Genomic DNA, 140,000 nt, shown 5'->3' with positions numbered 1-140,000 from the left:
TGCGCCGCCAATCCCTTTTCCTCTGTGAGAACGATGATATTAAAGCAATCTCAGCAATTTGCCGTGCCCATAACTCACTGTCGCTGGTGGGCACGAGCGCCGTCATTACCTCAGCTCTCCTCCAAGGCGCTGCGTGTCCTCACCTTATTTCTGCCGCTAATGAGGCAGATTACATGGGGAAACATGCCCCCCCCCCCCCCCCCCAAATATGATCAATCTATCGCAGCCCTCGCTTTCCAGGAGGACCCCAAACACACAATACAGACGCTAACACCTCAGAATTGGGAATGAAGTGTGGAGAGAGGCAAGGATGGATGGAGGGAGGAAGAGAGAGAGAGAAAGAGAAAGATGTAGGTGAAGGGAGAGGGAAAGAGAGAGAGAGAGGGAGGGAGAGAGAGAAATGGGTTCTCCAGGCGTACGGCATGTCCCAGTAAATGAATTGAGATATGAGGGAGATGAATTGATGGGAGGGGGTTTGGTGTCAGTGAGGTGGGGTGAATGCAAAAGGAAGGAGGGTGAGTGGCTGGGTAGGTCTATGAGCATGAGCCATGAGAGCGTGCTAAAGAGCTGGTAGTCAAGGGGAGGTTTAAGAAAACAGCTATGCCGGAGGCTAGGCTAGGCCTAGCTATCAGTGAACCGAAACCCATTAAGCCAGATGTCCCCTGAACATTACAATACAGTACATTACATCACAATTGGCTGGCACTTTTTAACCAAAGCAAACACTTACAAGCGACTTTTTAAAACAATTCTCCCAACAATTCTGTAAAAGGTAGAGTATGATAAGAACATGAAGTGAGTGCATCAGTGAGTGCTGTTTTCATACAGTCAAGTGTCAGTTCTAGTCAGGTGATAAGTGCTAGAATTAGCAAGGCTACTGTAGTTGTAAGTAGTGCTACAAGAGGAGATAAGAGCTGGGTCTTCAGAAGTTGTGGCCTTACAGTTGGGGATTCAAACCCCATTCATTTTTGCAAAATATAGAAATTGTTTGTCATGGTCCTCTAGCTTTTGCTGTAAATAGAAATCCAGTGTTTTCACACAGTTCTGATTCTGTAAACGGGAGACAAGCATGGTGGCTTGACCAAGCCATAACCATGCGGTGGCATCTGTTAAATACCAGTCTACTTTAACATTGGTTGGCCAGTTAGTGCTTACTGTGGCTGTACAACCCAATCTTGTATGGAATCAATTTTGTGTCAAAAAAATTAAAGAATACTTATAAAATAGCAAACAAAAAAATACAAATCAAAATACCAAATAGAAAAAATCAAACAAAAAAATTAAATTCAATTAAAAAATACAAGATTGCAATGAAATCATTTGGGTAACCGTGTAAAATATTTGTCTTTGCCTCTTTCTCAGTTTTGTTTGATGTTGTTTTCTTTGATTACGATTCCAGCTTTCTCGTTTGCGCTCCCTGACTTTTTGATTGCGGTTTTGACACAAACGTGTCTGGGGGTTGGGATTTCCTTGGGTGCATTCCCATTGGCTTATTTATGTTTGACGGACAGCTAAGCAAGTTTACGATTCAGTTTATTATTAACAATTGTAACTATTACTGATTGTACATTGTTGTTTACAGGAGCAAGTACGAACTGAGTTCTTACAAAGAATACAACAAAGATTCCTCTTAATGTTGAGAAATGAAGCACTAGACCTCGGCTATCTATTGACCGAAATATCATACCGGTAAAACATCTGTAGGTAGCGAAGTTGAAAAAGCTGGTGGGCAGATTGGCCTACACACTTCTGCCATCTAGTTTCCACTGGATCTTTTGATTGTCGGTGCCGTTTAAGTGGTATACTATAGACCAGCGGTTCCCAAACTTTTCCTCCCGCGTACCACTGCCTACATTCCGACTCGGCTCGCGTACCCCCACCATCCGACACATAAACACATAAAAACGTAACACATTCTATAACCCCCCCCCCCCCCACGTTAACAATATTTGTCCGTTTCCCGGTTTTAGGTGCGTGCATTTGGTCAGTTACAAAGTTATGAAAACTAGCCTGCATAGTAGCCTAACTACATCCACAGACAATATCTTATAATAGGCCTACAACAACGCCTGACAAGGATGTATTCGTTTGGACAACATTAGGCTATACAGCCTAGAAAGGCTTAGGCTACCTTTAGTTTGTTAAATGTAAAGCCTAGCTTAATGTTACCTTGTTCTTGCCCATCTGAAATAACTCCTAACTTTGCTGCTTTCCTCCTTTCGGTTTTTGTTGTTTTCAAAAACCTGTTATATCCGCGAAACTTTCCCCCCACGGACCACGGACAATCCGACGCATTCAAAAGTAACGTATTCTATTAGCCAGGGCCGGAGTGGGGCCACTTTTCAGCCCGGGAGTTTCAGGCCCAAGACCGGCCCATTTTTTCCATAGTGGTGGAAATTGGATAAATGAAGCAACATTTCAGCTCTTACTATCCTGTAGTTTTTATTAGTACCATGGTTCAACAAATGTGTAAAGGTTATAATTCACTTCAACTGAGAAGTTAACGAAAAATATTACACTATTCCACAAGTTAACAAAAACAGAAAGAAAGAAAAAAAGAAAGAAAGAAAGCCTTTGAAATGTAGCCTATCCCACGCTTCCACAAAGAGGCATATTGAACTAATGTTTAGGCTATGTTTTTGCATGGGTAGGCTATGTTGTTTGGTGATTTAGCCTACTCCTTTACTACACCCTCTTCTGAGCAAACAAGGCATGTTTATCATGTAGCATAATTGCTTTTTCTTACATTAAATAACTATAAATTATCCTCTCTACTTGTCCCTGTAGTCATGGCCTCCTCATCACTAATTTCGGGCTCATCATTTTCAGTGTTCGACTGGTTGATCTGCTGCTCGAGGCTACAATTTTTATTGCATAGGCCTACACAGATCATGCTTCAGTTTTGTTATCAATATTTGCATACTGCAAAGTCTATGAATCGGATACAAAATGCTATTTTATACAAAAGTCATTTAATATGTTGCTTGCGAATAGCTTGAAACGCTACAAACTTACAATATTAGCCCAATAATTACATTGTCAATAGGCTAATCATTGCCTATAGGCTATCTCTCTTTACCAGTTGCCACTTTTGTCTGTAATCTGGAAGCTTGGCACATTTAGCAACATTCTACCTGGCCGTTTAATCCCTACTGGCCTCTTTCTACATCCATCCTTCCTGACGCTTATAGCTACTGTAGGGCCGGCCCGGCTATCTGAGAAAACTTTTTGGAAAAGACGGGCGATATGGACCCAACCAACTCTTCTTGCGAGGGGAGAACTCCCTCACATGGTAGGCTACAACACATACAGAGGCAACGGTGTCATGCACAGAATGCGGAACGTGTATTCATGGGTTTCATCAGGTCCCTTTCCACAGGTGTATTAATCAAGCACCATGCAGCCTGCATTCATAATCTAGGTGCTTGATTTTATACACCGGTGGAAAGGGACCTGATGAAACCCATGAATAGCCTACTTTAAGAGAAGATAGACTAACGTGACAAATGTCAATATTTTTTTTCGTCGACCGGCCCAAAAGTGAAGCGGCCCACCGGGAATTCTCCCGATTCTCCCGATTACCCACCCCGGGCCTGCTATTAGCTATTCCACGCGTCATGTTTAATAAGCTGCCCTTTTTTTTATGAACACATACAGAGTTTATAAATGATATCCTTTAATTTCATGTTTCCATATCATTATGACCTGATTCGAAATTATGTATTTATTCATGAATTAATTACAAAAGATTTAAAATTTTCATTTTAACAACTGTCCGCCATAGCCCTTTTCATCTCGCGTACCCCCTAGAAGCAGCTCGCGTACCACCGGGGGTACGCGTACCACAGTTTGGGAATCCCTGCTATAGACTATACTACTTAAACGGCACCGAAAATCAAAAAATCCAGTGAAAACTAGATGGCAGAAGTGTGTAGGCCAATCTGCCCAGCAGCTTTTTCTACTTTGTCACCTACAGAGTTTCACAGGTACGATCTTTCGAAACGCCATGTTATTTCCCATAGACAATCCACGCCCGGAAGTTGGATGGATACGGAAGTTAGGAGGCGGGACTTATTCTGGAGAGGTCTATTAGATGTTGCCAAGCAGGAATGGAATGTTAGCTACTAGCTAGCCTACCGAGCGGGGCTCAAGGCGAGGCGGTGTGTCTTGACGTGAGCTAGCCGGTTACCGAGCGGGGCTCAAGGCAAGGCTGTTGTGATTGTGCTTGACTGGGACTAGCGGTTACCGAGCTGGGCTCAAGGTAAACCGCTCCGTGTTTGTGTTTGACAGAGGCTAACTGAGCTGGGCTCCAGGCGAGGCTACCGTGCTTGTGGACAGTAACGTTAGCCAGTCACCGAGCATGGCTCAAGATTCCTCTTAACGGGCTGTTCAGACTACACTCTCGGATAAGTTGGATTGTACTGACGACCTACGTGTTATTTACCCTGGAGCTTGTTGTAGGCTATTCTTTGTAAGAACTCAGTTTGTACTTGCTCCTGTAAACAACAATGTACAATCAGTAATAGTTACAATTGTTAATAATAAACTGAATCGTAAACTTGCCTATGTCCTGCCTTACCTCGGATTGCATTCTGCCATCAAGGTGTATTTTTGTTCAAAACTGTGACGCACCGGTGATGACGTTGTTACAACCAATCAGAAGCAGAGTACGGCATTCGCAATACGCTTGCTTAGCTGTCCGTCAAACATAAATAAGCCAATGGGAATGCACCCAAGGAAATCCCAACCCCCAGACACGTTTGTGTCAAAACCGCAATCAAAAAGTCAGGGAGCGCAAACGAGAAAGCTGGAATCGTAATCAAAGAAAACAGCATCAAACAAAACTGAGAAAGAGGCAAAGACAAATATGTTACATGGTTACCCAAATGATTTCATTGCAATCTTGTATTTTTTAATTGAGTTTAATTTTTTTGTTTGATTTTTTCTATTTGGTATTTTAATTTGTATTTTTTTGCTTGCTATTTTATAAGTATTCTTTACTTTTTTTGACACAAAATTGATTCCATAATCTTAGAGTGTTAGATGCTATTGCAGTCCATGCAAGTGAATGCTGCATCATGTAGTCTATGTTGAATTCATCTTTTCTGCCCATTGTCTTGTGCTTTTTACCTCTTCTGTCTTTGCTGCCTGTGTCCAGCCGCTGCGGTCAGATGCTGATGTCCCCCAGACTGCTGGGTTGATGTTGCAAGACTTCATGTCTCGCTTGTAGCCATCAAAATGGGTAAACATAGTGGCCGGGACTGAGCCAGATAAACAATTCAAGCCAATCAGCACAGTGCATCAGGAGCATGGATTTTGGGGGTGTAATTTGATTGGCTGAGCTGAAGTATCAACAATCTTAAAACAGCATCTTACCTGACATGCACACATACGTTATCTCAGAGATATCTCTTTCTCTCTCTCTCTCTCTCTCTCTCTCTCTCTCTCTCTCTCTCTCTGTCTGTGTGTGTGTTTGAATGTGAAATCATTCCCAGTGATGTTAATATCAAAACATTTACATTCATGATTAAATGTTTACTGTGGATATAGCTGAGTGCGTATAACACTCAGCAATTTCTTGTTTGTGTACTATACTGTATGAGTGTGTGATCAAACAGAGATAGAGAACGAGAGAGAGAGAGAGAGAGAAAGAGAGAAGTGAGCAAAGAAACAGAGAGAGAGAGAGCGAGCAAGAGAGAGAGGAGAGACTGAGAGAGGCTAGGAGACAAAGACAGAGACAGACAGTGAGAGCTAATCTCTCTTGCGCACCAAAGAGCCCGTGGTATTTCGGCCCACACCATTTAATTACCTTTGTCTGGCCGCCGGTAGCTGTGACAGGCTGCATTTCGGCGGCCGGCAAAAACAGATTACCGGACCAGTGGCTGAGCCTGCCTCTCCAGGCCGCCTATTTATCAGTCGGTACCGTCTTGGGTTGAAGCTCCAGATTAGCCCTCTGAGATAAAAGCGGAGATGTTTTCTTCTCCATTCAGGGAGATGAAATGTCATGACTCCCTTTTGTATTGACTCAGACAATAAGGGTGTTTATAAGGGTGCGTAGATGAATATGCCAGGAATGTCCAGTGTAGGAATGAGTCTGCTAACGTAAATTGAGGTATTGTTCTCTCTCCCACTGCAGTATTGTTTTGTGGACAAGGCCAAAGACAAAGAATAAAAAAATAATTTATTCTGATGAGAGCATCTCCTCTATTTATGGTGCAGACCGCAAAGCAGTCGCCTGTCAGCACTTTTTGGGGAGCAGGAAATGATGTCGGTGTACGACTGCTCCAGGCACTGATTAGAAGACCTGTCATAGAGCATTCCATTAAATCAAAAAGGCACAGGTCGGTCTGGGGGGAAATGCATAAGTGATCCATTATTACTCTAAATGGAGCCGGCATCAGCACCTCGGAACATTCTGGAGACCTTAGACCTCATTGCGGCGGGCCAATCACAAACCTCGCCTGTCCCGTCCAATCCGGAGATCTGAGACTAATTGAAGGCAGCCTCCCCAAGGGGTCCATTGGAGGCTTATAGAGGGATAGATAGACACTTTATTTTTCCCCATGGCGTTCAATCACATGGGGCTGTGAATGGGCCATCTCCCAACCTGAATTTTCCATGCTCACGTTGCCCCCAGGTAGCACTTGGTGGGTTGCGGCCCAGGTGTGGCCCTGGTCTGGCGCAATTCACGCCCGTCCGTGGAGTTTGATCATGTTTAATGTCTGGCCTCTCCGTCTTCTCTCTCCTTCTCAGAGGCGGCTGAATAGCTGCTGCGGCTTCTCCTGCTGCTGTTACCGTCTCGCACTCCTGAGCAAATTAATGCCTGCTCATGGGACGGAGCGAGGGAGGAAAGGGAGAGAGAGAGAGAGAGAGAGAGAGAGAGAGAGAGCGTCAGTGAGGCGCGAAGGGACCTGCCGGGGCTGACGGCTCCTAATTTGTTTCCCCATCACAGCGACGGCCTAACAGGGTGTAAAAGCTGCTCCTCCATTAACCCTGGCAGGGTCACTTCACATGGCAGATGGTGGCAGCCATGGTAATGCCTCTCTTAGAGGAGAGAGAGAGCTGCATGTTGTGTGTGTGTGTGCGCGTGTGTGTGTGTGCATATGCGTGTGTGTGTGTATGTGTGTGTGTGTGTGTGTGTGTGTGTGTGTGGCCTGTGTACTGCATGTACACGGCATAAAAAATGCCATAAACTTTTCATATACGGTATATATAGCATCTCAAGATTGAATGTTGTTAGCGGTTTCAAGTTGCAAAGTTGCGCTCCTTCAGTTGCTTTCTTAGGAAAGCAAGAGAGGGAAACAATCTTTCTACATGTAGATGCCGGGCGTGTGCACTGCAAGAGCATGGCGGATGTGATTGCAAAGTTGTGGTTTCAAAAGTGGCTGACTAATGCATGTAAGACATCTTCTTTTACTGTACTGTTAGAAACCGCATGGGACCGGTCGCTATTGCAAAAACCCCTACAAACAACTTCCTTCGGGCTTGCTTCTAGTGCTACTCTTGTATTAAAATGGAAAATGGACCCTTCAGAGCGAGTCTATTTTTCGAAACTGTGAAGAGAGCTGTTCAGAAGGCTCCACAAGAGCACTTTGACTAGTTGGAAATCTGCTCTGAGCAATGGTTTGAGTCTGGGCACCTAATCTCCCTAACAGACAAACACTTGTTTTGCCTGAAGAGGCTGTGGAGGGTTGAAACCAGATCTGGTGCTGTGCATTGTGGAATTAACCTCACAATATGCGAAGCATGTCAAATTTGTAGACATATTTTACACTCACGCACACACATTCACACACACACACACACACACACACACACATACACACACACACTCTCTATCTCTCCCTCTCTCTCACACACACTCACACAATCAAACACACACACACACACACTCACAATCAAATACACACACACACGCACACACACACACACAATCAAATACACACACACGCACACACACACACACACACACACACACACACACACAATCAAATACACACACACACACACACACACACACACACACACACACACACACACACACACAATCAAATACACACACACACACACACAATCAAATACACACACACACACACACACACACAGCGTATTTGAAGTTTCTCGAGATTAAAAGAAAAGTTCTTATTTGAAGAACACTGAATGATGTTAGCCAAAGGCTTTTTTTAGGGGGTGGAGTTGGTGGGGTGGTTGGGATACGAGACAAAGGCAGGCAAAGAGAGAGAGAGAGAGAGATATATGTGTGTGGTTTACAAACCAGTGAGCTAAGAGAGCAAAGCCGTGGCAAACAAGAAACGAGGTCAGTGTGTCATAGTGGTGGTTAGTCGAGACACAGTGTTGTCCACTGCACAGAGCTGGGCACAGAACCAAAAGGAGAGATTTCAAAGATTTTACATCGATGCATCACTGTCGAGGACATCTCTGTGAAAGTCGCATTCTTCTGTTCTTCGATGGCATCTAAAATGCTTTGGTTATTTGGAATAGGACTGAAATATGTAATCTACCCAAGATCTACACTGTACTTAGCGAATCATGCAAACATGACAGTTCAACAATGACAGTACCTACTAATGAGTATGTATGAAGCTGTAGCATGTTCCACAATAATGTATAACTCCTCTAGGTTTTACTGCATATTTTATGTAAAGACGATGTATGCAGAATTGTCCACATTAACATGAGACAGCGATACACACATACAGCTGAAAGGGAGAGACCTAATGAAAAGTTACCCCCATGCTTTTACTGGATCACCTTGTAACGTGTGGCTACAGGAATCGAGTTGGCAGTCATAAATTTCACACTAACACATGCTCGTGCATATTTCATCCCAGCTAAAGCACAAATCTCTTTCTTTCCCCCTCCTCTATGGTGCATGAGTTTGCACAGTGTCCTTCATCACATTGCAGTGGAACATCAACACCAAAAACAAACAAAACCAAAACGAACAACACCAAAACGAACAACACCAAAACGAACAACACCAAAGTAGCAAACTTTCAAACTCTGTTGGCCAGGCCACCCTTCTTTTGAAAGCTAATGGGCAAGTTCAGTTTGCCCAGTGAGTGCTAAATGGCAGTGAGTAAGAGTGTAAGCGTGAAGCGCTCATTATGGGGACAAGCGGTGCAGATTGGACGCTAATAGGGATGGAAAAGAGGGGCGACTGAGAAGCCTGCCGGGAGTGGAGTGTGAAATCTGGGCTATGAATTCTTTATGACAGGAGGTTCAATAAAGAGTTGCGAGGTTTCGCGAGTGTTGTGAGCAATGTTGTCCCAGCATGCCGGTGGAGGTGGTGCTCCTCTGGGGACTCTCACATACACCATACACACACACACACACACACACACACACTCGCTCTCTCTCTCTCTCTCTCTCTCACTCACACACACACACACACACATACCACACACACATACACAAACACTCTCTCTCTCTCTCTCTCTCTCACACACACACACACACAAACACACACACACACATTTTCCCTAGCAATGCGGCAAGCTGCAGTGTCTCATTGTCATTGTTTTACCATCTTTTGGCTGCACGATCCCTGTAAGCATGTTCCCCTCACTCTGCCTGAGGTCTGACAAACTGACGCACCCCGGCAGCCTGCCCCCCCCCCCCACCAACAATTGCTGTTATTAGCCCTCTCACCAGCTGAGCCACCCCCCACGTGTGCAGAGAGACAGCCCTAGTTACAGGGACCCACGTTCCTAAAGCTCCGAATTTGAATTTGCAAAATAGCTGAACTAACAATGAGTAATGCCCGCCCTTTAAACATTACACCACGCTAATAATGGGCTTTAATTAAAATCTTTTGTTTCGCTTTTTTTGGAAAGGAAAGTTCTGCTCCATGTAAGTAATTTTATATGGGGCAGCACCACTGGGCCACAGTGGATAAGGAGACTAGAGCCCCAAGGTGCCAATTAAGTTAATAATTAATCAGGTGAAAAAAGTGATATTGAGGAATCTACACCCAGATGATGATCAGACGGTGGAGTCGGTCGTGATTACTCAGAATCTAGAGTAAGAGGGATTTAAATAAAAAAATACAATGCCAGTTATTTAAGCCCTTGTTCAAGTATCCCACAAACCAGACAGCAGAAAATAATAAGCTGTTCTGAGGAAGTGGGAATGAAACTGAGGGAGGCAGAGATGGTGGATCTCGGCGCTGGACATCGCTGGACGCTGTTCAGAAAAAGCAGGGCAGCGGGCACTCTAAAGGGCAGCAACAGCAGGCAGGCAGGCACTGAAGTGCCCCTCGAGGGTTACCGCTGGTCCAGTGGCGTGGGTCAAAGAAGAGTCGGGCAGTGGGGAGGAGTCTGCATCTGGGTTGAGGCCACTGGCGAACATGATGACCTCTCTATGCCCGTGACATGGTGTGCACTGGGATGGGGGTTTACGTCCACTTGGCCTGTTTTGGCCCTGCGTGCGAGTCTATGTTTTCCATGATGTGCACTGAGGAATTAGGCCTGTATGGACATGCTCACATCTCCCATGATTTTTTTCACCATGTGCCATGTAGAAAAAAAATCATGCCATTTTAATGCGCTTGTTTTGTTTAATATAGTGATATTTTGTTTTCCATTAATGAAGCATACCAACCTTATCTCTGCTTCGGAAGATTGTTGGGGAGACTATTGTGGCTGAGAGAGAGAATACAGTAGCTTGCTTATTCATAGTTAGATATACTATACTATAGGTACGGCTCTTCACTTATATATTGAGTATATATTGAGTCATGCAACCAACATTTGTCCTTGGCTTGTCTACTGTATCTACTAATCATCCAGATTTGCAGCCCCATACCTTGGATTTCTTCCAAAGTATGATTGAACATTCTGGACTTATTGTCCACCCACTGTCACAATGGAGCCTCTCTCTCTCTCTCTTTCTCTCTCTCTCTCTCTCTTTCTCTGTCTCTCCCCCTCATTGTGCAGTCGTTCCATAGTCAACTCACATAGCCGCAGTGAATATTCTCCGTCCATTACCTGCAGTCTCTCCATTTCTTCTAAGAATCCCCTGCTTGCGTCGTGTTTACTCAGAAATGCCCCAGCCAAATGCATAGGGAAGATTCACCTCTCTGACCTGCCTCAGCATGGGTCTTCAGTGTAGGTGTGAGAGAGAAAGAGATGCTGCTAGAGGCTGTGCATAGTCTTTTTTTTCTCCTCAGCATGCTTTTATTTGTTTTTGTGTTTTCTGGAGATGTGCGCTTGATGCTCTGGTCGAGTTTCTGCCTTCACCGTTGGGGTTCCGACAGTGGAAGTTGATGTGCCGATGCCTCATACAGCTCTCAAAAACTCTCAGACATTTCTTTCACTGGATCCTCATCAATGGAAATGTTTTACTTTGTCTTCCATCTGCTTCAGACACGATACCACAGTGCAACCAAGCAGGCCATCGCTGAAATATCAGCATTAACACAGCAATCACATTCCTCTATTCATTGTATGGGGAACATGTCATCATGTTACATTTATACATTATACTAACATCAACTTTAAGACATTTGACACCATGTAATGAACATATAGCTTAAAAGCATGATAATTAAAGTCACATTGCTCATTTGAAAGATCTGCAATACTTTGTCAATAAATCCTACATTGTGCCTGTACACACACACACACACACACACACACACACACACACACACACACAAAGCATTTATAAAATATATTGGAGTGAAACTTTCATAAAGCCCTACGTGTGATGTGAGTCTTTTCAAAAAATAGACACACGCATGTCGGTAATAACTCAAGGAATCTAGCAGACCCTTTAAATCTGCAAGATAAAAAGCGAAGAATCCCCCAAATATGTATGCCAGGGATTCTCTCTGAGTGCTGTTAATTATGCGAGTCCAGTGGAATTATTCATGCCCAGGGAGCTGACGTGTTGTGACATGTAGGGCTGCCTGCGATGCTATCCATTGCAGGCTCCCATGACAGTTTAAGTGGCTGATGCCTCTGCCAAGGACTATATAGAGGCAAGGCAAGGGCAAACAGCTGAGAGATAGAGAACTGTAAATCTGTGGGCGCCACGTGTAATTTAAGTGCTTGATCACTAACTCTATTTCATACTGACACAAGCAAAGACAAGCACTCTGGCAAGGGCTGCACGTGTTTGCACTTGTTATGACTTGACTTCATAAAAAGCGGTTAAGAAGAGTATGAACCGGGGGAGCTTTGGCGCAGGCGGCAGCATCCATACCATATTCGGTCTAAGTGCCAACACAGGGATCCCATCTCTCTCCCGCTCATTTCCTGTCCTTACCGTTCTTTTGCAGTGAAAGGCAAAATGCACACATATCCTTTCCAAAAAGAACATCAATCATGGGATTTATGTGTCTATTGTTGCAAAAATCCTGTATAATACTATTTCTGGGCATGTGTGTTGTTGTAACAGATTGTCAGTGAATGTAAATTTCTGTTTCTCTTGCCATAGGTAAGCCAACAATGGTTGATGTTGACATATATGTGAACAGTATAGGACCAGTTTCATCAATTGATATGGTGAGTATCTCTCTCTCTCTCTAACAGACAGACACAAAGACACACTGATGTGAACATAAACATGTCTTTCTGCACAGCGATCTCTTTTCATTTAACCCTGTCAGATTTGATGCACCATACTGAGCGAGTCTGCACTCCTGACCATCCGAGTTCACCAAAAGGTCACACAGGGTCAGGAGAGCAGGGACATCATGCAGAGGCGTAAGCCACAATCAAACAAACCCACGCGCACACACACACACACACACACACACTGAGAGCACTGCATGGATGTGTGCTGCTCTGAGGAAGTGCAGCAGGCTCGGTTGGTTAATGAGGATGACTGTGTGTGGGCGTCTGGGCAGTTAACCAGTGGCTGTGTCTCAGACCACCACCAAATTACATCTCCAGGCGTACATTAACAACTCCATAAATGCCTGTCAATATAATATAGGAGAGTCCCTAAATCCCCTCACTCATACATATTGCAACTGGAAATATTGCATTTGGGGTAACATATTAAGACCATATCAGTAACAGTGTAAAATAGTCAGGATTACAATTATTTAGTTAAGTGCAGTACATTTTCAGTCAATATGTTACAATCTTATTTCAGCAAATACTTACCGGTAATAGTCTTAACAAATATTAATTATTTTTTGTGAAGCTAAGAAGCTACAGTAGGGTGAATACCAAAGTTTACCAAAGATTGCCAAAATCTGAGTTCTTCTTATTTCTGAGTAATTCAAACATTTGTGGTCTTGTTATGGTAACTAAATGGAGACAGGGGATGGAAAAAAATATCATCCCTTACATAGACTTACATAGAAAATGCTGGAAAGGTGATGTCATTTCATCACTGGGCTGGCATAACTGCGAGGCCTCCTCTCTAACTCACATGGATCTTCGCACAGCGTTCCATCCTCTGAGCGATGAAGTCACAGCACCTTTCCGGTTCATGCATGTCCATTTTTGTTCCAATTCTGGAAGAACGAGCAAGCAAAAGCAGGCTGCCTGCCTGCTTCCAAATGACGGAGGCTAGAAGTGCACATCAATTATGTACAGGGACCTTGTTTGTATCGCAGGCCTTGTGTTTAGCTTTTTGTTCCGTTCTGAAAGCTCATGTACCAAAGTGATTCAGATCTACCCAGCAACCTGTGGCCTGAGCTGTTGCCTAAACTAGTTGAATGAAAGGAGTTCTTTGAGTTTCCATGGTTATGTAATATGGCACCCATTCTCCATGCAAATATTCATTCTTTTGTAGTTGTTGTTGCTGCTGCTGCTATAGCAGCAGCAGTGTTTACATTTTCAGTGGGCTAATCTCGCTGAACAGTTTGTCACTTTTTTGTGTGGATGACTGATGGTTTTAATCAGCTTGCTGAGGACTTTGAGTTCCACAGCACAGAGACAGTAGCATTTTTCTTCATTGCTGTGAAGTGTCTCATAATCTCTCTCATTCCCTGGCTTCACACTCCCAGTAGAACCTGCTTGGGACCCATTATGTGTGCTGTGTTCTCACCAGTAGTGGTTCTGGCTTATATGATGCCCCATCCAGCGCCTGCACAAAACAGAGAGGGATCCCACACCACCCCACACGGTGACATGATATATCATTGATGTGAGGTGCAAATGGACAATAAATATGCGCAAATCAAGGTAGCAAATGAAGAGTTTGGTTCCAAAAAGCTATATCCTCCATTTTAATGCATTTTCATAAATCATGTTTCAATCAAAACAACACAATTGCAATTTTATTGATATTACCTGAAATACACAATTAAATTACATGACTTTTTAATGTTTTTAAAAATGGAGATATAGCGTTTTGGAACCAAACTCATTTGGAACAAATATTCCGATGTTATTTATGTTATTTATTTTTTTGCAAACACTTGTGCTGCCCCTCACAAGATACTGCCCTGAGAAACTGTTCATGTCACCAGGCATCCAAAACCACACATGATCCTTACTGCATAAGTTTCTAGAGAACTCTAATATGTATGTTGTTTCCTTGCTGCATAATGCAGGTAGTATAAGGCATGAGATGTTTTTTCCCCTCCATTTGAAAGAAAAGGGATTTTTGAATGAAGTACCAACCAGCACAGTTAGTACACTGGATGCCATGGTTAGAACACTATAGCACTCAACATTTCAATAATTCACAGTGACCCTCTAAAAGCTTCTGCAAATAGGGGCATGATACAGAGTTGGGTTTAGGCAAGGGAAAATTGCAAAATGGCCTCATGATTTAATAAATCATGAAGTGGAACTTTGTTATAGATTTATAACAAAACATGTTGAGTTTGACTGCTTGTTTTTTTTATTTTTGATTTTGGAAAGCTACAATTTAGTAGCCAGTCTGATTTTCCTAAACAACCTTGGGTGTGTTTTTGTCAGTGTGGATGAACTGTGGAGCCTGACAGAGATACCATATAACCAAAGGGAATGTGTGAACTTCAGACAAACGACGCACACACATGCACACACACATGCACACACACACACACACACACACACACACAAATAAGCACACACACACACACACACACACACACACACAAACACACACATATATATTTAAACATACAACCATTCACTGTCTCTTTGGGAAATCTCTCAATGTTTCCCTATAATAAATACCACTTGCAGCTTTTTGCTGCCGGAAAAACACATTCAATGTAATACCCCATAAATGGTAGTCTTGGCTGTTTCTTGTAGAGGTAGTGCATCTCATTTCATTTCTCTCTCTCTCTCTCTCTCTCTGTCTCTGTCTCTCTCTGATGCATCACTGTGTGTTTTTTAATCATGAGCAAATGTATATAGGCTCTGGAGTCCCTGTGATAAGCTATATAGCATTGCTTTGAATTAATGAATTATTCAACAGATTGTGCAGCGTCAGACACTCTGAAAAGAGTTTCTGCGGTGGCCCGAGGCATCAGATGTGTAGATGGCAACATCTGTGTGTCACGCCATTGACACCCTCACCAGGAAGTTCGGTTGGAGAGTGCCTCAAACAATCACTTTAATGAGACGGAATGCACTTACAAAGGGTAGACAACAGCACACGTTAGTGGGGAGCATTATAGCCTTTATACTATTTATTTGATGGTTGCATTTATCCAAGGAAGACAAGTATTGTGTTCTTCTTCAGTTGACGAGTGTTTATGTTTGCGAAATGAAGTAAATCTCAAAATGTGTTTATGTTGAAATATGTCACCCGCGTAAGTGCTTCAGGTCTTTGCAACATTGTTTTAGCTGTTAGGATCCCTACACTGAAGATCAACAGAGGGACACCAGGCAGTACACCCTAGCTGCACTCCTTGCAAACACTTCTGGTTTTTGAGTTCACAAGTTCATGTTCCAAATTTGTGACACAAGGAGCAGGCATAAGGCATGTTTGCAGAGGTCTCTAGCCAGGTCAATGAAGTGCTTCAAAGGGGTCATGCAGGAGTCTACAGCGCAGGCAAGCAGGGTCCATTCGTACACCCCTATGCTAATGAAGCAATATGGAAGTGTGAGAGGAGGTGATGGGTGGAAAGCAAGTGTTCAAGTGAAATTCTGCAGCTTGAACAGGTAGGCTGGGAATGAAAGACCTGTCAGAGTCTGACATTTGTCAGACATTTCAGAATGTCTGAAAACAACACCAGCAGAATATGTGCCTTCAGTGTTTTATCTGCCATTATAAACATTCAGAACTGAGGCACTAATCTTCGAAAGTCATGTATTTGGTAATAGATAAAATATCCTTAGAATGGGTGGTCTGACAAGACCAACCCACACAAGTAACACTTTCAGTAGATGAGCTTTGAAAACGTTTTATTTTTTTTAGCTACTAATGGATCGCCTTTGAAAGGGATTGTATTCATAGCAGATTGTATCCTGCTTCAGACTGCATGGTAAGGTGTTTTGAATGCACTCATGAGTCACAGAAGTGGTGTTCACTATTAGCACAATGCTATCGGTTTTTCGTCCCACGCTCAGATCAGATCTTTGTTCTGAAATCAATCCCTCCTGCACACCACGTCCAGTGTGGTGGCATGTTACACAAAAAAAACTGGCAAAATTCAGTTGGTCACCCATCTGCATATTTGCACTCTGTCACAAACAGTTTGGTCCAGGCACCAAAGCTGGTAGTGATTTGGTGGCATGGCAAGCTGACTAATGCAATTTCTGGTTTCTTGGCACCCCGAACTGTTCGCTCACCCTTGGCTTGACATTATGTGCCATTTCAAATAGTCATAATTCAAAGATGGAGTTTCAATCTCCCCAAAAATACTGGTGTCTGTGAGTTTGATTGAGGTTGAACATTGTTTTTTTAAAGACAATAAGTAAAGGATGTCAATGCAGATGATTTAAGCAGAGACATCTCACCCATATGTTTCTTTCGATTGTAATGTGTTCAATTAACATTCCATAGTGCTCCTATGTTGTATTCTTATCAGAGTGCCCCGTGTAAACACAATAAATTGAATGTGACACTAGTGTTTCTTTTCGCCTCATTTTTGGCATCTTCTCTCACTGAAGTGTCGGGTCTCATTGAAAGAAAGGTAGGAGACATCAAAGCAATAAAGAGACCATCTAAGTGTCTCGAACCCATCAAGACAGCTTCATATAACCCTGATTTTTTTGTCTCCCAGAGACACCTTTAATGGTTCATAATTCAAATGGCTTTTATGTCTGGCCATTTTTCACAATCTCTGTCGTCTCGCTCGCCCTGCTCAAGTCAGGAACAATTAATTTGTGCCGTTGTGTGGAGGTCTCAAGCTAAAGTTGGAGTTGGTTTGCACACACACATACACACACACACCCACACACCCACACCCTCACACACTCTCTCTCTCTCTCACACACACACACACACACTTGGTTAACCTCCAGCACTGCCCATGCTCCTTTTCAAATGTTAAACTGTGGAGGAGAAACAACTAAGAAAAGACAGCGAGAAAGAAGGCATAGAGAGTTTATTTCCTACCAGAGCCTTAAATGACCTTAATCATGCAGTGGAACACACCCATACCTAACTACCAATCATTATCATTATCACTCAGCAGCTTAGAAATTGGCACCTAGACAATGTCCAGATAATAGTGTTTAATCAGGTTTCTCATTATTACAGTTAGCACGTCCAATGCAAAATGCATTAGGGCTTTATTCCCTAAAGCCCATGCTAACTCTTACCATACTACATGCAGAGTTGGTCTGTTAGATAGCTGTGGATAAGCTCTCTCCACTGTGGATGAAGCTTTGTGACTCAGACAGCTTTCTTTTGTGTCTGTTGGTTACCGTAGAGCTGATCTGTAATTGAATGTAGTTTCCGGTATGTGGGTCAACTCCATCCCTAAGTGCCATTGCTACTGGATGACCCCAGATTACAGTAAAAAAGTCTTTAGCACCTGACTACGATGACATGCCCTATATTTATTCAGGAGTAGGAGCTTTTCTAAATAAAATGTAAACGTTGGATATTCATAACTTAAAGTATAGTAAAGGCTTTAATTGTATACAATACATAGAATAATATTTAATCATTTATTTTATGGCTATACCCTTTGAGTATTCCCTGTGCTTTTTCCGGCCAAAGGGGAAAATGTTGGAGCATTTGTCCCAAACATTTGACCTTTTAATCAACACATTTACGAGAGCCCTGTCCTCCTTGATTGCGGTTAGACTGGCAGTGCAATAATGCACTCTGCCGCTCCGTGATTCACCCTCGTGTCTACAGCTAAAGGTCAGGGCTACTAAGTGAGCGCTCTTGTGGACATCTGGTCTCTAATTGGACCTGTATGATGCACTTCTCTGTCACATGCTAGCCAAGAGAGTTAGGAAAAGGTCAGGCTGCAGTCAGGCCCGGTGACAGAAGAGCTGAATGTCTTTTTATTCAGTCTGAAATGTTGTGTGGACACTTTATCTAACTATTGTGTACATGTTCTAGAGGCACTTTGCACCTGAGAAAAGGTTTGTTATAGATTTAAAGGTTCAGTCGAGAATGTTTTGAAACTTCTAAACAAGGTAATACCGGGAGGTTATGCCATAGTTGAATGTTCATCCCTATGGGAACATGGTGCACAAAACTTTTTTGAGAGAAAATGTGTAGAGGATAACAGCTAAAGGGGTCATTTGGGATGCTTTAAGCAATTAGCTATTAATAGCAATACACTTGTTTTTTTGTGTTGTTATTTATTTATTTTTAAAATGAGCATACGTGGTTCAACCCTAGGAGGTCCCTGCAGATGAAATAATGATGTGTGCAGTAACTGCAGGGTGCAGTACATCAAAAGGCCAACTGTTGTAAATGTTAAATCAATTCTTGTAATTACTAAATTCTAATGATATTAATCTTTCCGTGTACTGTATGTCTCCTGATCATTTTGTTCTTGTTGTATTCTAGCCTAAAAGATGTGTAACCCCATTAAATATATTTGACTTTGGGTTACAGGAGTACCAAATTGACATCATATTCGCCCAGGCGTGGACAGACACGCGTTTGAGGTACAACAGCACCATGAAACTACTGACCCTCACCAGCAACATGGTCGGACTTATATGGATACCGGACACCATCTTCCGCAACTCCAAACGCGCTGAAGCTCACTGGATCACCACTCCCAATCAACTCTTAAGGATATCAAACGATGGTCGGATACTGTACACACTGAGGTAAATAAACACAACTGGTTCTCCTCTGCTCAGCAAGATGCCTGACCACAGCTCTTGACCATATGTAGTTTTGAGTTTTGGTCGGTTTGGAGAGCTTTCATAAAAGAGTTTCTTTTGAAAGGGTTTCTTTGCTGTATCTGTGCTGCCAGTAGCTACTGCAAGCAATAGCTTGTGTCTCTACTGATTATGAAATGTGTCACTCCCTAATGTGTGTACCTGTCCTGCGATATACAGTATGTCATAAAAATAGAGGACATCATAGAGTAGCCATGGTGATATGGGTCTTTTGGCCCCCTGGACAGTAAGTAGCAGGAGTCAGCTCAGGCCACTTCTCCACTCTGTTAAAGGGGTGTCTGTACTCTGTGCTTGGTTCCCGGTACGAGACGGAACAGCCTAATTTGTTATGAACGCAAGCAGGCAAATCCTAGTGACCGGGTGGGCCAAAGCCAGCGCCCATTTCTGAGGCGGGCTTGGGCACGTGAACGCGGATTGACAACGAGCGAGGAGGGGGGGGGGGGGGGTTGAGGGCATGCAGACGTGTCAGCTTCAATCTCCATTCATCCCCCCGTAACCGCACAGAGCCACCGCAAACACCACTGACTCTGAACACTGATTCTCTCAGGACTGAGGGAGGAGATGATGGAGCGAAGTGGAGGAAGAGGAGGAGGAGGAGGAGGAGGAAGGGGAGGAGGAGCTGGTGGTGAAGTGGAACTGGGGCAAATTTGTGACTGATTCTGGGACATAGGGAGCGCAGGCTGACCTATATACTTTTAGGGACTGAGAGAGCCAGTCCCCAAGCCGCTCCCAGTAGCTGAGGGGTTTTAGTCAATTTGCAGGACACTCTCTGACATGGAACTGACTGACCTGAGCTGCTGTAGCTGGCCAGCTCCATTTGACCACTCAGAGTCCTTTTTATAGTACTCAGTACTGAGTCCATTTACATTGTGGCAAAGTGATTTCACAAACTAAATCTCAAGTTAGAGTGTAATTTGGCTCTTGTATTTACCTTATTCCGTGCACAAACTGAGGAGGAAGGGGGGGGGGGGGTCCGCCATCTTTGTCCACTTTGTGTTTGAACTTCCCGTTGAGCAGTATCCATTGCGATACATTGAGATAGCAGAGTTCTATCGGGATGACTGGCATCATATGTATGGGTCATCCTAAAGTTAGGAATGTTTATTTTTGGTGACTAAAGACATTTCTGTAATACACCTGAAGTTAGGATAAGAACACTGACTTTTTTCCTTAAATCAGAGCCTAAACATAGTTACCAAACAGATAAGATAGGATTTGCTAATCAGGAAGTTTCTGTAATAGCCAGCGGCTCCGCATTAAGTGTTTTGGTTTTTAGCATTTTAGACAGTACATAATGCATTGGGTTTTGGGTAAAAAGAAAGAAAGCACTTTACAAGAATATAAGAATTATGACAATTATGTATTGACATACTGTGCTGAGAATGGCCAGTCCTTCTCTAAAATATAGCTCCATACGATACGGGAGGCTACTGCTGCATATCATCTACTCACTCCATAGAGGTGAATAGCCTTGTGTGGCGAAGTACAATTTTGCCATCGGACCTCCTGATGCCATTTTTTATTTCCTCTCAAGTTAGACTCTCCATCTTCTACTGCCGTGTTATCCAATGAAGCTTAGCCATAACCGACCGGAAGTTTGCACACAAAGAGAATGAAAAAAAAGTTATAAAATGGGCGTGGCAGAATAAGGTGAATACCCAGAACATAAATAGATTATTTAACCTGGTTACTCCTAAAGTGAAAATAAACTCATTTATGTGGTCACTGTAAGCAAAACGGACTTTAAACATGAAGACAACTCTGGCTACATCACAGCAGTGCTGCTAGAATAGACTCACCTGTCGTGCTTGCAACAAAAAAGATACGCTCTGTTGCTAGGGATTAGCAACCGTCGCTATGCTGGTCAACAGCACCCCTCCTGTTCGACGTGGATGTATTTTTGGCTGATGCACTTCGCTTTGCTGCTAATTAGCTGCGTTGAGGCGAGGCAAGGCCCCTTGAGCCAGGGGGGTTTAATCTGGATATACCCCAGGCCCGAGGCAGAGCTCACAGCAGCACAGCGCAGCACGGTGCTGCGCCTCGCCAACTCTAACTCCCGACTCTTTGACTCTCGCTGTTCTGCAGGATGACCATCAATGCGGAATGCCAGCTGCAGCTGCACAACTTCCCCATGGACGAGCACTCCTGCCCCCTCAGCTTCTCCAGCTGTGAGTAGCCAAGTGAAACAGATCCAAGAGCAGTGGTCTTTTTTTCCCCTAACAGTGGGGTCTTAATGTGGGGGATTGCAGGTGGTGAACCTGAAAGTGTATCAGTGTGCTTGCCTGGAATGCACTTTTGGCTTTCACTTTTCAGTATAGCAACAGCAACAAAATAAATATATTATATTCTGCTTTATGTTTAAAGATGTGGGTCTGTGATAGTCTTCCACATGTCTGATTTGGTTTCAAATCTGTCTCAGTCATGCTATTTGTCATGGCTATTGGCTATATTTGACACAATAGATCAGGCATTAACCAGTATTACCATACCAGTGGTGTAGTTTTGGACAGTTATGAAACTACTAATACCCCCATCACTAAAGACAACCAGGAATCATTATTTTAGATGGGTTTAAAGCTGCAGTTGGCTGACAGATTGAGGGGACTTGAATGTTTACTTACAACTCTCATGCCCCTCCCCCACTACCACCGAGCACCCTCTCATCGAATTTGTGCTTGTCAGAGCGCACCAGGCTGCACCAGACTGTGATTGACAGTCAGATCTCACACAGCCCTGCTCTGATTGGACCAGAAGAACCGGGAGCTGTGGATTTTTGCAAAACAAATAACAGGCTCTAGGTGGAGGTAGAAGTGTGGTTTTTTTTCTAAAACCGGCTGATTTATGTTGTTCTGTCGGAGCGTAGTGTCGGTTTCAGTGAATATGATCAAAATCATTTGTCAACTGCAGCTTTAAATGATAATATGTTCTCAAAACAGTGTAATTTATTTATTGTGATGATAATAATTGCTTAGGATACAGTTATGTTTGAACTAAAACTGCTAACATTCTGTCTGACTGCTGTTACGGTATCACCATGAGAACCGTAATGTGTTTCATTGCCTGCATTCCAAAGCACTTAACCTTCTTCGGTTTGGCTCAACTGCATAGCCGTCCGTCCTGCCCATGCTATGCCCATGCTATGCCCACTGTACCAGTGCCAGCAGTCACTGTTTCCTTTTAAAGACTCATTCTGTAAACTAGGATTGTGGGTGGTATACCTGATATCAAAGCAGTAAGGCTGACTGGTTTTGTAGCCTCCAAGGCTGTTCTGGGACCAGCCGTTTCTGTTGCTCTTGAAAGACTTGAAAGACAGCTTAAGGTTACAGCTGGTGTAGAGGACCCCAAGTGAATATGTTTGGCTGATTTCCACCTTGTGTTGTTTCTCTGATTTTCCCCCCTGATGTAACAAAGTATCATTTTGACTGAGTACTCTTTTCTCTTTCTTTTAAGGAGTTGTAAGCCTGCTTGCGGGTAGGTGGGTGGCTAAAGTGGAATCGTGTTTGAATGGTTCTAATTTTTACTCTGCTATTTTTCACTAATATTACAATTGTGGAGCACAGCAGATATGCAACTTTCACACGTCTCGGCTCTGTCTAATTTAAGGTTGTGGGTGTTGATGTTCCCATCAGACACGGGTGGTTTGCACTTGGTCTGTTTTCTGTTCGTCTGTTTTCTCAGCTCCAATGTCTCTCTAAAGGTTATTCCCTGAAAGTAGAGACCAGTGTTTTCAACAACAGCTTACTTCCCCTCACCTTTGGCCTGCTTTGAAATGTAGGTGGCTATACAGACAAGACTGCCAAAACGCAACTCTAAATTGCTACCTTTTCTCATAGTTGCAGGGTGTCTTTACCTGTTGCAATGAAAAGGAAAACCTTTGAGCCATACAGTATGTCACGGGTATGTGTATGTGTGTGTCTATGCCAGGGGATCACTCACCAGCCATCACACAGACATTTTACTAATGCATTGTTAATCAGCAGCCTGAGAGGGCTGCAGTGAGGGGGAAAACGAGTGGTTTTCTTTGCTTTTTTGGCTCTGGTCTTGAAATGCTAATCATAATCTCAAGTGCATTTTCAAATAAGCAGCCTTCCAAATAATCTGCATACTCAGTGCTGATATGCACTAATGCACCCCTTCCAAAAAACGAGGTCTCCTCATTAATAAAATCCAGCAAAGCTCTGCGGCTTCAGCCATACGCCGAGCCAGTCCAGGTGAGAGAAAAGGAATGTATTTATTCAACTGTCTGATATCCAAATGTTGAAGGTGAAATAAGCTTGATTCAGCTCTTCCCCTTTTGATATGGAAAGGAGAAATGATGATGTGAACTCGTAAATAGTAAACTCTCCTTCTGGTGCTGACCAAACTTTTAATCAATTTATGGCACAGAGTCTCTGCTTTTTAGAAAAGAGGTCGCTCTGACCTCTTATCAAGAAAAGTGATGACGCCTGCAACATACAACCCTAACATGGAATGTTAAATGCCTCTGAGTCTGGTGGAAGGACACAGAGAGAAATATTGAACATATAGAAATATGTGGCACTTACTTAGTGTGGTTTTCTGCCTCTGTATTTTTCTGCATCTTTCTATGCTTTTGTGCTTATATATCACTAAACTAATTACTTAGTTTTTTTTCCAAATTAAAGGATTAATTCGCTCAGTTATAGTTCCAGGCTTGCAGTAAGACTGTGTATCTGTCAAAAGATGACTGATTCACGCTGTGATGTAGCATTGGACCACTCCTGCGTTCCCATGGAGATAGATGTTTACTTATTTATTTATTTACCCCCTGTCATTGAATAAATGAAATTCTCCTCTCTTTGTTCATGGGATAAAATCTATGAAATTTGATTATGGCTGACAATGAGCAGCATGCCAGAATCCTTCAAATGTTCTGTACAGTAGTGATTTAACTCATTTATGGAGTGGGTGAGATGCAATGTCCGTCAACAAAAGAAGATTGAGAAAATAATAAAATAGAGAGAGAAAACAGACACAGAATATCAAAACAACATGCTTCAGAACTGGACTCCAGAAATAGCTGTACCAGGTTTCATCCCTGTCTGCAACCTTTCTGAGCATATATTTAATTCATTTTCACTAAATGCCAACATTTACCGAACGTGTATGCCTTCTCCAGAGGTACTGTTGACAAATGTGCACACATTTGTTTGTGTTTTGCTAAATTAAGTGAATAAGTTAAAATCCTTTGCCTCAGAATTATGTCCATTGGTAAGAGTATTGACATATGCACAAATTCCCTAATTAGATATTTCATTATTTATCTTAATAACAGATGGCCATGCATCAGCTCAACGGGGACTGTTTAGCAAAGCTAAGTAGATGCAATCTGTTAGAGAAAGGCCATAAAACAATACAAGATTTTATAATTAATCAAGTCTGATTTAAAACGCATAATGTAGGACACACTGTAATGTAAATATGGAATTATTATTAAGTAATACAACAGAACAATGACAAGTCTGATTCCTTTTTCATGAATAATTTAATAAAATAATAATGACCTTTGTCTTCCAACAGCATATGGCATATTATGTGCAGTCTGCTGACAACAGTTTGGCTTCTGCCCACACTTGACATAAACTATTTATAATGTTAGATAATTAATCTTCTCATGACAGAGCAGAACAAGAAGCATAGGTCAAAGCCCTGTAGAGTTTTGAATTAAAATGAACTCCGAGCCATACTGTGATACTGGATAATAGATACTCTGTTAGTATTTTATGCATCAAAAACTCAAACCTCACTCAGAAACCTTACTTTCCAGGGTTAATACCATAATAGTGACAGGTAAACATGTAACAAAACATATGTATTGGCATTAGTACCTGCTCATAACTGTTTCATGAGTGCATTGAGAATTAGCGTTCAGCTGTTTAACAGATAGGGTGTGAAGTCCAGAGCTAGTGGTGAGAACACAAACAAAACCACCCACACATAAGCTGTATGCACAGTGGTTCTCTCTCTCTCTCTCTCTCTCTCTCTACATGTCCTTGCTTGCTCTGTCTCTCCCTCACACGCGCACACACACCTACACGTATGCAGAGAACGAGGAGCTCTCCTATGGATGGATGCACACACACACACACACACACACACACACATACACACACACGCACACACACACACACACACACACACACACACACACACACACACACACAGGAAACCAGTGGTCACCCATGGAGTACAATGCAATGTCAGTTACTGTACTGTATGTGGTGTCTTTCTCTCTCCTCTCTCTCTCTCTCTCTCTGTGTGTGTGTGTGTGTGTGTGTGTGTGTGTGTGTGTGTGTGTGTGTGTGTGCTGTGAGTCAGCATAGAAAACATGGCACATAGTTAATCAGAAATGCACAACACACATTTAGTACCTAATGAGCCTCAGTGCCACAGCAGAATGAAAATCAACTCCGTCCACTATATAGTGCAGTGACAGGAGGAATGGAGGGAGGAGCAGGAGGGAGGGAGGAAGAGAGAACAGGGAGAGAGCATAACAGACATCGGAGCCAGAGGAGAGAGAAAAAAAAAACAGACAGACAGGTAGAAAAGGAGAGTGGAGGAGTGGAAGATAGAGGAGTAGTAGGTGCACAGAAACAGATAGATAGTAGAGGAAAGAGAGAGAGAAAGTTGTTCATTAGTTTGAGACATGCAGGCAGAGGGGAGGCTGTGTTGAAGGTGATGGAGGTTGCCAGTGTGTTATAGAGAAATCCCAGCTCAGCGTGGCTCCAGCATCAGTGCAGAGAAATGGGGGCTAAAGGTGCATAATTACTGTAAGGCGAAGCCCTGGGCTATCCCCAGCCTCAGCCAGACCGCACCAGGGAAGCCAGAGCTGCTGTGATGGAGTACAGACATCTGTATCTGCACACTCCAGAATGGAGTCAATATACTGTACAAGCTACCTGAACAACAAACAAGCAACTTAATAAATCAATCCAGTCCACTACAGAAATTGTGGTCAATAATGGTGAGGGTATTTTTTTTTAAATCTTTTTATTGTGATCGATCAAAGCAGCATGTTTTAGATGAATTCTCTCAGAGGAAGAGGCCAAAAAGTACAAACAAAAACATGAATTGTGTACTTTCTTCATCCTTTACTGTCCGAGCGTGCAGTAAAGAATAGCAGAACGACCTCCAATGCCTCATATACAGTAATGTATGTAACGTAAGGAGATGAAATAGCCCTATACAGGACACAGAACACTTCAAGGTGAGGATAACATCTAACCCATTAGTAAAAACCTCAGAGAGAGCGAGCGAAAGAGAGAGAGAGACGCAAGTCTTTATATGTGGATATAATGGCAAGTGTGTGGGAGGTTAGAGAGATGTAATTGCCCGGTGCTGTGTCTACAGTATCAAAGATATGCCATGTGTCTGTCGGGCTCAAACACTAAACTGGAACCACCGCACACAGTGCAACCTAAATCACCAGTCGTGACAGCCGGTGGATATAAAACTATTAGTAAATTCAAATGACGATTGCATAACTGTGTTTAAAACCAAACTGGAGGCAGACTTGAAGCTTTGCATCACAGTCCAGTATGACTCTGAGTTCTGAAGAGAAAATGTTAGCATTTTGTAGTACAGTTATCAAGAGATTCTGTATGTGTCTGTCTTTACTGTGGCAATGTGTGAGGAGAAAAAAGCCCTCTGCTTAGTTTGTTCTCACAGAGAGTGATGAACTGAGTGACTCCCATGTAAGCCGGTGTGAAGACATAGCCTAAGCATTTGTTCTTTAGGGTTGTTATCTCAGCCTGCTCTGTCAAAGTGATTTGCCAAATCATCAGCTGTGTGTGTGTTGGGGAGGGGTGTGTATGCCTACGAATGTGGTTGAATGAGTGTGCTGTCCTTTATTTTATTTTTTTTGGCTGTGCGTTGCTAACAACATAGTACAGTGTGAGCACCGCAGGCTAATTTGTCACACTTCACTTGAGCCTATTAGCAGTAATAGCCCAAGAGATAAGTTTGACTGAGTAATGAACCTCTCAACATGACATGTCAGGCCATTCCACTCCCACATTAAACATTACACATAACAGTGCAGCGTTTTTTACTATGAAGAAGTCAACAGCATGCTAGTTAGCCACATAGCTAACAGTTAGCATTTTGCTCTGCCCTGCCCTATTGCATTGCTGATTCTGATTTAGATGTTGACGTATTAGATTATACCATTTCAACATGTTAGGCCCTTAGGGCCAGTTTCATCAGAGATTATTTAAGATGACAATTACAAAACATCTGTGTAAGTGCTTGTCATTTTTTCAATCATTATTTATTAATTTTCCCCATGTGTTTCTAATATTTTCTCATCATTATTATAATTAAACCCTCAATATTTTCCTTGGCCCCCTTTATTAATATCCCTGCAGCACATGATAAATGGTGCTCTCTTTAAACTCATGAACATCAGAGGCTGGGTCATATTTCATTAGTTGGGTGCTAGCGGGGGTTACTGGCTCACCCGTCTCTGTAATTACAGACGGTTACCCTCGAGAGGAGGTGATTTACAAATGGAAGAGGAACTCAATTGAGCTCTCTGACCAGAAGTCCTGGCGCCTCTACCAGTTTGATTTCACAGGCCTCAGGAACACATCAGACATCATGACAACAACAGCAGGTAGGCCTACTTCTGTTGAATGTTTGTTTATGTGAATCTCCTCCTTTAGAATTATCAGTGTACTGTAATGTAAGTTGAAAGTAGTTTGCAGTCAATATAAAAATGGCATGAATGTCACAATTTATTATTTTATTGCATTGATTTATTTACACTTCATCATACACAAAATCATACAATGTAGTTTGCCTGACTTGTTAAAAGATGTGCTCTCATGATTTCCGGTTAGTAACTGCAATGAATGAATCTTCTGCGTTATTTGCATTTTCCAAAAAGTGCCTTACAATTACAGGTAAAAGCAAATTCTTACCATGTCTTAAATTAGCATTTATGATTATTTTGTCTATTACCTTACATCTCTCTATCTCAGTCAGAACCTCTTTGGTCTGAAAGACAGTTTGCTAAATTTGATGCAGTGACCAAAAACAAAATGATTGGACACAACTGTGAGAATGATAACAACTGCCAGAGGCACTCTGAATCTAGAGAAAGCCACTTTTCTCAGTTTGATGTGAATGAATCGCCTCGTGACAGGCTCCTCACCACTGTAGCCAAGCGACAGCAGGTTGTACATCTGCTGTCTGGACAGGAAGTCGAGCCTCTACCAAGCTAATTGCTAAGCGAATCAGCTGTGGCCAACCACAGGCAAAAGGAATCCACTTCTCAAAGTTGGTCATGTCCACTTCACTCCAGTGGATGAAATTTGAATAATTGCACCAGCCGAGCATACAAACTGATCTGGATTCAGTTTGAAATGCCAATGATGTCGTTTAAGAATGGCCTACATACAACCCCACATCAGAAAAAGTTGAGATATATTTTCATTTTCATTTTGATGCCAGAAACATGTTTCAAAACAGTTGGGAGAGGGAATATTTACCACTGTGCTGCTTCACCTCATTTAACTAATTAGTTAATTTAACTAATGCACCTCCACACCGTCACAGATGTTGGGTTTCGAACTGAGCACTACTGTCAAAAAAGTTGGATAGGTTGGATACTTGGATGGGCCCTCTCCTCTCCTTTTCTTTACAGAAAGAGGTCTGGTTTTGATGCAGTGCCACCTGAGGTCCAAAAGACCACAGCCATCTAATATTGTTTTTCAGCTCTATCCCTTGTTTGCAAAGATTTATCTGGATTCTCTGAATGTTTTCATTATATTATGTCCTGTAGATGATGGACTCCCCAAATACTTCACAATTTCATGTTAAGAAGCATTCAAATTACATTTGTGCACAGGTTTACACAGAGTGATGAATACCCCTACATCTTTACTTCTAAGAGACCCTGCCTCTCTGGAATGCTCATTTTCATATCCAATCGTGTTGCCAGTTGCCCTCATTAGTTGTGAAACATTCCTCCTTTTTTTACTTTATCATAACTTTTTCCAGCATTTTGTTACCCCGTCCCAACGTTTTTTGATACATGTTGCTGGTATCAAATTCAAAATTAACATTATTTTACATGAAATAGTCAAATTTGCCATTTTCAACATCTGATATGTTGTCTGTGTCCTTTTTGCAACTAAATATGAGTTTTGCAATAAGAGATTTGCAGATTATTACATTCTGTTTTTATTCGCATTTTACACAACGTCCCAACTTTTTCTGATTTGGGGTTGTACACCGCTGTTTGCTGCAGCGTAAAGTGTGATACTTTGGCATGTTTCAGCTTTAGTCATAGCTTATGTATATTCATGTCAGTGTCAATGAAGGTCATTTCAGAGCAATTTGCTTAATAATGTGCAGTGACTGCATTTGGGGGGGGGGGGGGGGGGATCTGACAAGAGATTAATGTATGATAAATTACATATTCAATTTCTCTGGATCCCAACTACCCATTTGTGCATATGCAAATAGAAAATAGAAAAATAAACTGAGATTAATGCATGGACATTATCGTCTAAAATTGGTCACGGTTGTACACCAATGTAAGAAATCACATGGTTATTTGTCTCTTGACAAATCTTTCTATTGCTCCTCCAGTAACTAGTCTTCAAATTACTTCTATAATACATTTTAATGTGTTTGCCACCACCTTTCAAAATTAATGAAGTTTTGAAAAGTGCTCACGATTGCATTATGTATTAATCTACCTAGAGGTGTAATTAGCCTCAGTTAACCTTATTTTCAAGAAGCATACTCTATGTGACATTGACAGAGCTTTGTTAGGGTTCACTTTTTGAACTCTCATGCTCACTCGCTCTCTTCTACCCAGTCCAGATCTAAACCTTGAAGTTCAAAAGCAGCAATTGACTGTATTGTTAATGTTGAGTGCACGTTGAAGAGCTAGACCCAGATTTGTGTGCAAGGCAAACTGTTTGGGAGGGAGGAGAGAGGGGAGAGAGAGGAAAGGAGGGAGGGATGGAGGGGGGGGGTGGAAGGGAAGGAGAGTTTCAGCAAGCTCTTCTGCATGATGATTATGTCTTGATCTAAAAATATCTGTAATTAATTTGCATTTCTTTGACTTCTGACGAGACAGATTCTGTAGATTTGCATTGTTTCATCTAGTTTCTGCGCATACTAGTATACAGTAATCATGACAGTTTTGTGTGCTAAGTGAATCTCTTTGTACAGTATGCACAATTTGTTGCAATGGATTGCTCTCTCACTTCCCTTTCAAGTTGCTTGCTTCATGTTAGGCCATCCTACCCAGTTTTATACATGCATAGAATTAAGCAGTGTGTGACAGCACTGTGGAAGTGGAAGAGGAATCACACTCTATCAACATTGGTGATATAAAGTATGGGGATTATTATTTAGAATGGTCTAGTTGATGCTCTAGTTTCAATGTTGTAGCTCTAGTTTAGTGTTTATAACCATTTAAAAACATCCTCGTGTGCCTTGGTACTGCACACTAGTGGGGGAAAATGACATTTGGTTTCCAAGGAAAGTAGAACACTGAGGACATGGATCTAGACCACTGGTCACCCATGTAGACAAGCCTTCATCTGTCAGTTGACATGCCTGAGATGACTTTTTTATGTAAACATGAAGTTCCTGCAAATTCTACTGTGCACTTCTTTTCATTTTAATATTACTATGATTTCAGGTGCACACTAAAAGATCTTTAATGTATCATTTTTTTTATATTTACAGCGATACGATAGTTGGTTCAATAAAGGACATATTAATTATTTATCATCTATTATTAATGGCATGCTTTTTGGTGGAGTTACTTATCATTCATCTTGGGAAAATATGTACACAATGCTAGTACCAACAGTGAAATATAAACCAGTGTCCTTCAAGGAAATATAGGATTACATTAGGTAGCCTTATTTTGTAATTCCACCAGCTGGCATGTCAAAACCACATAACATATTGCCTTTAAAAATACCTTAAAATATCCCAAGTGTGTTGTCTTAATAAATCAGGCCTTGTGCCTGTTTTTGAGTCATTTAAGGATTCAGCGTTCCCCATTTCTGTCTCTGCACTGTGTCCAGGCGATTATGTGGTGATGACAGTCTACTTTGAGCTGAGTCGACGCATGGGCTACTTTACCATCCAGACCTACATTCCCTGCATCCTAACGGTTGTCCTCTCCTGGGTGTCCTTCTGGATCAATAAGGACGCCGCTCCCGCAAGAACAGCCCTGGGTAAGGAACAGCTAATTTTACCATCTCCTCCCGAGTCTGACGAGGAATTAAAAAAAATAACGATGCACGCATTGCATGTTCAAAGGCTGTTTTCTCCAGTGTTCAATTAGGTGGGCTTGCAGCAGGAGTGGGATTTAGTTAAACTCATTATGACAGTTGAAAATATCAAAGATATCAGTTTGAGAAAATGGATTAAGGCGATCTTCTATTATGACTGTTCCACGGGTTTTAAAAGCAGAACAACTGCTGTCCTTGATTTGTTCCATGTTAGAGTATTAATGATGATTTCACCAAGATAGGATGGAAGTGGTTTGGGGTCTGTTTATTGAGGACTCCAACACTCACACTCATAATTGTCTTGTTTATGCTCAAGGCATTATGATTTGATGTCATGATGTATGTGTGCATTTATTCAATTATTTTAAGAATGCCAGAAATGTTCATTCAATTATTCTTTTTTTGTATTATTTATTTCCATGCTACTTTCTCCACTACATTGCATGCAAATTCATTTTTGTCCATGTAAACCAGCACAATCATCGACAGCAGGGGTAAGTAAATGTCAAATCTCTGCATACACAATTCATCCAATTGTCTTTTCCCTTAACAGGAGTGGCATTGACTTGAAATAAATGCTAATAAATAAATACAGAATTTGAGCAAGTGTAACACTGCTCTACAGCAAAGTGCCACATCAATGAAGATGTGTCATACCAAGGTGCTACTCGACACCAACAACACATACACCCCCCCCCCCCCCACACCCCTCCTCTGTCATATTTATATAGTTATACATTTTAAGGAGTGTGGGTCTATTTTTCTATTTTGTTTTTATTATTATTATTTTAGAGAGATGTATTTAACGGTATTTATGTATGCAAATAGAGCTTGCCTTTAACACACTTGACACCTTTGAAAACAGTCAACAAACTCCCGCTGTCTGAAGTGGGGGGTGGGGGGGGGCAAAGATAAACCATTATTCTCTGAGAAAAGTGTTATGGTCTCAAATAAAGAGCTTTGCTGTGCAGACCTCTGTGGTCACCAAACGAGTGCAAACCTCGAGATAAGAGGCATTTTAGATAGTGAAGGAAATTACAGTGCTCTGTTTTTCACAGGAAAACGTCTTGGTGCTCTTTCTATCAAATGATATCACAGAATTTGTTTAAGATGAGAGCCATTTTGCTATTTTGCTCAAGTTTAGCCTGCAAATAATGGACTAAAAGGGAAAGGTCATAAACTGGTCCATTTTGCTGACTGAGTTAAAAGACACTTTTGTGAAAACTGACCAAAACTCTGTATAAACACACCTGTACCACCTACACCTGAAATACCTCAGGAGACAACTGTGTGTGTGTGTGTGTGTGTGGGGGGGGTTACCCAGATGGTCTCCTGTGCAATGTCATGGTGTTTGACATTACTGTCCATCAATTACTGTCCATCTTTCATTTCCCATAGAAGTCACTGGACGTTATGTTCAGCTCGTGCTGTGCAGGCTAGCCGACGTGTCCGCTTTGGCCTTGCCGTCCAGAGTTTACTGTTTACGTCAGAAACTCCGTCTGAGTGAGTCCTGTCAAAAGTATCAGACCAAAGCAGGCAAACAGGTGAGAGTAATGACTTCGGTCCAGCAGTCTGAGGGGAAAAAAGAGAGAGAGAGAGGGAGAGAGGGATAGAGAGAGGGGGGGATTGAGTGTGAAACGCCCTGGCTCGAAATAGACTTGTCCCGCTAGTCTCCATGGCAACCCACTGGAAAACATCTTCTCGTTTCGACCGTCTCCTGAGAGGCATCTATGAGATGTTCAATAAATTGTGCTCATGTGGGCGGACGTCAGGATTTGCACATTTCTCTATTCACAAGCAGCCCCCCCCCCATCCTACCCCATCCTACCCCACCCCTAAATCATGTGTAGGGGTTTGGGGGCTGCTGTTCAGCGAGAGTTAAGAAATGTCGCAGGGCCGGCCCACCTCCGCCTCACCCGTACTGACACCCCGTTGATCACTGACCGGCTATATCTGCTGCCCTGGCAACTTTTGTTTAATAATCGTTCATCCAAGCCCTCCTTCCTGCCACCAGTAGTCTTGTTCTCCCTTCCTCTTCATTCCACAAAATTATGTATCTTTGTGACAGAAACCACTGTCAGAGGTTGAGGGGAAAAAAGAAAGCAGCAGGGGATTTGAGAAAAATATTCACATAGCTACTAGTAGATTTCAAGGCCCACTAGTTACTTACCAGGAGCTGTGATGTAAGTTATTACTTTATTTTTCACATTGACACTATTGACCACATAACTTATGTGTTGTCATAATTGCAGTGCACCTATTTTAGGCAAAACTGTGAGTTTGTGACTACATAGTTTAAACTTCAGCTATACAGCAATGATACAAGAGAACATTTAAGGACATTCATGTATGTACTAGTGTATGTTGTTCAGCTATTGAGATATAAAGAGAAAGTTAAAATCAGCCTTGGAGAAATAAACACAAGTGAGAGAGGAAGGAAAGGGGGATGAAGGAAGGAAGGAAGGAAGGAAGAGATCAGGGAAGATCAGTTAAGCCAAATCAGTCTTTTGTTTTGAGACCTAGGAAGTGACCAATGGTGAAGAATAACTGTGAGTTTATACTTGGCACACCCTGACCTAGTAGCAGTATATGATTATGAGTCAAAGTGGGTCACTCAATATCCAACTATAGTGCACAGGATGAGATCAAAGTGTTTCCCTGCATCTAGCATATCTTAGTGAGGTATACCGAGGCATCAAAAAACTCACTTCTAAGTGCACAAATCTCATTTTCTTAAATGGTTGGGCAATTGGAGCAAAAAGTTACAATTAATCTATTTTGGAAGGAATAGATCAATACAGTAAACAAACATGAGAAGGGTTCACAGAACACAACTCTTTGATGAGAAATCTTCAAAGAGCCAAACAGCTTACATGAGATTTGTCACAATACAGAGCTCTGGAATAATGACTAATGTTATTACCTCCCTAGATATGTTTCGACTTCTACTACATGGTTAGTGATCTGTAAACTGAATCTCAAGACTTTTTTGAAAGCTTTTGGAGCCTCAAATTGTTTCCAAGTGTGTGTGCTGTCGCATATTTCATGATTGACAAAAATTGCTGTAAGATGGGACTGTGGTGATGGGTAGACTTGTTTAAATCATAGCCTTCCAGTCACCCAGTAGGAAGCCATGAAGGAAAAAAATCAGAGAAAGACGTTTCAAGTAAACTACATTGTCAATCAAAACCGGATCTTGTTGTAAACAGGCAATCTGATAGTGACATAACCCCACCGATTGAATGTGTGGGGTTTGCTAAGAGAGTGTTTGAGAGAGTCTAAGACATCCCAAAAAGCCATGCCGATTAAATGTTCTTCAGCAGCATCTGCATAATAACACACTTGTAACATTCACAGTTAGATCCCAGTGTTTGCTTTCAAACCCTTACCCAGTGTGTGTGTGTGTGTGTGTGTGTGTGTGTGTGTGTGTGTGTGTGTGTGTGTGTGTGTGTTCTACAAATCATCAGGTTGCAACTCAGACAACAGCATATTATGAGAAGATGTCTGTGTGATGCATTGGGAAGGGTCATGACAATAATTTCTGCAAAGGAATACCATAACTGTTACACCCCCATTTCCATAAAAGTTGGGATGTTGTGTAAAATGTAAATAAAAACAGAATGTGTCTGATATATGATATCTGTCTGACACATATACCCATATGTTGAAACTGACAAACAGTACAATCACCAATATAATGACATCTGGGTTAACACGAACACGTTATCCATTAATACATAACTAAGATGTGCATGCATGTATTAGTGCTCAATAAGGTCTGTATTAAGCATTGGTAGCCTACACATTTATTAGGTGCTTAATACAGACCTTATTGGGCAATAATACATACACATATTAGTTATGTATTAATGGCTAACATGTGTTCGCTAACATAAAGTGTTACCGAAATCTGCGGTAGCGCTAACATTTTTTCCATTACATTTTGACAGGAATCACTACTGTACTGACCATGACGACATTGAGCACAGTGGCGAGGACGTCCCTTCCCCGTGTCTCCTACGTCACGGCCATGGACCTCTTTGTGACCGTCTGCTTCCTGTTCGTGTTCGCCTCGCTGATGGAGTACGCCTTCCTCAACTACTACTGCTACCGCGCCCAGAAGCCAAAGTTAGGAACCAAGTCTGAGAGGCCGGTGAGCGAGGAAGCACTGAGCTCCAAAAGAAGCCTAGATGTTAGTCTTCACACATGCAGTCATCACACACACTGAGTCTGAAATCTTCAAGGATGCATTCATTTAAAAAAAGGATATGCTAAATATTTTAATGTTCATTTCCCCTCCACATACTGTACACACACACACACACATGCATGTACACTCTCTTTTTTTCACTCTGGCACTCTCGAGAGAAGAACACCAGATAGTAGGAGATGTTTAGCTCATCTCAGATTAGCCTCATCGTAAATTTGGGGACATGTGACACCACCAGGGTTTTTTTTCGGGGCATGCGTGGAAAGATACATCGGGGTAAGCTGGCTGGGTGGCTCACTTGGTTTGGAAGAGTGATGGCTCTAACGGCAAAAAGGAACCCTCCTCACTTTACTCAACTGTAGAAAAGCAGAAAGTGAAATTTTATACACCCCCCCCCCCCCCCCCCCAGACACACACACACACACACACACACACACACACATTCATGCACACATTTCTTCTCGGATCACTTTGAGTGGATGAGAGAACACATGGCAGATGGTATCGTTCGCGGGATGTGTGGTAGACAGCTCCCCGCTGGGCTACGGATGGGATTTTGCATGCCGCAAAGATTTAATGCATGACAGCGTTCCTCGCCTCCCGTCTCGGCGCTTGATCTCGCCCGCTCGCACCTTGCACTCACTGATGGACCCGCAAGGGGGAACATCCAGGAGGCTCCTGGTGTTGAAAGGGTTCAGAGGTCACAGGTGTAATCCCCAGAGGCTGCAGTCATAGAAAGAACGTTTTCACTGTAAAGGTTCAATCCATATAGGATCCTTCTTCGCAAATGAGAAGCAACTCTGACCAGCATTATACATATTTATAGAGAGAGGGGCCTGTAAAGACAAATACAAGAACTCACAAATGGTTCAGAGAGGATGAATGCTGATAAAACAGAGAAGTGCATTCTTAAATAGCTGTGAAATTATCTGGTAATGACAATATAATGACACGGATATAGAAGATGTAATAACATTTTTTTTTCCCCTTTGTCTTTTATATTTTCTGCTCTTAAGGCAAAGACAACTTCTCCATAACATAATGGCTTCTCTATAACAGATAAGGCTCATTATAACATTTCCAGTCAACAAGCCTACTGAATTTTCTGCTCATAAAGCAAAGACAACTTCCCCCATAACATAATGGCTTCTCCATAACCGATAAGACTAAATAAACTTCACATTTACTGTTCCCAGGCCTACTCTTCGCTCAGCCTCAACCCATCCCTGAGTTGTTCGCCGACGGTCATCACCCTTAACAACTCCATGTACTGGCAGGAGTATGATGACACCTGCCTTTACGAGTGCCTGGACGGTAAGGACTGCAAGAGCTTCTTCTGCTGCTATGAGGAGTGCAAGGACGGGGACTGGCGCAAGGGACGCATCCACATCGACATCAACGAGCTCGACTCCTACTCCCGCGTCTTCTTCCCCACCTCATTTATACTGTTCAATATTGTCTACTGGGTGGGTTACCTCTATCTTTAGAGACTAGATAATGATTTCAACACCCCACCCCCCCCCCCCCCCACACACACACACACACACACACACCCGTATTGATTTGGACTTCAAAAATGAAGAAACTGTGATCCCACTGAGGACCCATGAAACCTGAGCGTACTCTTTATTTATTCAAAGTGTTATTTATTTATTTGTAACTTGATTTCTCAAACCAGACCTTGATATGAGATCCTGGGTACCTGGACTACCTTTTGGTGTAGACCTTACCCCTACACCATTCCTGTGACTGTTGAGAAAATTATCTCTTAGTAAGAAGCCCACCCCTCCACCCCCCACATCTGTCGTCTCTGTCAACACCTAGTCGGGGGCAAGGTTCTCACCCACTTGTCTCTCAAACATCTGCTTCACTCAACACACATTTATCTCTGCAAAATACATAGTGCCTTCTTCAAGGAGCTGACTTACGTATCAGGAGATGGAACTGGACTCTGAATATTAGTGTAACAGCGATCATAGGTTGGTAACGGTCTCAGAAGGACGCCAGAGTCCAATGTGAACTGAGAGTGACATGTCAATGCTTAAAGGTACACACTGAGCGTGTCTGCCACTCTGATCATAGACCGCTCTTTTAGCAATCATATCCTTCTCTGTCTCCCACGGTGTAGTTACTACGTCCAGAAAGATAATTGTTTGTTCTTTGAATACCTGCACTAATGAGCAATTATGTAACTTTCAATGGTAATGATGGGTTGTGTTCATTGTAATATGCAAAAGTAAAAGGTCCTTAGAAATCTTGTATTAGTTGGAGATCTTCATCATTTCCACAACAGTATGATCCAGATCACCCAGTGCAATCTAGTGTAAGAACACTGCTTTCTACAGACATCCAGTTTTCATAGCATTTACTTGGCACTTCACTCTTTTTCTCACTGAATAAGTCGACCAATTCAAGGAAACATGGTTCTAAGTGACTTTGTGACTAGTCAACATGTTTTTTGTGTCTTTTTCTTTCTGATGTCCTGGTCAGAAAAATAATATATTGCTATGTTTAAAGTTGTAGTAAAAAGAGTTTAAATATTTTATTCTTAAACTGAGAGAGAAAATAAGAAATACGATAAGACAGTTTCCTACAGTAGTCTATTTACAATAATGCTACATGACAACAATCATGACAGATATACTTACTGTAGGTTTATAACAGAGGTATTTTTTTCACCTTTTTACAGTATCAGTAAATGATGTTACACTTTATAAGTGTCAGATTTTAGTGTGTTTATAATAAATCCAGTGTTTTATAAGTAGACAATGCTTATCTTGTTTTGTTACAGAAGACAAGAGGATATAACTGTATGAGGTGTATGTTTTTAGAGATTGATGTGCAAGAGCTGTTGAATTTCTATTCACATGTAAATAAACTGTAGTCTTGTTCCAGTAAACAAGTGCTTTATTATGTGACTATAGTAATGTGTTATAATGTGTTCGTTATTGACAATATGCATTTGTAATGGGCTTATTTCAGACTGAAAGTACAACACCAGTTTCTGCTGTATCCTGAATAGTTCCTTATATTCCTTGTGTTTTGGGTTAGGGTCAGATAAAATAGGCTTGGATGTTTGACATATAATTCTGGTTAAAACAAATTAGGATGTATTCATGTGTGGCTACAGAGAGAGAGAGAGAGAAAGAGAGAGAGAGAGAAACACACACACACACACTCCAATGTTTAGAAAGAATAACATGGCCTAACATTTGAGTTACTTGGCAAACAAATGTTAGACTCATTCCAATCAATACATGCAAATTCCACACAGACGATGTGTACATTCTTGGCAGCAGCTCTTGTCTGAGTGAAGGCCAATCCATTTGGACTGAAGAGGGTGTTCCATGAAGCCAATTCTGCACGACTGACACTTACTGGATCTTCTGCCTTGCTGCTTCGAGACAAACAAAATCAGTGGACGTAATACGAACTTCAAAATGCCATTTAACTGCCGGCAGGGATGAATCCAAAATGTCCACCCAAACACAAAAGCACAACTGGACCGTGCTGGTCAGACCTGTTTACAAGCATTCTGACGGCAACCCGACAGCAAAGGGTCATGTTGGGGTGAGCCTTGTGTTGACTGACGACCGCACGAGCAGCAGCTGACGCTTGGCTGTTGAGACGTCTCGACACAAGCAATGTCCACTCTGATTCAATCTCCCTGAGCTCCACTGAGCGCACTCTCCTATCACATTATCTCCCAATGACCCAATCCCATATGTCAATACCGGACATAGAAAGAATGAAAAATGATCAATTAGCCAACCATCTGCTGTCTTTGCCTCTGAAGCTCCGGACTCCATATTAAAGGTGATCCCAGCACGTTGCCCAGCTGCTGAGCTCACCTTCCGGAAGTTTCCCAGAGGAATTGGAATCCTGATGTCTGCTCCATCTCTCCTGATGTGGGCAAAAAGAATCTGAGGCAAGGTTAAAAGGACGCTCGATTGTAATTAGTAGAGGAGGCATGGTGTACAAACATGTCAAATGTCTAAAAGTAATTATCACCTTTGTCATTATGAGTTAATTACAAAGCTCACTGACATATTTTATTAAGCTGTTAAGGTGTATAATGTGCCTGTTCAAACAGCTGTAGCTATACAGTATTTTTTGCAATGTATATCCTGCAGAAAGAAGAGATAGTCTGGCTTAGCATCAAATGTTGAACATGTATCAAATTATGGAAAGGCCATCCGTTATCCAATATCTGTTAGGTTACTGTCTCCAGGGGCTGTGATGCAGGACCCAAACTTGGACAATTCCCCAGCCTTGACAACCCTTGCGGCCTGTGTCTGGATGGACATTGGTGCTGTCATGTTGTGAAAGCCCTCAAACCTAAGCTGCTCCTCTACTGTCGAAACAGTGCCTTCTTAGGGAAATATGCCCTGAAAAAAACACACAACAGAGATAACTCTGACATTCTCTGCAACACTGTTTTTCCACCCCACTCTTATTCCAGATATATTTTAAGAGGCAAAGACCCCCGCTGAGACTATTTATAACCAATCAGACGTGTATTCATGGTTCCTTCTTTCTTACTCTGGGAGATGCAGACTAACGCAGATTGAGCTCGGAAATCACAGGAGATTTGGTGGCAATGAAAAACAACTCTGTAAACAGCGTCAGCTTCAGTGGAAGGGGGACAAACGCTAAAATATGTATTCAATTACTCACCGGAGAGGTTTGTTTACCTGGCGCTGGCCCACATATGAGCCTATGATGCTGGTGAATCAGGAGCTCAAACGACGGCGCAGGCACAACAACCGTCACCTGTTTCAGAGAGGAGAGGCGCTTGGAGCTGTTAACGGTTGTTGAGGTAAGATGAAATGAAATTAAAAAAGAGAGACGAAACAGCAGGTGAAACAAAAAGCAACAGGAACGTTTCAAAGGAGGATATGAGAACAAATGTGCTGTAGTCTATCAACCCTCTTCAGAATGTTGAGGTGTGAAATGTTATGTCAGGTGTTTCATACCTGAATGTTTTGCAGCTGTCCACAAGAACACCTGAAAGACAAACAAACATATTGAAGAAAGGAAACCAGATGGATTCAAACAGCCCACGGAAATGCATTATACATAGATGCAACACTGGAACACATACATTAGTTTTATTCCTGCTCAAGACATCAAAACAATCACAACAACAAATGGAAATGTATACTTACCAGGACATTAGTCTATAGCCTGCTATATATATATATTATTGAGCCTATAGTGTTGCATTACAGCACAAATTGCAGGGTTCAGTGTGAAGTTCAGTTCTCGAAATAGAAGAAGTTCTCTTAAAGCCCTGAGCGGCACTGGTGGAGGAAAACTCATCACATGTGCAAGCGGGCCAGTCGGTTCCGTCACACCGGGGTCAATTGCCTGGTGATCTGCAGGACGAGCTGGGGATGGAGCCTGAGATGCCCGGCATCTTATCACCACAAATCCAGGGGGCACCGGTGCCAGGATAGGAGCAATTTGTTGGTACGGCTCCAGCGGGAGTCGGCAGCAGGGACCGCGGCACAGTTGTTTTTTTCTCGGGCCCAAAATGTTGTGATTGGCCGTGGCGGGTTGCCAGCGTGAGAGCTCCACTGGGACCTCCGCTTCATTGATCCAGGATCGGACTCAAACGAGCTCTGAGTCAGAGTCCCCACTGAAGCAGGTGTGCTATGTGAGTGGACCCATGATGGGCCTTCATATCAGGGTTTCTTTCTAATGGCTAGGTTAGCGCCATTTCTCAGACTTGACATTGTGGGGTTATGCTGTCAAGTTGTACAGTTGTCAAGTTGTACAGACAATTGAAATGGGAGAAATGTAACTTTGATAATAATATACAATCTGCTGCATTCATAAACGGAAATACCGAAGAGATGTCTTTGAATAAGGTCTGGCTCTGCAAAAGAAGCTTATGGAGCCACATCATCAGTTGATGGTCTCCAGAGTACTCCAAATATTTCCAAACTCATTGGTTGTTAAAAGGCTATTCCTACATGTTTGCAGCCAGGCTGTTGACAGGACTGGAGGAAATGGGCAAAACGCTTGATCTGATGGTGGCTTTTAAGGGATGCACTCTGTCCCCATTTGACTTGTTGGGAAATGTAATAATTCATCAACATGCGATTTTTAGGGAAGCAACTGATGCAAAATTCATGCACTGAAATAATCTAAAATGTTAATCAAACTCATGTCGATTAAATAAAAATAATCCTAATTTTGGCATTGACATTTTACAACAACTATTAAGCTGTGGATTGTAATATCATGTTAAGTGGATGCAGTATAAGCAATCAGACAAAAAAATACTTTGAAGTAAAACTTGCCAAAATGACAGCCAAATTTGAAAAGTAGTCACTGAGTCATCATCAAAGCCAATCAATCGTGCTTTGGAATTTGTCTTTTGAATTTAAGTGTGGCATAGTGTGACCAAACAAAGCATTAATAGATCAGGCTTGAGGTTGAAATTGAGATTAGCCTTTGATAAATACGTCTTGAGGTTGAGACAGCCGTCTTACCCTTATTGTTTTATTGTTCTGATGGTATCACTCAAGCTCTAAGCCTGGGACCTCGCAATGTATGTCTATGGAGTGATTTAAAGTGTCTGACAAAAAGATGCTCCGTGCATTCAAGGTCAATGCCTACAGACGATAACTCTTTGTAGCTCTGTCCAGTGAGTCAAAAGTAATGATGGATGTTTTTGGCCCTCCTCCCTTGATTGTCCATGGCACTTGACACAGCCATTCATAGGGTCACTAAAATGAGCAGCATATTCAATATTAGACCATATGACAGAGCTCACCTGTCATGCTGGTGAAAAGAGGAAATAACTGACCTCCCGGTGAAATACGACATCATAAACCATGGTGGTGGTCTACGGCACAGAGAAAGCAATAAAACTGTGGACTTGGGGCGATTTGTAGTCACAGACAAAACAGGATGAATCAGTAGGTGGCTGAAAATTAAATTGAAAAGGAAGGGTGACATTGAGGAAATTGTTCCAAATGTTTACTATCTCCCTATGAATTCCCCTGGCGTTCAATCAATTATATGTCAGGCAACACAACCCAGGGAAGACAGGGGAGGGGCAGCAAGGGAAGCCAAAGAGATGATGATACAAACAGCAGAGTCTCTTTCAGACAAGATGGCAGCTTGGTTACAAAAGAAACAGGAAAGAGAGAATCCTATGTGTGAAACAGGACTATTATAAAGGATACACCAATACGTATAATCTTCCCTTAGTTTGGAGCAGGCAAGAGGACAACAGAATACAGTATAGTTCCACCTTAACTTACTCCAACATTATGGGTTACTTATATAGCTATGACAACCTGGGCAGTGCTTACTTCACACCCTTGAACAATGAGTTAACCAGTCTTTTACCAGAGTTCACTCTGAATATATTCATGCCTCATAAAATATGAATATCACCATCATGATACATTCGTCTGTGGCGTCATGCTTTTTTTTCCAAATATTTTTGTCCCTTGTTCTCTCTCCAGCTGAGTTCCGGAAGCCTCCGTGAGTGGGGAGAGTGAGGCGACTCCTCTCTGGAGCCTTCTCCAGTGCCTGGCTCGTCATGAAGGGACCGGAGAACACTGTGAGAGGAGTTGCCCTCTGGGACATCTTTTACACAGAGAACGCTATAAAGCATTCATTGCTTCGCTTGGAGCCAGGCACGTCAAATTAGGACGTTTGCGTTGCCTTGCTGTGACTGCTCACACAACACGAAACATTCGTTAGTGGGGCAAACAAAAGCACAGGACAGATTGTTCCACAGTAAAATATATCAAAACAATATGCGTTGCATTTATCTCTCTGGCAAGCTTCAAGCGTAAACGCTAAATACTTCAATGGGGCAACAATGAGGAGTGTTTAAGAATTAAGAAACATGACGTACGACTGGCAATAACCAAGTCATTCAAACAGTTCCAGATATTGTCAGCACCTAGACAGTCTTATCTTATTGTGAAGTCTCTATCTGATTTTAGACCCAAAATTAAGTTTTGACCAAGATCAAAACATATAGCTCAGATACATGGTAGTTCCTCAAATTCACCACCAAATTGCATTATTAGACATTAGCTGATATGTAAATCTAATTTCAACTGTTCCTAAGCAACTGTTGCACACACTATTCTGGTGTTCCCCATAACGATGGCTGTTGAAGTCTGCAATGGCAGATTATGAGTAATAAACCAAATACATTCTCATCCATCTGTTCCTGTCTCTAAAATGTGTTAGATATGAACTCGCCCTGAACTTTATTCAATCATACGTGTCTAGACCAAACTCCATTTGCTCATTAAGATGTGAATGGTCTGGAAGAAAATAATACAGAGGAACAATAACTAATCATTAAAAGACAAACTAGCACACATACAAGTGCAATATCATAGGATGCACTATGTCTCCTGGTGTCCTTTAAACAGCCTGTATTAATCTGCAATGCTGAATAATGAATTCATTATGTTATGAGTAATGAATAAAAAAAACAGATTGGCCTTGATTGTAGTAACAGTGCTGTCTGCTCAGTGAAGGGATCAATGGGGTCCACGCCTTCCTCTGGTGTATCTATCATTCAAAATCACCACTGGCAGTCTGATGGACCTAATGTCTATTTTACATCTGATGGATCATCCATCTGAGACTGATGAAGTTGATTTCTTCCTTCTTTTGCTATCTTTCCTTTCTCTCTTTCTTTTGCATTTTTTTTATATATTCATTTAACCTAGAATAGCCTAGAATTTAAGACCATCTATTCGCAGAAATTGAATATAGTATTCAAAATTATGTTTTCAGTAGTGTTTATTGTCCTGTAAATACAAATAGCTTTTTATGTTTAGAATGAGTCTTGATAATGTTGCCTGCGATGTTGCACCATCTGGCTACAGTAACTAAGAAAGAAAGAACAGATCAAAACCCTAGCTCTGGGGAGCACCTTTCCCATTTGTATACAATTTGATGACGATCATAAAGTAGGCCTATTTCTCCCATGGAAATTGGGCGTTGTTCAGTTGTTTGAGATTCAGCAACTTCACCACTAGAAGCTACATGCTGTAGCTTATATTATTTCTATCTAGACTGAGAGCAAACAAGAGCAATTAGTAAAAGGGTGTTTGTCAGAGAGACTGTTCCAAGTTTCAAACAAAACATTGCCAAAGAATCACAGTGTTAGACCTCTAAACGATCATTATCCTATCAGCTGGGTTAGGTGACAAGCATTTCATCAACCTGAAAAAGAAACGAATCATAGCATTTCCAAATTCTACCACACACTTCTTTATCAAATAAGACAGTTCCTCAGCACATACTAACTTTCTTCTATGGCCACAATTTGTATATTTCAGGAAAGCATAGAAAACACAACCCTTTGCTTATCACAAAACTACTTTGCAAATGTGTTTTAAAAAGGAATAATTCTATTATTGCAGTCATCATCAGACATAACAAACACACACACACACGCACATACACACACACACATACACACACACACTTCACCCCAGGGGACATAGAACCGAGACAAGCGGTGATCTCAACAGTGGAGATAAAAATGAATAACACACACACACACACACACACACACAGAGAGAGAGAGAGAAAAAAGAAAACAAAAATGTTATTAACAATTACTGCAGAAGGCTTTGCTAGGTTATCAGATTGACACATTCAAATCAGAGGCTGCTCCAGCAGAGCTGCTGCATCGGAGGCCGCACTGAGAAGCCAAAGTGGCCCATCTCCAGTTAATTGGTTTAAACTTGTTAGGAGGTCTCCCAGGGAAAGCTGCCTGGTGAATTTGGGCTGTAAGGCTTCCTGAGGTGCAGGCTGTGCAAAACATCAATGTGTCTTTTTGTTTTGCTGGTGTCCTGAAAATCCATCAAACAAATAGGTTTGTGGTGAAATAGCTATTAGTGGAGTTGTTGAGATAATAGTTGTGGGTCTTGTAGTACACGATTTGGACATGTTACTGAGGTGCTTATTTTTTGTTTGGCTTTGTTACATGATGGGAGCAGTGTTCACCTAAATGCACATCCCTTGGTTATGGGATGTATACTGAACATAGACTGTATATATCTTTGCCTCTGGAAATATTTCCAGGAATTCTTTACTGAGAGAATGGGGTACCACCAGTCTATGATACTGAACAAAACCCTTGGGATGGATGGAGGCATGCGCTATGCTCTATGAATTTTATGTGTGCAGAGATTTACCTCCAGGTTGCATGTTAACTGGATTATGGAGAGTATCGGCCTATAAAAAATGTATATCCCAACAATCTTCAACCCATATGCGGCCTGTAAAACCCCTTTTTGATATAGTGGATGGCCCAAAACCATAGGTTATCACTGTCACTATCCCTTTGAGGTATGACAAAATATGGTAAAGTTCTTGGCTCTGTGCAATCTCTTTGGCCGTAAGGGTTTAAATAATAAATGTGGCCTGTTTTGAAAGGTTTTTCAGGCTCTAGGTGGAGGAGGCTCCCATCGCAATTTAGTTCCAAGATGGCACACTCCTTTGAGCTAATGCACAGCTTGTACGTTTGGGGCGGTGTGTGTGTGTGTGTGTGTGTCGGTGGGGTGGTGTGTGTGTGTGTGTGTGTGTAAGAGTGTACTCTAGGCTACTCCATTTTCCAGCCCTGATAGATCCCATGCGCCAGAGCAGCAACTGCGCCCCATTCATAAATGGCACAGCAAACCAAGAGCAAAAGGCCCATTTATAGAAGCATCTAGAAGCCAGGAAGTACTGGACAGGAGCAGGGTACACACTCTATCTAGAACCTCTCACACTGGATGCCTCTCTGCTCTTGGAATACACTCGTAGTTTTTGACCTTTGAATGTTATAATGGAGTCATAATATAACATGAAATCACAACCCATGATTCTTTTATTGAACAACATGTCAATGTTACGTTTATATTACATTACATATGAAGAGTTTGGTTCCAAAATGCTACAGTATATCCTCCATTTTAATGAATTTTCATAAATCTTTTTTTTTTACATTTTGTTTTCCATGTGTAGACGTGTAATTGGGTATTGTTATTTGATTTATCTGTGGTCAATCAAAACAACATGACTTCAATTTGATTGATATTACCTGAAGTACACAATTAAATAACATAAGCTTTTAACATTTTTAAAAAAGGGAGATATAGCGTTTTGAAACCAAACTCTTCATATCTTCATTTAATCAGCTCTATATATCTGCTCCTGTGGGCAAAGGTCCATATAGCCATGAGGTGAATTAGAGCAGGCTGCAGCAGAGAGTGACAGCTGAGCTCCATAGTCTTGATGTGATATATGAAAGTCTCATGGGTGGAAAATCATGCAAATGACAGCCTGTCGGTTCTTACCTCTGTGTGAAGGCACAGTATAGTATTATATTATTGCGCCATGGGAACTGAGGATGGAACCCAAACAGAAGAATGGGATGGCCCTGAGAGAGAGCATCACAAGAGTATGAAAAACCTCAGATCATTGGTACTGTGTGATGGCATAGCAGGTATTGCTCAGTAGGAACGGAAGACAGAACCCAAACAAAAGACGGTAATGGCAGTGAAACACAGCGCCACAAAGCTGTCCAGCATGTCTCTTTAGAACCATTATTTTGTGGTTGATGAGCGTTATAGTGAACTTGCATCAGGCATTGCTAGTGGCTTCACAAGCATGACGGAGATCCAGAGATGGTGATCCAGCTGCATGTGGCATTTGTGAGCCTATACACCGCATTATGAAATGGATATAAAACACATTGCTGTTGGCATTTTGTAGCATTTCATTCACATCCAGGCAAGTGTGCACATGTTAGTAAGACTGTCAGTCAGCAACAGTCATGAAAAAAATGTCTATTCAAGCATGTGCCGTATATGCAGCAAAGACCTGTAGCCTAAATATCTTGTCTTACACACATATAGTCTTATGGATAATGGAGGTCCAGTATACTATAAATACTCTATTTTCTGTAAACTGCAGATATTCAGTGAAAAGGGGCTGCTGAGTGTCCTGAGGGTTGCCTCTGTCGTGCTCTTTTTGGGTTAACATTTCATGTTAATGATATTTATGCATGGATGGAGCCGACGGTTTAAGACCCAGTAACATTCAAGCATGCGAATCAGCCACACGTCAATAAATGGCTTTGCTTTGAGGCCTGTGCTGCTACAATTGTGTCAATGGACAGAGAGGACTTGAAAGGGCTGGTGTGTTTTAAAGGACCTTGAATAATCCCAAATTAGTTTCTCCCTAAAATAGCCAACAAATGAAATTGAATAGATTTTTGTCTGGATTGGAGTGAATTAAATAGAGTTTAGGCCATCTGAACAGATCTGGATCAATTTGAATGAAGTGGATGTATGTCACTAAAGGGGGTTTGTCTGTGGCTCCCATGGAAATAAAACAGTCAAGAATTTAGCACTGAAGGCACACTCTCGCTCACTCTCTTCACACACACATCTCTGTCTATAAAATACGGAGCCCGGGAGAGTTCACTTTAAGTGATATTTTTTCTGGTCGTGATTATTTGTGAGCACGTTTTCCTTTAATTGAGCCCTCGAAATAATAAAACGTGAGCACGTTTTCCTTTAATTGAGCCCTTGAATTAATAAAACGTGACCCCGTTGTAGGCCTAAATTGAGCTCTTGAAATATGTATTTCGTGCTCACATTTAGTAATTCCCGACATTTTCTCACCGCTCGCTGTGCTGTGGTGGCAACTTCGTGTTACCTTGGCATGGACTAGACCTACAGCTGTCTGTGACAGTTCATATTGGTAATGTGATGATAACCGTAGGCAGCTAATTAAAGCCTAGGTGGTCAGGATGGTTTATAGTGGACAGGGGCACCTGTGGTGTCAACCGCCAGCTATGGAGACCCATACTGGGGAAATTCTAGGCTACATAGGCTACTCGGGCTCTGTTGTAATGACCGGTTTCCACTACCTCCTGGATTGTTGACTAAAGCCTACGTTAACTGCGAGGTCTAGAAGGCAATCAAAGCACACACAGCGACAAGCTCCCAAACAACTAGATGTACCGCAGAGCGGTACAAAATATGACCGCCGCACAGTCCAGCACATTTTTTCCACAAAAAGAAATCACGCTGAAAGGCCTATATGATTCTAACTGTCTCACTAAATTGCATTATCCACACTCAATTCTCACTGGTATCTGCTAGACAACAAGTACCAAAACATGATTAGTTCATAGATTTCACATGTAAAATTAATTTTATACAACCCCACCTCCATCTTGCCTGTTCATAATTCTGAGAAATTCTTGATTGTTTGTGTTATGTTTATGTTATGTGTGTGGGTGTGTGTGTGTGTGAGTGTGTGTGTGTGTGGGTGTGTGTGTGTGTGTGTGTGTGTGCGTGCTTGTGTGTGTGCCTGCGTATGTGCCTGTGCATGCAAGCGTACATATGTCTACTGTGTGAGTATGTGTCATACGTATGATTACTGTGAATGTATGTGTGTGTGTGTGTGTGTATCTGTTTGTGCACATGTGTGCACATGAAATGGGTTAACATGACCCCTGGAGGCAAACATACGGAAACAAATGGTCATCCTAGGCCCTACAGTTCTCAAGATATTCACAGAGAACTGTGTCTGCCCTACCCTCCTTTCGGGGGTCCAGTCCAGCGGGGGGGCCACAGATCAAAACGAAAAACGATGGTTCCATGCTATCCATGTGGGGTTACATCAGGGATTAAAGTGAAAAAAAATCGTTTGACTGAACTTTTTTCAGGCCATAAGTCATACGTTGTTCATATCTACCTATAGAGATAGCACCCCTTTTGCGGTCGCGACCTATTGGTTTTTAATGTACAAAAAGATGCAAACAGCAAAGTAAAGGGAGTATTCGCCTTATTCACACAGCGGCCATTGTTTAAACCAAAACGAGGCTACAGGGTACACTTACTATATAATTAATGCCACCTACAGGTGAATGCATAGAACATAACAATCCTATGGTTTGTGTACCCTGTAGCCTCGTTTTAGCCGCCAATGGCCGCCATGTGAATAAGGCGAATTGAGAGTGTAATTGATTGAGATTGAGTTTTCCTGATGAACAAAAATATATTTTAGTACCATCCCTGACCATTGCTGATTAGCCATTGCTGTTCTTTTCTACTGCAGCAATATTGTAGAAAGGCTTTAACACACTCTTATTTAATTACTTCAGGCCAAAAGTGTTTAAAGGGGAGATTTTTTTCTTGTTAATATGCAATTCAACACCAAGTAAAATCTATAAAATCAAGTTTGCAAGACTTCCCATTTCCTCATCAAAGTAACAAATCAGAACATTCTAGATATTGTTCATATTTCCATTTGTTGCCTCATCCGCATTTAATGAAAACATGGTAATTTTGAGTTTTACAGACAACTCAGTTTTCCAATGAGCAGCAATACTGTGTGTGCTCATGCAGGAGGTCTGCGCATTTGTAACGACAATCTGGAGACGGCGCTTTTGTCTTCAGCAACAGATTGTATAAGGTTGACAAGAGGTTGCGATATGGTTAAGGACAGGTCGTGTTGCGCTATGAAAGAACATGCATAGCCTACTTTCTAAACGTAAAAACGGTCAGCCATAGATAAACGTAGCCTACATCTGTCGTGGTGGCTAGTTGCACCAGGTAGGGAAGATGTCCTGAAGTGCACGAACGTTAACCTTATGGCGGTCTTCTGATTGGTGGCGTGCTAAAACGTTTTCCTATTGCATCCATAAACAATTTTCTTGCAGCGAACCGCGCAAAAGCAAACTCCTGGCACTTTAATTTCTTTACACCATGGCTTGTTAGTTCTCCCCCGTTTTCATCAGCTGCCCATCTGCATTTATTTTTTAACTTTTGACACCTGCCTTCCTTTAGCAACAACGCATCCATGACAGCTAGTGGCCTTGCCAAATAGACGCACACAAATCATGACGCTAATATGCGAGGTTCTGGTAGGCCCACTGGTTATGGTTTTGTGCTATAAATTAATAATATTTTATAGCAAAGTTTTAAGTTGACTATTTTAATTGTATGGTTATTTTTTGTCAACATACACTCACAACCTATTGTCGTTAAAAGTGAGGCCTAAGCAAAATAGGCTACAAGGCTGTCTGTGCGTCACAAACACGACTGACCCCCTTACTCGACACGCTCAGTCAAAACCTTCCGTCGCAAATTGTGAAAAACATTGTTGTATGTCATAACAGACGGGATAATAAATTGCATAGGCTACGGTTTATATTGCGTCGCTTTACACATAATGTTAGTTGCATTGATTAAAAACTGTAACAATAATAGTAGCCTACATCGGGTGGCATAGCAGGCTATCTGTTCAAGTCATAGGTGACACCCAAAATGAATGACCTCCCCTGACAAGAGTTCGCGATAGTAAGTGTCTACATTGATGCACGGAAAGAACAAAGCGTCCGAATTCGCACATAGAGCTCACAATATCATATCCAAAAAAGTTAAACGGATTGGCCAACCTCATCAGCTGTCTCGATTGTGTCACTATAATCCAACTTTTAGACCGTTATAGTCCTCCATACGTGTTCTTTTTTTTAAGCAAACGCCCGAGACAAGTGTGTAGCTACAACATACAAAGCGAAACTCATGGCTGACGTAGGCCATATAGGACGTATCTTCTTGAGCGGTCACGGATTGAGACACAGAAAGTTCTCAAGAACACTATTAGGTCTTTAAACATTTACCTAATATTTGTAGTTGCCTTAAAAAAGGAAAAGCAAAGGTGACAGTCCCCCCCCCTCCTATTTTTTTTCTCATCGGATCTGCATCGATCTCAAATATGACATTTCTAAAATCAAATTGACGGAAATCCGTCCTATGACGGAGAACTTTAATCCTTGGGTTACATGCCCAACAAGTTTCGTGTACCCCGGTCTTTCAGTGTCCCGGGAATCATTGACGGAAATTTGGGCATGCGAAAAAGAAAAAAAAAAAAAGAAAGAAAAAAAGAAAAAAAAAAATCTGACTAAACCTATATGACCGCCGCTTCGCTGCGCGGCGGTCATAATAAATTGTGCGTACAATATAGTTAAACGTGAGCACAATTTAGTAAAACGAGCGCAGAATGTAGTAAAACGAGGCACATTCTCTCAACATGCAAAACATTTTGCGATGACACCTCTAGGGCTCCGTAATAAAACACATGTACACATACAAACATTCTCTCTTTCTCTCCCCTCTCTCTCTCTCTCTCTCTCTCACACACACACACACTAAACAAACGCATGTGACATACTGGAGGAGCCAGGCGAGTGCATAAACCAAGTGTAATCCACATAATGACCCTTTCAGGGGGCTAAATCTCGTCGGAATAGAAGTTGCAAAATGCTCATTGTGGTAATGAGCGGGTGTGCAGTTAGCAGCATATTTAGATCTATTTCAGGCAAACAGAATAAAGAAAGCAGAAAATTAATTAAAGAGCGACTGAGATGGTGTTAATTGCCTGCTTTTGTTACGACTCGACTCGGCGGAGCTGCGAATCACAGGCCCTCTGGCAGCGATCCAGGTTAGGCTTTCTTCAGAGGAGGAAGCCCTCGCTCGCTGCTTACTCTTGTAAGGCACATAAAGCCACAAAATCCGCTTTCTCTGACACAATGGCATTGGAATGTGAGCACAGTTCATTCCACACGCTGAGTGCTGAGGTACAGAGGCAATTTCCTAGACGCCCAGAGGCCCATACAACAACTCAGTCGTGACTGCAAGGTGGTGGAACCAGGCGAAGCAAAGGCGACCGTAGGGTACAGAGCGCCCTCTAGAGGAGAGATAATGTAATGGAGAGGGAAAGATGATAGCCTACACGGAGTTACGTAAGGTAAGAGGGAGATAGAGCACGAAGGCAAGTTGGGCAACTATATACACAAGAATAAAGCTGTTTCATATTATTTGAATTCGGTTCAAGAGATTTACGGGCCTCATCTAGTGTAAATGCAAGTATGTGTCACTGCACATGGACCATTTTTTTAAGCAGACAATTTGGGTGAGTCCATGTTCCACATAGGCTATGGAAGAGTTAAGCCACTTGCTTGGTCTTTATCCAGAAGTCAAAAGTAATTATTGAAGCAAATAATGTGACTAAATAAGACTTCAGTTGGGGAGAAAATAGACACAATAGAGAAACACAGTTTCAACTGTGAGCATTATATTGGGGAATAGTGTCAGCATAGTGATAGGTGACATAACGGTCATTCTGCTCACTCTGAAATAGGCCCACGCTCATGACCCTGAGGCAGCTATAGTGGCTGGCTCTGGGCAGGGAATGAGGCTTCATTAGGGCTCCATTTCCAAAGGGGATTGGACAAGTGATCCAGATTAGCAGATCTCTTAAGTCATTGTAATATATGTGTGAGCTTCATGCCTGGCCGCTCCATTATTTCACATAAACACAGTTCTGGATGAGATTTACGTTAAGTGAGTCTATGTGCATGTGTGGGGGTTATCCCAAGGAACAAAGTCAAGTGTATACCTTCACAGTATACTGTGGTACACAGTATGTTTTAGCTTAAATCCATGTGTGTGTGTGTGTGTGTGTGTGTGTGTGTGTGTGTGTGTGTGACCTACATCTCCTCAGTGAGTCTTAACTATACCACGAGCAACATGGCTCTACCAATAGTTTCCCTATGGAAAGATCTGGAAAGTTCTACACTGCATGGCTTTGCATCAACATATTGCAATATTAGAGAGAAAGAGAGAGGGAGAGAAAGGGGGAGACAGAGAGAAAGAGAGAGGGAGAGAGAGAGAAATGCATGCATAGAGAAAACAAACACATTCCAGACAGATGTAGTGAGAAGAGCCGAACTCTGAAGGCATGTAGGAGGGTGTATGTGTAGGTGTGTTAATTTGAACATGAGCTCATGTGCTCAGACCCCCCCCACACACACACACACACACACTCACACACTCTCCAGGGGGTTCCCTCCTCTACACATGGGCCCATGCCGAGCCAGAAGCATCTGGACTCAGGTAAACAACACACAGCATACACAAACACGCTTCCCATCCCAGTCCTGCTGCGTCCGAGTCCCATGCGTCCCCACGTGTGTGTGTGTGCATGTGTGTGTGTGCGTGTGTGTGTGTGTGTGTGTGTGTGCGTGTGTGTGTGTGTGTGTGTGTGTGTGTGTGCGTGTGTGTGTGTGTGTGTGTTTGCGTGTGCTCAACCTCTGCTTCAAGTTCCTGCCCCTGAAGAGATGAAGGCGAATGCAAACATACTGAAACATATTGGCCAAGCTGACCTACATCTGCTCAGTGAATCTTACATATACCACAAACAACATTTGTAAAGCATCAAAATATTACAATAGATTCATATACTGTATGTAACACATGGATATAGAAAAGAGAAGTCTGAGATCACAACCTTTAAAAAAAATAAAAAAAAACAGTGAATCATTGAGAATATGGAGCAGGGAAGCAGGGACTCAGGTTACAGGCACACACACACACACACACACACACACACACTACAGCATACATGGGCAACATACGGCCCGCGGACCACATCCGGCCCGTGGGCTTTCCCTGACCGGCCCGCGTAAACTCCGTGAAAGAACAATAGTCAAGAGCCTAGCATAGAGATAATCCACGCAAATCAATATCGTTGCTTTTATTATGACCGCCGCGCAGCGAAGCGGCGGTCATATAGGTTTAGTCCGATTTTTATTTATTTTTTATTTTTTATTTTTCGCATGCCCAAATTTCTGTCAATGAGTCCCGGGACACTGAAAGACCGGGGTAGACGAAACTTGGTGGGCATGTAACCCCATATGGATAGCATGGAACCATCGTTTTTCGTTTTGATCTGTAGCCCCCCCGCTGGACTGCACCCCCCGAAAGGAGGGTAGGGCAGACACAGTTTTCTGTGAATATCTCGAGAACCGTAAGGTTTAGGAGGACCATTTTTTTTTGGTAAGTTGATCTCAAGTGGCCATGTCAACCCATTCCATAACCACTCATTTCATGTATAGCGCCACCTAGTTAAACCCAAAAAAGTAAAAATGAGGTGTTGTAATCGCAGGTATCTGTGACCTAACATAGTCAAAACTGCACGAAATTGGAAGTGTAGGATCATTATGACACCCTCTGAATGCACGCCAAGTTTCGTGGAATTCCGTTCAGGGGGGGCCACACAATAAATTAATTTATGTTACTATACACCAACTGGCCTGTAGGTGGCCGGAGACAGTTTTCTGTGAATATCTCGAGAACCGTAGGGCCTAGGAGGTCCACCTTTTTTTTGTATGTTGATCTCAAGGGGCCATGTCAACCCATCCCATTACCACTTATTTCATGTATAGCGCCACCTAGTTAAAAATTAAAAAGCAAAAATGTAGGTGTTTTCATCACAATATCTCTGGCTGACATGGTCAAAACTGCACGAAATTGAAAGTGTAGGATCATTATGACACCCTCCGAATGCATGCCAAGTTTTGTGTACTTTCGTTCATGGGGGGCCTTACAATAAAATAATTTATGTGTACATTTAGTGACGTACACCAACAAGGATTCCCGGGACACTGAAAGACCGGGGTACACAAAACTTGGTGGGCATGTACCCCCACATGGATAGCATGGAACCGTCATTTTTCGTTTTGATCTGTAGCCCCCCCGCTGGACTGGACCCCCCGAAAGGAGGGTAGGCCAGACACAGTTCTCTGTGAATATCTTGAGAACTGTAGGGCCTAGGATGACCATTTTTTTTCCGTATATTTGCCTCCAGGGGTCATGTTAACCCATTTCATGTGCACACATGTGCACAAACAGATACACACGCACACACACACATTCACAGTAATCATACGTATGACATATACTCACACAGTAGACATATGTACGCTTCCATGCACAGGCACATACGCAGGCACACACACAAGCACGCACACACACACACACACACACTCACACACACACACACCCACACACATAACATAAACATAACACAAACAATCAAGAATTTCTCAGAATTATGAACAGGCAAGATGGAGGTGGGGTTGTATAAAATGAATTTTACATGTGAAATCTATGAACTAATCATGTTTTGGGACTTGTTGTCTAGCAGATACCAGTGAGAATTGAGTGTGGATAATGCAATTTAGTGAGACAGTTAGAATCATATAGGCCTTTCAGCGTGATTTCTTTTTGTGGAAAAAATGTGCTGGACTGGGCGGCGGTCATATTTTGTACCGCTCTGCGGTACATCTAGTTTTGAAAGCGACTGCTATTTGTACGCCCATACATTTGTGCGTGGATGCATACGATGTAAACACCCTCACTGATGTGCTGGTGAATAGAATTTATGCTTCTGCGTCGACACAATGCAGTTGCCATAAATCTTTCAAAGTTTTGTGTCTCTTATGTCTGCGTCGCTCACCACCGCAAAGGTTGTCAGAACGAACTCCTGCTGTTTGTTGGCGATACGAAGTGTTAATTTCAAAACGTTTCTGGCAGATAGATAGTTTACATTCGGATAACCCCGTCATTGTGAAAATATGTCTGAGTTTATTTGCAAAGCTTATGTTAGAGAACTAGTATGATGCTACTACCCACAGGTTGCTTGAAGCAGCCGGCTCAACACACAGGACGAGTTGACCAATCACAGTTTTGTGCATAAAGTTAAAGCAAAAACATAGCCTACATTTTTAAAATAGTTTTCTTTGTGCATGTTGATTAACTAATGACAGCCTACTATTGTCTGCTCCACATTTTCATAGTCTAATTCTGCATAGAGTTAATTTAATGATGATAATGATTTAATGATGAAATATTGCTGAGTGTTGATGAAATGGTGGCACAGGCCTATGGTTGTTCTGACTCCTTCACATTTTCATGGCCTAGCCTAATTATATAGATATTGTAGTACTTTTTTATATCAGTCTTTGAAAACTGAAAAAAAATGTCAATGTCAAAAAATTATTTTCGAGAATGAGGATTAAATACTGGACATAGATTAAATAGCCTATTTCTATTTTTTTCTTTGTCTCCCTTACATTTTCATCTGTTCTTACGAGTAGTAAACAAAACCATATGATTTACTTAATGTTATACAAGACATTAGAGTAGAATAGAATTGGACAGAATTAAGTTCAGACTTGAGTTCGGTATTTTGGGTCCGGCCCTCCTCAACAGTCCCAGTTTGTCATGTGGCCCCTTGGGGAAATTAGTTGCCCACCCCTGCACTACAGGCATTACAAGCTTCTAGAATGGATGTGTTGGGATATTCTACAGAAAATCTGCCCTGGTCTGGAGAATGTTCCAGAAGGTGGGGTGGAAGTGGAATTGTGTTTGGGTGGGTGACATCTTCAGTAAAAAGAAAAAAGAAGTCCATTTCAGGGCCAATAAAGACTGCATCACAGATGCAAAGAAAAGCGACATGAGCAGAGATCCATGTCTCTCTGATGCACATTGATAGAAAAAGTGTCCTTACTGCCCACACCCTCAGGACAGTGGTAGGAGCAGCCAGTGTTTTAAAGCAGGCCCTCTCTGCCTAGTGCTGGGCAGGTCAAGGTGTAGCAGGGTAATTTACGGCTCACTCCTGTACCATAATAAAGGCTTCTGTCACTCGGTGCATAAACCACACTGAATGAGAGGCCTGTGGTCCCTGACGGGGACCTTATGCTCTGAGAGAGGTCGTAGATTACAGGCTCTCAGGTAGTCTATGACTATGACTGAGCAGTGTGTCAGCGTGTCTTTTGTGCACTTAATATCAGATGGTGCCTTTTTATGTTCAGATAAAAATGCCCTGTAAAAGAGCAGAAAGACATGAAAGTCACTCCTTCCACACGCATACGCGCGCACACACACACACGCGCACACACACGCACACACACACACACACACACACACACACACACACACACCCCTGACCCTGTGGCTAAGACTGTTTGAAAACGTGACTTTGTTTATGGTCCTCCGGTGCTGTAAATATTGCCAGCTTTGAGAGCAAAAGGGGGAATCCCACAGGACGCAGTTGAAGTTTCTCTGATGTGAGTGTATCTGAGATCAGTTCTGCTCTACGGGGTCAAAATGATGGAGATTAACATGCGGCTAAGCTATCTGATCCAGTATCAGTGCACTCCCCCCGGAGCAGGATAAGTGCCCTCGCCAGAAAATGGTGGACTGACAGCGATCAGTCCCTTCTTACTGTCAAAATGACACAGTTTGGACGTATGAAAATAATACAACATATCAGGAAGTATAGTGATGCCATATAAAAAGTTAATTTACAGATTTGTGATGTTCATAGGGGAAAAATAGCACCATGGATATTGAACTAAAAATAAACCATCCAGAAAGGGTGGCAGAAGGGAAGATGTAAAGAGATTCTATTTATAAATTTGTACTTTGTCAAAAAATTCATCCTTACAAATACATGCTTACCTCTTCAAATAGCACTGTAATCACAGGCCAAATCACAAATAACCAACCAGCATTTTTTTCTATGTTTTGCTATTTTTTTTTTTTTTTTTTTTTTTTTAATCCAGCGCCCAGCTACTTGTTGGCACTGGCTGGCCCTGGGTGTGCCTGTATGCTCGCAGAGAATGCGTTTAATCTGAGGCCAAGATTAAGCAGGTCTGCGCGCTTAATCCCCTCTCGGCACACACACACACACACACACACACAGTGGCTGCAGGCGAAGCCCACAGCAAGGCTAGTGCCGGAACTCATATCCCTGACGTCTGAAGGGGACGTGTGTTTTTTTAATTGAAAAGTGTTCCGTCCAGCTCACCCTGACGCCACACGAGAACTGGCCAGCAGGCGGAGGATACAAACAGCATCAGCAGAGATGAGATCATGTTCTTGTTCTGACCGCAGATGGACTGGCCTGTGGCTGTTGGGTCTGAAAAAGACCCACATAATGCCTTAGTCCTCTCTACTGTCACCGATTTGGACTTTGGAGTCATTTTCTAAAGTAGATTCCCACTTGTTCCTTATTTCTTTTCATTATATTCAGCATTGTTCTCAGTGTCCTTTTTCAGCCATTGGATAATTGGTGAGTCTTTTAGGTTTACTAAAGTTTAAAAAAGATATTACAACAGGACCACACATGTCACTAAAACTCAAACAATGTCACATTGTGCAGTGACAGCCCTCCTAATGTATTCCACTGCCATCTTACTCTAAGAAAATAGCACTGTATTATCCCCATGGCATTCATTGTTTTAAGTTTTTTTTTTCTGTGTGTGGGTGGGTGTGGCAAACATCCAAATCTAATTGAATTGGTCAACATAACTATCTTGCTGATGCTTTTAGGCCCTTGTCCAATCCTAAAGCAATTCCAGAGCATGTTAATATCAGACAAAGGGCTTACAATGTGGAGCTGGAGGATTATCCAAAAACCTAATCCACATTTTGTTTTGGAGGGAATGCCGCTCATTCCAAACAATTCAGTGGGCCTCGGTGACATCACCATGCTGCTGTGGTTGATATGATGATGATGTTTACGATGAGGATGATGACACATGGATCTAAGACTATATTCCAGTCAGTGTCACAGTTGGGGTCATCTAAGTCACGGAAAATCTCAGTCTTTTTTGACCGATTTTCTCCCTTCGATATGCTGTCAAATCCAAATGAATGGGAGGCCTGTACTGCAGGGGCAGGGGTCCTACAACATGATGGTGACTGAATATTGTTGTTGCCACATACTATTTTATATGTGACCAATCTCTAAAGTCAAACACAACCTACGATTGATACAATCAAAATGTGTCAAAAGGTGAATAGTGATTTTCTGGCGGGTGCCAGAGAGAGGGTCCTGGAGAGCTATTTGAGGGTTTCAGTGATGTGGGTCTTCATTCCTCCAGTTTATTAAATCAACACGACAGGGCTCCACATCTCAATCACAGCAATCTGCCAACTGGACACTCAAGGGATCTCCTTCCTGTTCCCCTGCACAACCACATGGCAAGATTTAAAGAAAAGGGTGTGAGGGCAAAAATATATAGAGAGAGAGAAAGAAAGAGAGAGAGTGACATACACACGGAAGAAAAAAACATCTGTGTCTTCCTGGAACCCCCCAGCCCTTCACAGCAGCTAGATTAGACTGGGTGTTTGAGCTGCATTAATCCCGACCAAACGCCGTTACACAACCACGAGGAGCAGTGCCCTCCTGTCCAGGCGATGGGCCAGCGAGTACCACACGACTGAACACCAGGGGCTCTCACTCTCACTACAACACCAGCCATCGTCCATCTTATACTGCCCAGTCACTGTGTCAAAGTATCAGACTCATTGACTCAGTTTTATTCATTGACTCCAAATAAAAGACTGATAGTATATCTAACTCATCACACGATACAGTGGTTTCTCTGTATTGCTTTGCTATTTCGGTTGTGGTTCTGTAATTACACTGCATTAATCTGGCTGAATATTACTACATGACGACGATCCGTAGCATTGATAATAAACAAAAAAATTGTGACGACGGTTGTGGGATTTTTCTTACCCGTTTTGCATAAACCTGGGAGGTAATCGGTAATCGATTTGAGGAGCTTATCAGTCTATGTTGTCATTGTTTTAAGGATTGGGTCATTTATGGCAAATTCAATTCAGATATCAAGGGTATTATTCTGTGACTGTGTACATCCTTTGTGTGTGTATATACATTTCTCTCTTTATATTTGTAAGTGCATACATGTGTGTGTGTGTGTGTATGTGTGTGTGTGTGTGTGTGTGTGTGTGTGTGTGTGTGTGTGTGTGTGAGAGAGAGAGAGAGAGAGAGAGAGAGAGAAAGAGAGAGAGAGAGAGAGAGAGACAGAGAGAGAGAGACAGTTTTAGAGTGATTCAGTGTATCAGCACTAATTACGTTGTAAATGACATGGAACTTCTAAGGACTAATTGGAAACCACAACACAATGTGAACAGGCTTTGGTGCTGTGGAAACCGCTCACTGGGAACAGGTGGTAATACCATGTATTTGCTCTTTTATTGACACAGCGCATGGTGCAATCAAGCCTAAATGAGGCAAGAGCTTCTAGAAGAACATGATGGATGTTGAATCTCATTGTTATTAAAAAAAAAAAAAAAGTTTCAGGAAAGTGATGTGGCTTTTCAGGAATTAATTTAAAAGGATCTTGATTGTTTGTGTACAGACGCATGCGTGTGCTGACCCACCCATGAATGTGTAGAAAGCAGGATAAGGGTTACACACACACACACATAATATTAAATCAGCACGATTTTGGCGTATCATTTAATTAGTTCATTAGATCATGCGCATTACCTACTGCATTGCAGGTCGTACCAATTAGAGCTCAATGTGTGAGAGAGTTCAGTTACCACTGTAATGTTGGGTCATATTCACACTACAAATGATGCATTGAAAACAGAGGACACACGAGAGGAGTGTGGACTATGCTTGTAGCTCATCTGGTGGCATCTGATTGACTCATTTTTTTTAAATCAATGAGAGCCAGGCGTGTTTGTGGCATTTACTGTGGAGCACAAAGGCGGGGGGCTCTTGATACCAGGCTTGATTAAAAAGCCCGCCTGGGTGTTTGCTCAGGAGAAGGAATTGAATGGAGTTGGCCCAGTGCCACGACGCGCAGGAGCAAACTCCAGCAGCCATAAACGCATAAATGCCTCTCCCACCCAACACGCCAGCATGAAAGCCAAGGTCAGTACGCCATTGGAGGCCAAACGCCATGTCCCAAAACATGCATGTTCAAGGTATGCATGTCAAGGTATGTATGCCACTTGTGGGGACTTGAATAGGAAGTGAGTTTTCCTCATTGCGGTCAAAGGAAGCGGTCCTGCAATGACCGACACTGCAAATCATGCAACTCATGGTAAGTCCACTGATGTTTAACTCACCTTTGAGGTAAGTTGACAGAGGCAATGATTAATTAGAATGTTACTGTAAGATGTAAAGGTCATATTTCAACTAAGTAATATTACCATTTGGTTTGGCCATTGCATTTGTAAAACACCAGCCAAGGATAGCAAATTAGTAAATAGGGTTTCTGCAATACACATACTAGTAACTTTTTAAAAAAATGCATTTAAAAAAATATATGTATATTCTTTTTTTAAATGTAATGTCTGAATGTAAGTGTGACGTAAGAGTTGTTGTCATCACCTATACACCTATACCCCACTATACTCTACCATTCTATTGTTCTGACTGACAACATTCGGAATGCATTCATGGAAGCTCACATTGTTCTGATGCTTTTCTGGTTTGCCAGCAGGGCGCAGTAGTGTCCTGTCAGAGGTCAGGATCGTCCTCCTGGGCAGCCGATACTCTGGCAAGAGCTCTACAGGAAACACCATCTTGGGCCGCGAGGCGTTCGGAGACACAACCGAGGAGTGCGTGAGCCAGGAGGGCGTCGTCTTCGGCCGGAAGGTCACCGTGGTGGAGGTCCCTGCCTGGAGGGGGCGCTATTTTGCCCTGGAGTCCCTGGAGATCACTCGGAGGCGTCTGGAGGCCAACCTGTCCCTGTGCCTGCCCGGGCCCCATGCACTGCTTATGGTCATCCCGCTCGAGACTATCCGGGGCAAAGAGTGGCTGGTCGAGGAGCTTCTAGAGTACCCCATCGAAAGCATCTGGGGCCACACCATCGTGCTCATCACGGGGGGTGACGCATTGGAAGACACCAATATCGAGACCCTTATCGACAAGGAGGTCCGGGAGATCATCAGACGGTGTGGGAACAGGTACCATGTGATGGACAACAAGAGCTGGGGCCGCGGCCACCAGGTGGAGGATCTGCTGGAGAAGATAGAGGAGATGGTTGCTGCTCAGGACGGGAGGTGCTTTGAGGTGAGCGAGGAGATCTCACGAGACTTGGAGAGGAGGAGTAGGGAGGTGGGGGAGAGAGCGAGGAGACGGCTGCAGAGGGCAGAAAAAAGGAGGAAAACACTCCACGGGCTTCTCGCAGGTGAGAACACACACACACACACACCCACACACACACACACACACACACACACATATGTACACTCAAAAGTCCACATCATGTCACAGTAGAAGCATCTTGACAGGATAACAGTGGCTACGGATGTGGCAATGTTCTCTAACAAAAACTGGATTCCTCATTTGTAAGTCGACGTTGCCTCAAGGTAGAAGGTTCCGGTGCGACAAAAATCTTCAACCCTCACTGTATTTGACGATCCGTTTGAACAAAACACATGTATTATATTATATTATAATATATTATATTTCTTTGCCCCACCCAGGAGTAGCACACAGACCATCCGACTTAAATCTCTTCCTCCTGGCGGGCAAATATGCGGGAAAGAGTTCAGCTGCTAACACCCTCCTGGGCCGCGAGGAGTTCGGCCAGGAGACACGTGCGTGCCAGCGGGCGTGCGTGACAGTCGCCGGCCGTCGCCTCACCGTCATCGACACGGTGGGTTGGGACTGGCGCTCCCTGGAGGACACGTCAGAGTCCGTGCGGCAGGAGCTACTCCGCAGTCTGAGCCTCCGTGGCCCGGGCCCAGTGGCCTTCCTCCTCGTCATCCCCAGCCCCTTGGGCATGACGGAGAACGACAGACAGGTAAAGGACCAAGAGTTACGTTATCTGACCGGCATCAACCAATCATTATTACTTCCATACTGAGGTGGACACCGTCGCTTCAGAAAGTAAAAGTCCTACCACATGCAGTATTTCTTCAAACTATTCAATCCAGCTGATCCACACTAGCACAACTCTTCAGCCAGGTAGATCAGCTAATTAGTTATCTCATCTGTGTTAATTAAAGGCACAGGTAGAAGGAAGACGGGGCAGGACTTTCACTTTCTGAATCCAGACTTTGTCCATCTCTGTGTTCTGTAAGGGGACCGTTTTTCCTCCCACCTGTCATCTGGCTCACAGGCCCTGGTGCAGAACCTGGAGCTTCTGGGTAAGGAGCCGTGGCAGAGAGCGCTGGTGCTGTTTGTGATGGGAGAGGGCTACGAATTCAACGAGGTCAGCGTGGAGGAACACACAGAGAGCTGGAGGGCGCTGCGCTGGGTAGTGGACATGTGTGGGAACAGGTGCGTTTGGGCAGTGGCCAAGTGTCCAAGGAATGGATGATGTAAAACTGGGCAATTGTTGGACCTTGAAAATAAAAATAGTTTTAAACCAATAACGCTTTTTTGAAAGAATGAAGAAAAGACATTTGCCTATGTTCTTGTGATTTACTTGATTTGATAATACAAGTGTAGTACATACAATAGCTGATTGAAACCCTTTAAGAATACCAACAAGATTTGGCAGTTCACAGGAATATTGCAAAGAATATCTTATTGTCTTACAATTCTGCTTTCAAATTTCCAATGATATCGAAATTCACAAAAATCTCAAGTTTCATAAATGCGGTCCCTTTAAAACAGAAAAACACAGTGCATGTCTCTTGCCCAGGTACCATGTGCTGGACGTGGATCAGCCTGTGGGGCAGGACCAGGCCCAGGTGGTGGAGCTGCTGGAGAAGGTGGAGGAGATGGTGGTGGGCTGGGACCGTGAGCTGCTGCTGGAGGCGTTGGAGCGGAGCGAGGAGAGCAATGCGCAGCTCAGGGCGCTGTGCGCCTCGCAGCAGAGAGCCCTCCTGCAGATGGAGATGATCGAGGGCCACGCGCAGGAGATGGAGCTGCTCAGCCAGGACAGTGAGGAGGCCGTTAACTAGAGGGGACTCGACTGGCAAGCACTGGCAAAGGGCTGAGAGTTACTGTGATGAATAGCGTGGGGTTAAAAGGGAAAAGGGTCACCATTTCCAAAAGTCAGTTATGAGCATTGTGTATCTGTGCAGTTTTAAGTGACTGTATGTATCTTATAAGAAACCGACATATTAATATGCTTCCTAGGTAACGTTTGATGATGTACATACATCCTTACTGTCATTTGGACTTATTTTGAGCAAACAGTAGCATGTTCCAAATATAAAATAACAAAACTAAATCTGTAAAATCTATAGTTTTTATGGCAAAGTCTGGTACAGTCTGGGTCTGACAACTTGATAGAATAAACAAAATACCAACGATCACCAGAAGGTGGAGCTCCTGCGTAATCCCAGGACAGGGAGTGCGAGTACAGTACATGCCTGCAGTAGTGCGTGTGACTGTGCCAATGCAGCTGCATGGACTCATGTGCATGCCCTGGGGACCTGGACACTTATCTACATTCATGTGCTGTGCTGCAGTCACTAGTACATGCTGTCATGGAGGTGTGTGTGGGTGGGGCTGGGTGGAGTGTGTGGATGGGGAATAGTGTGTATGAGGGAGGGAGAGAGTGTGGTGTATTTTTAGAATCCACTAAGGCAAAGGCTGGTTGGTTTACCTATAAGTCTTCTTTGATTAACGACTCTGGAGACAATAAAGAAGTACATATTGAACTGGAATGTGGGAACTACTCATGGACATGATACAGACATTGAGTTTTTTGAATGATAAATGATTCTTTTAACCATGTTGTTTTGTTGTGTACCTCACATAAATCATGACTACTGGCAAACAAAGGTGGGAATAATTGATCAGATTTGTCAGTCTGGTGGGTCTATCAATAAGAATTTCTTTGAAATGAATCTGCAATTGGAGAAACACTATGGTGTTGTACTCCATAGTCTCTACTGAACCACCGAGTGGTCCAGACATGCTTCAGTTGGACATACTCAATAATAACATGCAAAAACACCATATCTTTCAAACATTTATTGGTTGATATTATGTGCATATGAGAGTGTTTGGACATCCTAAAACTGTTGTTAATCCAACCTAACTCACCCACCCCTCCTCTCTTGAATGATATTCCCACTGTGAATGATGCTCTAACCATTTGAATCATGAATAATCTAAGTGAGCGTCTTTACAAAAGCAAATGTAATTTAATCTAGTGCAGTGCTTGGGGCATCTGCTCCACTCATGGAGGTACATTAAGGGCACAAAGCGGGGCTATTTGTCCTCCGGGGCGCTGGAGGAGTTCTTGGTCTGGAGGTGGCTGAGGCGGGACCTCACCTTACGGCCCAGCTGATTGGACTGAGACCGCGCAGAACAACACAGCAGCTGCTCCCACAGTTGTCTGTCAACACACAAGCAACACTGAGGAACATTCTCTCAAAACAAAACAATTGACTGATAAATAAGCAGCCTCTCAGAACAAAGCCTTGCCAAGCCATCTCACGCAGATATGTTCTCAGAGTTGTATGGGAAAGGACAGCATTTTTCAATGCGCAGCAGCATAAGAGACCTCTGGAGTCACCTCTGTCAGAAATGACAGAAAAGAAAAAATTCGGGCAGCCGTGGCCTACTGGTTAACGCTTCGGACTTGGAACCGGAGGGTTGCCGGTTCGAACCCCGACCAGTAGGAAGCGGCTGAAGTGCCCTTGAGCAAGGCACCTAACCCCTCACTGCTCCCCGAGCACCGCTGTTGTTGCAGGCAGCTCACTGCGCCGGGATTAGTGTGTGTTTCACCACACTGTGTGCTGAGTGTGTTTTACTAATTCACGGATTGGGATAAATGCAGAGACCAAATTTCCCTAACGGGATCAAAAGAGTGTAATACTTATAAACTTTTGTTTACATGGAAAAAAGACATGCTGTTCTTAGTGAATACAGTAGCTTGAGGCTGGTGGATTTGCAGGAGACCATGAACTGGACTGATAACATTGATAGAAACCTTGGGTTGGTAAAAGTTTGGTGCAGTGTATAACAGCTGCAACCTGCATGTATCAGAGGCGGCGCACGGCACGACTTACCTGGATATTGGGACCGTGGACGACGGCATGCTCTGAGTCCTGTTTTCACTCCGACAGCTGAGAGAACAGAGAGACAGCCCAGTTGTAAAAGTAAAAACCACCCCAATATCCAACTAAAAAAAAAAAAGTAACATATTTTGCCATATTTTCATATTCATTAATGGGAGGGCAAGGGGAGTGGGAGTATCACACAAACACAGGGGAGAAGTGCTACTAGCCCTTGATGGTAACACTTTCTATGAAGGTTGTATTTATAACGCCCTATGAATGCATTCATAATGTTTTATAAGGTGTCTATAAAGCATTGTAACGCTCATTATTACCATCTATATATATTCACAAGTCATCATAACCAACTTCATGATGCATTATGACAGCTATTTATGAATGATTATAATTTTAATCTGAATAATGCATTATAAATATGTCAAGATCTGCCGACTCACTTGTCAGTTTTATGATGCATCATAACTACTTCTCCCTGCTAAATACGTATAGTGATGCATAAAGAGTTTTGACTTCTACTGTAGTCCTATATATCTATAGCTATAAGTAAATGTAATAAAGTTATAATAATTTATACATCTCCCTACAGCACACAATTATAAACAGCTATGCAATATCGTAAGTGTTATTTGTCAGCTCTAAGTAAAGTGACAAGAATATGACCCTATTATTAACAGATATAAGTTCATTGAATAATGAAAGGGTGCAATGAACTAAGTACTGAGTCTGCCATCTTTACCCCAAATGCACAATATTATAAATTACTATGTTAATGTCATAGGTGTTATTTGTCAGCTTTAGGTAAAGTAGAGCAAATGAGGTGTTGTTATAAATAGATATAAGATCATTATAAGCAAATATGAGGCACAATGAAATGAGAGCCTGGACATAAAGACAAAAGGAATGCATTTAGTTCACTTTATTTTAATTTAAACCAAAGGTCTATTTTGATTCGAACGATCTTTCATAAGATAGATTTCAGTGGCATTGTGAGTTTTATTCCAAAAATAACCACCACCACAAAATATAGGACCATGCCGTGCCACTTGTGTTTGTGTAATGTGCTCAGAGCATTGATAATTATGTGTGTTGGTTTAAATGAAAATAAAGTGAACTAAATGCATTCCTTTTGTCTTTATGTTCAGGCTCTCATTTCATTTTGCCTCATATTTGTTTATAATGATCTTATATCTATTTCTATAATATATATATATATATATATATCATTTGCTCTACTTTACCTAAAGCTGACAAATAACACCTATGACATTAACATAGTAATTTATAATATTGTGCATATGGAGTAAAGATGGCAGACTCGGTACTTAGTTCATTGCACCCTTTAATTACTCAGTGAACTTATATCTGTTAATGATAGGGTCAAATTCTTGTCACTTTACTTAGAGCTGACAAATAACACTTATGATATTGCATAGCTGTTTATAATTGTGTGCTGTAGGGAGATGTATAAATTATTATAACTTTATTACATATTATTATAGCTATAGATATATAGGACTACAGTAGAAGTCAAAACTCTTTATGCATCACTATACGCATTTAGCAGAGAGAAGTAGTTATGATGCATCATAAAACTGACAAGTGAGTCGGCAGATCTTGACATATTTATAATGCATTATTCAGATTAAAATTATAATCATTCATAATTAGTTGTCATAATGCATCATGAAGTTGGTTATGATGACTTGTGAATACATATAGATGGTAATAATGAGCATTACAATGCTTTATAGACACCTTATAAAACATTATGAATGCATTCATAGGGCGTTATAAATACAACCTTCATAGAAAGTGTTAATTGAGGTGTTACTTATATGTATGAAAACAGTGCATGTCTATTTTGCGGTGAAAAAAACGTCCACCTGTTAAAAGCAGGTGTAATCCAAATTCCAGTTAAATGCGTCAATTAGAGAAACTTTCAGAGACAGCTGAATCAGTATTCAGAGCATCAGTTTTCTTCATTGTAGGGCAGGTTACGTCAAAAGCAACTTTAACTTTTGTTTGTCTTTCTAATATCATATGTTCACTTTCATATCTGTCATGTTCACAACATCTACTTCCCAATCTGCTACACTAGGGTATTAAGTCATAGCCCTAGACTACGTGCAGTAAATAGTTTTTTTTTTTTAATAGAACTACTAGGCCTACTCTGTATGTCGCTGCTTGCTGACATTTTATTATCATGTATGATCACTACACTTTGATTCTCTTTAATGTCGCAATTGGTTAACTCCATTCAACTGCGCTGTGGTTCAGCTGTGGGTACACAATTAGCGTTGCAGAGGGGGTAGGGAAGGGCAGTAATGAGCGTTGTTTACATAATGAAGTGACATCTTAGTAAATTCCACACAATATGGTAAAGCACAGCGTTTGCTTTCTGCGCATTGAAAAACTTGCCCTCTTTGTACATCCAGCCCTGAGTGTTGGCCTTTGCTAGCTTCTTCAAACTCTGCAAAGTCAGCTGGGTGATACTGTTTCAAGTGTGGCGCACGAGTGCATTTGACCGGCATAAATATCGGCATATATCAGACTGACTGTCCAGTCACCGGTCATGGCCGATCACATGAAAATCGGCCAATTCCAGTCACCAGCCGATCAATTGGTGCATCTCTACCCTCAACCTCACACATTTTATGTGTTTTGAACGCTAGAAAGGGTAACAAAAGCTTAACTGAACTCACTTGATCTTGTTCAAAACCAAAGCGTTCCATTCCATTACTCCTTGACCATAAGCAAATGGTTATCTATCAGGAACACTTGCCAGCCCAGTTTTGCATCTCAAAATTCATCCCAAGCTTCGCACAGGAGAATTCCCTTTACTTAAGTGGGAGTGATGTAGTGGACCTCCATGGGCCTCCATGGTCTCTGCAGAATCAGTGGTCACCCCACCCAGTACCGCCTGACGGGGGGCCTACTGTACCTGTCCGTTCTGGCACCCTCTTTAGCAGCGTCCTGGCTCTCCAGGAGGGGAAACTGGGCACGCACCATGTCGGGGGTGAGGGTCACGTCCTCACCTTCGGTTCTGAGAAACACATCATGGACAGTTATAGATAACACGTTCACACACTTATACACACACACACACACACACACACTCTTACACACAAACACACCAATCCATACACAACAGATAAGAGGATGAAGAGGCACTGAGGAGTCTCATCTCAAAGGCCATTTCAAGGCCGTATTAATGTATTAATGTATTAATGTATTAATGTGCATGCTATCTATAGGGTGTACAAACACACAACACGAACACACACACCTCACACACTTATCTGTCTTAAGAACTTAATCAATGGTCAAGGGTCAAGGGTCAACAATCATACACTGAATATGACACATGGATGTGTGCTTACTGTCCATCCTGGACTTCTGCCCTTATCTCCTCAGGGAGGTCGTTAAGAGATGACGGAGCTTGGGGTGGCAAAAGGGCATCGTTCAAGGGGTCTGACCTTTAAGTGGAAAACAAACATGCTCTCAACAACTCCCTCAGATAGCAGGCAATATACAATGCAACCTCCACCATATACTGACATTGTACGCAACCTGTGTCATGATAAAATTGATGTATAGCATGGAGGTGCTTATAGGCACACACAGATATGAAAGACAATTTTCCACTGAGGGAGTGGTGTGTGGGCTGACTGAATCTAAACCCTCACTTCTTTGGCCAAGTGAAGATCTAAAGTGACCAGTTCAAAACAGACTTTACCTCCGTGCAGATAGTGCTACCGAGTCTTGCAGAAGTTTTATTCAACTTGTGTGGTACAGCTTTGTCCCAGTGCAGCACTAAAACCATTAGTCCACCATTAGCCTCTTGACTCAACCTTCTGGCCCATAACTAGGAATGACGTAAAGGTGACCTTCAGAAAGTTACGTGTTTGACTCGTGACAACCTCTTAGGGATAACAGAAGCACTTTTACCATGACCTTTCATCAATTGCTTCCATTCATAGCACTTTACAAGTGGAACATTACACATACACATCTGTGCTACCTGGGACACCATGCCATTGGGGGTGGGGGGGTTCTGGCCACTGCTAATGCCTTCCACAGCTCAGCTCAGCTCAGCTCAGCTACAGAAACATTCCCTCCCACCCCCAGAGGATTCATTGTGTGACACTGGGCATGGCCACAGCATGGTAACAGTGGCGTAAGTAAAGACACGACACCCTGAAGGATTGGACAGCTTTGGTAGTGCACATACAGGTGGGTATTCCAAGTATGTGGTTTAGTGACAAACCTGGGTAAGTTAACTCAGAGTAAGTTGTAAACTTCCTACAACAATAGCCCTATGGCATTGTTTTGTTAGGTGCATGAAGCCATACAGCTCTGCTATTAGGAGGTTTACCACTTACTCTGAGTTAACTTCCCCAGGTTTGTCACTAAACCACATACTTGGAATACCCCCCCAGGGCTTCAGATTGGCTGTTATTCTCAATTAGCTAGCCTTACATGTGAGGAGCCCAGTTGCTGGTGAGGGTTGAGCTGCTGGACAGGATAGACAAGGCTGTTTCAGAGAATTTCTTCCAGGTCATGACCCCGCGGATAACATTCTGCAATTAAACAAACCAAACCACAGTTATTGTAAAAATGTGAGTTAAGTACTGTCAAGTACAAATGTGTTGTCTGTATTGTAATTTAATGCATTGTGTGTTGTCATCAAAAGTTGGAGGGCTTTCTTGGAGAGCATTAGAGACACTAAGTCATTTGCAATCCGGTTGTTCAGTCATGATGCAATAATGTGCTGATAATTGTTTGTCTGTGTCCAACTGCTCTCAGAGCCGCTCCACCTAATAAAATCCTATTACTTTACGGAGGCTTGGGTGTTTCACTTGATTATATCATCTGGCTGCACAGCTACAGTAACTGCTCTGTTAGAGCCAATCAATTCTGTTTTACCCTCACTAAAATGGAGGTGATGGTGACAAGGTTTACAGGTTGTGAAAACCGGCTGGCTGCGCTAGTAAACATTTTTTGACGAAAAAGCTGTTGGGCCTGTGATGTCGCACTTACAGTAACAACCGGATAGCACAATGCTATAAAAACTGAACATAAATTAATACAATTGAGTGAAATTAGTTTCACTGACTTTATAGTGAAATACATCTGGATGGATATGAAATTACTTGGTTAGAACTAAACTTCTGGTGACCAAAAACATTGAAATGTATTGTCTATTTGGGTCACTGCAATTTACGAGTTAAACTAACTCTATCATATCAACACAGTCATAGCCACAGTTGCTGTTACTACAGTGACAGTTGCTGTTAGTATTTTATGGCCTCTCGCTGGAGCAGATGTATTATGACCTGTGAGGGCAGCTCACCGTCCGATCCAGAAAATCCTTCTGAGTTCCCACCGTGTGGACGCCTGGGACGTTGCCTTTGGAGACGGTGTACCTGGGCAGCGGGCAGAGGTGGAACTCCAGGTCATTCTCCATATAGTTCAGGCTCGGCCGGTAGGCATGCAGACCAGGGCAGGGGTTCTACACAGAGGGAGGGGACGACACGGGGGCTGGACGTTAACACAATGTCCATCCTATCCCATGATGCAGTGAATGACGCTTTAAAACTATTTTCAGATACATGAAAATCAGACAATATTACATAGACAATGGTTCACTTCCCAAAAAACATAATGAAAAAAAAAAAGTGACATAAAAAACGTATTTCAAAACATATTTCAAATATGTGTGAGGCAATGAACACAACATAAGGGAAATATAAGTCACGCTAATGCCAAACACTATATAATACACCAACAATGTGTACTGTTACTACTACTGTGGAATGTTTGCGTATGTATTTACATTAAATGTAATAAAGATGTCCTATGGTGCTCATGTGCCTTACAAAGATGCGGAGGGGGTGAGCAGGAGGGGGTTCCATCAGGCCACCCGGGGCGGCGAAGGACAGATGGATGATGTCAGCCATCGCTTCGCCCTTCTCTTCCTCATTCCTCTTCTCTTCTCTGTTCTCCTCCTCTCTCTTCTTCTCCTCTCTCCTCCTCTGCCGCCTCTTCCTCTCCTCGCGCCTCTTCCTCTTCTCCTCTCGCCTCCTCTGCTCCTTCTCCCTCTCCTCCTCCGAGTCGGGCTCGGGGCAGGAGGGGGGGCGTCTGGGGGCCACTGGAGGCCGCTTGTCCTCCTATGGGAAGGTGAAGCACGTTTGGACGTAATGGAAGCTAAACAACCAAACAAATGTCCCTTTGAAAGTCTGGCTATCTTCTTGGCTCAGGGCCTTCAACATTATGCACTACACATCTCCAATTACATGTCCGACATTGGACAACTCTGCAACACTCAAAATAAATAAATAAATAATCGGCCACTTAACTGTTAACAAGGAACTTTTAACGACAACAATCTGTCAACTCAACAAGCACTCAATGGCCATCTCCGCACAGTTAAGTACAACTGCGGTCAGACCATCCTAGCACTTTGCTGGGGAAAGTGGTGAACCGTGAGTGGACATCAACTTTCACGATGCACATTTACTTTACACATTTACTCATGTTTACACTGCGTTTCGGGAGGCCATATGGCTAAGGATGACATTAAAACTTCATCAATGCTCTTCTCCACATTCCTGCTACTGAGTAGGCCTACGGGTGATTGAGGCAAGGCGGCAACACGCTCATCTCCCTGGTAGCTAAGAGACAACAACCGTGGCCGTAGGAGACAGACGGAAGACAGCTCTTTAAAATGAGTTGTGTTTATGCAACGGTCATTAAAGTGGGGACCTTGAACTCGGCAGGGATGGAATATTTATGGCTGTCACCGATGGGAAAGTGAAAAAAGAGGAATTGCATAAACACAGTGAGCTAAAGATAGCTGACTTAACTGTCTGAGCATGCTTTGCTGGATCCCACACAGACGACAGACCGCTCTGGGACTGGACTGTGCCGTTCAAAGGCCGATCGCAGAAGCTCAAGGGGTAATGGGGTCACCAGCGAACAATGTGAGCGCCAGCTGCTTAGAAATCCCATATTGTGAAATGCTAAACAGTTACACCAAGCCAAGCTTCTGTTTCCACAGAGCGATGCAGACTGGATTTAAATGTTTTGATTTGACCTGTAACAATTCTGTAACTCATGGCATGTCTGAGTCTGGTCTGAGTAGAGTTGTGAGGATTCGCAATAGCACCGTTAGGCCTGGGCGTTCGGGGCTATAGCCCCGGATGTTTTTTTGTCAGCCCTAGATCTCACAAGATACTAGGCGTACGGCATTATAAAAAAGAAGAACAAATAACGCAGAATCGATTTATAGTTTTTATTTTGATCATTCATGAAAACCCTAGAAAATAATGCGATATTGATCAAACAAGTAGGATATGTTTTGGGTCCTCTCAATGTTCTATATGCAGCTTGAACGTTACGTTCACACTAAACATTTTGGAACACATTTTTTGGAGCCTCCTCACCATTTGCTTTCACCTATCAACTGCTAGCTGTTATTCTACAGTAGCTCATCCAGGTCAGATCCATACCGGAGGCTGACTGCCTGAGCAATGCAGAGCTGTTAACATCCCGTGTCACGATACTTGGACCACGATAATACACTTTTTTTTTTCACTTTTTTTGGAACCTTCCAATATTTTCCAACACAAACCCTCATTCTCAAACTACACTCACAAAACCTGACACAAAAATCAAACAATCACCTCAAAACCTCAAGTTTTACCTGTGCTCAAAACCAAACAATGTCTTCACACAGCAGTCAAAATGAAAACACTACTGAGCAGTCATTACACACTACATGAAAAAATCGCAACAACCCAGTGTTCAGAGCCTATATCTCCTGGAGAAATGCACAACACAGTAAATACATGTTGCATCTCCAAATCATCATAACTCAGTGGATTCAGAATTTACTGCACATTCACAAAAAATAAAGTATTGTAAAAGGAAAATACAATTTTCAGTACTTTCAGTCCTGTCTATGCACCACCTACTTTGTATATCACATTGCACTTTTTCTGCTTTTTTGCATTTCTGGTTAGACACAAAATGCATTTTGTTGTCTCTGTACTTGTACTCTGCACAATGACATTGACGTTGAATCTAATCTAATCTAATCTAATCAAATCTAATCTAATTTAAATGAGAGGAAAATTACAGTCTACAGCCTACAATGTGCTCTAAACGCCTCACCGAATGTTTCTCACTTGGAGTGTTCAGCAACTTGTTTGCACTCTGAAATGTTGGTTGGTTGTGTCACATCATTTGAAACAAGTGTGATCATTTCGAGTCATGTTTAACTTATGCCATCTGTGCTTTCTTCGTGTTTACTTTTTTTGCCACATGTGGTTACTATTATGCATCACAAGTGCATCACAGTGCAAAATGTGTTTTATTGCATGACAATGTGTTTAGAGTTTTGCAAACAGACTAAATGAGATCAGCAAGTGTGAAAACTGGTTTATAGTTCTGCCAAAAGAGTGATCAATATATGTGTTCAGGCAATTCAGCATTTGGTTCAGGCAGGGTTGTACGCTAATGTTTTTTGCTCATAACATTAGTGCTACAGAGGTTGATAGTTTTGTAGCACAATCTACAAAATCTCTAGCATCGGTATGTAGTTACAAACATCTCATCTTTAGGCTACACTCTTATCTGGTGCTCAGTTGATAAATCATCAATGGCACAGACTGATTTTTTTGTAGCATGTGCTACATTTAGTGCTGTACTTCAAAGAATGAGGTTTAGTTTTAGCAATTGTGATAACTGTAATATCCTGATACAGTAATTCTGTCATACTCAGTACATTATCTACATTCATCCCTCATCTGTGTAACTGAAGAAGAAAAAATAAAGTACACAGAGTATTTGTACTCTGTCAGTTTGTTCACTGCAAGTTTACCCTCATTCATCTGATATGTGTGCACATGCGTGCGTCCATGTGTGTGCGTGTGTGTGTGTGTGTGTGTGTGTGTGGGTGTGTGCGTTGGTCTGCGTGTTTATGGAGGACAGAGAGGAAAGGAGAGAGAGAGAGAGAGAGAGATAGAAAGAGAGACAGAGAAAGTCACCTTGGCAGGTTTGGTAAGCGCTAGGGGAATGTCACTGACTGCAGTCTCCAAGCGTGGGACATGCTCATTCTGCTTAGAAACCTCTGCCTTTGTAAACCGAAACAGATAAACACAAACACAAATACCATTAACATTATGACCTTATCAGGACAGAATCTCAGTTGCACAACACTGCATTCAGATCACTAGCAGCTGTGGTAATGGTGGGGGGGGGGGGGTCTACCTTCAGCTCAACAGTGGGGGCCTGTGTCGTAATCTTGACCTCTGACACCTTTACATGAACTGGTCCATTTGTACTCACATTCTGTGGCAGATGAGGGGAAACACATTACCACAGAATGGTTTTGGAACAGATCATATCAAGCGCACATTAAGCTGATCAAGGCCAATTAAACAAATATTAATATTAATATCATCTCTCCTCATCTTTTGAGTATCTCTGTGATCTGTGTTAGCACTTACAAGGTCATCTGTGGTCTCCTGGTCTCCGGGTGAGGGGGCTGCCAGGTCCATGTCTGAGGTCATCTTCTCAGGACTGGACACATCCTCCATCTCTGACAAATAAACACCAGACACGTCACTGTGAGCTTGGGGTTGCTGTTAGAATAATTATTTAATCAGTTGCAGAATTACAGAGGGGGAAATAAGTGTCAACATTTCTTTCAGTAAATATATTTCCAATAAGGCTATTCACATTAAATTTTCACCAGACTTTGGTATTAATTCAAGAAATCCACACATATAAAGTAATCCAAACATTAAGGGCCAATCTCAATTCTCTATTTTACCCCTTCCCCTTCCCCATAGCTTTGCGCGTGCACGTGAGACGAAGGGCTATCTCAATTCTCATTTCGATCGAGGGGTAGGGATAAGGGCAAGGGGTAGATACCCCTTAAAACCAAGCAAGATCGGGAGCTTACTTGAAACCGAGGGGTTAAAGAAATACCCAACATACACTGCTCACACCGGAAAAATAAGCACACAGAGAGATTCATTGACATGAAATGTTGGCATTAATAAGGATTATAAAATTAAAATGGTAATTGTTTTATGTTGCATTCAATCTTGTGACCATATATTGAAGGTCCTGTTCTTCACGAGGAAGTTTTCAAAAATCGATGTTTTGTGAATGTTAACAGCACATCATTATTTGCGCGAATGTCTCGCATTTTACATATTTCCATGTCTACCCCGCGAATAAGCCTTTATCACGGCAGCCGAAGTAGGAAGTGAACAGCCCTGTTCCTGTGTTTCTAATTAAGTGTCAGATTCGGCCACAGTTACTTCAACCAGAGGCCTCGTTAATGTCTTTAGGAACACCTGTGGTTTGCCTGCCAACAGGAAGTGAACAGCCCTGCTTCAGCTGCCTGTGGGCCGCCGTGATAAAGGCCTATTGGCAGCATACCATGTCAGAAATGTAAAGTCCAACAGCAGCTAAATTCGCTGAACTTTTTTACCGCTCGTCTGATATAAATGCTGCATAATGCATAGCCTACTGCTGCCGACTCCTCGCATAGGCTATTACAGGTAGCGATTGCTTCTGATGTCAAGTAACGACCATTTGGATATTATTGTAAAATATCGAAGGAGTTGTGGGATGTTTACATAGCAAACTGCATGTTTATTTTGTCCCCCATCCCTGTTTCATTCACCCGGACCAGAAGGTATGCTGCGAACGAACATAGGCACGTTCTGCTGTTGAAATAATTCCTGAACGGTTTTATTCCGAGCTGAAAATGCAATGATAGCCTATTTGACAGAAGACAGGTTGCTAGTGACAAATGTAAATTACGTTAATTCAAGTGTTTCAATCATCCAGCTCTCCCTTATGGTTGGCTCATTTCCAAGGGGAATATTCTTCACCCCTATGTCTTGCCACTCGGTTTCGAGGGACAAGGGCTAGGGGTAAGATGAAGGGATAGGGGAAGGGGAAGGGGTAAAACAGAAAATTGAGATTGGCCCTAAAGTCCATAAATAAAGTTATGTGTAATAAAGTGGAATGACACAGGAGAAAAGTATTGAACGCACCAACTGAAATTTCTTAAATATTTTGTGGAAAAGACTTTGTTTGTAATGACAGCTTCAAGACATTTCATGTATGAATAAACTAATCAGTCGCAGTATTCAGGTGCGAATTTGGCCCATTTTTCTAAACAAATTGTCTTTAAATCTTGAAGATTCCGGGGGACCCTCTTGTGGAATCCTGATCTTTAGTTCCTTCCACAAATTTTCCATTGGATTTAAGTCAGGGCCTTTCTTTCTCTGAAACCAATTGAGAGTGTCCTTAGCTGTATGCTTTGGATTGTTGTCCTGCTGGAAGGTCCACCTACAGTACGTCTCATTCTCATCATCCTGGTGGATGGCAAGAATCTCCCACAAAAAAATGTCCGTTCCTACAACTGTATGAAGTCTGCCAGTACCATGAGATGAAAAACAGCCCCACACCACGATGCTTCCATCTCCAAACCTCACTAATGATATAGTATTTTTAGGGTGATGTGCAGTGCCATTTCTTCTTCAAAAAGTTCAGTGCAGTGCCATTTCTTCAGCCAAATCGTTTAATCACAGGCTTGTCCAAATGTTGTGTAGCAAACTTTAAACGAGCTTCGACATGCCTTTTCCTCAGTAATGGAGTCTGGTGGGGTGAGCGTGCAGGCCATGGCAGTGTTGTGCATTGCCTATTTTTTTTATATGTAACAATTGTACCTGCTGTCTCCAAGTCTTTCTGGAGCTTTTCTGGAGTGAGTGGTCCTTGGCTCTTGGGCTACTCTTCTGACTATCCTTCTGACTCACCGGTCAGAAATCTTGCGAGGACCTCCTGCATGTGGCCAATTGATGATGGAGTGATGTTTCTTTCCCAATGACCCCAATGGTGCTAACTGGAAGATGTCTGCCCTTCCTCGCCTTGGTGTCTTAGTGTGTTTAACACTTTTTTCCTGTCTCATTTCACTTTATTGCACATAACTTAACTTATGGACTTTAATGTTGTCAATTCTTTATATTTCAGTCAGGACCACTTTGTCCTTTGTCAAGAAGGTTGATTTCTATTCGTAATGCATAATGTTTCATTTGGTGGTATGGTTCTGTTCTGGGAGCCCCCTGCCCTTCCATGTGCAAACATGGAAAGCCTTGGGCAGAGAGAGCAGCAAGATACCCCCCCCCCCCCCCCCCATAGGGTACAGAATAGACCAGACATCAAAAAGGCTTGAAGGACTACAGAAGGAAGGTGGAACAGAAGTTGCAGGAAAACAACATGAAGGAGTCATGGGACGGCATGGAAATTATAACTGGCCTGAAGAAGAGCAGCAGCTCTGTGGAGGGGGACCTGGACAGGGCAAACCAGTTGAACCACTTCTACAACAGGTTTGACTGCCCTGCTCCAGCTCCAATGGGAGTGGTCTGTCCACCACCCCCTGCAGACTCAGACACGGCTCTTGTTTGCGTGCCTGCCCTATCCCCACCTCTCAGCCTCCCAGTCTCTCCAGCTCTGCATCCTGGTGACACCCAACGACCTAAACCATCACCACCTCACGCCCAACGACCTAAACCATCACCACCTCACGCCCAACAACCTAAACCATCACCACCTCATGCCCTGTGCCTGCTGAGGCGTCCACGACTCTGGCAGCCTTGACAGGGACATCGAGGTGGTCATCCCCAAGCCCCCACCCCCACACCCCCTCAATACCAGTGCAACACTCACCTCCACCATCACAGGCTATCGTACCCCCACCATCACTGGATATTGCACCCCTCCCCCACACGGCGATCACGAACAATGAGGCGACAACGACCTCAGTCAACAGCCATCAGACACACAGATCCCGGATGCACCCCTCCCCCTCCCCTCCCCTCCCCTTACACCCCCCATCATCACAGGAAAACAAGTGAGCGCTAAACTAAAGAAACTGAACACGAGAAAGGCAGCGGGGCCTGACAGACTGTGTCCAAGGCTACTCAAGGCCTGTGCTGTTGACCTGGGGGAGCCACTGAAGCACACCTTCAATCTAAGTCATGTCAATCATGTCTCACCCCTGTCCCTAAAAAGCCACATCCTAGTGAGCTTAATGACTACAGACCTGTCTCTCTAACATCACATGTGATGAAGACAATGGAGCGACTCGTCTTAGGTATGCTCAGACCCCAGGTACGCCATGCAATAGACCCGTTACAGTTTGCATACCAGGAGAAAGTGGGCGTGGACGATGCCATCACTTATCTTCTACACAGGACACATTCTCACCTGGACAAGGGGAAAAGTGCTGTGAGAATCATGTTCTTTGATTTCTCAAGTGCTTTTAACACCATCCAACCCCTCAGACTGGGAGACAAGCTCTTGCAGATGGGTGTGGACGCTCACCTGGTAACCTGGATCACAGATTACCTGACGGAGCGACCACAGTTCGTCAGACTTCAATGTGTGCGGCAAGCTCCTCAGGATGTTCTACCAGTCTGTTGTTGCCAGCGTCCTCTTCTATGCAGTAGTGTGTTGGGGAGGAAGCACAAAGAAGAAGGATGCGGGGCGAATTGACAGGCTGGTAAGGAAAGCTGGCTCTGTAGTGGGAGCTGAACTGGAGTGTATCACTTCAATATCTGATAAAAGGACCCTGAACAAACTGATCAACATCTTGGACAATAAGTGTCATCCACTCCACAGCACTATTGTTAAGCAGAAGAGCCTGATCAGCTGGAGACTTCGCTCACTGTCTTGCACAACAGACTGAGGAAGTCATTCATCCCCAGGGCCATTTAACTGTTCAATGTATCACTTAAGGGAAGAGGAGAAATAGACTTCTCCGCATAGTCTGTCTGCCTCTTCACCACCTCCATGTCTTGAATTGTCTGTCCACTAGCCACTTTACCATTGTCTTCTGCCTCACTGTTTGCGTGCTTTATTAGCACATATGCACAACCCCTCCCTCCATGCCACAGCCGAACTGTGACCACACTTATACCTTTCTTAATATAGTTATTTATACATAGATATATAGACTTTATTCTTGCACTGTTGCACTGTTTGACTTACTCATTTGCACCATCACCATGACACTCATTCACAAAGAGCACCTTGCCTTACCTTATGCACTGAGAACCACAGGCTCAGTCCCTGCTTCAGTCATTGCAAGCGCACCTGATTGATTAATCACCCACTATGTGGATACTGTTTTTTAGAATTGATTTAGATTAAGTTTTATTTAGTATAATTTGTATTTTAGTATATTTAGTATATTCTTTATCTTCTACAGTCCTTATTGCTTAGTTGTGTTTTTTATATTATATACTTTTAATTACTTTTTCTGCTGTTAGTGAATGTGTGTGTGTATGTTGTCTGTATGCTACTGTGACCTTGAATTTCCCCTAAGGATCAATAAAGTATCTATCTATCTATCTATCTATCTATCTATCTATCTATCTATCTATCTATCTTGCAGAGAAAGCAGCAGAGTATGCAGGCTACAGCAGATTAAAAAGGGCGCCCTGAATGATGTCCACCAATATAAAAGCGAGTGATCAGCTGATCAAGTTGCTGGGCGTGACTCCGTGGCCTGCCTGAACTAACGCTATGCTCCATTTGTGAGTTTATAATGTCTGGTGACAATTTCATGTGAATAGCATATTTATTTATGAAAATGTTGATGAGGTCAATACTTATTTCCCCTACTGTAGCTACTGAGGCCTTCCCAGTCACTGGCTCTAATTTAGTCTTACCGTTCAGATTGATTGATCCTTTAGATGGGTTATCCATGCTCTCCATCGGTTGCCTTATACATGCAAGCCTTCTGTCCATTCTGCAACGTAAGGTAATCTAAAAGTATGGGAAGCAATGATATAACAAATAACATTCATTCAACATTCACATTCACACATTCATGCCTATGCAAATTACTATCTACAGTAGCTAACCAAATATATAGGTCCACAACTACTACGGATAAATTTGACGATGAATCAAGATTATTTGGAGGTCATTTCTAGACATTATCTGGTATTCTATTAATTAATTAATCTAATTCAATGTATTCATTCATTTTCTTCCAATGTAATCTCCTCAATACATACACATCATCAAACGATGCAGAACTGAGATGTCTGGCCTGGGGATGAAATGGTGCAGCCTAGTGTGGGCATACCTTGGCCTGGTGATGAAATGGTGCAGCCTAGTGTGGGCATACCTTGGCCTGGTGATGAAATGGTGCAGCCTAGTGTGGGCATACCTTGGCCTGGTGATTAAATGGTGCAGCCTAGTGTGGGCATACCTTGCGGGCTGCCTGCTGGAAGGTTCTGAGAGCTCTCTGCCTGATCTCAAGATGGCTCCCAAAGAATGTGTGGAATTTGGGAACACAGTCTGGCAGCTGGAATGAAGTACATATAGATTTTTAGTGATATGTGGTATCCAGGTATGACAGCCATACATACACACTAAACTCACTTAGGAACAGATATTATCTCTGGTACAAAAGTTCATACAAATTCCCTTATGATGTGAACTATGATCTCACAATGCTATCAGAGAGGTAGAGGTTAGCTTGGGGTTCACTAAAAAAGGCCCAAGAGTCCCCGCAAGTGGTAGAGCTCGCCATTTCTTTGATCATCAGACACTCTCATGGTCAGACTGTCACTGACCAGGGGATGGAGGTGACATGGGGACAGGAACAATACCACACTTCCTCTACCTGGCCAACGTTGCGAACCGCCCGCCTCGTGGAGACTTTCGTCTGAGTCCTGGCGAAGTCGTCCGGGTCATTCAGCTCTCCCTTCTTGATCTACACAACGGGGACAGAGAAACAGCTGTAAGCGCGTGCTGCGGGTTGGAGGGTGGGGGGGTGGGGGGGTTTGGCTGCACCCCAGGATTCTGATTCCGCAGAAAGCAAATCTCCTCAGGATAAGTTTGTTCAATGGCGAAACGTCTGGCTGAGCATCTCACCAAAAAAAAACAGAATGGCTTCTCATAAAATATGAAGTGAGTAAATGTACAAGATAAACAGACAGAGAACAGGACTCAGGAGAGGAAGTGCTGGCGAGTGTTCCCGTGAACAGCCTGTCAAACGTCTACCGGCTTGCGCAACGACCACACAAAAAACAATGCACCATTCCTAGTTCGCTGACAGACTTTTCAGAAGGTAATAAACAAAAAGGGAAGCAACAGGATTCAGTGGGAATAAATCACTCATGAAAAACTTCAGGCCGAGCTGAGACTTATCGGAGAGTACAATCTAGAGCAGATGGTGGCACTGACGTCAACGTAACTGGTTATCACTAATGGTTTTTAAGTAGGCCTACAAGAATAACCCACTGATTTGGTTTGTGCGGGAAAATATGCCTTTTATGTTTAGATAAACAACTCTGCGATAGATACAGTGCATCTTCCCATTAAGATCTGAATCACCATACAAAAGTGGGTTATATTTGGAGACAGAAGTAACCTTTTTTTTTTTACCTTGTATTCGCTTGCTGCACACTTCCTCTCTTCCAGAATCTTAACCCTGGCCTCTGTTGAAAGTGGATCCTTCCCGAGATGAACTTGCCTGTGTAAGTAATGCCATTAGCATTACCAACAAACCAACAGCAATAAATCAGAAAGCAGATATGCAAGCATCAGTATGTTTTATGAATGTGTTACTATTCACAAACCATCTCAGACGATTGGCTCTTTCCTCCTGCACATCCTGTTTGATTTGGTTCTCAAAGAGAGCCTCTTTCACCTGTCGGCTCTTGTGTTCCACTCTTGTGTAAGACATGGCTGGAAAAAAAGCAAAGCAAACTGTAACTCACCACTGCATATAAGAAAACTGTGACATGTTAAATAAACAAAACATTTTCTGAAGCCCCATTTAAAATATACTCCTCGCATTAAACACTTCAAACTAAATGTCACATACTGTACAACTTGAGGTAATAAAGTATTTCAATGCAATACAATATGAACTCTAGTCTATAGCATTCACTGATTTATCTTCTACTAAAAAATTGTTAACAAACCAGACCTTCTCGGAGCTCTTTGGCGGTCAGTTTATCTTGCGGTTTCATGAGAAGCTTGGCTACTCCTGCAGGTGTCCGGACATCTATCGGACTCTTCTGATATGGAGCCTCAGCTTTCTTCTGTTCCTAAAAAAATGCAAATACACAAGCAAATTAACAAGCAAATAATAAATACAATGTTTTTATACAAAGCCATACATTAATAATACAAATAATAAAAATGACTCTCCAGAATGCTTTATAATACTATAACTGAGTGAATACAGATATTGAATCCAAAACACTGTACCCAAGCCACTATACAGATAATGTGGATACAAAAGAAAATATGAATAAAGTATTATACAATATATACCTGTACCTTAATTTTCACCTGGGGACGGGTTGCTCTGAGTTTAGGCCTGGTGGCCATTGATAAACAAGTGGGGCCTTTCGGATCATACGGCGGCTCATCACCATGGCTGTTCTGTTGACTGGGGCAACACGGAAAGACGAGATCTTAATTTTAACCTCAATTATGATTCAACACATTCTCTCAAATGAACTGTTCTACGTTTTCTTTACAAAATCACAAGGCGTGGAAATCAGTACTGTTATGTGCAAGACACATCTGCGCTACAGTTTCGAATTTTGAAAACAAAAATGACATCTAAACTGGTAGTACTATGAACACAGTGATATACTGTACTCTCTAACAATGCCATGAATTGATTCATGCATAGACATTAATAGTCCCTCATCACTGTATAACATACTTCCAACAGCAGCAGTTTATTGCTTATCAACTTTTATTGGCCATTTCGCAGGTCAGGCTGCCAAAGTAAAGCACCCTAGATTGACGCTACCTGTGTATCTGGCTTGAATTATCAATAAATCATACCCCCATTTACTTGCCAGTTGTACCCTGCACATCTAAAGCATTTATGAGCATTTAAAAAAAAAAAAAAAAAAAAAGATTCTGGGATTTTTAGGTTTCCATGCATAGGTATCACTTTGATATCAGTTGATAGTCAAATCATGGGTAACACATTAACTTCCTTGTTAGGCTGCAGGGAGGAAGTAGACTGGGACTTTCCTCATTATAATGGATCATCCATCACCGTGGTTTGAAATGTTCTCATGGGAAGAATGCTATGCTGCCAACATTGCTTAATTGGCAATTTTATTTATGCTTGTGAATTTATGTAAGCGAGAAAACATTAGGACAACTTGACATGTTGATGGGCTTTTACTAGAGAATGTAACTCAAGATAGAGGCCACAATAAACAAAGGATTTTTTCTCTTGTTTGGCTACTTTGATTTCATGTCCTAACAGTGATGTTGATATATCCTTACGTGGCATGTCTCACATTGTGTTGTCGTACACGTATCACCTTATCTAAGGATAAATGGATTCCAAAAATGGTCTCCACAGATATTACATGACGGTTTTGAAGTAATGCAGATAATATTGATTTCATTGTGTCTACACTCAACTGCGATTTTTGATGGCATGTAAAGAAACGAGAGGACTGGAGCCTGGAGTCTGTCATATTTTGCTAGTCATTTCTAGTAAGCACAAAGTGTAAATAAGACAGCCAACAATCCTTTTTGAACACATCAAGCTTTGAACACATCCTGTTTTGAAACCAACCTCCAAGACATATTTATTGTACATTCTTATTCCTTGTGTCATTTCAAGACATACAGACATACACGGATGTGCTTTCGAGAGATTGATTGTCTTACAATCTCCGACATTGTTTGCAATCCACTTTATCGCTGCCTGTGTTTGCTTTCCAGGGGAACAGCGGGATTTCAAGCACTCAAAAATCGTTTCGCCTTTGTTTCACGTCGGACGCCAACCACAGCTTTGCCCTGTTCGTCCCAAGTTTACAGCAAACCCTGACAGCATGTGGTTAGTGGTTAGTGGTTGATCAGATAAGAGAAACATACTTGCGAGGTCACATGTGGTCCAATAATCTCCCATAGTGCAGATCTACACCCAATAACTCTCGGCAGCTTTTGACTTGGCCTTCCCTTTTACACTTCAGCCTCACTGCAAAACGTAGTTTACCAACTTATGTCATATAGACAAAGTCTGTATGAACTCTGTGGTGGTGCTGACAGTCAGTCAGCAAACTGCCTAAAGAATGATCTAATTTATTTCACTTGCCAATGCAGATTTTTACTCACATTTGGCGAGCGGCGGGTGCCAATTTTAAACCCTAAGCCTCAGCCGTCTGTAATGTAAATCTGTGCTGTCATGTTATCATGGGGACAGGATGTCAAAGTCACATAGGAAGACTCCCTCATCAAAACAGTTTACAGACTACAGGCTGCCCGTAACTTTCTATGGAGCGGAGTTGTTATGACATGAAAGTATGGAGGCTCCATTTTGTAAAAACATCTCCTTGAGCTAACAGACGCTCACCTGAGAGCCAGGTTGGGCAGACAGCGGCCACTGAGGGTGCACACGTAAGGCCTGGAGTTGAACTGGGAGATGACCACCTGAACAGTGACCTGGGCTGTGCCATACTGGAAAGGTGTGAATGTCACGGTTACATCGGCTACGCCTCTGGCTGGGATGACTCCTTCAGTAAACACATACAGGCACACATACACATACACACACGCACACACACGCACACAGATATAATCATATTTACACTACACTTCTATTTCAGCTGTAGCAATGCAGGCAAACACTACACCACTGCAGGGCAGGCTGTCACAGATACTCAATGTGAAATACTGAAAGACAGGGGACTACCATAAACACAGGCTTAAATTAGCATTTATCCACATGGAAAAGAAATTCAGCCTGAGAAAAATCTGTGGCAGAGAGCATCCTTTTTCCAGGAAGCTCTACAAGCAAAGAACTGCTTTGTATCAGCGTGTCAGTTGAGCATTTGGAAAATTCTGTCACTTCTTTAAATAACTGCTTCAAGAGTACAGAGGTGACAACTGTTACAAATGTTTGTTTTTTTGGAGGGCCACATGTTGCAGAGATATTTAGAACCAGTATGGATATGAAATTCTGACAGCCACACAGCAGACACATTAGTCCTACCAATAAACAACTGTCTGATGGAATTAAAGAATTAATCTGTTTAGACTGTTTGGTGTAAAATATGTACCTAACATTACAAAACTATGATCGTGTTGTTGTGCACCTGAGAGAGGCTGTATGGAGAAAGCCCCACTGGGCTGGAGACAGTAGACCTGGAACTCAAAGTCAACTGGGCAGCTGCAGCTAAGTGGGATCACATGGTCTACACTGGAGAAACAGACAAAAGACAAAACCACAGCTTTAGGACACAAGACAAAGTCAAGACAACATGAGATAAATACCGTATGTCACAAGACAACCCCAAAAGTCAAAACAAAAACACAACATTATCAACACTTAGGTTAAACTTTCAAATGCAGTTGCCTAAAGCTGCAGTTGGGTTACAACGTGTATACAATATATGGTTTTACCTGAAGTACATAACAATAACACATAACATGTGAGATAGTATTTTACAATTAAATGTTGCCTGAATAGACATGACAGTACTCAACAACGGAACCGTTAGCATAATCAAAGATTATTAGGAAGAGATATTCACAGCCTGTTACCTGGAAAAAACATTGTTGCTTGTGTGACTTTCCGTATATCAAGTTTACATTGTGAAACGTCAAGCTCGGAGAATAAAGCTCCACAGGAAATATATTTATGATCATTCAGCATCATAAAAATAAAACATCATCTCCAAGCTTTGCTGAATCTTAAATTATGCTTGGCACAGGATGGCAACAATTCACCTAATGGCCTTCATCATGTGTTATATAAACACAATGTGCAAAGCACACACAGAGCAGAAACAGGTCAGAGTGGTTGATGTCAGAAGCTGGCCAGGGAAATTACACAAGTGCAATGGAGGTGACTGTGTAGATCTAGTAATACAAAATATAGATGTCTGCAGGCACAGCACACTGGCGTGTTTATCCCCACAAACTACATGATAAATCAGATTGAGCCTGACCATAACGCAATCATGCTAGACACAGGCGTCCTTGACTTTCCAAACCAGCACAATAAATTGGATGAATCCTTAGCTTAACTAAATCATACAAAATACAATAACCTGTTTGAAGAACATGAAACATAATCTGCAAATTGTATACATGCACAGTCACTATTCAACCTCTCTCTCAACCTTTTCTTTCTCTCTATCTGTCTCTATATGCATCTCTCTCTCTCATCTAACACACACACACACACACACACACACACACACACACACAGGTGAGAATGTCCTCACCTTTGGCCCAGGGGTACAGCTGGCAGGCTGATATATGATGGGATGTCCAGGTCATCAATCACAGGATAGGCATGGACAGGTACCAGTACATTTTCTTCATTCTGGAAAAAATGCCTATCTGCATAAGGGTCTGAATCTACATCATGAAAACAGAGAAGCATAGCCTACTGGAATTGAAACCAACTACTAACGACACAAGTGTATAATATGGGTTACAGATGTTTAAACAAGATAACAAATCTGTGAGGATCAACAATACAATCAGCACATTTCAACAAAATTAACACCACAATCAGCATGGAAATTAGACTTGTAACTTACAGTAACACAAAGACAGATGTTCGACAAAGCCTCAACTAAGAATTCAATTCTGACCTTGCAGTGAATGCGAATGCAGTCGTAGAAGTACCGCCACTCATCGGGGAAGAAGTTAAGCTTTATTGTATAGGAAAGCCCCGGAACCAAGCGATACTGGAAAAAAATATACATTAAGTAAAGAAAAGACATGCTAAACAATACTTCTGAAAAGTAACAATGACTGTGCCACAGATACATCAACACAATGACTACTGGAGCAGTATGGATATCACAGTACCTGTTTTGTGTACGCTGTCTGAAAATATTTTGTTTGAGTTGGAATGATGTGAATATCTATGACTTCAGAGGAAATGTTGATAACTTTCTGCCAAGAGAGAATTATCTTGCTGCAGTGAAAAATGCTTAGAAATAGCATTGGAACTTACCTATATAACAATAGGCTGAATTATGTGCATCTATTTAATTTAAAGGTCACTTACCAACACCTGCTTGTAATCCTTCCCCAATTCAAACCCACTAAAATGTACTTCTGAGGGCTCTGCTTGAATTAAACTGTTGTTTTTGAGTTTGGTAAAGATCTCTGTAAAACAGACACAATAGGAACATTACCTGAGTAACGTTAGGCTATGATATTCCATCATAACAATCTGTAAGTAGGCTATTCATTTATTTAGCTAGCTTAGATAACAGATCGTGCTTTAAGTGTTTTTGTACAGGTAAATGGGTTTGTTTAGCCTACTGGTCTCCAAAAGATGATGTGGAACATTTGTATTCCTCCTGACTTCCTCGACCAGCTGGACCAGAGGAAGGGGAGTCTTCTTCCTAAACGTGTTGGTGAAACTCTCAGGGGCAGACTGTACCACCTCCATCATCAGAGCCACTGTGATCCATTGAAAGTGTCCTTCATGTCTACCAAATGAAACAAGTTAGATATGAATGTATGGTTATTGGTTAATGTCGTGATGATAGGCTACTGACCACACTTTGACAGGCAGAGGAATGTCACAGTAGCTTGGTACCTTAACGTTAAATGGATTGGCAATGGAACGCTGACCTATGCAAGGTTGATGTCAAGAGAACTGATGGCTAACATAAGGCCAGCTTAGCGTTAACCTCTCTATTAAATTCGCCTTAAAATTAATTTTAAAAAGTCATGTTTAACTAACGTTTGCAAGCATAAGAAGCGAATGATAAGAATTCGTTGATGTTTCGATTTTGCTATCAGTAATAACCGTCCAAATTGCGACTTTAGACACTGCAGATTTTTACACCTACCTCTTCCCTGCACTTATCCCGCAAACACTCTCGTCTCCATGGTGACCGCGTTGCTCGAGGGTGGGTAAAAGAGGGCAGTCCGATCAACATGTAGGAGGAGCGATCATGTAATGACAGGTCTTCTGAAGTGCGGCACAAGTCAGAAAAACTAACTGGCAAAATGTGAAACTGTTATGCATTCTGCCACTCATATCTGAAAATACCATTTCAGGATTTTTTTTGCATCTTGGAATATTGTCATTTATCTACATTCTGAAAGCATCTGAAGAAAACAAGCGTGGCCCCTGCATCCGAATTATTCGTTTTGGAGTAGGCTTTAAAAATTGAAAGCATGCATTTTCTTAGCCTCTTATCCAATGGATTTATTGCAACGACGTAGGTTAAGAAAATACATTTGCATTTCAAGGCATTTCCAAAAATCTTCCTTTTGAAATTTACCATGGATCTACTGTTAAAACACCAAAGATGTGAGCCATATAGCGTTCATGCATGCATAGTCTGATTTGAAATAAAAAATGAGAGTCATATTACTTGGAATTGTATTTGCCCTTTTCACAATTAAGGTAAGCAATGATGTTTTATTAAATTTAATCAAAATATTAAGGGTATTTTGTAGGCCTATTAACTATGTGAAAAGTAATGTTTTGTTTGGTATCAAGATCCATACGTTTGAATGTGAGCTTCCGGACGTCCACATAAAAGAAGAGGAAACCTGCAATGACTTGCTTGCATTTAACCTGACAGGAATTCAACCAGGTAGCTTAGATAGAAATATATTTCATTTGCACAAAAAAAACTTTCTCTATTTTTTACCATGACAAATATTGCCATTTGTGAGCTGATAAACTCATCAGTACATATAAAATAGAAATCAGGATGGCATCTTTTTTTATCTATTCTTTATCTATTATTTTGGTGTCCACTAGATTGCCCAGTTTGGTGGGATGACCTGAACTGTTGGCCACCATCTCAGATTGGTCAGACTATATCACAACCTTGTCCAGCATTCCTCAAAACACAGGGTAAGAAATTATTCTCAAAACAAATATCACTGTCTGGTTGACTGCCAGAGTCTCACACCACTTCACCAAGAATTGTTTGACATGTGCAGCACAGTATTTATGCCTATTTAGACATGGGAGCTACAAGACTGGTTCCCACTCTGGGCCCGACATGCACATTTTGCATAAACATATTGGTGGCAGCAAGTCTCATTGAAAATAAGAGTTCAATTGATGTCAGCATCTCAGAGAAGGACTTTGAAGAAGACACGCTAAGGACATATTTAAGTTGTTCATGTTCTGTGCAGGCCTACTGCTTTCAAAACTCTTCAAGAGATTGATGGTGTGGTTAGCAGTCTCATAGGCTTCTTAAATGGGAAAATAAGGGTAATCTAATTTAGATGCAGAATCTTCCTTATTTGGGTATATTATGTGGTGAAGTGGTCTCATGGGACCCTGGAGTATTTGGATTGATAATTACTTATTATAAAAACCTTTGTTTATTTTTGTTCATGCCGTAATTGATCACACACTGGAACGGTCTTGTATCGTTGCTGACTTGTTGCTCTAGGGATTATCTACAGGAACTGCACCGAGCAGGGATGGTCCGAGGCCTTCCCTCCGCACGAACTTGCTTGTGACATATCCATGAATGACTCCTTTACCTTCTTCAGTGAGGTAAATCTTTACTGTGAGTTTGGCATGTATATGTGTAACAATTTTGCATAAAGGACAAATAAATGATAACAAATCATTTCTCTGATATGCAATTCATTAACATAGTGGTTATACCAACAAGCCCCCCCCCCCCCATTAAGCCATATACTGAAGCTAGCTATCTAAAAAAATGCCACTAAAATTCAATCTGGCTTCTTACCTTGATTGATGGTCTCATTCTGGTAGCAGTCCAACAGAGGGCTTAACCTGCAGCATTTAAGTGAACTTGTTAAACTGTCTCATGGTTCTCAAGGATCCTGAAAATGTATTATGAGCTCATTTATACAGCTGTTACATTTCAAATAGAACTTAGGCTACTGAAAAAAACAGTTGGGAGCTTGTGGATCTTGCACTAATCAGATGGTTGTGATAGACTGTGTGTCAGACATGAGCCCCAAACAGGAGTGGAGTTACTGTAGTTAACTGAAGATTTGAAGGACAATGGCAAGTTGAACAGGTAGTTGTACAAACTGATTGCTGATGTGGCTTGTCACAATAAAGAAGGAAACAAAAGAAACAAAATAATAATAATAATAATTGATCGCTGTTTTGAATGTCTCCAATGGTTCTGATTGTGGGGATTTTTATACTCACTGCTCTTTCCCTGTTTCGAAATGCAACAGTATTGCACAACTACTGCATCAACAGGAATGTTTTTGGATAGAGTAATGGCCTGTATAGTGAGACCTGAAGAAATGACCTGGAGAAAAGTGTAATGCAAAAGGTCACGTCAACAACTTGCCCTTGGTCAATATAACAATTATGTTCTGACTTACACTTACACACGCCCTTGTGATTAAAAATTGGTTTGATAGACGCTCTCTGTCTCTTTGCATACGCATGAAGACACATGCAGTTGTACATGTGAATAACACTGCATCATAGCTGCAGCTGCTGACCTGATATTAATTGCCTCCTCCTCCTCCGTAGACTCCACAGTTCCATTCCTATCTGCCCTATGTGAAGGCCATGTACACCGCTGGCTATGCGGTCTCTCTCATCTGTTTAGTCATCGCCATTGCCATCCTCTGTCTGTTCCCGTGAGTTAGCATTTTTCATATGTATAATGACGTCATTGTTACTTACTATACTCTAAACTCACTCACACACACACACACGCAGATACCTTCTCTCATCATAATTTCCTCTCTCTCTCTCTCTCTCTCAGGAAACTGCACTGCACCAGGAACTACATCCACATCCAACTCTTTTTCTCCTTCATCTTCCGAGCAGCCTTTATTTTCATCAAAGATTCCGTGCTCTTCTCCAGTGAAGCCATCTACCAATGTGGCTCCTATTCAGTACGCTGTGTCTACTACATACAATTTACAAAATGCATTGACACATTGTCTTTTTAAAACAGACATTGGCAAGCCTACAGTAAGCAAACTTTCTTGCCAAAATCTGATGGAATTTTCTTAAAAAGTACTATTTTTATGCCAATCTCTTGGTCATCTGTTACACATAACACCATCCAATTCATCTCCAACATATTTTGTCCACTTTGCACCATCAAATTGTTTGACATGTGTACCAAAATATTTCCAGTAATATTGTCTGGACATCAGTGGGTGTTAAATAACAGCTAGCTACATTTACTAACCACCACAAAAGCAGCCTTATCTAATGACTGCTTATACCTCTCTCCTCTCAGTTACCGTGCAAGCTGGTGCTGTTGGTTTCACACTACTGCATCATGGCTAACTACAGCTGGCTACTCGTGGAGGGACACTACCTCCACACCCTGGTCAGCGTGTCCTTCTTCTCCGGGAGGAAGTACTTCTGGTGTTATGTTTTCCTTGGGTGGGGTGAGTACAAAATGGTGGCCCTGTGTACTATAAGTTCAATGCTTATCCTCTTTCTCCATCGAAACCCTTTGAATCAAGTTCAGAGTTTGATTATGACCACTTGATGGGAATGTAGAAAGCTATATAGACACATACCTTGAAATTGATCTGTTCTTGTTTTGATAGGTATACCAGTAGTTATAGTAGGAACCTGGGGCTTGGCAAAGTATTTTTATGAGAACGAAGGGTAAGTTGAAATAAAGAACACCAACCACATATTACTAATCTAAATGTAGTACAGGTAATTTACAAAACTCTATCTTTATATGAAAGGTGTTGGGAGACCAGGGATAGTGACTGGATATGGTGGATTCTCAGAGTTCCCGTCCTCCTATTTATTGTAGTAAGTAATGTTGCAATAGTATATTATGGGCATATACTGCCTCAATTACATAAGCATTGGATTTGTATCCACGCTTGTGTTGATAAATCTGTTGTGTCCCCATAAATGAGTATAACCTGTTCAATCTACAGGCAAACCTGTTCTTTTTCCTGAACATCATAAGAATACTGGTTGGCAAATTGAGGATGTCTGATGTTCACGGAAATGAATTCAGTCAGTACAAGTAAGTTCATTATGTCTGTTCACCACATCGTTGTGATATATTTAAGCAATACGACACGGGTGGGAGTGGGGTTGGTAAAGGACATCGCCACAGCTGTATTTCGGCTGTAGGTACGAGGCAATTACATTCCAAGCTCAGGTTTTGTAACCAAAAAAGCTCATGTACGATCTATCTGCTAGCCACCTATACTTTGCATTTTTCTCACTCAAGGGTGACGTTATGAAATCACAGTTCTCTCGCTTTGAATGAATGGAATGTTCATGTTGGATAATTCAATGCAATATGTGGAGTGATTACTAGCGGTAAAAAGTCTTAAGTGGGGATGTCCTGTCACATCGCCACTCGTGTCATGATGACTCATGGAATGCCTCTCGTCCAATCAAAAATGAATAAATAGAACAGAACACAAGAGTATTATTTTATGCCATTCTTTTGTGCCGCATTTTATGCCACCATTGTAATCTTAACCAACATATAAAATGTTATAACAAAATACAACTAATCTTAATAACTGAAAATAAGTAATAATTGAATTGTATAACAGGGGATTTTAATACTTGGAATGTCAAAATGCTATATAAGATGCTGCTACAAAACTCTTGGTGAATTGCAAAATTGCAGTAAGTTCTTCTCCTTTTATCTATGTCTTTCCGACATCTGTTGTTTATGAATGTATTGAATGTAATGTTTATGGACCTTCGTGTTTATGTGTTTTCTAGGAGGCTTGCCAAGTCCACATTTCTCCTGGTGGCCCTCTTTGGACTGTATTATATTCTCTTTGCATTCCTACCACACAAAGTAGACGGTTTAATTTACATAATATGGAACTTCACAGAACTGGCACTCGCCTCAACACAGGTAATGACACCTAACGGTTCCTTCCTTCCAACCTTTCTAACACTTAAAATGCTTACACACCTCAATATTTTTCCGCTTTTCTCTTCAAGGGCTTTGTAGTGGCAGTTCTCTACTGTTTCCTGAATGGAGAGGTATGTTTTATAAAGGTGTCTGAAATCTGTTCATATTTATAACTTAGTATAAGTTAAGTATTTTCCATTAAGTATAAGTTAAGTATTTTCCATTTTTCTTGTTTGTAGTTTGCTCTTGACATGACAATGACTGTTGTTTGTTTTCATTTTATGCAGTAGTTATACTGGCATACAGTGTAAGACTCCTCTGAGCAGTCAATTACATCACCTGAAACCATGCATAACTGGGCTGTTCAGCCTCCGAAACAGCTCCAAAGCACTAAAGTCAAGTATAACAATTGTGTTATAGTAAGATTAACAAAATGGCAAACACTTTGCTGCAGCACATACCCATAACAGTCAGAGAATGTGAAAAAGCAGTAAAGCATAAGGTTGCATTACGTATTGTCTTAGTAATTGAGAATGTGAAAAAGTGGTGCATACTCTGTTCATTTCCTATGACTCCACAGGTACAGTATGAGATCCAGAGGAAGTGGCGCCGGTGGAGACTGAAGCAGAAATTCAACGGCACTCCTGGCCTGCACCACGGCTCCATAAGCCAGAGCGGGTGTCCACTCACACAGGTGGCCCTGCTGCCCAGGAGTCCAGCCAGCCAGCAGCTCAGCCTGGTGTGACCCCCCGCCCAGAACATGCCAGCACGGTCGGATTTTCTGTCCTAGCATTTTTTTCCACTCATTTTCCTTTGATTTCAATGAGATGTTCATGAGGTCAAAGAAAGGATATGAGGATGAATCAAGAGGATTTAGGAAAAAACTACTGTCTCAAAGCAAAACTCTCGCCAAAATGCTAGTGTCTAAAAGCATAATTACGACGTAAGCGCCACCTTTAAGATTGACCATATTTTCGTCAAATCTGTTGTTTTTTCCGCTCACCGCCATCTTGCCAGTCAAGTAGTGAGTTGTTCAAAACCTTTTTTTTTAGTAAACTTTGTGTCTACAGTACAAAAAGAGACCCTAGGTTGCATTTTGGTGAGAGTTTTGCTTTAAAAGAATCTGACTCTACTTACAGTACATAAGGCGAGTCTTATTGACGTAGTCCACCTTGATCGTTTTTTTGTTACCTGGTACAAGGAATTGTTGGCAGTCACTATCACCTTTCCTTTCTTAAAGGATGCTTCAACGTACCCTATACAAAAGGAGATGTGAAATGAAGCATTAAAGCACCTACAAACATTTAGAGAATCTGAACAGTTTTTAAGATTACTTAATAGTGCGTGTCATTCATGCTCTGTAGGAACCTTTCTAGACAGGGCAAAACCTATAACAGTCCGATAATAGGCACTACCAAACTTTTCTTAGTTGTTTCTAAAGTACTTTTTCATGTAGAATTCATTTCTGCTTGGGACATTTTTGTATTGCGCATAGTTAATGAGATAATTTGCATATTTGAATGCAATTTATCTGTGGAAATGATTCTTCATTCTCCCTGATCCATTCTTCACAGTCTAAGGCAAATGGTTCCTGGCATTGTCAACCTGGAATTTGAAACATCATGAAACATCCTGAAATAATCCAGACTGCCAGTGTTATCCATGGCATTCCATGCTATCCATGACTAATTATCAAAATGATTATTTTTTTCTATGCATGCCAATTACACTTATTCAAAGGTACCATCCGTCATTCTAAGCAATTTGTAATCAGTGACACTTTTTTGTCATATTCAACAAATATCTCCTCACGATCCGCTAGCTCGCCATTCTGTTACAAAAAAAAGAAACACTACATGATTTGGTTTATCGTTATTTTTGTATTATAATCCTTTTTCCAAAAAAGTTTGGATGCTGTCTCAAATGATCTTCAAAGCTCATAAGTAAAGATGAGGAGGTATTGTACTGTGTGGCAAAAATGGAACAATTTAGGAATAAAGCTCCTCAACGTAAAATTACAAAAAAATTGGGGTTGTAAAGAATATCATTACAATTACATTCCGAGAATCTAGACAAATCTCTGTACGCAAGGGACAGGGCTGAAAAACAATACTGGATGAAAGATGGTTGGTAGTTGGTAACTTTTTTTGGTGAAGTAGTGTATTTGGATGTTGAAAAGTAACAAAAATCATAATGGACTGATTTTCCTAATTTGCAACAAGTATCTATGAGATCAATATTATCAAATTTGAATATTTTGTGGACACAGCCAAATTATAAATACATGTCTTTTTTACTTTGTCTTTGAAAAAGTACTAGCATCAACTGAGGGAAGTTGGTAGTGACCCTTATCGGATTGGTCTAGGGTTTGCACTGCTTACTCTAAGCCAAAAATACAAACCGAATGCAACCAGTGACTTTCCAAAAGTGACTTACTTGACATTCAGATCACGTCACTTGGGTGCAATAACCACCAAGATCTCAACACTAGTGCCACCTACAGGACCACGACCAATCACCTAGAAGAATACCATTGATCAAAGTATAAGATACCATGGCTAATGGTGCATTCAGGGCACTTCGGAATGACAAGGACCGCCCCCGTGGCTACTTTGTTTTTCCGACAGCAAGTGTTCATGTGCTTTGCTGTCAGAATGTGTGACAAACACGGATCCCACAACAAAGGTTAAAACATACACTCACTAATCCTAAACAAACAACTGTATTTGCTTAAAATATAGTGTAAGACGCTTGTGAAAGAAAGATATGCAGCTTTCAAGTAACAAAAACGGCAAATTCCCAAGTTCACATTAAAACTGCTGGACATGAAAGGCCACAAGGACTACAAACGAACTACAACGTGACGACAAAAGTGATGACGAGCCCCTAACTGGGCAACTCTGTTAGCAAAATCTAGCCCCAGTTTCCCACCTCTGACTCACACATTACGTGACGTGAATGACGCGGAATGATGACGTTTTCACTCGGAAAAAGGTTTTTCCGAAGCCCATGAACGCTAGGTAAGGCCTTATGACAGTCATCTCCAGTGTCATCACTTAGATTACCCTTTGGCATAATAGTCACTGGTTTGAGTATGTGCCACCAGACACACTTTGGGAAGATTAAGCAGTGGCAAAAAACAACCTACATGAAGCACCAGCAAATGCAACTTTGGAGTGTTCATGAAAGACCTTTGTGAATTAAGAAACTAAACTGCAAAATGGCTAGAGTCCTCCAGGTCAAACTGCTTCATTAAAAACAAAAAATAATCCAGACACTAGCTCTTGATTGATAATGATGATATATCATGCATTGCTGCTTTCAAATAGATGCAAGATACTACTTAGAAAGTGCACTGAAGAAATTATTGGAGAACCAGTCTTTTATTGCCTACAAATTCAGACATCTTCGCAACCACTTTCACAAAGTGAAATTTTGTCAAGAGACAGAGCCATGAATTCTAACTATATTATATGCAATATTACATAAATCACATTTTCTAGGTATCACATTTTGTTCGATGGCATTTTGTTAATTGTTTTTAAGTACAGCTTAAGTATTAGCAACAATAACAGAAAAAAATGTAGCATGTTTGTGATTGTATGGGCCTATTGCTTACACTTTTGATTATTATATTCTAAAAGGTGAGACTCTCAGGCACTGAATGTTGACATGTTGGAATGTATAAAAATGTCAAAGCAGAGCTCTTACTTAGTGTCATCTCACTGATGTAATACAAAAGAGAAATCACATGGGGACACTCTCACAATTTGCCTGTTTTTTTGCCCCATTTTTCATTCCTCAGTTTAGGCACTATACGAAACCTTCATTGTTGATAGCGCAAGTCAGTCAGAAAAATGTGCATGCTGTTAAACAATGGGGTTTTGTGACCGTTCTTTGACCAGAATAAACTGATGTTGTGGTGGAACAATGTGGCTTCTCTTTTAGACTACCGTTAGAGCCCTCTTGACTAACCAAGTTAAGTTCTTTCGCAATGTCAAAGTAAGCCAGCATTAAAAACATACAGATGGACAATACACACATTGATGCACAAAGCAAAGTAAAGCACCAATGTATCCGATTTTAGACTCGCATTGTGATAACTTTATGATTACAAATAAACTGATAGATACCGGTAAATTGCAATTGCTATTTTAGTCTGAATTATCAGAATCTACATGGCTACCTGAGGAGTCTTGTGTTTTTGAAATGCAAGACTTCTTCAATAAAATCTAGCCCTTGATGTGGCGCACCGGAGGGACCATGGTGGCGTAGGCGGACAGCTTTCATTCATTCGGCCAACCCATACTTTGTCTTCATCTCCTCTACCAAGGCAATGTAGGCCTTCATAGCATCTTCTTTGCTCATCCCTGTAAATCAAAGGAGCAGCATAGCCAATACAGGAAATCACTCTAATTCATTAACATAATGCAATTAATACCAACGCATTACTCCAAAGTAAGTAATAACCTTTCTTGGTTTCCCAGGCATCCCATTTAGACTTCCCTGCGAAGTCTAACATTCCTGGACGGCCTGTAATAATGATCAAACAGGTTATGTCCACATACAGTCAATCAGATAAGGCATTTCTGGCATTCTAGTGGTAAGAACAGACTATGACGCCAGATCAGTGCATCATTGTGTAAGATTTCAATACAATCTAAGAAATACAATCAGCCTAGAAAACACAGAATCTCTTAAGACAATATTCGCTATAATATGAACTGTTTTCGTTTAAATCAACACTGTAACCGCTTCTTGAAATGTATCACACCAACCAACTTCTGATCGTATTTAGTAACACAGTAAGGCCTATAACTTTGCAGTGACCCAATACTGGAATGCATCCAATCGCGTCGCTACTCCCCTTGGTAAGAATAGGCAACCTATGCCCTAGTTTTTGCATTGCGAAAGAGGGTCATTAGACTGAAATCGAATTGGCCTTATTCTGATAATGACCTTGTATATTTTAAAGGTTAAATGTTCATATTTCCCATTAAAGTTGATAATAACAATCTCACTCGACACGTTTACCACGACCCCCGCTGACAGAAGAATCCAACAACGATCATGGACGGGCTCGTGCAAAATTCTCTCATGTCATGCAAACTTACTTGTGTTCACATCCCCCACTGTGGCTTGCTTGTACAGTGAATAGATCTGCAGAAGTTCGGTATTGTCAGGCTGTGTTTTCAGCTTCTTCACCAGCTCCGCTGCCTGATTGAAATCTTCCTAGTAAGATCATACAACAAAAAAATGTAATAATAGCATTCTGCGTATACAAATGTGTCAGTCGAATAAGTTAACGTAAGCTACATTGGCGATTTATTAAAGCTATTTATATTGTTTCGCAATTAACATAATTGGCGGTCTAATAATCTGTTAGATACTGTAGATGACAGTGGACGAAACGTTATCTAGCTGAGATCATGCATGCTAGGCCTAACTAACGTTATCTCATTCTCAGAACGGTAACGTTATTCGACTACATACAGCTTTATAATATTGTGTTGAACTTAGATCTACAATACATTATACGCCAAATTAGTAGCTACCCTGTCCTAAATGAGACCTAACGTCAAACAAATCAGGTTATTTGCAGATGTGACTCACTTGAGACATGTTGCCGTGTCCAACACTTCTTTCAAAGCCACATGCAAGGAATCAGGAAGTGGCAATAAATGCAAATGGGCGGGGAGAAGGAAGTGCAATGGGTGAAGTACCGCAGACCAACCACACGAGGGCAGGAGATACTAACTTTACTTTTCACGATTGACACGAACGAATAGGTTACTATGATGTGAATTAGGCACGCATAAATCAGAAACTTCACAAGCATTGTTTGAATGGCAAAGTGCAAAGACTAGGAAAGCATATCATTGTGTAGATTTTTTTTTTTTTACAAATCATATACACTAATAGCAGAAACATTCAATTCAATAGTATACAATATTCAATCATATTTAATCAAAGCATTTCATGACCATTTGTTGAGATAATGGTTTACAATTTCACACAATAACATTTATCTGTCTGTACCAAAGACGTAAGAAATATAACAGCAGGTAAGCCCTAGAAGTAGGCAAGTTTACAAAAGCTTCACTTTGATTGCAACAGATAGTGCAGGAACAGGTTTGGCATTGTGTTAGTTTAACAGTAAACTATTCATCATTTAAATACAAGGAGATATTTCTAAACTAAATGTAACTGACTAGTAGACTGACCTACTGGAGTTTCCCCAACAACTGTCCCAGATAAATCACCATGCCAACCAGGGATATAGTGGTAAAATAAGAGGTGGGTAAACTATGATTTCTGTGATCACAGTGAGGTGGACTGCGCCATGGCATGCGGTATCAGATTTTTTAAAAAGGCATTCAGAACATGTTTGTTGATGGTGGAGGTTATAGTCCAATGTTTATAACAATACCAGTGGTATTAAATGGTTCCTAGAGTGTACATATTGTGAATGCAGATAATGCAGTGTAATTTTTTAATGTTAAAAGTTGCAATTGGTGAATAAACTCTTTTGAGAGCTGGATAAACTCTATTTCTGAAATTGCAGAGGTGGATAACCTGTTTACTTGAGTTTAGCCTCCACTACATCCCTGATATGGTTAGCCTAGACATGGTTAGCCTAGAACCTGTGACCTGCATGTGACATATGACAGCATTAGATAGGTGACCCAGGTGAATCAAAATGTGGAGAAGGTGAGCTAGTCAATCAAATTCTACACTGGATTGTATGTGTCCCATGTGGCATCACAGCACGCCTCCTTGGTATAGTTTCCATCCCCTCAGCAAAGTCAGTGCTCTGCGTTGACCTCTCACTTGGAGCGATGGGAACCGACAGATGTGACCGCGGCGGGCGACTGCGCCGAGACCACCGATGCAGAGCTGGTGCTTCGAAACGAACCCCCTCTCACAATGCAGATAGTCCGAGGCTCTGGTGAGGATGGCTATCGCTCTCACGCCACGCTTCAGTCCTCAAATAACCCCAGGACAGCACGACTGACCGCGGCCTAGTCCGGCTATGGGCACGGCTGGAGGGCCGGCACTTGCTAGTCTCCTAATGTGGAGCAGAAGCCACGTGCAGCAGTTGGACAGTAAGACCTGGCCGTGTACAACATAATATAGCTACACCAACAGCAGCACAGCAAGTTGTTCTTAACGAATCTCAGATATTCTGGTGATTAGGATATAAGGCCTAAAATACAATCATTTGTTCTTACACAACCCAACACGGTGAGCTTTTGGCATCAGTAATAAATAACAATCTGAAAAAACAACTTCATCCTTGCTATTTTTAGATATAATAGTTATTATAGCGGGTGTGTCATTTCCTCATTTCTTTGGATGACTGTCGTTTGCTTGTAGTGAAGTTTTTGCCAAGCTACCTTTGATGATCACAGAAGTCTCTATGCTCATATGCTTCTGACATACTGAAACTCAATTAAATGGTCATGGTTATGGAATTTGGCACGCATTTGTCCAATGCATTCACTGGCTGTGCTGCAGGTTTAGACAGGGCACTGTGTGCAGTATGGGTCCTGAATGCTTGAACGTTTACATAAAAAAAATCATAATTGTTTTTAAACACTGTTCCTTCAGACAACAAGTGATTCATTGTCCCACAATAGGTTTTTTTTATCATTCAGGAAAATCCTCCTACAGCAGCTAAAATAACACCAGTAGACGCCACAAGAGGGCTATTTGGGGCTTGGACAAAAAAGGAAATAACTGACCAAACTCCTACAGGAACTGTGCCAGTGCGGTGAAGGATATGAAAATACCAGTACCTCTGTCTCAAAAACACTACATTATATATATCGCTATGTAACATCTCAACATACACCAATGTCCAGTTTTACTTTGCTCTCTTCTTATGTCTCTTACACAGACAGACACACACACACACACACACACACTCCCTCACACACACACACACACGCACGCACACACACACACACTCCCTCACACACACACACACGGACGCACACACACACACACACAGGTCTCAGACGTCACTGATGTGCTCGACTCCATTCCCCGCCTCCTCGGGCAGCTGGAAGCGGATGCATCGTTGCTGCTCCCAGCCGCGGCGGATGCGGGCCAGGCGGAGCGCCACGCAGGGCACGGACAGCGCCAGGCGGCCCAGCAGCACCGCGCACGGCAGCGCCAGCGCCAGCATGAAGGTGGGCGGCAGGTAGAAGTGGTACTGGGACGCCGTGAAGGCCCGGTCCCAGCCAAACAGCAGCGCGTGGAGCGTGGCCATCACCAAGGCGGCGTAACCCAACCGCGACTGGAGAGGAGAGAGACACAAGAGGACGGGGGTTAGGGTGGACCTCCAGAGGGGTCAGAGACGAGGGGAGGACATAACTGAGGAGAGGGGAGGAATAAGATGGAAGGAGAGAGGGAAGGAGGGATCAGAAAAGAGAGAGAGGTAAGTTGAGGGAGTGTGTGTGTGTGTGTGTGTGGTGGGGGGGCTGGGGTTATGATATCATAACTGGAGAGGCAGAAGAAAGGAAGGGGTGGAACAGAGAGAGGCAGAACAGAAGAGGTAAAAAAAAGGAATGAGAGTAGAGGTAAAGGGAGAGAAGGAAGGAGAAGGGGATGACTATGGAGGAGAAAAAGAGGGCAAAAGGAAATGGAGAGGGTGGGAGAGAGAGAGATGTTTTATGCATGATCTGGAGCTGCACACACACTTATGAAGACAAGTATGGCTTTATGACTTCTTGAACTCGGTGGAGTTCAGACACATAATCCGGAACATTCCTGAAGAGAAGAGTAGAGGCCGAATGCCCAACCAGAGGGCATGAGATGCAGCAGACTTGAGACTCAAAATGGCACAGACTGTTGTTGCCTCACAGGGATGGAGACTTCCTTACTTACATTTTTCTTTTTACACACACACACACACACACACACACACACACACACACACACACACACTTACCGGTTTCCCAAACATAGTGGAGTGGTTCAAGTCAAATTTTCATAACAATTTATCATTTTATGATAAATGCATCAAATTTGGAAGAGAAAGAGAGGGGATTTGATCAGACTTAGGATTGTACGCATCTCGGATTTGGCCCCTGGGCCGACAAATATGGATTCTATTTGGTGGAAAATAATAGAAAACAGAAACTAACAACTAGCTGCTAATACAGTTTCATATTTTACCATAAATCAATCAAATTCATGTTTTAAAAAGTCAAAAGAAACAGGTTATTTTGATATTGATGTTGAATTGTATATTTATGGGGGGCGTTGTGGTGCAGCTGGCTATAGTACTCATAACACACTTAGGGGACCCAGGTTTAAATCTGACCTGTGGTCATTTTTCCGATTCCACCCCATGTCTCTCTCCCACTTGCTTCTTGTCACTTTCTCCACTGTCTTATCAAATTAAATGCAAAAAAACATAACATAACATAAACATAAGAGCCCAAATACATACAGTATATACAAATATATACAATACAGACTGTAAGATGTAGATGTGAGTGTGGGCACACTGGTAAAATAGTAGATACTATGTAGTGTAGTATAATTGATAATTAGGCAACAGTTGTTGTGAGAAGTGCCATGCTCAATGAAGCTCACAGTATTTTAGTTGCTGCTATTGCTTCAGCCCTGGTGTGAAGCCCTCCTAGTAAAGACGAGCAAGTTTATCTGTGTTCAAAGAAATAAGGGCACCGACAATGGCAACCAGTACTACTGCCTCTATGCCAGTCTTTAATGGAAACATAATTACAGATATCTCAATGAACCACAATGACATCAATAGATGGTAAATTCTATCCTGATTAGCTGCATACTTGAGGTTGAAGATATTTAGGCACATCTAGTTTCTCACATACTGGAACCTCATGATAACATAGCCTTAATTATTCTCTTGTTCAGTTCTGCACTGGACTTGAATTAGGAACCTCAGGCAAAAATATTGTAAAAAACACATATATGATTTTGGCCTATTGATTAAATTGTAATGAATTGAAAGCTCTGTCAGTGGCTTTGGATACAAGCATCAGCTAAATGACTAAATGTAAATGTTAATTTTGGACTGATTCTTAATACATGCAATACAATGTGATGCAAGGGCTACCCAGCGCAATATGGATCTATTCCACTCAGACAGAGTGACAGAATATATCTATTTGTTTTCCTCAGCCGGCTTCCTCAGTCTGTTTGTCCTGCACTGACAACACTGAGGCAGAGAATGCGATAAGCAAGTGAAGAAAAAGAAATTTGGCCGTCTATCCCCATAAATTCTATATACTCCATATTCTCACTCATTCATTCTGCACTCACTCGTGACTGCCCCTATGGGAACTATGGGTGAACTGCAACCAGTTTTGATACACTGGTCGAGACAACAGGCTCCCCGTAGACAGGCTCTGATGGAGGCTACCTCTCGTCTCGTTGATCTGGTTGTAATCTCACCAGAAGTTGCTGCAGCTAAGCTGTTAGATCTATAGAGAATCTACTTCCATGCAATAACATGGTCTGATACATAGGCAAGTAATTATTTTCATAATCATGGGGCAACGCTTTGAGTGAACGTAATGTAGCTTAATTCACAAATGAAAAGTAGTTCTGACATTTCAACAACGAAACAGAGTTTGCCATCATTGCGAGAAGTCATCAAATTTGTCGCTAGATAAGATTTTCTGTCGCTGGGGATGGCCAAGAGTTGCTAAACAGGTAATACTGGAGTACACGGGAGAACTAGTTTAGAGCTTCAGATCTCCGATCTAAGATGGCGACAGTGTTCACGCATGCTGAGAGCCCAAGGCCACATCTAGTTAGTATATCTATCTATGGCCCCCAGGGGCCAAATCGAGGCACCTACGATTCTAAATCTGATCAGACCCCCTTTGTGAGGTTTTATACCAAATGTGATGCTTTTATCACAAAGTTATCCATTTTTGTGCTTAACTGCCCCACAAACGCAATTATTCCTATATATATATATATATATATATAAAGGATATATTTATATGATTTAAATGATATATATTATATATCGTCCATGATGTACTGTACATGACCTTATGTAAGCCCAGCATACAGTAACCCTGACATACCCTTGAATTTTGGAATTCAACCACCTGTAGGCTTTAAACTCCTTAACACAGAATACTGTGACTTCTCACTGTCACAACTACTGAAGCACTCTCTCTCTCACACAGTCACACACACATACACACACACACACACACTGAAAAACAAACTCAAGCAAGCACACACTCTTCGATGCGGGTTTCCCTGGCTGTGGCGTGTACTGTACTGACCTCAGGTCACCTACGTGCAGGACCACACAATCGGGGTCCGGGGGAGGCGGAGGCTGCAGTGACCCCGCTGTGGCCGAACTCTCTTCTCCAATGAGACCCCTCCAGCTTCACACTCGTGTTGACACCGAGCACGCTCAGACCGCACAGGAGCCGGTAATTATTTGTGCCCCCAACCCACCAGCCTAATGCTTAACGAGGGGGGGTGGGGTGGCTTGTTCCTTCCATTACAACTCCTGGTGAGTCTGTGGGCTCCAGGCACCAGATCACATGACATGGCTTTTTAGAGACAGAGACGGAGGAGGAGGAGGGAGGACTTTAGCTTTGAGCTTTAATGTGTGTGAGCAGTATGGTCTAAATATGCTGGGCAAAAAAAAAAAATATTGACAATGTCTGGTGCTGAGATATCGGTGCTTCTTTTCGCCCTGTGACATGAATAAATGAAAGAGAGATATGCAACATATGTGTGGGGCTATCCTTGTAATAAGAAACTGGTCTGCAAAAACCTCACTCTCATCTTTCATCATGGAAGCTGTAAGTACGGATCCAAACATCATCACAATAGTATTCACAATGCATGCATGACAACACAGAATACACTGTGTTACATTACTACGTTGCCAGTGTATTGTTTTATCTGTTTGGAAACTACTTCCATGGCAACAACCAAGATTTCTCCAATGTTACGTCCAGTAGCCTGAGACCGGACAGCTGTCACGCAATCCTCAGCGCAGGCTTATGAGGACCTGACGGACCCAATGTGACCCGAGGAATTGTGTCGAGATATTTCCTAACGCCTTAGGAGGTCTGACAAGGCAGAAGACAGAGGGAGGAAGAAGGGGGGGGGGGCAAGAGACAGAGGGATTGAGACTGAGAGAGAGGGAGAGAGAGCAAGAGAAAGAGAGAGAGTGTGAGACAAAGAGAAAGAGAAACAGAAAACCGAAAGGGGACAGAGAGAGAGAGAGAGAGAGAGAGAGAGAGAGAGAGAGAGAGAGCCCGAGTTTTATCCCAGGATCTAGCTGCATGTGACTAATCTCATGCCGTCTGGATCAGCTTAACATAAACATGAAGGAGCGAAAGAAAGAGAAAAAGAGAGAGAGAGAGAGAGAGAGAGGGAAAGGAAGAGAGAGAGAGTTCAAACAGCGCAACGGCGTCAACATCTGAGGCAGAGAATGACAAATCCCCGCTAAATGAAAGCATTATGGCGGGTTTCACCTCTGTGCGTTTCCAGGGACACACAAGACGGAGACAGAAGAGCGAGGAGAGCGGCTGTTCGTGTGGGGGCCACAAGAGAGGAAAAGAGCGAGGGATCAATAAAGCATCAATAAAGTATATCTATCTATCTATCAGCGGAAGTGGGGGACAGAGACAGGGTGAGAAAAAAGAGAGAGGGGGAGAGAGATAGAGAAAGAAAGAGAGAGAGAGAGAGAGAGAGAGAGAGAGAGAGAGAGAGGGAGAGAGAGAGAGAGAGAGGGAGAAAGAGAGAGCAACAGTGTGAGAGACCAGGCACGTGAGACAGAAAGACAGACGCAGAGAGGATGGTGACCTCAACTGAACCCAACTGTTCACCCAGGCTGAGGAGATAAAACAACTACATACTTCACTGGAACACAGAGACCTCACAAAGCTGCGCGTGTTATCTCTAAACTCCACCCTAGCATACACTCTGTCCGTCAAGACTCCGCTGGATTCATAAACGAACAGAGAAGGTCAACGAGCTGAGTTGGTCTGACCAGCATTGAACACTAAACAAATGGACAATATTGAAAGCTTGCAGACGTACTTTAAATGATGTGTATGAAGTACATGCATGCAGTATGCACACAGTGGTGGCCAAAAGTATTAAGACAACATGCTTTTACATGTATTACTGCTCCCTGTCCACAAACTGTGAATTCTACAAAATACTGAGGCTACATCCACACTCTCTCACTGCAGATGCATAGATATTAGAAAGCTAGATAGCGCATTGGGTTCCCGAACGTACGTTAATAGGATCGCCATCTTGGTGGGGCCAATCAATAACTGGAGGCCAATGGAGAAGCATGTGACTCTGACTGGAAATTAAACAGGTGTATCTGATTGCCGGCAAGTGTTGGCCATAGACAGTAAATGTGTAGCCCCCAGCTATATGGCGACCACGTTTACGTATGCCTCCTAATAGAACTCGAGCCCAATGTGGTATCTAGCTTTCTAATATCTATGTCCAGATGCATGTTTGCCATTCAGAACACTGAACCCCTGAAGCACATATCACATGACCATTCACACAAATCACATGACCATTCACACAATTCTCAGCATTGTAAAATGAAGAACTGAACTGCATTGCAGCTGCAACCAAACCACTGGCAGGCTAGTAGTGGAGTAATAGTCTTATTATCCTGATTTATATTATTTTAAAAATTGAGAATGTCATTTAAACAGTGAATTTCAATATTTTGGCCACCACTGTATGTACACACACACGTACACAAAGCATGAGCTGCTCACAGACTTTGTATGACACTGCATTTTACAAACACACACAAACACACACACACACACACACACACATTGCAGGCTCTACAGTATTGGCAGGCTCACCTGTATAAAGGTGAACTCTCTCCAGTTGAGGGAGTTGCCCACAGAGGGCAGAGAGGCCACAGCCAGCAGTGAGAGCAGCCCCAGGGCCAGGATGCCCACCGAGATGTACAACTCCATCCTCCACACCTGCTCATCATCCCACACTTCAGCTGGACCATCCTTCACCTACACACACACACACACACACACACACACACACACACACACACACACACACACACACACACACACTCATTTACATTAGCATGATGACGAAAAACATTCATTGACACCAACACTATACATGTGACGTTGTTCAGTACAGTGTGCCACCACAGGCCTACAGTACATACCATGTTGAGTTCATATAGAGTTCAGAACAAAGAAGGCTAAGAAGAAGAAGAAATTAGTGGCAAAGGGAAAACAAACTGTTAGAACTGGGAAAATAAATGACAAATGACTAATGACTAATGCAGTTCCATACAGACAGACACTCTACAAATGTATACCATAGGGTCCCCACCCATTTTATTGTCAACCTTTCAAAAAACTTTTCCACGACTTTTCTAACCTTCAATGAAATTTCCATGACCTTTCATACCTTACAAGTGCAAATACTGTAATACCTAATAAACAGGTTGGGCTTAGTAATTGAATAAAATACAAAATAAAGTACAAAACTTTTTTCCATTCCTTGTCTAATCGGTTAGAGAAGTGGAAACTACCACACTGGAGAAAACCTCCTTCATGGAGGAGTAGCTGGGGTAACATGTATTCACTTATTATTCACTTGAATGTGGGTCTGTCCACCTATAGGCCTCAGGATAAGCACAGGCAGTATTACTGACACCTAGAGGGGGTGAGTGAGGCACAGATTTGGGGCAGGGTGTGTGTGTGTGTGGTGTGCGTGTGTGTGTGTGTGCGTGTGTGTGTGTGTGTGTGTGTGTGTGTGTGTGACAGGGGCTGTAAGCGGCGTGTGCTGCTAATTAGCAAGGATGTGATTGCCATGCAGTGCCTCTTCTCAGTTCCCAAGGAGACCGGGGAGGGATGGGAGTGAGGATCCTATGTTTACCCTGCCGTCTCTCCCACATCCAGAGTGACATGGTGTGTGTGTTTGTGTGTGTGTGAGAGAGAGCTTTAGAGAGACAGGGAATGCAGGAGTGAGGGGTAGATAACTTATCTGGGGTCTGCATCAATCACGAAAAGGCTGCTGTATGTCCATGTATATGTGTGTATGTGAGAGAGAAAGAGTGAACAAGTGTGTGTGACGACAAATGTTGACAGTAATAATTCTCATAAAAGAGAATAAATCTCCAAGTGTGTGCAGTGTGTGTGCGTGTGTGTGTGTGTGTGTGTGTGCGATATAGTCTTGCGTCATAGGTCACAAATAGCCCACCAATACAGCATGGGATGCACAAAGCTAATTGCTGTAATAACATCTGTGTAATCTCCAATCAGGCAACACTCTTTAACATGCATCGCAACAGTGGGTAGCTTATCACTCAGACTAACGCAGCAGCCTCCATTGGGGTGTTGATTAGCGCAACCTCACACCACCCGCGTGCACTGGGTGTCATTAGTCGGGGGGGGGGGAAGGGAACCACTGGCAGTGCGGTAGAGTTCAGCATCATCACAGGGAGAGATGGAGGCGGGTGGGGTCGGGGGTTGGAGTGGGAGGGGGGGTTTGGAGAGTGGGACAGGGTGGGGTGGGGTGGGGAGGGTGTTGGAGGACGGCGGGGGGAGAGATACAGACAGCAGCTGAACACCAGTGCCAGGCCCCAGGCCCTTTTTTGGCGCCAAAGGGTGGGGGCACAGATGTATGACAAAGACGACACGAGGGAAAGAGGATGTGGCAGGAACAGGAGCTGAGCAGAGAGAGGGAAAAAGCCTGACGCCATCAAGTCAGGAGACAAGCTGAATGTCTGAGCGGATTCTCGACCTTCAGAAATGAATATTCTAGAAGAATCCAAAGGTCAAATGGTGTATAGAGGATAGAAAACAAATAGGCCGTGTAGATCTGGCATGCTTGAGCCTAGTTAGGTTTATACATTAATTCATTCAATTGATTGGGTCAGTTTCTTACCATTACCATTTTATTACCTGTACCTGTGTTAGCCCATCAACAATGACACTTGATGACAGTACTGTGTATGATAGTAAAACAGTTGTCTTCAATATGATTTTACTGGATTTCATGCACAGCTGGATAGACTAGCCTTGCGTCTTGCGTGTTATTTTGGTTCATACAGTATAATCAAGCAGATCAATTCAACACACATCATCATTTCAGTAAATAAATACCTCTGAGGCCCACACTATTTAAGGACACTATTTATTTCTCACTCACCTGCTTGTATGCGGCGTTGAGCATCTTATAGCGGGCCGACCTGCGCATGGGCAAACACAGGCTGTAGACGGCGTGCAGCGCGGCGCACAGGAACGCCAGCAGGCCCATCTGCTTGCGGGCCTGCAGCCAGCGGTCCAGCCAGTCGGGGAAGCGCCGGTATTTGGTGCCGAGCCACAGCTGGAGGAACGCCGCCAGCAGACCCGGCAGGTACACCAGCGCCAGCATCACCATGGCGACGGCGGGGAGCGTGACGTTGACAGTGTCGATGGGCAGCTTGTAGAAGACGTTCTTGCCGTTGACGACGTAAGGGTGGAGGACATCATGCAGGAAGTTGAAGAAGTAGAAGAAGAAGAAGAGGGAGAGGGCGCAGACCACGGGTGTCGTCCATGTGGGGAAGAGGCGCAGAGGGGCGTTCTCGATATCTCGCGCCGAACTGAGGCGGCCCAGGTCCACAGGTATGAAACCCATGTCCCGGCACAGCTGGGCCACAGAGGTCTTGGCCGCCACGTTGTCACCACACAGTAGCACCTGCAGAATGTAATAATAACATAATAATAACATTATGTACAAAACATAATAACTAGTCCAGATATATGGGCTTTTATGTTTTTAGAAATGAGTCTATGTATTCTCCATTCATTATTTACTCTTATCTCTTTTCTAAATGCTGACTCTCTGAGCTTTGCACAACAATTACTATGCACTGTACTGTCTGTACGTGTACAAATAAACAGAATATCTTGAATCGTGAATCTAATAGCAGAACATGATATTAAAACATATTTTGGCACACACCTGTCTACTGCCGTCTCTTGGCCCAGTCTGCAAAGTCCAGGCGGAGATGACGTTGAAGCCCTTCACCACCACACTGTCAGGGAAGAGTGTTGCGAGCTGCTCCGCGTTGGAGGGCCCGTCGTGATTAATGCGCATACCATTGCTAACATCCACCAATGTTTTCCCTGCTAGAGCCTCTTTAAGTTCACTTAGCGTCGAATAGTGTTCCACAAACAGCCCAACGAACACCAGGTCGGCCTGTGAAGCGGCCTCCTGTTGGGTTGTCACATCCGCCTCTTCAGGGAAGAGCCCAGAGGAACGTTTGGGAGTGCGGCTTCCGACCACCACCCGGTAGCCGGATGCCACCAACCGCTGTGCCAAAGAACGAGAGAAATCCCCCGTGCCAAGTATACCCACCAGCGGAGCGTCAGTACCAACGTCAGATAGGGGGCCTTGCGGGCGCCGTGAAGATCTCAGAAGAGGTTGTTTCATATCTCCCTGAGGCATGACTGTGGAAGAGTCTGGGTATGCTGTACTGTTTCCCTTCTTCGTCCTGTAGCGTAAATGCCCCAAATGTAGCCTATTCAACAAAGCAGGCCTGCCTTAAAAGTAAGTGGAATACTTCGCTTACGGACCCAAACATTAGACACATGCCAATTTCAGATCGGCTACTAAATATGGTGCTGTATGAACATATTCATAAAACAGTTCTTCATCATGGTAACTGTTAATGATTTCGTAACCCAAAAGTCAAATAGGCCCGTCGACATAGTATTTGACGTTACAGCTGTAGCCTACTATACTGTTATTGTCAGCATATGTCAACTAGGCTAACTAAACTGTATGTCAGCATGATCAACGTTCAGCTAATTCAGTTAGCAGCAACTCACCCACGTCCTTGATTGATCTCTCAGAGTCGGACAATGTTTACGCTAATGAAACTGACACCATATGACTTAACACATGTGTACAGTATAGCTAACATATATTGAGGGAAATCACCCACTACAGGCTACATAATTTACCTATTTAACTTTTTACTCTAAGTTGACTTTTCGCCATGGTTCCTTTTCAACCTGCCTGCCAGCTCCGCTTTCCTCCGCTCAGTGTAACTTTAACACCGTGACGTTTCACGAACAAACCCCGCCCTTCATCGTTCTGTGTGCAGGAGATAAAAAGTTAGCCGAGAACTTGGGACTGGTTGAGCCTTCAAGTCTTCTCTCTCTACAGGTCTATCTACATTGCATATTGGTCCAATACACAAGTCAGTTGTTGTCCTCTGACAGATGGCTACTGATAAATAAAGAAACGAATAAGAGATACATTTAATGTAATTTAGGCTACAGTAGTAGGCTTTCACTCACTGTTGTGCAAAATAATCACTTATTGTTAGAAACTGGAAAATTGTGTGCTAAATGGTTAAATATCTGACAGATAAAGGGAGTGGTGAGATGATCTCAGTAAGTGAAGTGAAACCTGCCAGGAGAAAGTTGCAGAATATCATGGAATTATGAAATACCAATGAGAAAAACAGTATTATTAGACATTATTGTTTAAAAGAAAACATATAAGCATATCACCCCATGTGTTCGTACATATAATAGAATGGCACATTTTCGTAATAATGACAATTTTTTTTTTCTTTCAGCACACCATTAAAATAAGGATGATGTATTTTATTCACATTTTAAGGTTAGTCAAAATCCTAGGCTGAGAGAGTGACTGGAAAACATGCCAAAGTTGGACTTTGACCGCAGGTTAGAGGCTGTCATCACCACTACATCAGGCTGCCTTTGCTGGGAGAGGAAGGTTAAACCCTTCAGGCGGCTCGCTCCATCTGTGATGCGCTCTCGTCGCTTCTAAATATCATTGTTTGTTTATTTGCCTATTGAGGTTGTGTCTCAAAGGTGGACATGTGCATGGCTGGAAGCTGAACAAGAGAACATGAAATGTCAATAGACACTCATCTACTTGCTGCATGGGCCAGGAAACAAAAGAAAACATGCTGGCTGGACAATAAACGAACCACCAAGTGTCAGAATGGATTCCCCCACTGGTAGCATGTTGACATTCGGTGTCTTATGAAGTGTTGTCTGATGATACAGACCATAGTATGTTCCAGAATGTGCTGTTAGGCAGTTCTCAGGCTTTTCCCACTCGTTTTCATAATTTGCAGTGTGCAGTGACCATGTTGGGTCATTTTCTCTTTTGCCCTTGAGACAGAGCAGTCAGCTAGTGACAAATGCATGTTGAAAAGGCAGACACAGCACTGGACACAGAGCTGGCACTGCATGTTGTTAGTGTGGGGAGAAGAAGGGCTAATCATATCAAAATCCTTCATTTGAACGGCCACTATAGCCGGAATTTAGCCTGTACCACCAGCATCTTATTGGACAAGCTGGAAAGATGCTCATGGGTCCAACTCGAAATTAAGGTCACACGCTATTTTTTTTACATCCACAGATTAGTCCTGTCGTATTAGTGACTTGATTGGAGTAGAATAGAATAGAATAGAATAGAATAGAATAGAATAGAATTGGATGGACTGGAATGTGGATATGGATGTGTCACTGCCACAAGCTCACTGAAGCTGCATTCATTTGCGTGAGGCCTCTCACTGGCGAGTCTGCCTTGGGTTTCGTGTCATATCGCGGCTCCACCCTCATCCCATGTAAAAGGACGTTGAGTCCGCACACCAGAATCTGCAGAATAGGCAGATTCTGGTGTGCGGACTCAACATTCTTTTACATGCTTGTGCTTTCCTGTCCAGCACCCAGTACTCAACGATTTGGATGTGCGTGCTGCACCCTTGAACTCTCATCCTCCCTCATCCCAGCCAACAGCTCTGCCTCAGCTTGCACTGAATGCCAAACGTGTCCATCCAAAAAATAAATAATAATAATAAAAAATCCCCCCTGTCCACTTCACTCCCACAAGTTGCTTGTCCGCATTAGCATAACCTTGATGGCATCCTTGGTTCGGATAAGGTGGCTGTAGTGAGACTCCATAGTCTGAGGCTTCTGCTCCCAAGCCACTGTTCACACTTCTGTAAGCTGAAGTGACAAGCCACACTGCATCAGGGAGTAAATGAGCAGCTCCACTGCCTGTGTGTACTGCTTCTGTCGCATGCTGCCAACTGAGGCAAGTGTTGTGGTGGTCTCAGTATGTCTAATGTGGCTGTGAAAATACTGTGTGCCATCAAGCAAATGTGTTCTTGCTATGAATGAGCTCACAATGTTAATTGTGTGAAGTGAAAATCAAAGTGCATGCATCACAGACATTACCTAATCAACAAAATTGTCACATATTTTCTGTTTTAGAAACAGGATTGTGTGCATTGATTTAGTCACTCATCTATGGCACAGACAATCCTCTAAGTGATCCGGGATGCCCTCTGTGAGAAGGTGACCATTAGCTGCCCGAAAACAAAGCACATATTTAAAGATTCACCTTCAGTCTTTTGCTGCCAAATATAAAGTAAACGACTGGGAAAGCACACTGCAGACCAGTGTTTATTTTCTAATACTTCTCTTCTCTTATTTATTTATTTCACAGCATTTTAGATAAATGATGGAAAAATGAAGTCATTAAGACTATTAACACAGTGAGGTAGTAGTAACACGGTTCTCATTCTCACCAATCAAGCAAGCTTTTATCGTATTTAAATATCTTTCATAAATATATTTTCTAACCTCCAAACCACCTCAACACAGCGTTAGACATAGCCTAGGCGCGATGTGGGTCACCTCTGTCTGGTCTCCCCTCACGGACTGACGCAAGTGGGCCCGGCGCACTGCCCTAACATATAGTGAAGGAACCTTCAGTAGCGAGCCCAAATCTGTCTGGCGAAGTTAAGATGTGTCACTACACAAAGGCACGGCACACACACACGCACGCAGCCCAGGGCCTGTGACTCAGCTGATGGAGCTAACAGACTCCCAGACACACACACACACACACACACAAATAAACAAACATATAGGTCAAGCCAGACAGTGAATAGACAACAAGCTTATGATGAAGGGCAGCAGCTAGCCACCAACCCCACACATCTCACCCACCACTGTTTCTGGTGTGGAGGGAGACCATGCAGAGCACTTATAATCAGTCTGGAGGATGGTCTTGAGAATCCTGCTCTCCTAAATAGTTGTTTATTGTTTACACTTTAATTTACGAGAGCACAGGACGCATTTATAGGCTGGTAAAGTCCTAAGATTGTATTCACATTTTTTTATCATTGTCAGACATTGACATTTGTGTAAAATATTATTGTCAGAACAACACCAAAGCAAAAAAAAAATCCACCAAGACCATTTCATTTCTGCACCACCATGATGATGTGTCAGATAAATGAGTAATTTATGATTAGTCCATTCTCCGTCACATTACACCATTGCAAATTCTATTGATCTTATCCACAAGCGAAAGGCAAAGAGACAAGATATGACAAGCTCACCCTCACCCTCCACCCCCCACTCCCAAACAGAGTCATAAAAGGCCCCGAAGATGCCTTTATTTATTTCCAAAGAGCTGTCCTCAGCCATGCCCGCCTCTGCTGCTGGTGTCAGAATCTTTTAATTTGACCTTTTTATATGCCAGCTCACGTGCGTGCCCGCGTGCCGCCGAGTCCGAATCGTCCACGAGGACGAAGCCCCCGTGTTGTTCTCACTCCTCCCCATCACAATGGAGTCTCGTTCTTTCCCCTGCTCTCAGCTGTCAGTCATGGGGCTTGTTGACGGATGGCGACGCAAACATTCACGCTCCTCTACCCCCCAGACTCAAACTCTCTACCCCCTCCCTCGGTCACTTGTTTAGGATGATAATCAGCTGTTGGGGTGGGGATGGGGGCTTGTGGGGGGAATGGGGGCAGGAGGGGTGGGGTTGGGGAGGTGTTTCCACAGCCCGTGGGCAGAGCTGTCTTCGGGGGTGAGAATGTCCTTGACGTGGGAAACAGCTTGACACATCATAGAGGAAATGCGGCTGATTGTTTGTTATGTCACCGAATCACGACGTACAGCACGGCCACGCTCGGTCCCCGGGGGACTGGAACTGTGGGGGTCATCGGTAGGTCGGACGCCCCCAAGGAAGACTATGCTCGCTGGTGAGAGGCTCAGATGGCTCTGGACGAGTGTCCTAAATGGCATCAAAGGTTGTTTTTCACACTGGATTGGACAGTTGTTTGTTTACCACAGCTATCACATTTTGCATTGCATTTTGTGACTGAAATGTTTCACACCATTGCAGTCATGCATTGACAAGACTGTGATGTGGCGTGACTGTGTGATACGACATGAGATTTGACATCTGGATGATTATAACATTATCTGTTTATTTTTGTGGTATGGTCCAGCTAATTGGCAACAGCTGATTGGACATTGCTTTTTTTTTTAGTCCTAATTCAGTTCAATTTGTGATTCATGACTGTGACAAATCACTATAGGGCTGTAGGGACATACAGTACATCAAGCCATGCATGCAAGTATGGGTATTGCTTTTTCTCTCCGTGCAATGACTTCCTGCCTTTGTCTTACCATGTGTGCCCTGCAGGCTTCCATCCCATCCTCTGGGGCTGTGTCATTGGATAAGCCCCTGACTGGCGTGTCTCTGATGTGCTGCGGTCCACGTCCAAGTCCACACACACACACGCCCACACACACACAAACACACACACACGCACACACACACACACACACACGCACACACACACACACAGGCGAGGCTGGCGCGTGACCTTCCCCATTTGACACAGCCCCAAGGTGTGCAAATTCCACAGAAAAGGTCACCTCTGCCATCCGTGTGAGTGAATGCATGCGAACTGAGAAGCGGTGATGGCGGCACTAGTTTTATGCTGATGCTCGACACAAAAGCCCCGGCTACAGTGCACTGCGGGTCAGGTGGCACAAGGTAAGAGTTGAAACTTCAGCCGATGTGACAGCAAGCACAGGACACCTTGACCTGAATTCCAGCGGAAACGGATGCTGTGTGTTTATCGCCCTTGTTCATTGTGACAACTGGCTGAAATGTCACAGAACCCCCCAATGCTGTGGCCACTCTTTATGTGTCGTCGTATAACAGGTGCTTTCGTTGAAGTAAAGTAACCTTGCGGTGAATGTACATTTCACTCTGAAGCCATGCATGAACTCTCAGGAAATTGACCTTTTATGCTCAGACTACTGAGGTAGACACAAAGTTTTGTCATAAGGAACCTTTGACATAAAATTCAATAACTTGGAGCAATATCAGAATCCCAATATCAGAATGTATATACGGTATATATTAACGTGTATGCAGGAGGTTATCACATACAGTATCTGACACATTCACAATTCCACATATAAAGCTAATTTTTGATCAGGAATAATGATTATGAAGCATTAAACTATATGAGTTCATTCTTCTTACAAAGCCTAGCAATACATAATTTATATACATCACATTACACATTATCCACCACCACCATTCATTACTATATTCAAACAGACTTAGCTAGTGTAATGTTTCAAAATATGTTTTACCCCCACATCAAGACACTTACCTGTCTAATGTAACACATGATCTGTATGCGTGTGGACACTAAAACTGCTAAGCAAATTAATATAGCTCTTCTAATCTGAATTTTAAACCCTTAAAATGACATATTTCACTGTAAGCCATGGGCAACATGCAAGCCCACAGAGAGATTCTGTATAATCCACTCAGATGCCTTGCGAATATGACGCTCTGTTTTCTGTGACCTGTTCAACTGCAGATTACTGTGGTTTAATGATGGGACATGCAGCTCCGCAGGGGCTCTGACACACAGCCTGCGCTGGCCAAGGCTGCAGATAAAGGCGGCATCTCTCCGCTGCAGTCCACCCTCCCACACCCGTGGGGATAAGCCTGGATCTGACAGGGTGTCAACCACAGCCATGATCTCATATCTTCCACTTGTTTGTCAATCGGCTGCAGCGTTAAGTCTGTGGTGTCCCATGTGTGTGCGCTTTTGTGTGAGTGCATTTGTGTGAGTGTGTGTGTGTGTGTGTGTTGTATGTGTGTGTGTTTATGTATTACATAAGCTGTGAGGATGAAGCGTACCCCTCATTTCATTTATCAACTGGGCTGTCAGTTTAAGCAAACAGTTATTAATATAATAATCAATTGCATCTGCATGGCTACATTTATGGGATGTTGAAATGCCTATGCAAACAGTAATGCGCACATTGTCATGCAATTTTTTGTCTAACACTTTGTTAAACAATAAATCAAACAGCCAGAGTCATTTGGAGGTAGTGGAACTTGGGCAGGCAGTCACACCATCAGAATCCCAAGACAAATAGGTTGCAGCCTCCTTTATACGACCCTTCTAAGCATTACCTGCTCACATAGCAATCTTCCATAATCGAACAGTTGAAACCAGTGTTTGATACAGTGACAAAAGAATGCATCTAGCCGTGGTAGCCTGTATCGGACAACCTCTTCCATTCTTCAGATACCTTAAGGCTGATGTTACCAGCCTAGATGCTTCATCACTCTGGTAATGATCATCAGGATCCAGAAACAATAAATGAAAAGTCCTAAAACATGCATATTAATGGCCCCATCTCCTTATACTCCAAAATGTCACACAGAATATATGTGACAACAGATTACATAAGCTGTGAGGATGTGAGATTGTAGTGTTGTAATGCAAGACCTACACCTACCTCTTAGAATCTCACCCATCCCATTGTCTGTCACAACTTAATAGCAAACTGACAGTGCAGTGAGACTTTAAATTGGGTGTAATATCACACTTTGTTTTTCTCTCTGTTTTTAACAATACACCTCATGTTTTGATATTGTTTGTTCATATGAGATCTCCCTCATGAACATTTATTGTGGGAATATCATGTAGATCAGTGTTTGTCAACTTTAGACCTAAAAAAAGTAGACCTACATCAAAAGTATATTAGACAATAGGCCTACTCACTGAACCACCTTGCTTATTGTCTTTGCACCTTGCTTATTGTGTCAGAGGATTCAAACTAGCATCGCTTACATGGCAGTGTTGCAGTACTGTTTGGATTTACATACAAGTTGGTTCAATATTGCAAACAACTCCTCTATATTATATTTTACCACGTCTACTCACGGACCAATTGGGAGAGCTTGCGGACCACCAGTGGTCCCCACACTTTGAAAAACACTGATGTAGATGGATGGATATGTGGAATAGAAAACACACCTGGTGCAGGTGAATCAGATCATGGCAAGATCCATAGAAAAAGCTTTCCTGCTAGGAAAAAATAGACACACATTAAATCAGCCATGTACACTCGATAGTACTCGTCTACAGTTGAGGCACCATGCAGAAGATTAAATATGCTTAAAAATGTCAAGAATGCCAAGTCTTCAAACTACGCACTACCCAAAAACATTTCAGGTTATTGAGCACGGATATTCATTCTAATTTGCACCTCTTAAATGGATGTAGCTTGTCATGCACATATTTCCAGTTCAGCCTGTGGCATTTCATCCCCCCCCCCCCCCCATAATTTGCCCAAAATGTGTGTCTTTCGATGACAATTGTTGAGATAGGCCTACAATGTCACAAACCCAGGGAAAGAATGGCAAGGTTTTTTTTATAACTGGTAGCTTAACTGAGAGGATGGGGTGTGAAAAGTTAAACCTTCTGCACCAGAAGACAAGGATTATCAGATTTGTTTCAGATGTGAAACCATCACTTTATGAGAGATTAGGGGAGTACACCAGTGTGAAATGGTGATTTTGCTTGGTTAGTTGGTAACAGATAGTAGTGATATAAGCATGATACTTGACAATAAATGATAGAGTGACCTTATGTTTGCCAAGAGCCTTAGTGTAATGTCCATGATGCACAATAATAGACGTCAATAACAGGTTAGGCCACTCAATACTCTTCATCACATTTCTAATGAAAGAATGGATCAGACCCATTTCGTACTCTTATAGCAAATACTTTTGTATTTCCATACAGCAAGGACATTATGAAAATAGAAATGCTTAAAGTCAGTAACACATAACTGAGTGGACTAACATGTCTCCAAACGGTGGTGCTGAAAGGACAGCGCCCGTTCAGAAAGCGCAGCAAGGTGGCGCGGTGGCAAAAAAACTCTACCCAGTGTCGCTTTCCAGTGATTCGGGATTTGTGTCACGAAGAAAACACTCTTGAAAATCCTTCTAAAATATTGTGGCGGCGATGCACGGATCATCAGTCCTACACCTGACAAGTATTAGAGGTCTGAGGTAGTTTTGTAATTCAATATTCCTCCCATTGTGAAATGGGATTTGTAAATCATACATAAAGATTGCACGATTATTGTTTTCGACCATAATCCAAATTTTAACAGGTTTTGTCTCTCAAGGAGTTACGTCAGAAAAGCGTTCTCCTCTCTCTCTCTCTCTCTCCCTCTCTCTCTCTCTCTTTAGCGCGTAGAGGGGCGAGGGGCTGAGATTGCTTGGAGCGCTTCACGCTCAGTCCTGAGAAGCGACTGCCCGTCCAGCCATGCCAGCACGCGTCCCCTCTGTCTGCTCTCTGAAGCGTTTTGATACTGGCATGACCGCCTAAGGCTTTTCACTCACGACAGAACGGTGGCGTTGAAAAAACTGCCATTCCTCCTGTGCACCCTCTCGGCTTCGGAACCAAGTTTTTTTCTTTTCGGAACGCACCACAAAAAAGCCTTTCACGATTACTTCTCAAAGCCCTCCCGACTTTCTATCGCTGGCTTCTCGGGCTCTCCAGAGGAAGCGACTAGTTGCTGCTGTTGTCGGCATCGTCATGGTGTTAGCACTGATTATCGCCATACCACTGCTTGTGCAAAGTTCCAAGACTTCTGCGCACTACGAGATGATGGGCACTTGCCGGATGATTTGCGATCCGTACAGTCCGAAAGCAAGTGCCACCGCCATGGAGGTTATGCAGGACTTAAGTGCGATTCCGTCTCCGCCGTTTGTGCAAGGGACTAGAGGGGAACCGGGGAGGCCGGGGAAACCAGGACCGAGAGGTCCACCGGGGGAGCCGGGACCACCCGGTCCCAAAGGACCTCCCGGGGACAAAGGCATTTCTGGGAGGCCCGGGTTCCCTTCCTTAACGTCAGGCACGGCGCAGACCGAAACGGGAGAGGTCGGCGCGGCTATCGGGAGCTCTAAAATAGCGTTCTATGTTGGATTGAAGAACCCACATGAAGGATATGAAGTACTAAAGTTCGACGATGTGGTCACGAACTTGGGGAACCATTACGATCCATCTACGGGCAAGTTCACCTGTCAGGTTTCCGGAATCTATTTCTTCACCTACCATGTACTAATGCGTGGAGGAGACGGGACAAGTATGTGGGCCGATCTTTGCAAAAACGGACAGGTAATATGTCTTCATTCCTCATCTGGATTAATTCAGAACGATTTGTTATTGCAGGTGGTGTTGTTAGGTACTTAATGGGGCGTCCTCCCGACACTTTAATCCGAACAAAGCCTGGAAAAGTTTGAAAGAAAAATTCACAAGTCATAACTTCAGTGTACGGGTGCGCAGAGTGTAAGAGCATCTGCTCCTCTGTTGTTAAGATAAATCTGCCCCTTCAGTCTGCTAAATAATGAGATTACTGGATTTACCAGTGTTAAAGACAGGCTTATTTGTGCGATCTTTGACATTTTGGAAGATTATATCATACAACATCGGATATTTTGTGTTGATCACAGGATAGGCTAAGTGGAGTAGAGCGCACTATATTTTATAGTTTTTAAAACTCCTTAGTGCATATAATATAGATAGAATGCAAACAAACAATATTATGATGAACTCATCAGATACACAAAATTATTGAACGGCTTCCGTTTGAATCTACAGGTCCGTGCAAGCGCAATAGCCCAAGACGCAGACCAAAACTACGATTACGCAAGTAACAGTGTCGTGCTGCATCTGGATTCGGGTGATGAAATTTACGTCAAGTTGGACGGCGGCAAAGCTCATGGGGGCAACAACAACAAATACAGCACTTTCTCTGGATTCATTTTATACCCCGATTAACTCGCCGCAAAGAGCGTCGCCAAACATCCGTGACTCTCCCTGCTTTGGAAAGAAATGCTTCTGAACTCCAAAGTAGCCTACGGTTAACATCCTAGGATTTATTTTGTATTGCTTGTTATTTATTTTTGTGATATTGTTATTGATTTTACGTTGTGAAGACCAGAGAGCTCACAGGCCAAGTCTAAATTTACCCCACTGTTCACTGTAGTTCATGAGGAGACATAGCTGCTTATTTCGTTTGAATGTGACCTCTGTGTTGTAATCAGAAGAAATATGTCTCTATGAATAGTTATATGTGATATACAATTATATGTAAGCTACAACATTTGTGAGGAAAAGAAAACCATGTGTGATGTCCCCCAGAGAATATATTATGTTTTTAAAGCTTTCATATGAAATTATAACTATATTAACCAAGTATGTACATCAATAAACACTGTTTTTGTATCTTGTGTTGAGTTACTTGACCAATGGCTGAATTGATTAATGGTGAATTCTGTGTATTACTTATGCTGTATTCCTAAACAGCATACTTCTACTGGCCCTTAACTACAGTAGGCTCCATGACTAAGCTACAGCTGTCAAATGGGCTCAGACCCTGCGTAGTCTGTCACGGGGCTGATTCAAGAACCTTCATGTTTTTATACTTTTCACCTGGATTATTTTTTTTAAAAGCAGCACATTCTCTCTCTCTCTCTCTCTCTCTCTCTCTCTCTCTCTCTCTCTCTCTCTCTCTCTCTCTCTCTCTCTCTCTCACACACACACACACACACACACACATGCACAAGCACAGAGACATACCAAAAACAAAGCCAAGCACACAAAAAACACACAGTCTCACCAAAACCAGCACAAACACACTTGTGCACGTATGCGCACACACACACACACACACACACACACACACACACACACACACACACAAAGCCATATCCAGACCCCACCAAACTTCCCTAATTGTCGCCCACTGGCGAGACAGCTTCTGACCATAAAGTGTACAAATGAGAGCCTCTCTCCCACCCTCAGTGTCATCTGTATTCGCTGTCGTTGTCACCACCCCACCGCACCACTCAGCCCCTGTTTCCATTCCTCCACTGCTCCACTTGTCAAGAGGAGACATCAGGGGCTAAAGCGGATGATGGATTGATGAGGATTTTAAGGCTGGTAGGGGCCAGGGATGGCAGGCCCCATCCGGCTGTGATCTATGCGTGCACACGTTGTTAGTTTCTGTACGGGGGAGCAGCCTGCTGCTTTGCCACCTTTCAAAAAAGTTCCCACAGCGTTTGGCGGTCATTGAAAGCCTAACCATGGAGACAGGTCCACATCTACTGAGATGTAAATCTGATGTTCTTGACAGATTTGGATCTTTGTTTACATAAATCCTAATTTATTCCACCTTTCCAGGAAAGCCTGACCATGGTCACACTGATCTATAGCAAGCCTGTTTGCATCCAACTTACCATGAGATGTGGGCATAGTGCTTACCCTTGGAGGATTATATGAGGTCATGTTGGTGAATGAGGAGAAGATGTTTTGATTTATGACGGGCAGTGAAAATCTAAAGCAAATACAAGCAATGCAAATAATTTGTGGATGGTCCCGGATAGGTTGCATTGCAATGTCAACACAGCACATCGTTCTTTTTTCCAGTGCCCAATAAATTGTCTGTTTCATTCTCCTCAAGATCCAGCTGCTGTGTGATTGGCCAGCTGTTTGTTGAGACACATCAACTAAACAGCAATCAAGCAAAGCCAATATTAGCTTGAACTGTTAAACACTTCTAAGTTCCCCGTTTCTGCTTTGGTCCCACGTCCGGATGCAATAGTGTAATTTCCATCTTGGGAAGGGGTTTTGAAGAGCTAGTTGTTGCTCACAATTACCCCTGTTTTTTTTCTGGCTTTATTAAAAATAATCTCTTGTAATAGTGCACTTTACAATGCTTATATGGATGAGTCACAAGCATTTGTAAATAAAGATTGTAAGACTATATATTGGTTATGGTTATGGTTATGGTTATGGGACTTTGCAGACGCCTTTGTCCAAAGCGAATATTATTATTACATTATATATATTTTTTTAACATTGTGGAAATGTCTTCTGCCATCCTAGGGGAAATGAGCAGGGGTCACACAAATGACAGGAGACAAACAGACAATGGCAACATGTGCTGGGGAGAAACAGCTTAGCCAGCGACAAGGAGAGACATGACAGTCTGCACCCCCCACCCACCCCACCCCCACCAACCACCTCCTCGGCTCCAACACCCATCCTCACACCCACACACAAACACAAACACTTCCCCTAACCCCCTGTCATCCTTTAGCAGGTGAAGCAGGCGGGCGAAGAACAGACAAGGAGAGAAGAAAAGACAGAGAGAGGAAGGGATACAAAGAAAGAAAGAAAGAAAGATGACATGGTGAAAACAAAAAGGAAAGGGAAGCAAAGAGAGCAAGAGCATGAGGGGGAAGAAAAGAGAGTTGATTTTTCATGAGACAGTTTCCTCTGAGAATTACGCTGCACAAGAGGGAGTACGATACCTGGTGTTCAGGTGACATGACAGCGTCGCTGGGAGGGGAGACAGGAAAGGCAACAGGATAGCGACCAACAGACAGCCATGTCTTCCGCTTTTATTTAAAAATACCACTGACCCCGCCACCTCCGCATGACAATGATGGCTGATAGGGGAATAAGGAGGCCATCATTTGCTGACATAGAAAGATAAGCACAACTTTATTCTCTCGTCATGCAGACTGTTAAATGCAAAATGGGCTGACAGTTCAAGGTACGGAGGTTTAATTCCAGTGGAAATGAATACTCTCCAGCTATCTCCTCTTCTGCGAAATCTGTTTATTTCTAAGAAGACAAAAAGGTTGAGTTTTTTTTTTTTTTTTTAACAGACGGACATAAACAAGACAAGTGGGTCATTATCTAAACCTTCCCATTGTGGTCAATATAATTTCCCGAAAGGTCACATTTTCTCGGATATGTACAGCTATCACCACACAAATCATGAGATATATTTGCCAATTCAGAACACACCCTCTTCCCTTGTTCTCCTTGTTGATACTATATTACAGGAGGTTTGCTAACTAATGTCACAGGAGGATAGTTTATGTTAAATGATACTTGAAAGAAACGCTGCATTTTTATCACAGTGCCTATAATTTGCGCTCTATCTATTTCCAATAAAGCTCTCGGGCTGAGCAGCTCTACTTTACAACACATTACTAGAACTAGACCACCAATATTGTTTCAGTCCAATTCAACAACTGTAAGCAATAATCATATCCTCTCTCTTTTTTTCCCAACAAACAGATATTTCAAACTAAAGCTGCAATTACAGACAAGGAACCTATTTAGGGAGTGGCCACCCAGGCTCTTCCCACTGGTAATGGAGCTACACATTTCAAATAGTCTGAAATACAAACAGAAGTTATGGGCAACTGCACAAGCTAGTTTAGATAATTGCTATAATTTATCTTTCTCTCTCTCTATGGGTTTGTGTGTATGTGTGTGTGTGTGTATGTGTGTGTGTGTGTGTGTGTGTGTGTGTGTGTGTGTGTGTGTGTGTGTGTGTGTGTCACACAGTCTCTCTTCATGGAGCAAATGTGTGATAGCCTCTTGTATCTCACAATATACCCTAAAAATGAAATAGCAAAGTTTGGTGAGAGAATTATTGCGCATGGACAACAAATTACACTGAACTAACAGTATGGAGGCCCGGAGAACTGTCTGGTTCTGGAACCTGTTTTACATAATGCACACAAGAACACATTTTATACAAGTACACACAAACACACACAAACACACACACACACACACACACACACACACACGCACACACACACACACACACACAAAATGTATAAAGTTGAGGTGTGTGAAATTGACATTTCGGACATTTCTACAAATGCAAAAAATGTTCCTCCATCCCTCATCTTACTAGCCTTCGGCTGGCACCCAGGCTATCCTCTTACATAACAATGTGGCCAACCCGAGGACACCCAAATCCACTCCTGCTTCTTCTGACCCAAAGCTAAGGGATGCGAGAGAAATGAAGGTGGAAAAGAAGAGTGCAATAGGGTGTGCTATATTTAGGTGATCTGGACTTCACCCTAGTCTTTTTGTGTTAAGGACAATGCAATAATGCAATTCTACTAGCACTGTATGCTACAGTTCAGCTCAGTTAAATACAATGACAATGGAAATAGTGATCTGAACATTAGGGTTAATTTAATCATTAGACTATTATTCAATGTACAATCAGCCTTTCCTAGTATACAGATAAGGGAATATCAGTGAGTTTCATTTCCCCAGCTAATTACTTTTGGAGAAGGTTTTGATTTGGTCTTTTAAAGCAAATTGAGGTGGTGTGCAAGAAAAGTATGGGAGAAAGAAGAGAGAGAGATGAATCCCATGTGCATGAGTGGTCATCAGGTGCATTGATCAGATTCTGGAACCTGACCGGAAGCGATGGCAGGGAGACAGCCCACAACACCAAGCTCCAGACGGCCTAATGAGACACACAACTGGGCGAATGCTGATATTAGCCTCCCTTCATCGCCAAACAATCCACACACAGTATTTGTTGCTAATGCCTTGCAGTATCTTTCACATCAAGAGCAACACTGAGACAGTCCCTCCTTTGTGGAAATAGAAAAACCATCATGAATCTACATACAAATCACTTGCCAGTATTGAAATAAAATTATATGTCATTTGTATGCTAAGTATTTCTGATTGTGCTAAGACCTTAAACTTAAGACACATTTATAATATTATCAATTGAAGAAATCTTTTAGAAGTTCTGTTGCGGATGATGGCTTATTCCAGAGCAAACTCTGCATGGGTGAACAAGGATACCTGGCACTTACGCTGCGCCATCAACAATCCCAGGTGTCAGCCGCGGTGAGTCGGGAGTGCAGATTGAGCCATATGAGCGAGCCGAAGGAGACGGGTGAGAGATGGGAAGGTTGACAGGACGCGCCGCAGACTGCGGGATAGATGTTGGGGGGGTCGGAGGCTGGCTCCGTGCCGGGGACGAGATTCATGGTGACAGGTGACTTACTGATGCAGCGGCAATTAGAGTCGCTCGTATTCACAATCCGCCGTCATCGGCTCTCTCTGTCTGTGACTCTCTGTAGCCCTGGACTGAAGTTCAGGCCCACTGTTTGACTTTTACTGCAATACCTGCTGCACCAAGTGAGCACAATGCAGGCTTGCTTCACTGCTGATTTCTACAAATAGTGGACAAGGAATGGCGATGGTGACCTGTCACCACAGAAAGAGTTGATATCATGGTGGCAATAGTTCTACAAAAAACAAATCATTTTTAACATACTGTAACTCTCCTCAACTTAACTTAAAGAGTATGTGAGTGTCAAGTCAAGTGTGTTATTATAATGGCATCTATGATCTATAATTAGGCAGACACTCAGAATTGTATATTAATCTCTCACATTCACATGGATGCATGTCCCTATGCTGTTTTTCCAATGCATATTTATATAAATGCAATTGTCAAGGGAAATCCTCCTTCCACCTCAGGACATTGTCACTCCAAAGAATGCAAATTCCTATTTGCCTTACTTTGTCCTCTTCTTGTGCAGGTGGTGTGCAGAACAATGCTTATAGTATCAAGTAATACCTTGTTGTCAGTGCTGATTAGAGTCAGCGGGAAACAGTTGTTTGTTTTCCATCTACTCACATTCAAAATCGTAAATCTAGTGAAAAGCAATGCCTTGTCTATTTACTTTTAACAACTGTGTACTTTGTTTCCTGCCTCCAATCTCTGGCTTTGGGCTGAAATGGAGAGATAGAGAGAGAGAGGGAATGAGAGAGAGAGAATGAGAGAGAGAGAGAGAGAGAGAGAGAGAGAGAGAGAGCAAAAAAAGCCCCCATGTCTCATTTGTCACTCTGACTTATTTTTGGGAGTGGTGTCAGTGTCTGTTCCCCTGATTGCCACTCACATTGAGGCCCATTCAGTCATGTCGCTGCAGTCTCCCGAATAAATAATCTGCCCTGCCCAATGCCCACAACCACTTCGCTTACCTGTGACCCGCAGCAATGTCACAACAAACACGGAGTGTCTCAACATCCCAATCCGAGCATTTGTAATACACCAACAGAAATATCTGAGATTTCTGTGAGCTATTCTGCTGTTTTTCAGATTTACAAACCTTTGTCTCGGACCAAAAATAACTCAGTTTTTTTCTTGGATTGATATCACAAGTAGTATGATATAGTGTATGCTACTTAATGGCTGTGCACAAGTTTACCAAAGCCCTCCGGTAAAAATACAGTAAACATGTTCAAGAAACATCGACATCTTCTTTTAGGTCAGTACATGTATGATTCCTCCATTCCTTTTTAATAGAGGTGATTCACATTAACCCCACACATTATGGTTGTTTATCATTTACATAATGCCATACCTTTGGGTCTCTGTGTATTTAATACCCCATGCTGCGTCCAAAACACATCTTTTTGAACTTCATGTTACTGTAGAATTCAAAAATAGAAGTCTTGTTCTCTGGGATACATGTCTGGGTTGTGGTCAGGTCACATCATTTACATTTATTCATTTCAGACGCTGCTATCCAAAGTGACTTACATATGTCTATTTCATTACAAGGGCAATTGTCCCCAGAGCAACTTGGGGTTAAGTGCCTTGCACAAGGGCACAATGGTGAAGTTGTGCACCCACAACTTCTCAGGCTACTACATGCTAACCCAGTTCCTTACCCACTACGCTATCACCGCCCACAGCTGACCACAAGTTGAGAGTACGGCTAATAAATTACTGTTTGATAGGCTGACCCACAGTAACTGTAAATGGTTAAAATTCATATAAAGAGTGACTATTATTACATAAACCATTTTGAGGCCTTTATGAAAGTATCTCAAAGACTACTAATTAGGGACCCATTAGACATATCCATGCAAAGACAAACAATACACTTGTTGTTGATGCCATACCCACAGACAAATACTAATAAATGTTTTCTTCATCATTTTTTTTATAAGAGACCTTGGATCCCAAGCTGTGAATAAAGCAGGGAGCCTTGCTTCACCAAATAAGCCTGGCGTTCCCTTGACTGCATAGGCCTAAGTAATTAGGAAATTTAATAAAAATCGAACAAAAGGAAGACACACTCCGACTAAAGCTATCAGTTAGCCCCAAGTCATGGAAGCCTCATTAAAACAACCAATTTCATGTGAAGACAGATTGAGTGTTTGGGCAACATGTAAGAGGAAGAGGAGACAGACAGTGTCATTGCTTGAGGAGGAAATGGGAGAGAGATGAGTGAAGGCCCCCCTTGATCAAGTGTTAAAGACATGTTTGACATTTACATTAAGTAGGTTATACTTCCTCCAGATGAGGCTCTGTGTGTGTGAGGAGGGTAGAGCAGAATCCATGGACCTACAATCATGTTAAAATTATTAAGCTGACATGTATACACACACACACTGTAGGAACAGAAATTGTCTAGGGATTGTTTCAGAAATGAAGTCTCAGTCAGTCAAGTCAGAAATCTCAGAGAGCTTTATTCACGAATCCGGAGACTTAAGTCTAACAGACGCAGTCTGATGTTACAAACAAGGAAACACTTTTTATACCCTACTGACAGTTCAGACAAGACATGACATCTCCATTAATGGTACGCAAACGTGTTTACGACATAGTTACCCCAGAGTCAACCATATCTTTAAGGCTGTATCCCATAACAACCAAGGCCCATGGAATCCAGTCAAGATTGACCCCAAGACAGTAAATAAGGTCTTAGGGGCGCCAGCTCGTCGAACTAGGCCTACCCAGCCTCCTTGGATGACACACATACAGTATGGCACACACACACACAGCACACATACACTCAGCATGGAACACACACACACACACAGCATGGCTGCGCAAACACCTTGAACATGAAATTCCACAGTTGTTACCTCATAAATCTCTCCTTCACTTTCTGCTTACAGCAGCGTCTCTTTCTTTACCATTTGCACAGACCATACCAAAAGGGTAAATGGTTAAATATAACACACACTTATATGGTAAGACACCTTTAAGGCCAAAATGTCTTACTACAACACACACACACACACACACACACACACACACACACACACACACACACACACACACACACACACACACACACACACACCCCACACACACACCATCGAGATCATTAGGAGCTAATGTCTGTGGTCCGTCTATCGACTGGTGGTGAGACATCTGACTGGAGGGGTGTGTGTGTGTGTATGTGTGTGTATGTGTGTGTGTGTGTGGAGGGGTGTGTGTGTGTGTGTGTGTCTGGGTGGGGTGGGATAGAGCAGAGGTGTCGGGTTAATGGGTGAGCGGCTCATGATTAATTCAATCAGCGCAGCACCAAATGGAATGGGGAAGTGCCCACACACGGAGTGTCCACTGACAGCACTCATTAAGCGAGCCACAGCGCTTGCTTGGGCCCCTGACCCCTCCGTTTAGAAGCCAAGGAGTCCGCATCCCATTCCAGCTACTGCTTGTATGCCAATAATCTCTGGGTGATGCTGCAGGTGAAAATACAGACTCACGACAACACCGACCAGCCATGCTAGCACGCTAGTTCTCCTTATGCTACTGATACTGTAGCATTCTGCAGGAACTGTATAATGAAATGTCTTTTAAAGTAAGAAGATGAGATTTGAATGTCATATGGGAGACTTGTGTAAGTTGCAACATATCCTAACAACCGTAGCTAATAAACTATTGTGATGCACTTGCCTACAACAAATTATGAGATGGATCTCAGCTTCACACAATGAAATCAAACTGAGAATGGTAGCCAACTAAAGACTTGTTTGAATAAAAAAAACTCTCTGCCTGCCTAAAAGCATTTTAATGATTAAGATGCTGTCATTGATGCATTTTAAAATGCCCCTTTAGTCTATTTCATGAGCTTCATAAAAACGCATTGGGTTCCCTAAAAATCCCACGGCATGCCTCACTTTGCTTCACAGCACACCAGTGAGTCTCGGTACACGGGTTGAGAACCACTGGTGTAGAGTGATGTGAAAAGCTTTATATATCTTTAAATTACCCTAAGGACACACAGAGTGCATAGATGAATTTATATTACAATGAAGACAGCTTAAATTGGAATTAGAGAAGTGATGACACAGCCTAAAGGTAGATATCTACTCTTAGACATGGTGCTGACATGCTGTGTGCTGCTCATAATGTAGTAAATTAAAAGATGTCTAAATAGATATGGTAGCCATGGAAGGGAAAAATTCCACAATTTGCCACATACGTCTAATTTCAGGTTCATTCTCATGATTAAGAGAAGCTTTGCAGTACTAGTCATCTTTTAGCTTCATTCTAAAGGCAGGTTCATCGTGATAAGAGAAACAAAGGCTTTTAAAGCGAGCAAAGAGCATTGTTTGGGCAGATTCAGCAAATCATTTAGTTAGTCATAATTGACCATCTAAGAGCATACACAAGTATGATCAGATTGCTTTTTAAATTGCTTTATGGGTGCCGTCAGAAAACACAACACGATGATGTGCCTTATCTCATATGCAAAGTCACAAATTGTTTTGGACGTGCTGTTTTAATTTCACATCTAGCCCACAGTTTTGCATCAAACAGTACATTGGTCCACGAGCAAAAGGCCATTTCATTCTGAATACTTAAATCAGAATCTCATTAAAATGACTACAGCGTGTGAAAGAGAGTGGGGATAGAGAAAGAGAGGTGGAGAAATGATTCATATTTTCATACAGAACATAAACATTATAATTAGCAAAAGTAAGCACTATCTCTCTGTCTCTCTCTCTCTCTCACACACACACACACACACACACATACACCGGCTGTGTGCACAATAATGTGTGTCACCATAGAAATGGAGCCACCTGCATTAGCATGTGCCAGAGGCTCTGCCCTACGCGACCCTGTGAACCAGCACTGTTGACCTGCAGCATTGTAAGAGAGGAACAGCTCCACTGTGTGCGCAGAATAATTAGATCTCAATTAGATCCAACCACATCCCAAGACGAGTTGGTGTGTGTGTGTGCGTGTGTGTGTGTGTGTGTGTGTGTGTGTGTGTGTGTGTCAGAGTCTTGACCTCTCTCTCTTCATGGCAGAGCAGTCCTTAACTAAGCACACTATATTTCACCCTCAGAATGGCTCCAGAACTGAAGAGTGAAGTCGGAATTTCCAAATTTCCCGTCATAAGCCTTTGCGTGTTTCAAATACAGTAGCTTTGTGAACAACAAAGAGAAATAACATGTTCCTCCATCCCATGCAGCTGTCATCAGAGTGTGTTTCAGTGGAAATACATGTTTTAACAAAGAGCAGAGATGAAGATGATTTTCAACTATTATCTTACTCATCACACTTCACAATCTTTGTATCAGAGTGTCAATTTGTAACCTGTTGCCTTATGTTGAATATGATTTATCACATTTTGATGGCTTGATATAAAAACGACTCCTTGGTCTGTATGATGGGCAGAAGTCTGTAAGCCTCGTTTAGCCTTGGACTTGATTGGATTGCATTAACACAGTATCACAGTAACATCATGTCATGGATAATTGCCTGCTGAGCTGCAAACAACTTGCTCTGAAGATAAATAGTCTTTGATGTCCGGAGGACTTGTGTCCACTATGACAGTTTGACATCAGCCAACCAAGAGGCTTTGCTGCACTGATGCATGATGATGTGTCGAATGGGGTTACATCTGAGGATTCCACTGCTAAATTCTTAAAACAGACTTCCTTCATTTGGGGTGTCTGCAACTTTGCTTGTAGGGTGTGAATTATGCCAACCATGGACAGTAAGTCCACATAAATTTTCTAGACTGTTTTAATCCCCTCAAATGCTTGTCCACTTACTTTTAATACATGCTTTTTGGCAAAACGAAGATGCTGGGGACACGTTGGAGATTTCACTTTCAACTAAAGTGCACCCTGTGGGCCTGGGGTCTCAATCTTGGAGAATATGAAATCTTGCCCCAGGTTTTCCTATAAATATTTCCGCACCTGAACAACCTGAACTGAAAGAAGTAGAGCAGGGTCTTTATCGGCAACCTTTTTTATTACCTTCTCTCCCGGTGTCCTGATAAACGAGGCACACAGAGTCGCAAAACTTCATTCATTATTGACATTTAATGCTTTTTAAAGTCAGGTAATGGCAGTTTCAAACCTCTATTATCAAATCCCTCTTTAGGGCTGCAGTGTCTATCCATTCTGAGTCTATGAGTGTCTCTTTCATTTTCATGTTCAACCCTTTCTTGGTGTAACAAAGCATTTCATCCTTTCCACTCATTTCACAAGGCAAGCTTGTGCTCTGATTGAAAAGTCATGCTAGTCAAGTCCCAGGCTCACTGACGGGCATTCAAATGCAGCCTGATGTCTGCCTGTCATATCTGAGCATGCAGACCCATACTGTTACTGTTTGAAGGACTTCAAAGGACGAGACTCAGAAAGCCATTTCACTTGTTGGCACTTGTAAATTGAACACAGAATTGCAGTAGCTGTTAAACAAAGACAATGCACTTAAATGAAATACAAATGACCGTGGATGTGACTTGTGAAGAGAAATGAGTTCTGAGTAGACTGTCGTACCAGTGCTGACTCCACAACTAATCTAGACGTGGAAACATTTTTAGCTATGTACATCAAGCACCTGACCCTGAAAACAATGAACTATAAATACACAAGCGGAGAAGCTCTCCTAGTAATACTTCTGCGTGATTTATGTATTATGCATTTGTACAAATAAACAATTCAACTGAAAGAGGGAACACAAGACTATCCTTGTTGATTTGAATACCAAATGTAAAATGTATTCAGATGGTACAGGAACATGACAGTGTGTAATTCCACATGCTGACAGCTGCTTGCTAACACAAAAAAGAAAAGAAAGAAAATAGAAACAGAAAGGGAAAAAAACTAAATCAGCGATGAGCCATTGCACTCTGACTCACTGACCTCTCAACCTGACCACATCCATGTCCAAGCCCCTGGACCGTGGCATGGGTTCCCATTGTTTCCACTGAAGAAGCCCCCATTCCCACCCCCTTATCCTCCACATCACCGTACATTAGCATTCCAGGGGAACCTCTTCACATGCAGGACACTCATCAAACCCTACTGTCACACTCCGGCCCGGGAAATAATTCCATTTCCTGAGTCGGACAGCGGGGCAGAGATGTGCGCCCACGGCTGAATTATGCCCTCATATCTGGGCGCCATGGCCCGATTTGGAATGGTGATCAAGTGATTCACGGACGCAGGAATGGCCGAGGCCCGAGCGCTCCTGTCAGAAGTGTGCTACATCTCCATTCAGGGAGCGGCGTGCATAATGAACGACTCAGAGGCGATGCACTAATCCATCATGAAGGCCGAACACCCCTCCCAGGAAGTATGCACACACACACACACACACACACACACACACACACACCTGTGATGATATCAGGAAGCTGCTATCAGTCCAGTATGCATTTTTCGCGTGAATGCCCTCTCTCTTTACCTGTCCTTCCCATCTGTCTCTTAGCTTTTTTCTCCCTCTCTCGCTTTTCTCTCTCTCTCTTGCTTTTTCTCTCTCTCCCTCTCTCCCTCTCTCTCTCTCTCTATATATATATACATATATATATATATATATATACTGTACAGAATAAATATATGAAATTGTGGCAATACCTCTTTCATCTCCATTTCTCTCTCTAGCATTCATTGCGGGCCCTTCTGAGTCAAGCCTCTCTCTCTCCAACACGAGTTTTTCTGGAGATGATGACGATGGTCCTTGTCTCTCACCCAGTGTCAGGAGTCTTAACTGAATTTGGCCTGGTCCTGCTAGAAGAAAGCTGCTATAATTAGTCAAGGGGCAATGTGAACCTAGATTGCCATGCAATGGGAGAATGATGATTATGACTAAGCAGTCATTCTAGTCACACTGATTACCTGACTAGATTCAGCCAAATCACCACATCTATGACTATGCCTCTGCTGTCAGACATAGCCAAGAAAACACAAATTGACATTTGAAGGTCGTCACAATAGAGCAGGGCATGCTGGAGGGCAGTATAGGCGTATTTGAAGATATAGGCATCTTTACACAGGCTATGTTTGAACATGAAAAGGAAAGATCTGATGGTTAACACATGAAAGCACAGGACAATAAGCTTCTAAAAGTGTGACACAGAGGATAGCGCAGGACAATGCCTTAAGGCAGCTATACTATAATAGAACAAGATAGACAGGCAGAGGGAATGGTATGGAGAAAGAGAGGGAGAGAGGGAGGGAGAGAGAGAGGAAACAAGATAGAGAGAGAGAGAGAGAGAGAGAGAGAGAGAGAGAGAGAGAGAGACAATGAGAGGGATGTCTAAAATAAGCAATGACAACATTCTTTTCTGTGTCATTTTACAATACATAAATACTGAAGATGGAGCACATCACAGAATACAGAATTAATTTTCAGGAAATGTGACAATCTGTCATCTTTTTGAGACATATGAAAGACAAAAAAGTGAAAAACATTTGGATTAGAAGCTATCCTCAAAAACCAGCTCATCCACCAAAAACTACAAAACGCCTTTTCACGACACAACTCAAATTGTTGATACATTCATTGTGACTTCAGTCACAACTTGAATCCTATACACAGTAATGTATCACTTGATTGACATCAATTTAATTACTAGGTATGTTTTGAAATACCCCTTCTCTTTTTTTATTCGCCCAAAACTCCCGTGGACACAAATAGTGTTTAGCCGCCCTTTAACACTGCGATTGACACTCTTTGTATACAAATGAGGGTCCTGATCCCGAGGGGGCAGAGGGAAAAGGTTAGTGACTCCACACTGCATAGGAGATGAGTAGCCTTCCTGCTCCCCCGGCCACTAATGGGGAGAGCTGCAAAGAGCAAAATATGTTTGATTAGAAGCAACCAATTACAGCAGCACAAGTTTTCACGCTGCACGCCTGAATGGAGATGACCACTGAGATGCAATGAGAGAGAGAGAGAGAGAGAGAGAGAGAGAGAGAGAGAGAGAGAGAGAGAGAGAGAGGGAGAGGGAGGGACAGAGAGAGAGAGAGAAAGAGAGAGGGAGGGAGAGAGAGAGAGAACAGGAGAGGGAGAGAGAGAAGGAGGAAGAGAGAGAGAGGGAGAGAGGGAGAGAAAGAGAGAGAGAGAGAGGGAGGGAGAGAGAGACAGAAAGTCAGAGGTCCTTCAAAAAGCCGATAAAACCTGATGCTGATCATGCCTTTATCGAATATTTTATAATTCTAATAATTAGCTACCTGAAATGACATTTTCCAATCACAAAAAGGGGTGTAAAAACAATATTTCACTTTGTGGTAAACAATCTGCTACATTTTAACATGTAAGTGTTACGAATGTAAGCGGGCTGAAGGGGCTACCAGCATGATCAAGCCCCAACAGAACACACAAACAAAACACCCCAGCTTCTTCACTGCTGGCTAGAGCAACTGGGTCAATTTGATTGACACTGCCTGGAATGCTGTTAATGTTTTGTTTATAAACGTACTGAGCACAAGCTTAAAAAAAAATTATAATAATAATTCCCCCAACCCACTGGCAGTGCAAATTACCACAGCCAAAGATGTGACCAGGTTTGTGATAAAATTCAGGGCGCCAGTTACTTTTAGCACACAGATGAATCTAGCATGGTTTTTTTTTTTCAATATGGGCGTATGGAGTTGCGAATTCAGCCAATTTGTCACTCTAAATCATGCTCTGGCTCTTGCCACAGAGCTAACAAAGTCAGACACTAAATGACCTTCAATCCTCTGAGTGGCCTCTCCAAACAGCCACGTTATGTAATAATGTCCAGGACACACAGAACAATATGCAGAACTTCCATTGATTTCTTGGTTGTTCTGATCCCTCTCGATATCTTGCAATCTCTTATCTGTTATATGCAGCCATGTACTAATTTGATCACCAAGTTTAGATTTGCTGGACAGAAACAAACCCTGACCTCAAACCCTGTTTATTTATTTGCACTGTTTTTGTTCTCGTTGTTGATCAGAAAACAAGAGCTCCTCCCTGACAGTATAACAGTACTTCATAATGAACAACACACTTAAATGCTCTCTATGGCAGTAAACAATGCCTTGTGGCGGCAGGCCTGGTCAAACTGTAAATAACACTCTAAACTCTGTAAACACAATGAGTGGACAGTCCACACGTACTGCACTGAGCAGTCCCCGGGTGGACAAGCCTCCAGGGGCCTTTGGCACTTTAGACAGCCCACCCTCCAGGGACAGACATCCACTGAGCCCACCAGAGGCTCAGAAGGGGATGGATAAGCAGCATCCCTCTGATAGAGTGGACAGAGGAGAGAGATCTATGCTTTGTAGTATATATGTGGACCTATATATGGGTATCTGCATAATCCAATATTGGCAATATGGCTTTAAATTGTGTGAGAGGGAGAGAATGAAAACAGAGGAAATAGAGAGAAGAGGGAGCTCATATCTTCACCCTCTCAACTGCCAGCTGTGCCTTCTGACACCCCCTCCCTCTTACTCGCGATCTCTCTCTCTCTCTCCCTGTCAGACACACACACACACACACACACACACACACACACACACACACACACACACACACACACACACACACACACACACACACACACACTCACTCTCCCACTGGTTTTCTCTCTGTGTCTTTTCTTTCTTTTCTTCGCCTTTCCTCTGGTCTGTTTTGTCTTTCACTCTATCACAACTCCCTCTGTCTCTGTCTCTCCATCTCTCTCTTTTCTCTCTCTCTCTCTCTCTCTCACACTCTTTCCCTGTCCCTCTCCTCCTCTCTCCCCAGGGTACGTGATGCAGTTCCAGCCTCTCTTCCCTTCCCCTCTCCTTCGGCTTATCCACCCCACCATCTCAAATGCATACTAGACTGGGCCCCGCTAAGCCACAGAAGCTTGGCCACTGCACTGTCCAAACAGTCCCTTTGTCTTTGCCACCCCCCACCCCTCCCTTTCCCACTGTTTGCTGAGGCCAGACATCTGCATCTGTGGACAGAGGATTTTGCTTTTTATTAGCGCTAATGCAATACACTAATATTGGCCAGCACCTTGACAGAGAGCCGTGCCTGTTTTCCTAAAGAGCTGCTTAGGGAAAGAGTTAAATGATCTCCATTTAGCCTCTCCTTCTCCTCTCCGCTGGAATTACTGACCACTGACCAGCATAAGCTCTCAGTGGAGACCGTCACTTTTAATATTTAATATATTTATAGTGCTTTAGGAACCAATTTCTCAGGGCTATTCAATTCTACATTTTTATAAACCATGTTTGAAGTGTTATCTATTCAATGTCCTCATCTAAAACAACATTATACTGAATATACGTATATACTGTAACACTGTCAAAAAGGGGCATACAACAACAGTCGATAACATATAGCTTCTCTCACCATAGGTGATCATTACTGTGCCGATTTTTGCAAAACAGCCAGGGTTCCTGGGAGGAAGCAGACAGCACCGGCAGGGGAGTGTCCAGAAGAGGGTCAGCTTGCTCGGTGTGACGGGGGCGAGAGGGAGATAACAGCGGCCTGACAGACCTGGGCCCCTGGGCAGGCAGCTGGAGAGAGAAGCGTGGCCCAGCCCGAACCTGCCACACAGAGAGAGAGAGACGGAGAGGAGCGCTGCCAATGCCATGATTGGTGCGCCTAAGACCCGGCTCAATCCAGGTCAAACGCTGTCACCCCAGGTTAGGGGAGAGGCACCACAAACGTGCCCAAGCTCATGGCGTGGTGGGAGAGTGACGGATGGGATCTGATAGCGAGCGGCAAAGGGGTGGTTAGTCATTCCCACTCCAAACACAGAGAGGTAACCTTGGAGACAGTGAGGTGCTGCTTTGCTTCATGTCCACATTGGCATCTTTTCTGATAATCATCTTATCTGTGAGCCTTGTGAGTTTATGCCACAGTGCAGACCTTTCTAAAATGTCAAATTAAATATCAATATTAACCGAATATATCAATTTCAATATCCACTGCAATCACATACAATTCGACATAAACCACTTACAAAGTAAAATGTATTCATACTGTAATAGCACTACCATGACCTTTGCTTTTTATGTACATAAAAGCACAATGTTGGTTGTACAACTGAGGCCATCATAAACTTTAAACAGTCCATTTGACTACTCAATGTTATTATCTGCCGCCTACTGCAACATTCAGCAGGTAAAGCCAAGGCTTTATCGAGGGTATCATATGCTAAATGTCAGCTAAAATGAGATTAAATACCATTGATCTCTTGACACACACACACACAGAGGTATTTATATTTTATACTGTCAAAAAGCACATTCAGCTCGTTTTGTAAGTAAGGAATTTAAGTGGTCATTAAAGGTATATTACTGATAGAATGAAAGCAAAGTTTTCAATTAAATCATGGCAAAGGCTAAACCACGTAGGTAGGTAGGTAGGTAGGTAGGTAGGTATAGCTACATACACAGGCTACACACACTTAGATGCAAATGCAAAAAAGGCCATATTTTGACCAAAACTAACTGTTTTGATGGTTACCCTTTTATTTAATTTATGATATGACAAAGTTTCATCAAAATTACAAAACTCAGTACATCTTAAGCAGTCAAGGTTGAAGATCCTCAAGCCTCAAGGCACCTGGTGTCCATGGAATAGCCCTGTTTAGAAAAGTGTCTT

The 140,000-nt window shown here is 42.5% G+C and overlaps 7 protein-coding genes across 15 annotated transcripts in view; 4 read left to right on the top strand and 3 right to left on the bottom strand.

The window, feature by feature from the left end:
* Nucleotides 1-37,222, top strand: part of LOC143142022 (gamma-aminobutyric acid receptor subunit gamma-3-like) — a 51,552-nt gene extending 14,330 nt beyond the window's left edge. The window contains exons 3-9 of the mRNA XM_076302712.1: nucleotides 12,463-12,530; nucleotides 18,946-19,166; nucleotides 21,327-21,409; nucleotides 27,736-27,873; nucleotides 31,316-31,468; nucleotides 35,476-35,678; nucleotides 36,932-37,222. Of these exons, the coding sequence (XP_076158827.1) occupies nucleotides 12,463-12,530; nucleotides 18,946-19,166; nucleotides 21,327-21,409; nucleotides 27,736-27,873; nucleotides 31,316-31,468; nucleotides 35,476-35,678; nucleotides 36,932-37,222 (1,157 nt within the window). The remainder of the gene's footprint in view (nucleotides 1-12,462; nucleotides 12,531-18,945; nucleotides 19,167-21,326; nucleotides 21,410-27,735; nucleotides 27,874-31,315; nucleotides 31,469-35,475; nucleotides 35,679-36,931) is intronic.
* A 16,442-nt stretch (nucleotides 37,223-53,664) lies between these two features.
* LOC143141823 (GTPase IMAP family member 8-like) lies at nucleotides 53,665-65,094 on the top strand. Its single transcript, XM_076302529.1, has 5 exons — nucleotides 53,665-53,692; nucleotides 61,915-62,604; nucleotides 62,903-63,222; nucleotides 63,541-63,701; nucleotides 64,069-65,094. The coding sequence occupies exons 1-5, from the start codon at nucleotides 53,665-53,667 to the stop codon at nucleotides 64,328-64,330; spliced, it is 1,461 nt and encodes a 486-aa protein (XP_076158644.1). The 3' UTR covers nucleotides 64,331-65,094.
* Nucleotides 65,095-65,375: 281 nt separating this feature from the next.
* Nucleotides 65,376-88,946, bottom strand: cfap221 (cilia and flagella associated protein 221). Its single transcript, XM_076302711.1, has 24 exons — nucleotides 88,781-88,946; nucleotides 88,521-88,621; nucleotides 88,319-88,405; nucleotides 88,099-88,194; nucleotides 87,724-87,824; nucleotides 86,590-86,693; nucleotides 85,848-86,007; nucleotides 83,795-83,906; nucleotides 83,439-83,559; nucleotides 83,086-83,194; nucleotides 82,892-82,979; nucleotides 82,128-82,217; nucleotides 81,711-81,806; nucleotides 81,163-81,259; nucleotides 75,916-76,007; nucleotides 75,677-75,757; nucleotides 75,454-75,540; nucleotides 72,283-72,573; nucleotides 71,757-71,915; nucleotides 70,883-70,983; nucleotides 69,784-69,879; nucleotides 69,345-69,446; nucleotides 66,395-66,451; nucleotides 65,376-65,718 (listed from the first exon to the last, which is right to left on the bottom strand). The coding sequence occupies exons 1-24, from the start codon at nucleotides 88,911-88,913 to the stop codon at nucleotides 65,592-65,594; spliced, it is 2,688 nt and encodes an 895-aa protein (XP_076158826.1). The 5' UTR covers nucleotides 88,914-88,946; the 3' UTR covers nucleotides 65,376-65,591.
* Nucleotides 88,947-89,450: 504 nt separating this feature from the next.
* On the top strand, nucleotides 89,451-95,608 carry sctr (secretin receptor). 3 transcript variants are annotated; one of them, XR_012990950.1, is made up of 14 exons: nucleotides 89,451-89,879; nucleotides 89,976-90,072; nucleotides 90,243-90,338; nucleotides 90,889-90,995; nucleotides 91,965-92,074; nucleotides 92,203-92,335; nucleotides 92,689-92,842; nucleotides 93,008-93,068; nucleotides 93,155-93,224; nucleotides 93,356-93,447; nucleotides 94,167-94,305; nucleotides 94,395-94,436; nucleotides 94,593-94,705; nucleotides 94,886-94,958. XR_012990950.1 is itself a non-coding variant. In XM_076303555.1 (13 exons), exons 1-13 carry the CDS (start codon nucleotides 89,832-89,834, stop codon nucleotides 95,048-95,050), a joined length of 1,314 nt encoding a protein of 437 aa, XP_076159670.1. In that variant the 5' UTR covers nucleotides 89,451-89,831; the 3' UTR covers nucleotides 95,051-95,608. The 3 variants fall into 3 exon arrangements, 1 of the variants encoding a protein (XP_076159670.1); XR_012990949.1 differs by having other exon boundaries at nucleotides 94,395-94,451; XM_076303555.1 differs by lacking the exon at nucleotides 94,593-94,705 and having other exon boundaries at nucleotides 94,886-95,608.
* Nucleotides 95,609-97,669: 2,061 nt separating this feature from the next.
* dbi (diazepam binding inhibitor (GABA receptor modulator, acyl-CoA binding protein)) lies at nucleotides 97,670-100,005 on the bottom strand. The gene is made up of 4 exons (XM_076303556.1): nucleotides 99,919-100,005; nucleotides 99,420-99,537; nucleotides 98,776-98,838; nucleotides 97,670-98,675 (listed from the first exon to the last, which is right to left on the bottom strand). The coding sequence occupies exons 1-4, from the start codon at nucleotides 99,925-99,927 to the stop codon at nucleotides 98,596-98,598; spliced, it is 270 nt and encodes an 89-aa protein (XP_076159671.1). The 5' UTR covers nucleotides 99,928-100,005; the 3' UTR covers nucleotides 97,670-98,595.
* Nucleotides 100,006-100,250: 245 nt separating this feature from the next.
* Nucleotides 100,251-112,382, bottom strand: steap3 (STEAP family member 3, metalloreductase). 7 transcript variants are annotated; one of them, XM_076303550.1, is made up of 5 exons: nucleotides 112,176-112,382; nucleotides 111,307-111,887; nucleotides 110,512-111,039; nucleotides 108,186-108,350; nucleotides 100,251-102,607 (listed from the first exon to the last, which is right to left on the bottom strand). In XM_076303550.1, the coding sequence occupies exons 2-5, from the start codon at nucleotides 111,790-111,792 to the stop codon at nucleotides 102,323-102,325; spliced, it is 1,464 nt and encodes a 487-aa protein (XP_076159665.1). In that variant the 5' UTR covers nucleotides 111,793-111,887; nucleotides 112,176-112,382; the 3' UTR covers nucleotides 100,251-102,322. The 7 variants fall into 7 exon arrangements, with proteins under 7 accessions (XP_076159665.1, XP_076159666.1, XP_076159664.1 ...); XM_076303551.1 differs by having other exon boundaries at nucleotides 111,307-111,883; XM_076303549.1 differs by having other exon boundaries at nucleotides 111,307-111,865.
* An 8,672-nt stretch (nucleotides 112,383-121,054) lies between these two features.
* c1ql2 (complement component 1, q subcomponent-like 2) lies at nucleotides 121,055-122,307 on the top strand. The gene is made up of 2 exons (XM_076302709.1): nucleotides 121,055-121,642; nucleotides 122,126-122,307. Exons 1-2 carry the CDS (start codon nucleotides 121,061-121,063, stop codon nucleotides 122,303-122,305), a joined length of 762 nt encoding a protein of 253 aa, XP_076158824.1. The 5' UTR covers nucleotides 121,055-121,060; the 3' UTR covers nucleotides 122,306-122,307.
* The last annotated feature ends 17,693 nt before the right edge of the window (nucleotides 122,308-140,000 follow it).

The sequence above is a fragment of the Alosa pseudoharengus genome, unplaced genomic scaffold (genome assembly GCF_046254945.1).
Source record: "Alosa pseudoharengus isolate Yale_2024_CS ecotype anadromous, Long Island Sound unplaced genomic scaffold, YU_APseudo_1.1 YU_APseudo_1.1_scf_24, whole genome shotgun sequence".
In the NCBI taxonomy this organism is placed as follows: Eukaryota; Metazoa; Chordata; class Actinopteri; order Clupeiformes; family Clupeidae; genus Alosa; species Alosa pseudoharengus.
Note: the sequence above shows the minus strand (reverse complement) of the source record. Positions and strands in the feature narration are given on the sequence as shown.

Excerpts from the sequence above, each read along its gene's own strand:
- LOC143141823 (XM_076302529.1), top strand. The coding sequence starts at position 53,665 with ATGCCGAGCCAGAAGCATCTGGACTCAG. Across the intron at positions 62,605-62,902 it reads ACTCCACGGGCTTCTCGCAG|GAGTAGCACACAGACCATCC; the intron begins GTGAGAACACAC and ends TGCCCCACCCAG. Across the intron at positions 63,223-63,540 it reads TGACGGAGAACGACAGACAG|GCCCTGGTGCAGAACCTGGA; the intron begins GTAAAGGACCAA and ends TCTGGCTCACAG.
- cfap221 (XM_076302711.1), bottom strand. The coding sequence starts at position 88,913 with ATGATGGAGGTGGTACAGTCTGCCCCTGAGAGTTTCACCAACACGTTT. Across the intron at positions 71,916-72,282 it reads CTCACCCCCTCCGCATCTTT|AACCCCTGCCCTGGTCTGCA; the intron begins GTAAGGCACATG and ends CCCTCTGTGTAG. Across the intron at positions 65,719-66,394 it reads TCCACGGTCCCAATATCCAG|ACAACTGTGGGAGCAGCTGC; the intron begins GTAAGTCGTGCC and ends GTGTGTTGACAG.
- sctr (XM_076303555.1), top strand. The coding sequence starts at position 89,832 with ATGAGAGTCATATTACTTGGAATTGTATTTGCCCTTTTCACAATTAAG. Across the intron at positions 93,225-93,355 it reads CCGTCCTCCTATTTATTGTA|GCAAACCTGTTCTTTTTCCT; the intron begins GTAAGTAATGTT and ends TTCAATCTACAG. Across the intron at positions 93,448-94,166 it reads AATGAATTCAGTCAGTACAA|GAGGCTTGCCAAGTCCACAT; the intron begins GTAAGTTCATTA and ends TGTGTTTTCTAG.
- dbi (XM_076303556.1), bottom strand. Across the intron at positions 98,839-99,419 it reads AGTGGGGGATGTGAACACAA|GCCGTCCAGGAATGTTAGAC; the intron begins GTAAGTTTGCAT and ends TCATTATTACAG. Across the intron at positions 98,676-98,775 it reads TGCCTGGGAAACCAAGAAAG|GGATGAGCAAAGAAGATGCT; the intron begins GTTATTACTTAC and ends TTTGATTTACAG.
- steap3 (XM_076303548.1), bottom strand. The coding sequence starts at position 111,792 with ATGCCTCAGGGAGATATGAAACAACCTCTTCTGAGATCTTCACGGCGC. Across the intron at positions 108,351-110,511 it reads TCAACGCCGCATACAAGCAG|GTGAAGGATGGTCCAGCTGA; the intron begins GTGAGTGAGAAA and ends GTGTGTGTGTAG. Across the intron at positions 102,608-108,185 it reads GAGAGTTCACCTTTATACAG|TCGCGGTTGGGTTACGCCGC; the intron begins GTGAGCCTGCCA and ends TCTCCTCTCCAG.
- c1ql2 (XM_076302709.1), top strand. The coding sequence starts at position 121,061 with ATGGTGTTAGCACTGATTATCGCCATACCACTGCTTGTGCAAAGTTCC. Across the intron at positions 121,643-122,125 it reads ATCTTTGCAAAAACGGACAG|GTCCGTGCAAGCGCAATAGC; the intron begins GTAATATGTCTT and ends TTGAATCTACAG.